At 37.8% G+C, this 144179-nt stretch overlaps 1 protein-coding gene across 4 annotated transcripts; it reads left to right on the forward strand.

Moving 5' to 3' along the window:
- Window positions 1-10870: 10870 nt before the first annotated feature.
- On the forward strand, window positions 10871-71642 carry RAB28 (RAB28, member RAS oncogene family). Of its 4 annotated transcripts, XR_007777398.1 has the most exons (8): window positions 10874-11150; window positions 18163-18259; window positions 22853-22941; window positions 31441-31570; window positions 61815-61918; window positions 64735-64812; window positions 67759-67923; window positions 70967-71642. XR_007777398.1 is itself a non-coding variant. In XM_050973268.1 (7 exons), the coding sequence occupies exons 1-7, from the start codon at window positions 11073-11075 to the stop codon at window positions 70029-70031; spliced, it is 669 nt and encodes a 222-aa protein (XP_050829225.1). In that variant the 5' UTR covers window positions 10871-11072; the 3' UTR covers window positions 70032-70097. The 4 variants fall into 4 exon arrangements, 3 of the variants coding, with proteins under 3 accessions (XP_050829225.1, XP_050829224.1, XP_009097754.1); XM_050973268.1 differs by lacking the exons at window positions 67759-67923; window positions 70967-71642 and adding an exon at window positions 69939-70097 and having other exon boundaries at window positions 10871-11150; XM_050973267.1 differs by lacking the exons at window positions 67759-67923; window positions 70967-71642 and adding an exon at window positions 67631-67666 and having other exon boundaries at window positions 10875-11150.
- Window positions 71643-144179: the final 72537 nt, after the last annotated feature.

Raw genomic sequence — 144179 nt, forward strand, 5'->3', positions numbered from 1 at the left:
GTAGGAGCACAGCTCTAAAGCATCCATTACTCTTAAACGTGTGCTTTTCAAAACCTCATTATTGCCTTTGCTCCCAAAATATCCTTATCAGGATCCAGGTCTGCATGTCTCATGTCAATGATAGGCTGACAGGCTCATGCCCTCTGTTATGTTTACAGCGTATATTGTATAAAGTTTTCTGCTCTTCATTCTCACTAGGCAGAAAATAAAACAGGATTAGCAGTGATATCACCCTTCAGACCGGCCAGATTTTCCCCTTTGATCTCAAAAAAATTTCTTTGCATGTGCAGTGCAAGAGTCTGGCTCAAGGATTCTTGTTTTGCTCTTGAGACAGACATTGCCTGATTGAGGAAAATGAAAACATACTAACGCCTACCAGTTAAAGCTGAAATCTAGCAGGCAATGTCTTGGAAAAGTTCTTGCATGACAGAGTGAGATCAGTGGAGAACTTTCGTAATATTTTACTGGATAACAAAGCTTGAGTAGAAGGCAGTTTTGCATAGGCAAAGGATTGCAGGAACGTGGCCAAACAGCTCAGAAATTTATGAGACCAATTTTTTTTAAGAGGATTACAACTGCCATCGAAGAACCAAAGTGAAGTGACAGAATTGCACAGCATCCAACATGTTTGTGTTTGCCAGCAGGGATCTAAAATCCAGCCACTTCACTTGATGTGCTCCAGCAGTCACAGATACATATTGTCTGTGTCTGTAGGTGTACATTTATCCATTTAAAAAGAACACTAGCAACTCAAATATCATATTTCCTTTAAAAAAACAGGCATTCTACTTACAAGTAAGAATAGAAAAATCACTCCAAACATCTCAAATTGTGTCAAATTATGAGAAGGATTAAAGACGTACCCCATCTAATTTTAAGTCAGAACCTCAATTCTCATAGTAGTCTAGATATTTTAATAGTATTCTGTTAAGTCTATGCAATAAGCTGAGTAAGCTCTCAATTAATTGAATATTTTGTCAAATTGAATATGAATTTGAGTGTGTTATTAACTGGAGAGAATCTTAGCAAAGTAAAGTAAGGTAAAAACAACTGATCCATAAGATGCTAAAAGTGTAGGTGGTGGAATAGAAAATAATACTTAATCTTTCATTAGTAACAATTGCATGTTCTCAAAACTTTAATTGCAACATTTCTTCTTGGTCTACTTGAGTAGAGTACTAGATCTGCAAATTCTGTCACAGTTTTCTTCCAGCTTTTGCTGGTGTGCTTCTCCTAACTCTCTCTTCCTTAGTATTTTCTATATTTACCATGTTGCTAATACACCTCTATGGTTTGGCTCGACTTAGATCTGAGATAATCATGCCATAAAGCACTTCATCTCCATCAGAAACACCTACAGTTTTGGCAGCAGTAATAGAATTGCCCTCAAGATGTAGAATTTCCTGGGAAGAAATTAGTTTGGAAGCACACAAGCTAGCGTTGAGGAAAAACACTTTGAGTGAGTCACAACTTTTGATACCACATCAGAAGAAAATTGATACAAAGTAGGGGTTTGAAAACCAGTTATCCGAGAGATGTAATTCTGCTGGTCATAGTCCCTTATGGAAAATTGGGGCATAGTTCTGATTTTAGTTTGTCATGTGCAATAAGAAAGACAAACAGGAAAAACTCTCAGAAATATGAGTTCCTTGTCTTTCCAGCTGAGACACATTGACACTGAGCTGTGAACTTTACTGTCTAAATTATACAAATAATGTCTAAGAAAGCATGTTTATTAGACCTATGACAGGCCAGCTTCCAGCCAGGATGTCAGCTCTCCAGCTTGCTGGATGTCACAGCAGCTGCAGCAGCTGGAGGGACTTATGCCCAGCCTGATTGCTCACACCATGGCTTAGGTGCTGATGAAGATCAGCTCAGGTGAGGCTGTGGAGTGGGTGAGGTGTGGGTGCATGTTCATTGCTGCCAGTGGTGATGGCAAACCATGGAGATGTGTGGATGTGATGTCCTGAACTGCTGCAGCTGCTGGCTCCTGAACACAGTCAGAACCCTCTGCCATGGTGAGTAGTGGCACACATGCCTATTGGGCACAGAAGACATTTCAAAGATGATTAAGATATTACATTAAGCTATTCAGATGGGAACCATTTTCTGGCAAAGCTCACTGGGGTAGTTAGTGCTTTGCCTTCATTTGCTGACATGGCAATGAGATGGCACAGCTGATGGCTGGCTGGTAGGTCTGTGGAGGAAATGATAGGCTTCATCCTCCAGAGTACTGTATCTTATATAGATTATAACAACAGGACATAGCTGAGTTGGAGGATACTAAATGACACTCTGTAGATATTTCAAATTAGTTTTGAACTGAAATAGTTGTTTGCTCAAGAAAATCAGCCTTGGGTGTCTGCAGTCAGTGCAAACTTACCTCTCCCATGAAAGTTTCACAGGAAACTTTGCATCCAATAACTCCAGACTGAGCTATACACCTGATTGCATTGCTTGAATATTCACAGCAACTAAAATCTGTAGTCAGACATGAGGCTATCAGTTCATTAGGTGATGTACACAGGTATAGCCAATAGATAATATTTGTTCCCTAAAAACTGCAAATTGCAATCTAGGGAAAAAGAAAAAAAGTTTCCACAGTCATGGGGGACAATCAAAGAACAATGAGACAATTTTACACAATATTACAGACAACTGTACTGGATCATCAGTACCTTCCAGCTGCCAAGTACTTATAGATGAGGTTGCACAGTGAAGGAGCAGAGGAATAGAGGCTCTACAGTGACCAGTATAATAAAGTCTAGGAGTCTGGGCAACTAATTAGTTTTGAGCACCCTGAAATCATGGTTGGCATGTGCTGCAGTGAACACAGAGCTGCACTGTCATGACTATGACATCTGTAATTTAATGCTGGAGATAAATGTATATTTGGAGAGGTCAAAGTAGGAAACCTGAAGCTCTTTTCTTCCCTTTGAGGCTAGCAACATATATGACTGTGAGCAGATTGTCTAGACTTGGCAGAAAGTGGATTGCAGAGGGTTTCCAATGTCAAGATTAATTCAACTCATGTATGTGTAGTTCCTTGGATGAAGATCAATAGTTAATAATTATTGCTGTGAAAGCTGATCATAAAAGTGCTTCAAGGGGTATATTCACTATCATATTAATATCAAACGATATTCAATATAATTTGCAATTAATAATTTATTCAGAAAATCGAGTTTGTCTCCTGAATTGTTCACAGTCTTCACAGACTGATAGATTATATAAAAGCTTTAATTGATGTATTTCCAAGAGATTTCTTTTGACATGTAGTTCAGAATGAAAAAGAATGTTATAAGGACCTGTAGGCAAGGTCCTTATTAACATAAGCAAAAATAGGATATATTGCAACACAGGTTTACTTCATGTATCATATTAATGTGACAGTTGATTTGCTCAAAGATTTTTTAGACACAGGCAATATAGACATTATAACATGTCTATATTGGGTTTGTGTGTCCAGGTTTTGGTAGCAGGGGGTGGGGGTGGCTTCTGTGAGAAGCTGCCAGAAGCTTCCATCATGTCCAACATGAGCCATTGCCAGCTGGCTCCAAGATGGACCTGCCACCAGCCAAGGTCAAGTCAACAGCAACAGTGGCAGCACCTCTAGGGGTTAAGGAGAGGGGGGAAAACCTGCACAAGTGCATCTGAAGAGAGAAGTGAGAATATGTGAGAAGAGCAAACGTGCAGGCACCAAGGTCAGTGGAGAAGGAGGTGAAAGAGGTGCTTCAGTCACTGGAACAGAGATTTATCCCCCTGCAGCCTGTAGTGCAGACCTTGGAGAGGCAGGTGCTCTGTTGAGCTCCATGGTGGAGCAGAGATCTACCATCAGCCCCTAGAGGACCCCATGCTGGAACAGGCAGATCCCTGAAGGAGGCTGTAAGAACCCTTGGGAAACCCATGGTGAAGCAGGGAAAGAGTGTGAGGGGTCCTCCCCTGCAGAGGAGAAGAGGGAGAGACTATGTGTTATGGAACATTCCCCATTCCTTATCCTTCTGCACCCCTTGGGGGAAGGAGCTGGAGAATTAGGGAGTGAAGATGAGCCTGGGAAAAAGGTAGGGGTGACAGAAAGGTATTTTAAGTTTTGGGTTTATTCTCTGTGTGGATTTTCACAGATAGTAGCTACACATTAAGGCAGAAAAATGGAAATCAGTAGATAAGGTGAAGATGGGAGAACTAGATAAAGAGAAAATTATGATGGATGTTACTGAAAGAAGTATCAGGTTGCAGGGGATGGGCTACCTGAGCAATAAGTTTCAGGGGCAACATTGCGTAATGCATTTCTTAAAGAGCTGCCCACAAAAAGCAGGATCAGGCTGATTAACTGGTAAGAGGATTTTGGGAAGCTACAGCAGAGGCTCAAGATACTGGGCCAAGAGAACTGGGTAACTGTGGCCCAAAACCCTTGTGGGTAAGATTCAGGCATATAGACTGCAAAGTCATACACTTGGAAAGTAGTAACTAAATATTCAGGAGAAGATGAGATTTAATAGCTAATAGTTCAAGAGAAGAATGAGATGGCTACTAATCTAATGGAAATGTGATTTATGTGTGAAAAAAGCAAATGTAATTATTGTGCACAGTAAAAAAATCTGGGGAAAAGGGGGAGGAAGGTGGACATTTGAAATTATTGCACTTGTCTTCCCAAATAGGCATGCTGAGGCTCTGCCCTCCAGGAAGCATCTAAACATCTGCCTGCCTATGGGAAGTAGAGAATTAATTCCCTTTAAAATATTTTTGCTTGTGTGTGTAGCTTTGTTTCACTCATAAAACTGGGATTATCTCAACCTTTATCTCTTGCTTTTGTCCTGATTCCCACCCTGCTCTTGCTGAGGGAGAGGGACCAAGTGATTGGGGGGAAGCTTCTCTGTCAGGTGGGATGTTGTGGTTTACTCCAGCTGGCAACTAAGCCCCATGCAGCTGCTTGCACACTCCACCATTAGCAGGACTGAAGAAAAAATTGGAAGGGTAAACACATCACATGGAATGAAACCACTAGGGCTTACAACAAACTTCCAAGAAGAGTGGTGAGAGCACACGGCTTTCCAATTCAACAACAGGACACCAGTGGTTCAGGTGAGTCCCTTCAAAGCTGGAGTATAGGTTGGAAAATAATTCTAGATTTTCCATGGTGTTATAAATAGAAAGGAAAAAAAAAAAAAGCTTTTTTTTTTTTTTTTTTTTGACTGGTAACAGGTCAAGACTGTGAGAAAGACAGCTTTCTCCATGTGGGAAGTTCCAAATTTACATGACTGCCTCAGTAGAAGTTAGAAGTCCTTAATTTATAAATTAGTTCTCTTTCTGTAGGTCTTTTTGACCCCTTCTCTTTCTGTAACTGTTGTTGTTAGCCTCGCTGTTGCTGGACTTTATACTCTGAGTTACATAGTGTACTTTAGTGAGAAAAAATGTTTACCACACTGAAAATGTGGTGTGGCTTTATTAGTAAATTCAGCTAGTGGAAAGACAAGAGAACTTGTTTGTCCAATCACACAACTGGAGAGCAGATTTCCAGTGTGGGTTTTTCATGTTAACTATGGCTAGAATTACTGCTCATGTCTTAAATACTAGCCAGGTGTCAGTGAGTTATTTCCCTTTCCACAATAGAGGGAAAAATGTAGTGCCTTACACAAATGAAGAAGTTACTGTTGACATTTCTCTCCCCTCCCCAGCAGAGTCAATGTAGGAGGAGATCGTTCCAGTGGGACCACATACCATGGTCACTATTGCCAGAGGGAGGATGCGGTCAGCTTTCTCTTAAACATTTAGCTTGGCCTCCACAGTCCTGTGCTTGGTGAACCTCACTGGCCCTGTTTTACAGGGTAGTGTGTTGGGAACAGCTGGCTAGTGGTTCTTCTCTGTTTTATTAGGCAATGTAGTCCATAAAAGTTGTGGCCTTCAGCTTAACCATATTCCTGAGTGGAAAGTCTTGTTCACTGCAGTGTCTGGGCCAGAGACCTTTACATCACTGCAGTAAACAGCATTAAAAACAGTCACTCCTTACGTGACCTTAGGTTAGCAGGAAGCAAGATGGAAGAATGCCCTTCCAAAAGCAAGGATTTCCAACTTGAGTAGGAACTGTTTTTTGCATGTATAAAAACAAGTCATTATTTACTATTTCCACTCAGTTGTCTGTCTAGTCAGGCACATTAATCACTGAGTTTCACTCAAGGCATAGTCATCAAGCAGTGCAGAAGAAAACAGTGTCTGGTAAAGACATTAGAGATGATACTGGTGATGTAGAAACACTTTGGGTTTTATTTGCAAATCTGTAGTGCAATAAAAACAAACAGCTGCTCTCTACTCTGCTCCAGAGATGAGTGGCAAACCCAGCATTATAATAGAAGTAAATATTTTTTCTTTTTAAATGCACTCTCCACTTTTGTGGCAACAATTTTGCTTTTCTTTTCAAGGACACTTTCCTCATTCAAACAAATGGAATGTCAATTTCCACATGAAGAAGAGGAGTGTGTGCAGATCCCAGCTATAGAGACTTGAAATAGAAAAATTGGTATGAATGAAACTCAAAAGAGAATGAGTATTGTTGTGCAAGCATGGGCAGAAAAAGCAGAACAAATGTTAAAAGAATGTCTTGGTAACAGAGGACACAGCTCATGTCAATCACTCTGAGAAATGTGTTGTTTCCATCAAGTGCTGTAAGGACAGCACAGATGACTTGGTAGCTAATGACCCTGCATTCTTGAAGAGGATGGCAAAAAAGTTGAAGGCTCTCACACATGCTATTCCTTTTTCTCTCAGTGCAGATTCTACCTCATTCAGCTTGATTCACACCTTTTCTCAGAGTTTGGGAGAAGCATACATCTATTTCCTATGTAGGCAATGATTTTGGGTACTTTCATAGATACTTGCATAAGGGAGTACAACCTTATACTATATTTTTAAAAAAAAACCTTCCACATTCAGAGGTCTAGCTTGCATTTGTACAGTTTGCATTTTCAAGCATGGTGGACTGTGTATGCCACAATTACTTAGGGTAAATTAAGAACAAGGAGGCAAAGGAATCAAAACTGGAACTGTGTTGTTTCTTCAAACAGAAACTGATTATCAAAAATAGTTTTCTAATTAAACTGTAACAAAGTGACCGGAGGAAAAAAGAGTATTTCTGACTGCCAGATCAAAACATAAGCAGAAATGAAAATCAATGGCTTGCACTAAAAAATTTAACCAGGTTTGTAGGGGAAAATGTGAAGAAGGGAACAAGAGCAACACAAAAATTCACAGGGGGCCAGGGAGGACAATTCCTTTAAACCCAAATGAGGTGAACTGGGTACCTGGCTCAGTCTCTTGAGATGAACAAAGATGTTGCATAAAAATGTGGATTGTGAAGAGTGATTACCAAAAACTCCCACTCTTGTCTCTGACCCTCAGAAATCCCCACAAATTTCCCTATCCAGCCTTCCTTTCCTACCAACATAAAAGCTCTAAATCCTCCACTGCTGCCTGTCTCCTCTCCTAAACATCTCTGGCCTGTCCTGTCACACTCAACTACCACTGCCTCCCAAAAACTCATTTAGAAGTTGCAGTGATTCTGCTTAGGGAGAGCTACATATTACAGACAGAATGTCAAATAATATATATTTATTTCTGTGTCACTTGGTGACCAGGCACTTTTCAGTGAAAACTCCGTTTAACTGCTCAAGGATTTTTTTATTAGTGTTTTAAAAATGCATAAGAGTTTCAAATTATTTCTATACTGCCATCAATTTTTTTTACTGCAGTGATCTGTTTGTTAATTCCAGTGCTTTTCAACACACTTCATATATTTCCTTTAACTGTGAAGTATCAAACAATTTGAGACTAGCTTCCTTTCATCTATAAAATGCTACCCGTATTTAGTAAAGATGGCAATGATGAAAATAGTTTAATTTGAAAGCCTCCCAGAGGGGATGTGTTTGTAGCAAAAATTTGTACCACTCTGTGTAAAATGACCACATCACGCTGTTAATGAGCTTGCTGAACATTGCAAGCGAGATGTGTAAAGATTTCCAGTCAGATTGTTTGCCCTGTTATGCTACTAAAGTTAAATAATGGTAAACAACACTCTTTGGTAGTATTATTGTTGAAGCATTAACTCCACCAGGCATTTTTTTCTTGTACACTAATCTTTTATATAGTAAAAAATGATTTTAGTTCATCCTTGTCATTCATAGACTTAAGCAAGGAGGTTTTTGGGTGCTGAGTTGCCCAGTTGCACTACTGTGCCATCTCCTGGGGTAGTTTCCATTCATTTTTCTTAGTAGTCAATAGCAAGCCATATTTATCCATACCAAGTATTATTGTATTTCCAAAATTATGCTTTAATATGTAACTGCTTATTGAAACAGATCAGATGCACAGGCTCAACACAAACTTAATCCCATGAATACAACATTGAAGATGAAAGGGAAGAAGTAAATTAAATTTTGGGACGTTTATTATAACACATTTCTTTGTGGTATTTCAAATGAAAATACACATAGTGTGGACACTCAGAGCACCTTGCTCTCTTATCATCCTGCTTTTGCACACACAGCTTCTCATCTCATGGGTTGAATAGAACCTGCTTGAGGAGAACCTCCTCAAAAGCATCAGAAAGCTTTAAATTAATATTTTCTATTTTTTTCCTTATGTGACTGAGGTGGCATTTCAGAAATATTAGCAGTTCCACCAACAATTGTTTATCAAGCACGTGTCTGCCCTGAAGTGAGATGCGGAACTTTTAAATGTCTAATGCCAATTGTACAACTACTCAGTGTGTCAGAAATCATAAAGGAAAATTTCATGTTTGTCCCTATTGCTCTTCCTTCCAACAGACGCTGCTCAGCTGAGCCCTGATGCTGATCTTCCTGAAGTGCCAAGTTAAGAGAACTAGGAGTACAATTAGGCTAAAAGGCACTCTGAAGTGCAAAATAATGAAGAATACATTTAATTTAATTCCAAGTACAGAGTTACAAATGAGTGTGTCTTGTTTTCCATTAGAATTTAATGTCCTTTATGGTGTATCTGGTGTATCTGTCCCCCGTCCTTTTTTTTTTTTTCCCTAGAATATCATTGGAAAAGCATTTAGCCTCAATTATACAAGGACATGAATACATGATCAATAAGGAACCTTCTTGATCTGGCTAAGGATTGAGTAAAACAGTGTACTTGTAATATTAGAAATTTCAGACATACATTTCATAAAGAAAACCTGAAAGAGACTGAAACAGGTATGATTGCTATTCAGACATTATACAAAGTTGTTCTAAAAATTCTTAGCTTGTTATTGAATCCATTAAAATGCATCTATACCTCAAAGAGTTCCAGATGTTTCTGCTCAAATTGCCATATAGACAATGTCCAAAGAATTGTTGTCACTCATACTGGAAAAATATGTCAAATAGAAGCTTGAAGAGATTTAGTACTACTGGATATCATTATTAATAGACTTTTGAATAGAGAGTATGGTTCTTAGACTTCTGGATATAAGCAAGTTGGGATGGTTGGCATGCATTTTGGAGGACAACATTATACATACAATTTTATAGACAAATGTTGTGAGCAGCCTGAAACAGGATTAAATCAAATGGGGAAAAGCAGAAAGCACTACAGTCAAACAGATATAAAGCTTCAACATGTATGAAATGCCAATAACAGGAGAGCATCCAGAGGCTCTTTTAGTAAATCAGGATTCATATGAGTCAGCAATGTCATACCGTCAAGAAAACAAACATCATACTGGGATATGTAAACAGAAGTCTCCTATGCAAGACACATGAAGTAATACTTCCACTCTGCTCAGTATTCCCAGGGCCTCAACAGAAGTACTGTATCCAGTTTTTGGCACAGTACTACAAGAAAGTGGAGAGGGGCCAAAGGAAAGCAACAAGAATAATCAGAAGTCTAGAAAAGACAACCGAGGGAAAGACTGACTGAAGAGGAGTTGTTTAGTCTATGGGAAGGGTGACAGGCTGAAGGGACACTGGTAGTTTTCAAACTCAGGGACGGCTGATGCAAAAGAGGTTATAGCCTGTTCTCCCTGGCTATAGAATGTATTTTATATGTAATAAAGTAGTGGCCTAAAATTCAGCTAGGGCTACCTTGACAAGTTTTCTTACTGATTGCTTATATGGATAGAAAAGTTCTGAGACTGTGTAAGAAAGTGGTGGAGTCCCTAGAACTGGGATTGTTCAGTCTGCAGAAAAGAAGGCTCCAGAGTGACCTTGCTGTACAGGCCTTTATGTATCCCTCTAAAGGGGGTATGAGAGCCAGAAAGGGACTTCATACAAGGGCATGCAGGGATAGAACGCGGGGGGATAGCTTTAAACTGAAAGAGTGCAGGGTTAGATTAGATAACAAGAAGAAATTCTTTGCTGTGAGGGCGGCGAGGCACTGGCATAGGTTGCCCAGAGAAGCTGTGGCTGCCCTCATGCCCGGCAGTCAGGTCAGGCTGCTCTGGGCTTTGAGCTACCCGGTCTAGAGAAAGGTGTCCCTGCCCATGGCAGGGGTGTTGGAATAAGATGATGTTTAAGGTCCCTTCCAACGCAGACCATTCAGTGACTATGATTCGGCTGCCATAGCTATTTAGTTAGTTGCCATATAGAGTTGCTATAGCGAACCTCCGCCGCCTGCCCGGTCAGGCCCACACGGGGCGGGCCCGTCCCTCGGGGGGGGGGGGCGGGGCATAGCCCCGCCCCCTCCCCGCCCCCCGTTGCTTGGTTACTGCGCAGGGCGTCACTGCGGGGCCCGACCGAGCCACCGCGGCGTGCGGCCGACAGCCGGGCTGAACCATCCCCTGACCCTGTGGGGGAGAAGTGGGTGTGTCCCGAAGCAGCAACTGGACTTGTTGCTGTAGCTCCCGCCCTCAATTTACCGCTTCCCCCCCTTTCCTCAGCGCTGCCGTTGGTTTCGCCCCGCGCGGACCATAGCGACGGAGGGCGCGCCGAAGGAAGATGGCGGTGGCGGCTCCACCGTTGCTGCCGGTTTCGTGAGCGCGGCGCTCGCTCTTCTCTCTGTCCCGTCCTCGCCCCTGCACCCGGCTCCTCCCGGCTGCTCTCAGCCTCTTCTTTCTCGCCGGGGCCGTAGAGATCATGTCGGACTCGGAGGAGGAGGAGAGTCCGGACCGCCAGCTCAAGCTGGTGGTGCTGGGGGACGGCACCACTGGCAAGGTCAGTGCCGGCCCCGCCGGCAGCTCCTCTCCCTCGCCGCGGTGCCCCGAGCCCCTTCGCGGCCTTCCCCCTCACGCTGCCCCTGGCTCTGCTGCTGAGGAGGGAGCAGCCCGCTGCGGCTTCCAGTCTGTCGCGCAGCCGCTGTCGCGATAGCTGGCTGGCTGCTCCGCCTCGGCTCCAGGCCCTCCAGGCACGGGAGACACGGGCTCTTCCCGCCGGTATCCGCTCCATGCCCGGCGGCCAAACCCTCTGACGGGCCTTTGGCACCCGAGGAGGTATCGTCAACTAAAAGATGTACACGACTGTGATCAAATTTTCTTGAGTCGTGAGCAAAGGAGCGGCGAATAACGTAGTTCGTGTTGCGCTGACGGAGTTTCCCGTGGTCCCCGTGCGCTGGAGGCAGGAGTTGCTCGGCTGGAGCAGCCCAGAGCCCTTCTCGGTGGCTGCAGTGTCCCGGACATGCAGGGCTAGGGTCGGGGCCGGGCACGAGGAGGGTTCGCCGCTCCCCTCCAAAGGGACGAGCAGGGAAGGTCGCTTAGCTGGGTCTGCAGGCACCCTTCGTTTCGGCTACAGAGCTACCAACGTCCCGAGCTGGATAGAACAGTTTGCACCTAGTGGAGTTACTGTTCCAGAGTTTGGAAAGGCACTGCTGAGTCTATTTAGTTTTCGTTTATAACTTTTTATGTTTTTGGTTTTTTTCCCCTATCTGTAATCACCATAATGAAATCCTGCTTATAAAAGTTTATTTATCAACAATAACCAAAACAATCAAATAGTAATAAAAAAAATTCTCTTTGTAAAAAAGAAATTTTGACAAGGAGAGACTAAAGAAGGCAAAAGAAAGGCTGCTTTCTTAACTATTTAAAATAGTTACTGTTCTTAACTATGCACTTGAATAGGTATCTATTGTCATATGTAGCCTGAATAATTTTGTGAGATACACCTGAAAATAGTAAATTTATTGTATGATTGAAGTATTCAGTTCTTTCCTCTGTCCTTAACTTTTGCAACTACAAGGAGAAGAAATTCTGCATGCTTCACAGTTCATGTGAAAAGTGGGAATGTATGTAGAGCTGGTTTAAATGCACTGCCTTACAGTAATAGGATTAAGCTCTAAGTGAAAGTACATGTGGTTTTGCTCACTTCTTATTCAGAGCTCTGTAAAGAAACAAAACATTTTTTTTTTCTCTCCAGTGATTCTAAACCCAGTCTGAAGTGGTATTGTGTTCATCTGAGTCAGTAGATGGGCAATTCCAACCAGCTGTGTGATGAGAGCATAATAAATGCACAGCATTGACAGCTGAAGTGCTGCTTCACGGGTAGCATTTCCCAGGAGGTTTCCATTCAAACTGAACAATCCTTTCACTACTGCTGTTGAGCAGCTTGTGGCAGGAACTCCCGCCAAGCAAGGATTTTCAAGCATTCTTGAGTTTTGATGTATATTCCTGTTGGTTCCTACCTCTCTCACAGGAGCTGCCACTCACTGCATCTCCTGCTAACTCTAGGAATCTCATGCTTCCATGGCAGGTTCTTGGGCACGAGCAGCAGCAGCGCTCTGGTGGGCTGCTTTTCCTCCTGTCCCCCCTAGATGATGCTGTAATAGAGGCTCCTTCCCACCATCCCAATGGCCAGGCAGCACTCACAGATTTATTGTAAGGTCTTGTAAAAATAAAGAAGCAATTGGGTCATGGAATGGAAGGATAAAATGTGCCTACTATTATTTTTAACCTCAGAAGACTAAATTGTTGAGGTTCCTCTCTTCTGTTGTCTACTCGTTCCGCTTACTTGTTGAAACCTGTCTATGTCTATGTGCTTTCAACTCTGAATTGCCTGGCTCTCACATCTGGTTCACAGCTGGTCTTTACACGCATGCATACGTATCTCTCTTTTACTGTGCAAGGTGGTGGTTTTTCTCTTCCTGTCACTCTGGGATCATGAGACAGGAGGTGTGTAGAAAATGATGGGATAGATCTGAAATGCTGTGTCTTGTATTTAGTATGAGGTGTTCACATTTGGCTTCTTTTGCACCCTGTTTTCCAAAAAAAAAACCAACAACAACAACAAAATTGTTGTTGTGAGTCAGGTGGGAACTTTGTGTTTTCCTCACCCTTGCTTAGAAGCAATGTAACTCAGGTTCTGTGCAGGGATTGGTAGCAGATTAAAAACAAATCAGTGTCAGTTCAAGCTAAAGGTAATTTTTGTACTTACACTAGGCAAGGGAGGCATGCTGTGCTTCTATTAAGTTGTTTGAAGTGGTTGAATTGATAACTGGATACTTAGAATTTTAAGGATAGCAATAAGCACTGCTGGAGCAAACACAAGTAGAGAAAAGTGGAAGAAGGCATAAGAGAAGTGAGACAGAGTAGAATCTGTAAATAAAGATGGTAAGGTAATGGTGAACTGTGGAAAAGCAAAATTGAGGGAAGCTAGACTGGTTGATCAAAAGATAATAGAGGATGATTTTAATGAACCAGACAAACTAGGAAAACAATCTAAAGAGCAATCTGAAGTGTGGGCAATGCACGATGAAAAAATCCAGCAATTATTAATAGCAGTTGGCTCTTTGATTTTGAATATAGGAAGGACATATATACACACAGCAGCCTTATGTGTTTAGGTGTTAAATCAACCTACTCTTCCTGATCCAAAATGATTTTCCATTAAAATAAACCAATATTACTAGTATGGATTGAAAAAAAATATGTTATGATCCAGATATTTCTACTCTTTTTGTGCATAGATTGGCTTAATACTGAAATACACAAGGACGCTGATTTGAGAATATTATAGAATATTATAGAATATTATGATTTGCTAATGTTGAAAAAGGTTTTGGGCCTCTGGAAGTAAGTCTCAGAGCTGGTAGTGGGAAGGGAGGTCCTGAAAAATAGGTGTGCTGAGGTTCTGTTCATTTGCTCTCTGTTGTAGCTGGAATTAGAGTATGGTAGCAGAAATATCCTACCTTTTCCTTCTGGTAACAATGGATGATGAAAATGAAATAATGAATGCTCAAGCTGGTATGGGAGTTGCAGGAGCTAAAACATAGGCTGGCATAAAAAGCAGTTTCCTGCTTTCTTTAGGATTTTTTAGGATAGCATATTTTAAAGCATTCTGAATTGTCTTGTTACACTTGGGCTCAAAAACTTCAGAGATGGTGACAAAAATATTTTTGTCACTGTTGAGTCTTGCAAATGGAGAACTGAATGAAGTGTGCAGTGCAGATTGGCCCAGCTGCATCAAATAGATCTACATCAAATGCCAAGAAGTTATGATAATTTTATCTTTTTCAGTGAAGAAAGTTGCATCAGTAGTTGGCAGTGGTATGGAAGGACATTAGCTTGGACAGTTATGTGTTTTAATGGTAGTTAAAGCGTTTAGTTATTTAGCTTAGTGATTGTTTTAGTTTTGTTTGTCCTAAAATTCTTGCCAATAAGATAGGACGTGACTGAGGGATTAGTTTAGCTGTGCTTGGATAATGGCATTGATGTTCTAGAAGGGAGTGAGAGAAAGGATAGATACATGTGGTTTTTGGAAAATAGATTTTCAATTTGTGGCTAAAGTTTGTGTGAATGGAGATTCATAGCTTCAGAACTATGTGCTTGCATCTAATTGAATTTTGGATTTAGTTTTCTTTCTTACAAGTATGATACTACACTTTTTCACTGGTTTTTCAAAACTTAATTCAATAGGACTTTACTCAAAGAGTTGTTATTGGTAGGGTTTTCCCTACAAGTTTCTTGTTGCCCTGATGAGTAGTCATTATTAGAGCTGGCTATCATTGCTTGTTCCATTTGACTTTCAATTTAATTACTTTTTAGTTTATTTCATAGATATTGTTTACTTTTTTCCCTCTTTACTCATTATGTAGGTCTTCAGGAACAGCGTGTCAAATTCAGTTTGTACTGAATTGTTGACATTGAAAAATAGAAGCAAAAAACTGTCATGCCTTTTATGTACGGTTAAATTCCATCTTTGCCTCTTTCAAAAAACCTTTCCCAAATATCCTATTTTATTTTGAGCTTAGAATACTGTACTTTTTTTTTTCTTTTACTACTATCTTGGTTGCTGTATATTAGAGCCCAAAGACATTTTCTTGTTATTAACAGGGTTTTTTTAACCCCAGCCTTCAACAGAGTATTGATATTTAGTATAGAATGTTGACATTCACTTTGAAGTATTTAAGGCAGATGTGTGAATCTTCCAAACTGATGGAATTTTTGCTGGAAATTCTGCTCTGCAAGCTGGTGGCCTGTTTATCTTAATAGAGCTGCAAAGGAACAAAGGCCTTCATACTGTTGTACTGTTTTCTGACCCTGACCTTAAAGGGTGGAATTGTATGGAATGTAACCTTTCTAAAAAGTGGTCACTGATTACTTTTTTATTTTTACAACTACAGTTCTACTGAACCATTGTTTAGCTTTCACTAATTCTTATATAGATTGTATTCAGCATATCCTCAGGTTAAATAGTTGAGCAAAATCTTTTCTGGCAAGCATGGCAGTGAACACTTCTGGGATTTGAAGGGAGTATTTGCATTGTAGAGGCACTTGAATATGCATTGGCATAACTTCTTTGTTTATTGTTGTAAAGAACTGTTCCTCTTAGCATTTTGTGGATAAATGCTTGTTTTGTGAATAAATAGAGGACCCTAGACTGGTAATCCAACACTTTCCTTGAGCTCTAACATTTATTAGGAAAAAATTTAAGAAGGAGTTAGTCAATGATTTTGTGCTATAAATTCCTTTGCATTCAAAAGCAAAATGGAGAAAAATTGTTTAAGAGGACTTTGCCATGCTGTTGGTTACTTGCTGCTCTTATAGGTCGGCTGTTAATTGAATGTGTGTTGTTTTTTTTTACTAACAGCCCTAGAAGTCCTCTGGGAATATTGAGTGTCACAGAATGATAAGCTAATATTTACTGAGCCTTTAAAACAAGAAGGGAGTGGTTGCTTATTTAATGAGGATATAAATTAGTGTGTTGGAGAATATAGAATACTATTATATAGTCAGATGATACTTGAATCTGTACTCTAGGCACTAGTTACTTTTCCAAAAAGGAAAATTTCAAGAAGACTAAGTGGTGTATTCCTGCAGTTGTCTTATTCTCATCTACATCTTTAAGGTCATGACAAATTAAAGATGTCATTGTCATCTTGACATGCTAACTGTTGGTATTAAATGAATCAGTTCTACTGACTGTTTCAATACTGTAGTCTGAATCTGTAGTGAATTTCATTTTGTGTGTATTGTCAGTATTACTGACACATAGTTGAAGGCAGAAGAATCTTCTCACAATTCATTCTTTGTGGTCTTCCCCCCCATTCCACAGGGATATAAATATATAAGTGTTCTCATGCTATTTCTAGTTTACTTGCTTTTTTCCCCATTTGTTTTTTTATTTTTAAGCCTCTTGGGACTTGAGTTCAGTGAAATGAAAATGTTGCATTAGGCTAATACTGACTTATTGAATTGTTCCCTAAACATATCTTCTGATATGACAATATATTCATTATATATATGCCAGTGATAGGAATATAAATATGATATAGAAACATGAAAACAGTAAATCTTGTTTTATTTGCTTAATAGGAAATCTAATAGTTGAATAAATGTTTGCCTATTCATACTAGAGTGTTAATGCTGGAGCTCTGGTGATCATATTCTAATGCAAAAATAAGGTGTTGTTTTTTTCTGTGTACATTTGGCATTGGCCTAATTTAGATCTTTATTTTAGCCTTCTGTTCATGGACATTGCCTATTCTCATATTTCAGAACTGTTGGCATTATTTTGCTATTGCATTTTTGACTAAAAGTGCTCTTAACAGCAATTTCTGATAACAATTGGTGTGACTTATCTCTTTATGGCTTGATAAAGGCAAGAAAAACCCTTCTGGCCTGTTTTGAGTTTTTTCAGATAGTGTAAGGGTTTTGTGAGCTTCCTAGTATTTTTCATTCTCTATATAGGTAAATAAATATTTAGATTTTTTTTCTGTAGTTAATTTGTATTTTTATTTACACAAGTCATGTCAACAAGAGATTTTTAAGTGTACACTAAGTTGATGTTGTATTTTATAATTTTTAATATTTAGTATTTTTTTTTCAAAATACAAACTTCTGAATTATTTATGAATGTACCACTATTTTCTCCTTTACTTTTTTTGTGGGTCTTCTTTCTTTATTTCCTTCCCTTTCTACCCCTACCTCTTTCTTTTTCGTCTTGAATGGAGATACTAAATTGCTACTGACAGAATGTAAGTGCCTTGCTTCAGTAGTTTGCCCAGGTTAGTTGTGTATCCTTTCAGCTGTATATAGTAAAAACTTATTATTAGGTCACCAGTGTATTGGTTTGCTTTCATAAATCCACAGAATACCAATTGAAGAAATAAATTTTCAAATTTCTGCTGAAAGGAATGATTCTATAAATGTGTATTCTTAATATGAGTTTAACTTCTTTTTCTGTGTGCAAGAAAGGACTCTTCCCATTTTAGAGTTCTTGTAATTCCTGATCCCGAAACTGATGTACAGTGGTAGAAATCTTCCCAAAATTAGGAGCCTTCTGTAGGATTCTGCACTGTGCAGATCTCTATTCTCTCCCAGAAAATTGGTCTGGGATCATGGTGTTCCTTTCCAGGGGAGGACCCTTGTTTTTGAAATGAATGCTTTTTAAAAATAATGAGATCTTCAGGTGCAGATGGTGTCACCTAGATTTGTGTCAGTTTGAGCTTACTAATGATACCTCCTTCAAATCTGCACAGTATTTTGTAATGGAAATGTTAGGGCATTTTTGAAATCAATGCAAATATGCACCTTGTTTCTTTTTGCATAAATTAGTAGCCTTTGCCACCTCCTGTTATTATGTTGAAACTGACTGGAGTGCTTGTCAATCCAAATCCATGAACACTGTTAGCATTCATTGATTTAAAAAGTGCTTAACTGTATTTCATACTTCTGGGTTAACATAAAGTTTGTTGCTGTTAAAAATGACAACTTAATTTGATACTGTTCTGTTTTAGACATCCTTAGCTACCCGTTTTGCTCAAGAAACATTTGGAAAACAGTACAAACAAACCTTAGGACTGGACTTCTTCTTGAAAAGGATATTATTGCCAGGTAAGAGAATAAAAACTAACACTGAAAGGCTGGGTGGCAGCAGGACTTGCAGAAACAGATTCTTCAGAGTAATGTTACTGAATAAGCTCAGTGCAGTGATTTTTATGGCAAAGTAAATTAGGTTGTTTGGAGAATATTTTCTCCATACTTTCTTGCCAGGTGTCATAGAGTTATGCATTTGCAACTTACATCTCTAAGTAAAACACTGAATTCAAATAAAAGGAATGCTATCTATATTGAGAAATTTTATAATCCCTGCTTGAATGCACTCACTTTCCATGTGGATAGTGTACCACACAACAATGAAATGGAACTTTAAATGTATTAATTGAAAAAATATATGTGTTTTGAAAGAAATGTATATATTTTTAAATGAAATACACAACTCATATTTGAGTTGTGTGGGAGATGCATAATGCAGCTATGGACTCGCAGTGCTCTAATACGTGAATGCTGTTTTATGCAAGGCAGCATGAAATTGCTGGCATTTAATAGACCACTAAAATTTAGGGTCCCTCGGCACTCATAAAAATACAGTTTGAGCATTCAAGATGTTTCACTTCGCGATGGCAAAGAAACTATTTAGATGGCAGTTGCTGCACACTGCATGGAAATGCAAAGAAATAATTAAAAAAGAATAATTGCTGGTTAAGTTTGTCTCTGAACAATTGGGGTTTAAAATAAGTATTTTCACTGATTTGTGTGTGCTCATATTCTAAGTATGCAAGTATTTAATGAAAAACATTTACTTCTGGATTCAGAAATCAGAAGTTAGAAAAAGTTAGTGTAATTATTAAAAGCTGTAGTGAGATTTGATAAAGTTGATGCAAGTTCTGTAGTTCTGTCTTCTCCTTGTGAAGGGTGAGGAGGGAGGCAAACCCAGAAAGTAAGCATTTTTATCTGAAATCTGAAGTTATAAGAAAACATATACAGTTCTTGAACTTCTTTTTTTTAAAAATTATATTGCAAATAATTTCTTTATTATGTTTATATATTTTCTTAAGTGAAATAGAATAATCTTTTCAGATTATCCCTCTCTTTACTATTTTTGTTTGGCCATTTTGCTGTACTTTTTTAGTATCTGGTGAATGATAAAGTACCAAATGCCAGTGCTTATTTCTCCATAAAATCAACAGAATAATTTTTTTATTGTCCTGCTCATGCCTCTAAAAATACCAGTGTGTTTAATACTTAATAGCAGTACTTGCAATTGGAATGTGTACACAAATCATGCAGTGTGCATGCTGAGAACTTGTATTTTGCAAGTTTTTTTTCCAGCTGTTAAGCATACAGAAACTATTAGTACATTACTGGGATTCTAAATATCCTTGTTGAGTAGAAAATTTGGAAAATTATCAACTGTTGCTTCATTCATTTTTGTTCATGGTTTATATTGTGTGTGAATTTCATTCATTCATTCATTCATTCATAGTTTATTTTGTAATAAAATCATAATGTCGGTAAAAATAGCACCAAAAAGTCTGTGCATCTGTTTTCCTCAAAACAGTAGCTTTTGTATTCATATTCAGGAAGCAACATTTTTCTGTAGGTTGTCACTCTGGTTTTGCCTATACCTATATATGTGTTTAGGTATATATGGCTCTCTGTTTCATAGGTAAACTGGACTAGTTGTGGGGAGTGAGAGGGAGGTAACATTTCTAAATACTGGAATGGGAAGCATTACTTAGTAAGTGGATTTTTCTAATTTCTTGATTAGTTCTGGATTTGCAGAGCTGCTATGTTTACTTGGCAGGTTAATTGATACCACTGCAGAGCAATTACATGTGTATCAGTAGGAAAAAGGACTTGATTTCTCTTATTCAGTAGGAGAATTGTTGAACAGCTGTGGTTCAGTAGTTGGTATTTTTTCTTTTTCAATGTAAGCAAAGATTCCAGAAATTAAAATTACAGATTTCTACAATTGCATAGAAGTTTGCATTGGGCTTCATTGAAATATATTATAACTTATAAAATAAAGTACTCTTTTTCTAGCTTTATTTTTTGTTTTCTTTTAAATTATTTTTTAAGATAAAAGTGGCATTTTTCTCCAATTGTCTTAGTAACTAATGCAGTTTTGCAGTGAAAATAGTAAATATTCTGCATGGTAAAACTGTACAGTTTAATACATATCAGAAATAGTTTGATCAATTTTTAACGTGTTCAGTGTTGTTCAACAGGTGTCTAGTGTTCAACATGGCAAATTCACTTCATGCAGTTTGTTCAAAATACTTTTGTTAAAGTGCTGATCAGTTCCATTATATTTTTGATGCAGAATCTTGTATAGTCTGGATGCAGCTGTGGTGTAGATTTTAGTGCTTAAATAGTGTACATGTTAGTCAGAGGGTCTGTGATAGAGACTCTGAAGAGCCGTAGTTGTATACTTTTTGGGAGGTTATGGGTGCAGCTCAGTATACAGGATTCTCCTGTTAAAAGGATTTTTTTAAAGTCATTGGTGTAAAAAGTGCTCAGACTTGTGTTTTTAGTTCCCTCTTGGCTGTGCAGCCCTGCAGGTAAGGTTAACCAGTACAGCAAGGGTCCTCCTGCAGGGTCGCTGCTGCGGGAGTCCAGTGGCTTCAGTCCATGCCAGAAGCAATCTGCACACCTGCACTGTTCTGCCTCACGTGTTTCAGCTTTGCATTGTGTGCATTTTCTACAGAGCAAAGAAGTGCTGGGGATTTTTTGTTCCTTAATAGTGTATTACATGTTATTTTGGTAGGATTCTGCCCTTATTTTTATTGGAATGTTAAGACTGTTTCTAAGAACTATCTTATTATTCATGAATAAGAACTATCTTATTATTCGTTTTGTTGTAAGTCTCTAGTTTTTATGTTCTTGTTAAATTGAAAAAATAAAAGATTTCAAACTTTTTGCAGAAAACTTCTTGTGCTACTGTCTCAGTTGTTAATTAAATACATGCTAGGTAAATTGCCTGCAGTTTTTCCTTTTGTCAGAATAATCCTAACATCCTTCTTTCTTCCCCAGCATCAGTCGGGGCACAAAGCAAATATTGCAGAACCTAACTGCCAAAAAAAGGGAAAATGAAGCATTTTGCACAGGAGATGATCAGTGTGAATTTCATAGCTAGTGAGGTTCTAATTAAGAAGGAGTTTATCTTAAATGAACATCCCAATCTTTTTTCTCCCCTGTTTTTTTCCCCCCGTTTCTTTTTTCTTTTCCCTTTCTTTTTTCTGTTGTTAATGAAGCAGAGTAAATAATTTGTAATAGGAGATTTTTTTAATTGGACAGTCACAGACCATTTAATTTAACTTACTGCACTAAAATATATTCAGCTATATAGTTATAATTTGCTGTTATTTTCACCTAGTACAGTGATATATTTCCATGGAGCACATTCCATTGTGTAACCAATGTGAGCATGTCAGTTACAAATTTACAGCTGAATGGATCATGTGGGATAAAATCAGATTGTCAATTGCATAAAATAGTTGAATTAAGAATATATCTTTCTTAGCAAGCCAAAATAATGTGATCATTTTCACTTGATTTGCAGCTATTGTGATGTGAAACTTGTTGCATTTTCTTAAAATCCAGTAGTGAAATTAATAGGCAGTTGTGATTATCTGTGAGTATGTAGAATTTATATTAACATATAAGTGTCGTGTGAGTTGTATGTGGATTAGAAAAAAATTTGTAAATCCTTACTTTGTTAGAGTTTGGTGCTGCAGGTAATCAGTACAGTTTTGAAAATAGTTCTTACCATGCAAAAGGTGAGAAAGTATACTTTAATGTGTTTGTATGTATATGTACCTTTCTATGTATATTTTTGATATCTGTGAGTTGCTGAGTTGTCTTACAGAATATGTATGATTAGTAGGATGTTAAATATTCTGCATTTACACTGATTTTTTTGTTAGTTTTGTTTTAAAAAACCTGTTAACAATTTCAACATAGCTTAAAAATGGTTTAGAGTAGAAAAGAGGGTCTATTCTTGGTGTAGATTCTTTGAAGATGAGACTGTGTAAATCATGTCCAATTTAGCTTCATGCCTTAAGGTGAAGAGTGGAGGAAGTAATCATAGTTTGCATTCTTAACTTAGATGGGTGTCAGCATTTCCATCTTTTTACTCTGTCAGCTATACAGTTCTGTACTGTATACTACTGTCAGCATCACTGCCAAAATGAAGTTAGCATGAAGATTTTCCTTGCTTCTTGATCTGTAAGGAAGATTTGGAGAGGAGGTGAGGAAGGAACACACAGTATGAAATAATGTGGATAAATTGGCATTAATTGTGTTACCTTTCAGTTCCAAGTACCACCCTATAGAACATTCTTCATGAGGTTTTACATGTTCTGTCAGTGGAATATGTTATATAATTTCTATTCAAGAGTGTTATACTTTATGCAATTCCTATTATTTTCTGTTACTATTAGAGATGTTAATAGCTAGCTGTAGTTTTACTGTATCTTAATGACTTAGCTGGACAAAAATGACTTTTTTCCCAGATGAAACAAACATTTTTTGTTTCAAAATTTAGTTCCTGTTTCTTGTATACTTGTTAAAAGCTATTGTTATTGAATTTATTTGTATCTAAATTTTCCAGGTTGCACAATATCTGTATAATTTTTTTTCCAGGAAATCTGAATGTTACTCTTCAAGTGTGGGACGTAGGAGGACAAACAATAGGAGGCAAGATGCTGGATAAATATATTTATGGAGCTCAGGTACAGTATAAATGCTGATAATTATATATTATAGCAATGATATAAAATTAATTGAAACTTAGTTCTTAAAATTATACATGCATACGTTCTACATAGCTTTTAGTTGATTGATTCATGAATCTCAAAAATGTTGAATGTCCAATCTAAACTTAATTGATATAATATGCTACTTTAATTTTGGTGTAGCTAATTTTTTAGAGCTGACATAAAAAGCGAAGCAAGTGTGTGCTTTTATAGAACTGAATAACTCCCAAGAACAGATGGTTGTTTGCAGGCTTTGTGTCTTGAGTTAAGAAAAGCAGTCACAGTAAATAGTAAAGGCTATTTGGATATCCACATGGTAGATAGAGTGGCTGCTTTCAGAACAGCTGCCTCCTGGGGGGAAAAGGTAGAAGGAGGAAATTAAGAGCAATCCTACACCATTAAACTCATACATGCAACTGGGGTTATAAGAGGGCAAACAAAAGGAGACAACCAGGTAGCTAAATATTTTTGCAGAACTCTTTGTCCAATGAAAATTAAGTTTTGGTTAATTAAGGAACTTAAAGTGGATGGTAGGATAAAGAGCTATGTATTATAACTGCATCTTGAGTCATAAGCTGATTTAGGAGGATGTATTATAAATGCCAAACTTCTTAGCATGAGTAGTCCTAAAATGTGCTCTTTTCCTTAATTTGGAGCTTGTAATGAAGGCAGATCATTGCTATTCCAAAAGGCAGATCATTGCTATTCAATAGTGTTATACAACACAGGAATGGCTAATGAAAGAGATTGGGATTTATTTGTTAATTGAATAAAGAGAAACTTGTCAATGTAACATTTTGTCACTTTCAAAAAAAGTCAGTGTTTTTAGCTGTTACATCTGTTTATAGAATGTTATTTTTTTAATAAAACCCGATTTGCTAACCTGTTACAGATCTAGAAAGCAATAGGAGAAAGTGGCTTCCATGACAGAGGGAATTTGATTAATCACAAATTGTTGCCATATGTCCAAAGTAAATTTAATGAAGGAAATAAAAGGCTATTAGCTTTGTCTGTATTGAATTTGGTGATAAACTTAGGAGTTTCTTACCAAAAATAGCAGGTCAAAGAGTTAATACCGGTGCCCAAAAGTGCATAAGCAGTTAATATCAATAAGACTGAAGTTTGATTTTTTTGTCATTCAGAGCACATTAACAAAAAAACCCTATGTCGAATCTCTTTGTCTTTAATCTTCCTCCAGTCCTCATTTTAACCCTATTTTTTTTCAATGGACAAGTGATTTTCTTTCCCAGTGTTGGCATGTATTGCCAGTGTCTGTAAGAGGCTTCTTATCATATGTAAGAACCTTTGTATCGTCACAGTTGAGTTCTAACACACTTTCCTATTAGCTTTGTAACAGTGCCTGTTAAAGATGCATAAAATTGTCTCTATTTTCATCTATTAATGAAATGACATGAATAGTTTTAAAAGGCATTGCTTTTTATAAGAAAAAGAGGAAAAACAAAGTAGAACAAGTAGGAGTATTTATAAAGGTAAATCCTTTTAAATATGGATAAAAATTCCTGTGAATAGATAACACAACAGCAAGAAAGTAACTGGGAAGAGGTAGCATTGAGTTTGTAAAGGTAAAATGTGCACAGCCAACTTGATTGTTGTCTGTGGTTAGGTGGTTAGCTGTGTGGAGAGGAGAGCAGTGGATGTAATTTATCTTCACTTCAGCAGGGCCTTGGACATAGTCTCCCATAGTATTATTACAATATGTAGAGATACAGGTGCAATGGGTGGACCATAAATTTACTGAAAATCTGAATGGACAGCTGGATTTAAAGGCCTGTAGCTCAGTGTCTTACTGATGCCTGATTATAAGTTTTATTTCTTAATGGTTGGTACTGGTGTTGTGTCTTTTACTAATTCTTTTATCAATGGAACAAAACATTGTTTGTAAGTTTGTGAATAGCACCAGTTTGGGGAGGAATAGTCACTGTGCTGTAGTGTAGGGCTGCTACTGAGAGAGACCATGACCAACTGAAAGAGTGGATCAACAGAAACTTTGTGAGGTTCAGCTAATGACAGATGCCAAGTCCTGCACCTGGTACAGAATAATCTTATGCAGCTGGAATCAACTGGAGAGGGCAGTGAAGGGCCACAAAGGTGTTTAATGATCTGGACCATCTCTCCTCTGAGGGAAGGCTGAGAGAACTGTGACTGTTCAGCCTGGAGAATAGAAAGCTAATCAGTATATGTCCACCATGCAGGAAGGATGCAAAGAAGAGGGAAGCAGGCTTTTTTGTGTAATGTCTATTGACAGAACCAGAGCAATAGGCACAAACTGACACACAGGGGATTCCTTCTGAACATCAGGAAATACATTCTCTGCTGTGGGGATGACTGAGAACTGGCACAAGTTGACCAGAGAGGCTGTAGAGTCTCCATCCTCAGAGATACCTAAAAGCAGTCTGGACGTGGTCCTGAGCAGCTGGCTTTGGGTGACACTGCTTGAATAGGATCATTGAACCAAATGGCTTCTAGAGGTCCCTTCTAACCTCAGTCATTCTGGGAAATGGCTTTGGAGGAAAAAGCTCTTGGGTGGATGTCTTATTGAGGTAAAAAAACAGTTGAATGGGACTTTGCAATGCATCCTTGCAACAGTAAAAGCTAACTGAGTACTGATCTGTGTTAGTAAGAAGGAAGTAGTCAAATCAAGGAAAGTGAATGTCACGCTCTCTGACGTTTTTGAGGCAACATTTGGAGTACTGTGTTCAGTTTGGGGTTCCCCAGTGCAAGAGAGCTTTTAAAATATTAAAGTAACTTGAGTGAAGGTTGCTACAAAAAAAGTGTATGTGCACTTGGTCAGTGTATATGGTGCAGCTGGGATTTTAAACATCTTCTTTATAAAATACACAAGCTGTACAGATACAGATAAAGCAGATGATTTTGATCTGCTGCACAAATTGTGTTTGTCTGTGTATTTTTCACATCTAAATAATTCAGATTTTAAGTACATGTGTGGAATTGTTTGTAGCATATCTATGGCATGTGCTGTGCCTTTTGCAGATGCCCATAGCCTTGTGTAGATTTCTGTCTCTTTGATCATTGTGAGATTCGGAAATCATAAGCTGCTAAATTCTTATTTTTGTGCTCAGAATTATATGTGTATGGTAGGCCTACTTCTAAAATCCTATGTCCAGCTGGAGATGGAAGTTTAGAGACTAATCTCCAGCAACTGAAAAGATTATGGTCTATAGTTCACTTGATCTTAGTTGGAATTTGATCAGGACATCAACAAGAGTAAATGGAGCATCTATCTAAACTTCACTGCAAAAACTTGCCATTAGAGGTTTCTTTCCCTCTAATGAGATGAATTAATTCTCTAGGAGAGATCTTTTGTCTAGGTTACTGTTAAGATGCCATATTTTGATTGAGATCCCCTATTTCTTGTGCCATGTTTTAAAAAAAGAATGGCAGATTTGAGCATGAGAACTTGCATTGGTTGCAGTTGGAGAAATTGCAATTCACTTCTGTCTTTAAGCAGTTTAGAACAATGTAGTTACTGCATCCTATTTTGGTAGCTGAATTTCAGTGGTGGGACAGAAGAACTCTGCAAGCTGTGGGGAAAAGAAGAGCCCTTTGTTCTTCATAAAAAAGGGTGTTAATAATCAACACTGACTGAAAGCTATTTAAAACTACCACATATTTCTTAAAATTGAGAGATGCTGAGAGTAACTGTGTAGTCAGTTACACACACAGCTGTACTGATAGAGAGTAAATAATTCAATTATGGCAACCTAATCATTTAATCACTTGTATTTGAGTGACCACGTCCTCAGTATCAGCAAAGACAGGAGTGGTTAAGTATGTGTGGACTGAAAGCTGCTTTCATTTGCAAAAAACTCTATTTTCATCTGCACATTTCTGCAACAATTAAGTTGCTCTTTACAAAATTAATTTTCTATGACTAGAAAAAATACTCTAGAATTTTGGCCTGACTGATTTTGTAATATTAATGAAAATTTGAAAGTTTAGTTTCTTGTTGCAAAAGTCAGTCATAGGATGAAGGGTAGCTGAGGATAAATGAAGAAGAAAACATATGTTTTTAATTATTGTTTTCTCTACCTTCTATTTATTGTGACAGATCTTGACAAAAACTTGGCATGTCTTAAATTTTGATTATCACTACAAATATATTGCCTGGTTACAACATGTCCATACTAACACTTCAGTTTTGAAATAAGGCTGCTGCTGTTTGCATGGTAAATCATTCAGGAGCACTCCCATACTTACCTGTAATTGCTGCCCCTACCACATATCTAGTTTAAATTATCTTTAAGATCTGGCATATGCTACATCATAAATTGGCTTGTTAATAGGAGTACTGCAGGCTCTACTTTCTCCAGGGAGCAGCAAATAATTTCTGCAATATTTTCAGTTTCCAGTGACCTATTTTTGAAAATGCTCTATAATTCCTAAACAAAAAGCACTCACATGTGCACTAACATAGACAAAATGTCTCTTGCTGGAGTGTAATTATGCAAGCAGGGACTATTCACCATGTTGCTGGAGACTAGAGAATCAATGTGCTGTTCTTGACATGTTGTCTACAATGTGTTTCAAACCTTTTTCATGGCAGGGTAGTACAGTACTTTTGTGTAAAACTGCCAGTGTTAATTTTCCTCCTTACTTTCTCACACATAATAGGGAAACAACAGTTTTTATGCTGTCTATTTCATCCGTACTGTAAGTTTGTGGAAAATATGAGGCATTTTTTTGAAAGCAATTATGGGATTTCTCTGTTAAATAAAAGAAAAAGATGAAATAAATTTTAACTATGGAGTTGTGCCTAGTCCATCATTAATTGTCTATATCATACTAAGTTGCTTATAGAGTGCTGATATGGTGGAAATCTAAGCAGAAATTCTTTATGACCTGGATGCCATGCTGCCTTTTTTTTCTTCTATATGATATTATACCTGCTATCTTTGTTTTTTGAAAGTGCAGCAAATATTGGCAAGACTGAAAAAAATGTTTAAGAAAAGAATGTGCTTTAGAAGCAAGGTTTTAGATCACAGAGGAAGGGACCAAAAGGAAGTGAAGTCAGTTCTAGCTGCAAACTTTGTTAAAGGATTTCTTTGATGGTAAATCCAGTGTGAATACCCTTTCATCCAAAGGGGTAGGTAGGCTACAGTTGTCTAGAGAACATGAAGCAGAGTAGAATTTTGATGAAGAATTGGTTAGAAAGAGTTGGCTAACCTTAAATGCTCACACCTTCTTATTTTTTCTCCATCAAACTCTGATTAGTTTTGAAGATGGATTAGATAATCTGCTCTTCTGCAAGCTGGTGAGAGAACTCGACAGCTGGTGAAAGAAGCATTGCCATGTGCTCTTTCCTCATTTTCAGCTTCCAGCCTTATGGCTGGCATTTTTTTTTTAACCTTTACCATACCTATGCTTTAGATTGAGTTTCTTTTCCACTGAGCATTTAATAACATAAGTATGTCCTTCCTAGAGCAAAATTTAGATTGTGAGACAATTTAATTTGACAATTCAATACCAAGTGCCCGGGCATTTGGGTAGTTATAAAAATAGTCAGGAGAAATTAAATGAAATTAACTTAGAGATGCAAGATATTGCTTAATAAATTGCACCAAAATTGGAAGAGGGAAGTGGATGATTAATATTATATTTGATTAGTAAAGAAGGAAGGATAGAAAGGGGAAAGTTGGGTGTCATAATTCTTAATTTCCTTGAAGGAACTGATGAAAGCTGTTCCTCAGAAATTAATAGCAACTATCTAAATATAAGGAACAAAAAATCAAGTTTGCCAAGGAGTTGGTAACATTGGAGGAAACAAAGTAGATTGGGTACTACTGTCATAAGAAAATAGGAGTTGGAGGGATCTCAATAGGATCTGTTGCCCTCCTTCAAAGCTATCCATGTGTAATGACTTTCATCAACCTTCAAAAGTTTTTTCAGTGTTGGTGACTGTTATAGGTGGTGAATTTCAGAGCTTTGCTATTCTTACAGTCTCCATAGGGTTTTTTGTTTGGTTTGTTTGCTTGTTTTTAGTACTCTTGCTCTAATCTTCTTGCTGTGAGTTAAACCTATCGCTACATGTTGTATTGATTATGGATTTGTAAGAAAGTTCAGGGTGGAAGGATGTCAGGAGATTGGAACAAAACCCTCTCTAAGTCAGGTCAATTGAGAGGTGGATCTAGGCTGCTCAAGGGTCTATTGAGTCCTTCTTGTAAACTTCTAAGGATGGAGACTGAGCAACCTCTGGTCAACCTGATTTATTTGCCTCATGGTGAAAAAGCTTTTCATTAGTTATGGTTTGAATTTCTCTTATTTCAGCTTTTGCCCACTGAGTTTTATCCTGCTGTGCACTGCTGTGAAGAGCCTGGCTCCATCCCCTTCATTGCTTCCTCATGGGTATGGGAAGGCTGCTTTTAGGTCTCCCCAGAGCTGTTTCCTCACCATGCTAAAGAATTTGGGTTTGTTCATCTCTTTCTCATAAAACAAGTGCTCCAGCCTCTGATCATCTTGCTAGCCTTCTGCTGAAGTTACTCCACTTTTCTGATATCTTGAGGGGCTTAAAGATGTGTTCTTTTAGATATGATCCAACAAGTGCTGAGTAGAAAAATTGGCTGTACTTCTGCTAATGCAGCCCAGGATCAAGTTGGCCATCCTTGCTGCCAGTGAATGTTACTGGCTTGAATTTGGCCTGCTGTCTGACAAGACCTGAAGGTCATTTTCAGTTGCTCTCCAGCCAGTCATGTATTGCTCCCCCCAGCCTGTATTGCTCATTCCTTCCCAGCTGCAGGACTTTGCAATTGTCCTTGTTGAATTTTGAAAGGTTCTCGTTCACCATTCCTTGAGCATGTCTACATACCCCTTTGTGGTAACCCTGCCTTTGGGCACACTAGCTGGTCTTCCCAATTTAGTGGCTTCTGCAAAATATGTATAAAAGCATATACAAAGAGAATTCCTGTTATCTTCTCTTGAAACTTGTACCAGCATCATCATGCCTACCATAAGTCATGTGTTTGTGGAAGCAGTCAGGGTTTTTTTGCCACTTTTTTTCATGTCAGTTGTGGTTTCCAAACCTATGATACTGTTCCTGGTTTCTTGTACCCCTTTTTGACATTCAAGTCCAAAGATGGATGCATTATTTCACCTGGAATGTTTTATGTCAGTGTGATATTTGCAAAACAAGCTCAACATATTCAGCTGTGAGCTGTAATTCCTTGATCCTATTATATGGAACCTGCTACAGAGCCAGATGCTTCCTATTGTGCACTTGATTATTGATTCCTTTGAACTTGTCATGATATTTATTGAATTGCATCTTATTATTTTTACACTGTTTGTCATCATAAAATCTGAACTCTCCTCAAACAGTCTTGCAGTTGCTACTAATTTGTTATCAAATGTGAAATTATTAAGTAAGTATACACTCTATTTTGTGATCTAAGGCACTCCTTATGATCTAAGGCACCTCTTTTTAACTATCAGTTAAAACAAATGCCTGAAAAAGCTTGAAAAATCTTTTCTGTTACAGTAGGTCATTGGCCCAACTATTTTTGTATGGATCATACTGTTTTTTCAGAATATTTGTGAAAATTTCATGTGAGAAACAGTATGCAGATATAGGGTTTTTTTGCCAGTTGTGAACTCCATGAGAACAAGTGTGCCTGAAACCAATTCTGACTTTACTCCTCATTTACAAGACAGTGACTTTATTAGGGTGTAGTGGAAAGTAGGGGCAGAAGACTCAATAAGATTTGAGAGCTTGTCTTAGAATTGTGAAGGGGACAGGGATGACATTTGGACTGTTAACAGGCTGTGCTTTATGATATTGGATATTTGTGCTGAGGAAATAATCAGCAGTGTCTGCTTTAAGTATTTGTCACCTGTAGTTTGGCCCAAAACCTTGGAAATTTATGGGACTCCTTTTTGAGTTCTAACTATGTCTTTAGGTTCTCTTTTGAAAGTTTAAAGCTCGCCAATACTTCTTACTTCTACAACACTGAAGGAATGGAATCTGGCCTTTATCCCCAAAAGGCAGCAGAAACATGACAGACAATGAACAGAAATGCATAATTGAATTGCCTTTTTTTTTTCTTTCAAAAAAGGGAACATTGAAACTACAACTAATATTTGTTAAAATAAAAGACCTTCTCCAGTGTAATTTTTATCTTCCTGCTAGTGTGAAATGCTATTTCGGGTTTATCATGAAGCATATGCAGTTTGTAATATTTCTGATATAACTAATTATGCTCTTGACTGTGTTGCCATTTATTTCCTGGAATGTGCATTTGGAACACATGAAATGCAGGAGAAATACTGTAATAATGTGTATAGTGTAGAAATTTATAATTCCTTTAACTGACCCTTCAAAGATATGATGCCATTATTTTTTAATGCTCTATTATATGACAGTAATAATTTAGACTGATGCAAATCTAACCATGTTAAATTATTTTACAGTCTGTAACATTTTAAACACGTCTTTTTATTTAGGGCATTCTCTTGGTTTATGATATTACCAATGGCCAGAGTTTTGAAAATTTGGAAGACTGGTATAATGTGGTAAAAAAAGTGAATGAAGGATCAGAAACACAGCCACTTGTGGCCTTGGTTGGAAATAAAAGTAAGTTACTCATATTTAAATATTATTTGAAATACTCTGGATGTGGTTTTCTATTAAAGAAGAGACATAAGGTATATATATTTAGCAAAATGCAACTAAATGCTATTTTGTGTGTTTTTGCTGTGTACAGATGACATATTTGGGTATACTTCAGGATTATGGCTCTGGGCAGATAGATTATGTTATGAGACTTTCTGCATCATGCTTTGCCCAGCCTGCAGCCTCTCTCCCTGTGTCCTTTTGCTTGGAGAGCAGCACACAGGAACAGGGAGATCACTCACCCGTGTTTGAATTTGATAGACCCCAGGTTATAGCCATGGCAATGGAGAACTGGGGAGCATTTCTTTATGTAGTAAAAGGTATATTTTATGGTTCTGTATGTTAAGAGACTGCTGGATTAACTACTGGTATATGTTTAAAAAAATACACTATGCGTTAGACATAATACTTAGGAGTTGCTTATAAGACTTTTTTCTTCAGTGTTATCTGTAGTTGTGCACATCAGGTGATTTGTGTTGTTCTGAGATATTTTAACCTCCTTTTTTTTTGATCACATAAGCATAATAAATGGTTTTCTTCTGACCACCAAAATATGTTGCTTTATATAATCATCACTTAGATGGTTTCCTAATTATATGGATTCCATATTTCCCCATTTCCAACAAAAAAATCTTACACGAACATCCTTATTAGCATATCTGATGTCTTGATCCTGGCTTTCTTACCCCTTTTGAAGATGATAAAAGCATATAAAAATTTTAGAAACAAAATGGTAGAAGTGGATACATAATTTTTAAACAGTATAAATACATTATTTGAACAACAAAAAAATATTTGATTTCTTTTTCACTTTCCAAATAATTTGTTTCTCTGTTACAGTGACCATGTCATGAACAAACCTGAGAAAAGGACTTAATCCAGAGAGTTAGAATTGTTTAAAATAATTTGAAAACAATGTAGAGACAACACATTGTCTCTACAATTCAGAACCATTAATTGTAGTATTGCTACAGTGATGCTGTAACATTTTATGATATTAATTATGAAAGACTAATTTCCTGTGAAGAAAACAGAGAAGGTCTTAGAGTTACAATATGTAAATAGCACTTCTGAAAGCATAACACTGACAGTGTTGTACTCTAGCAGACCAGATTCTGTTGAAATTCAAATGAAAAATATTTTTCACTGGCTTCTATTTTGCCCTCAATTTGGACTTTCTAGCTGGAGTTCGGCAAATCTTACTAACTATTTGCAGTAAGATACACTGTAACATAGCATAAAAAAATGTTCCTTTGCTGAACTGGCACAATATATGTAGAAAATGATACATTGGTTTTGATTTGGAGGCGTTTCATTTCTGATTTTTTCACATATACATGCCCACAAATCTTTAATATTCGATATTTCCTTGGGAGCATCTGGAAGTAAAATCTGGTTTCCTAGATGAGTTTTCAGACAAATGCTGACACTGACTAGTGAAAGGACTTTCATTTTATGGAAATTTCAGCTGAAGGAATTACATGCTGCCTTGTTTTTCTTCAGAAGCTGTGTATAAAGGAAAGCAGCAAAATATTGATTTCATGTGATGCTAAGGATGTTTGTTGCTGTTGCACATGTTGAGCGGGGGATACTGTTTACAGAGGGATGTTTTTGCTAAAGTTTTATTTCAGCATGATAAAAATTAGACTTTGAAAGTATATTGCTTTTCTGGATTCTGTAGTAGGATAAGAATATCTAGGAGGGCTTCCACCCCAATACTAAAAAATTGATAGTAGGCTCCTGTTGTTACATAAATGGAAAACAAAGTCTTTATAGAGAAGCATGGTGGTGACTCTCGCATATTATGAAGAGCTAATACTACTGGTACTAACAAATTATTAAGGAGGAATCGCTGTGTTCAACTTCTTTGCTTGGTAAGTGGTAAAACACTCATATGCAATGCAAGAGCAATAATAAGAGGTTAAGAGCCAGGAAAAGCCATTTGATGAATTGATGAACTTACTTAACCTCATGCATCATTCAGAAGAAATACTCCAGTGAGTGGTTTCTGTCTCAGGATTGTACTTGGTTTTTCTGAGCTGTACATGTCTTTTAGGAAAATATCCAGGTAAGCTCACTGAAAGATTAGAAATGTCAATATCCACAGGCAAGTTATTCTAACACTTAACTTTCTTTCTGATAAAAGCTTTTAAAATTTGCCAAGAATGCAGTTATTTTCATTCATAGTATTTGGAAAGCTTTGGGCCGGTCTTTAGATACCTTGATAAGAGTTTGGAAGCTCAGCCTCTGTTTTGAAACTTTGGCTTAAACTTAGTTACTTAACTTGGGCTGTCCTTTGTCTGTTTTCTCTTCATAACACTGTCTGAAATACACGTGTATTTTTTCCATTTTGGGGGACATATACCTGGATTTTCTCTAGGGAAAAAGCTATAGCTTGGAAGAAAACAAAAATATTTCTCTATGCAATATGATACAGAAAACTGTACACTTGAATTCTATTAAATGAAAATAATTTCCCTGGGTAATTTTGTCATTGAAAGCAAATTATTTGTTACATAGCAATAGATGGTGCATAATTGTTTACTACTGTTAAGTCATGCAGTTTTATAGGTAATTTATTAGTGGTTTCTAGTATCAATTTGTAGTCATTTTGTTAAATGTTAAGTTTGTGGGGATTTCTCTAGTATTCCATAAAACTTGAAGAAATTGTTCAGTGCTGATTTAAATGAATCAGTGCTTGTTTCACTGTTCTGGTTTATTGTGCATTGCAATAGATTAGCAGCATGAACTCAATAAGCTGCTGTGTCTGTTTAAAGCATGATAATTAGCTACAGAGTGGTGTCAAGCTATTAAAATGCCCTGTTGTGATGTAAGAGGTTAAGATTTACTCATGAAACCTTGGAAAGGTAATTTCTGCTTAAAAAGCTCCTATCAGTTGCTGGTATCTCATCCATCACAGATTTATTTCAAAATAGTAGAGCAGTATGAATTGATACCTAAATTCTGGAATTCTGGACCTTCCCACCTCTCTTTTTTTATTTTCCTTTTTTTTTTTTTTTTTTCTCATTTTGTTTGTTTGTTTGTTTGTTTTTTAAATGAAGGTCTGTCATTGTCCACTAATTTATTCAAAATAATTGGGAGAGCAAGAGCTTCAGAGAAATGCAGATCTCTGTTGTAAAACCAGTACTTTATTTAAGCTGTCTTGGTTCCCTCTGGGTGCTTAGTTTCAGTTTTCATTCTTTTTTCCTTCCTGTACCTTTTTTTTTCCCATAGCCTGTCCTACACATTTGGCCAGAGAGTAGAAAGCTGATTTGAATCAAGATCTTGCCCAGACCTGCTTTCTGCACTGATGTTCAATTATCAATTGTCTTTCCACAGATTTTTGTCTGTGCATTTGATGAACAAAAGAAAGAATTATAAAATTAAATATAGAACTATTTTTTCCTATTAATTCTAAGTCATAAGATCTTAATAGTTATGAACTTTACAGCTGATATTGAATATTAAATTTGACTTTCCTAGTAACTTACATTGTGTTATTTTATTCTTATTGAATACAAAGTATATTTGAAGTGTGCTTATATCTGTGTTGCTAGTACCACTTGCTATGCACTGCTGATTGGGGAGTAAACCTTACTGTTAATATTAACTTTATGTTTTAGAGTTTCTATGCAAAAATTCAAAACTTTTGTATATATGTTGCTGTCAGATACTTTGATTTGTATAGTATAAATGAGACTATAGTTATCAGGTGAATTGTGCTTTGTGCACTTAGGATCTTTGCTTAAATTAGGTATTGATAAAGTTCAGTGATCACAATGGATCTTCTAGTCATTAAGTGTGAATTAGAGAGGGTTTACCATGTTTCATATGATTGATGTGTTTGCTTCCTTTCTACCTTGATGGCTTTATGTATTTTCTTCTGCACTAATCTATAAGCAGTCTCCTCAAGTGTCATACCAGCATTTTCAGTGGATATATTGTAAACAAAAATTAACCCAGGTTGCATGGGAGCTATACTCATTTTGATTTATAGTTACCAAGATGGTCTTGGGGCGGTGGTTATCTGTAGCTTAGATAGGGGGTAGGGATTATCAGGTACTGGTGTATAGTGGCTAGATGAATGATTTCTGTTCTTAGAGATATTAACCAGATCCACTCCTCAATAGAAACTAATAACTCAGATTTTTAAACAATCTTCATGACAGATGAGGGCACAGAGGAGAATGCATCAACACTAATTAAGAATGTTGACCGTTTGTTCGTCTTAGCCGTGATTAATTGATCTTGGAGTGCTATCTCTCCGCAGGAAGTGGGATGCTGTTACATTGTGAAGTTTAAAGGTTACATTTTAGTGTACCCTTTAACTTGCCCTTACATACAATATAGAATGTTTTTACCTATTTTATCTGAGCATAGAAAGAAACATTTTCCAGCCCAGATACAAATTAACATTTGGTGCTTTGTGTACTAATGTGAATCTGGCTAGTCATGGGACTTGCGCAGTCTGCTTTTTGACTCTGTTGCTGCATTATATACTTAGTCCCCCTCATTGTACTCATAAAATTTCTTCATTAATACTCACTTTGATAATCTGTTTTATTTAAATTCAGAGCTGTGCATTCATTCTCTTGTCCCTCCCAACCTCCCCCAGTTTTTTGTTCTTGCTTCTCGTGGGCTCGCCCTTTTAAGGTCCTTCACCTGTAATTAAATACAAGTCATGAGCAGCTAATGCAAAGACCCCTGTTCTTTAGAGTCTTATGCCTAATTAAACTAAAGTTCCTGTATGCCCAACAGCAGGTCTGGTCACCTGAGCCTTACACATGCTCTTGGGATTGGAGGGTGAACTACTTATATGTAGAGACTCCCTTAAAGAGAAAACCTTGTCCTGTGCTACAATCATTTTACCAACTCATTTGAATAAGTGTAGGATGATACCCTGTTTTAAAATATATATAAAATATTTGTCTCAACCAGCTTGTAAGATTAATAGAAAATTGCAGTCCTATGGATTTGTTTCAAAGGTCAGGTAACTTTATTAAAAATTACTTTTAACAAGAAACTTAAATTAATGGAAGAGAAAACCACAGGTAAAAATGATCTTTTATTCACCATAATATTATATTTCCAACCCAGTATCTCAATATGCTCTGCATTACTTTAGCAGTGGGAGCAACCTAGGAGCACACACATTTTTGAGTGAAAAAAATTACCTTGCTTGCTTGAGAAAGCATTTGTCTTGCAAGATTTTGATCCTAAATCATGCTTAGCTTTACATTAATAGGGCTGAGTACCATCCATGCTGAAGAGATCTATTAAATTGTGTCTGTTAAATGGCCATGTGGACAAGACTGCTAAACTGTGATTAGTAGACAGAGCTTGAGCATCAAGTGCTGTTCTTTGGAAAGAATCCTAGCTTACAGAACTTTATACAGAAAAAAAGAAAGGAGGTTTACCTTGCCATATTGTATTGTCTGTGAAGAGAAAACACCTGGCAGGAAAGATTACAAGGATCTGTGCATATGTGTTCCATTCTGGCTCCAGTCTTCATGTGACTTGCTGTGATAAATATATCTGTTGCAAAGGGCTGCAATAAGCCCATGTTTTACTTCGAGCCTTCTTTCAGAATCCTTCACTAAATGATCTCTTGGATGAGAAGGCAGTGGACACAAAAGCTGATTAGTAACCTGGTTAAAGGCAAATTTTTAGACCTCTGGACTTTCTTAGAGTGCTGCAGCCATTATTGAAGCATGTATACAGTATAGTTTTTGATGGCAAATCCTTTTTTTTCATGCCACTCAAAAGATAATTAATAATCCTTGTCAAATGCCTGTATTCAGCCCAGATAGCATTAGTTAGTAGTGAGCTTGTTTTTTCATTTGTGTTCTGCTGCAGTCTGGGGTTCATGACAGAGTTGAAGCTGAACAATATACACTGCTTACACACAGAAAATATGTTACTATTGTACTGCTTATCTGAGTTTGAGATTTGTACAGCTAGACAGAGTCCTACATAAACAGGTGTAGTTCTATGAAAATCAATGAATTTGCATTCAGTTGAACCAGGGCAGTTCTGATCTGTGCAAACTATTTGCAGAAAAAATGTTTTCTCATTTGGGTCATACAGTGTTTTTACAAGAAAGTGAGAATAGTCATGAACTATTCCAACTAATAAACAGTTCTTGTGCTACACTTTTTTTTATTTTAGTGACAATGAATAAACGGGTTTCTTCTTCCTACATGTAAAATCTTGAGGCTGCACTTGAGTTTTGCCTGCTATGACTAACCAAGAACCACAACCAAGTTCAAGGACCCGGTAGACAGTTGTTAGTGTAGTTGGAACTCAAACACCAGTGCTACAGAAGTACCAGTAAATAATATATTCTCATTCCCTAACAGTTATGCTTAAATTGAGAAAAATCTGTAGAGATGTCATTGAAAAATGCAAATAGAAGTAAACAGTTTAAATACAAAGGTTAGAACAGTATATGGATCATGTTTTTATAATAATACACAAGTGAAATGCTGAGAGATCTCTTGCTGTTTCCATGGATTTTGTCTGTGGTTTATTTAGCAATGTAGACATACGCCCAATAAAAAAAGATGCTGCATAAACTATAGTTCAGGCTGAATGTGCTTCTGTTTTTGGTTTAGGTAGAAATGTTTTTTCTGGCTGCGTCCTTCATACTTAGGTCTTCTTACAACAAATGGAAAGCCCTTAATTGTACCTAAGGGAATAGTTAATCTACGGTGGACATATGGTGGACAAAAGCTGAGTCTAGTAAATGAAAAAAATTATAAACAGAAAATATGTGAATGTCTGCACAGTCTGAGAGTCATGGGAGATATTGTGCTGTTGGATTGGAACTTATTTTAGGTTAATTTGCTATTCTTTTCTATTAGTATATTAATAGAAGTCAGTGGAGCATAATATACATAGTTTTAAAACCCAGTCAAATTCACGTCTGTTTTATTGGATTGAAAAAAAAATACCTGTTTTTAAAACAGGGCAGAATTTCTTTTCTTTGCTGGTTGTCCTGCTCCTACCTTTGCCACATGACATAAATGCAATTTCGATTTCATTAGTGGAGGGAAACTCTCTGAAATTTTTAAAAGTTATAACATTTGATTGGGGGTAGTTAATCAGTGTTAACCCTGAGCAGCTCTTGGGCTTTATGGATTCAAGCATTATATGTGGTTGCACTGCTCCAGCAAAAGGTTAAGTATTAATGGAAAATGTTCACAGCTCTTTTACTCAAAAGAAAACATGTTACTTGTAAGTTTTCTTTTGATTTTACTTTTACAGTTACATTGAATGTCTTCATTCATTTAGCCATCCATAAAGCAAATATTGTTGCACATGCAGTGGATAATAAGTCTTTTTAGGACTACTTGTGTGGTATGTCACAGATCATTAACTGCAAGTAACCACCTGACTTGAGGGAAGTCTGGAAGCATCATTACAGTGAAGTAAGCTTTTATTTCTGTATCACTGCAGCACATTGATTTGTAGGAATGTCTCCATTAGCTACTGTGGAAATATATTCTCATATATTATCATTGAAGGAAGTTGATGAGAGAGGATAACCAAATTTTGAGTGTGAATAGGGCATTACTATTAGGATTTTGGACAAAATGGAGAAAAAGACAAATACTGTTGTAGCATTATTTTCTATTTAAAAGCTAGGTAAGTCAGTAAACGAATCTTTTTCTTGAAGCTTCAGAATTTCAGAGTCAGACTGATAAATGTAGTAGCAGTTGTACAGTATTTCAACTGAAATGCATGTAGTAGTTGAATACATTTAGTACTCTGTATGAGCAGAAAGTGTGGAAGAGAAATTTATTCCTAATCAGCAGGGAAAACTTCAGCTTTTTCTACTGATTTCAATGAACCAAAAAAAGAAAATTAAGAAGTAAGCAGTTATTACAGTTCAATTTAGAGAATGAGGGATAGTCTATGCTGATATGGGGAGTAATCATAATGGATAACCTTTACTTCTTTGTGGTATAGTATGACTGATGTGCATGCAGATTAAAGAACAAAGAAGAAAAATTACAGGGAATGCATTGTACGTGTATTTTTAAATTTTTTAATTGTCAGGACATTGTCATGTTTATTGGGGTTTTGCTAGAGAAGTGGAAATTAATGGTACCATTTTGAGTTTAGCCCACAGTTACAGCTCCATTCCTGAGACACTGTGGGTTTGTGATACCCATTTCAGTACAGGAACATCTGTGCTCTGCTAAATGTGTGGCTTTTTTCATACAGCTTTAAGCATATCAAGCACTTATGGTTAGGAGTTCTTTATTGTTGCAGTATTTGGAACAATATGTCTTGATGAGGCACCAATTGTGCTGCAGTTTCTTTCTGCATTCTGCTTTGGTGTATTTTATGGTTTTTTTGAGGGGAAAAATGGCATTTGAAAAAAAATAAAGATATATCATTACTTATATGTGTGTAGTATGAGACTGTGAAGATGTTACCACAGGAGTAACTACTAAGCCAGTATCAAACAGATCACTGAGATAAGTCAGTTGGTTAAATGCAGAGAGTATTGTTGTTGTTATTTACACTCTGTGCTTCCAGCAATTGTGGTTTGGAGGATAGCTTCAAAATTTGCTTGTTTTCGAAGGAGAGGTCTAAGACTTCACATTAAATTCAGTTAAAAATCAATTAAGATTTACTGAAATATGTTGGTTAAGGAGGGTAGAGTACAGTGATGATGAATAATAAATTAGTAATCTATTTTATTTATTTAAAATAAGGTTGTAAAAGAGGAGGCCTTTATGTACATTGCCCATAGTTTCTATTTCAAAAATGCTGAGTTCTCTGTGAAATTGCTATGAAATTTTCATGGCATATTTTTGGTTTTTTAACTCTGGGTTTTTTTCAGAAGTAGTGCTTAAGATAAAAATTTTTGTTGTTTACATGGATGTAAATTTAGAGCACAATTAGTGAGCTACTCCAAGTACTCTGGTATTTTCATGCTAGTCCCTAGTTTATAATATTCTTCTGGATAATCTTTTTAAATCTGCATACTATGAGGGTTTTCTTTGGTTTTTAATATTGTCCAATATTTTTACCTAATTATGTGTGATAACAGGAATATATATTACTGGTGTAATACTAGTATGTAGAATTTTACAGATGGTCGAATTCATTAAAGTTTTGAAATTGTGTACAGAAAGAGGAATAACATTAACTCTTTCTGACTTTGTTTGGAGAACTCAATCATACCTTGGTCATGCCACTTAAAAACTGCTATCAGGACTATTGCTTTTTGTTTCATATGCTAAACAAAAAGTAATTTAAAAAAGCTATGGCCTACATAGTTGAATGGAACACACAACAGTAAAATGCCTTGGGAAAGGCTTGCTTTGGAAAAATCCAGGGATATAATCATGATGTTTATTGAGGACAGCTTTAAAATGTTGGATTTTGTAACCAAGCATTTTTTTGTGTTATATAATTTAACATGAAGGCTGGAAAAACCAAGATTTGTACCGATAGCACACCTTTGATGCTGTGGACAGAAAGAGAGACCCTCAGTTCCTAAAACCTTACTTCATACATTTACAGGAGACTTTGGAAAGTAATTTGGTGTAGGCACGCAGAAGAAAGCAGTGTATAGCTGTTATTGGTCATGCTGTTAAGTTGAACTGTTTCAAAAATATTTATGTTCTGCTCATAACATAGAAAATGGTGACATTTTGGAGTCTATTTCTAAATCTCCCTTCAAAAGCATTATGGAAAAGCTTGATGTATTTTGTTTTGGAGATGCCAGTGTGATGTCTCATGGGATGTGTATCTTTATGCTTCTCTTCATTCTTCATTCTCCTACAGGCTTTGCTGCTGATACTATGGGTAGAAAGGCTGGTTTAGGTTTTTTTTTTAGTTTTCCCATTATATTTTCCATGATGTAGGTAGGCCTTCCCGTTAGGTATGATAGGACTTTGTGAGAGTAGTGCACCAGGGATACTGTCCGACTGGCAAATCTAGACTTGGGAGAAAATAACAGTGTAAGACAAGCAAAAAAATCCCTCTCACAAGGAACCATACTGATCTTTCTGAATCAAACTGTTTGGTTCTCTTGATTGAAATTTTTTTTAGGGACTTAGTTTTGTATGGAAAAAGGAATCTTTTTGAGCAGAAAAAGTAATTTTCAATGTATTATATGAGCCCTAGTAGTTATGACTGATAGTTCTGAACTAGTTCAGCTGTAGAGAATTTCCAGAGTTTTTGAGTTTAATTCATTGTTTAATTCTAAGTATACTGTTGTGGTAGTTTATTTTAATAACATTACCCGTGTACTTGCAGATGCTGGAGAAAAGAAGCCTAGGCTGGTTGTTCTTGTAATTCTGCAAGGCTGAAAATGGTTCAGTGTGAAGAGTACTGACAGTTCTTTCTCAGTAATATTCAGTACTGCTTTAGAATAAATTTTTAGAAAGCACTCCATAAAGCAGCTCTAAAACCTTTTATTTTTAGTGTCTCAAGCTGTACAGAAGAAGTAAAGGAAACAATATAAGGAAAGATTAAAGAGCAGTCATTGTAGAGATCTCTACTGCTAGTTAATGTGTTGCCTAATTAATAATTGAGCAATTTTATTGGGCTGACTTCTTAAAGTACATGTGTTAAGATGACCTGCTTTTACACTGTAAGTTTTGCAGTTTTATTTTGGGAATGGTGTATACAAAAGTTTATTAGAGAATGGTTACTGGTCTAGTTGCTTGTTTCAGTGGTTGATCACTAGGGCAATAATGCTGGTTTCTGAGCACAGCCAGCACTTTTTCCAGCTGCTTTATAGTGATATCTTGAAGCTTAAAATGTAATCTATATGGGTAAGCCACAAAAGCCACTATATATTAAAGCAGACTCTGACAGTAAATCAAAATTGAACAGCTGGCAACACTACTAAAGTCATAAACTTATTTATTAAAAAAACTAAACAGGAGAATTATATTAAAAAGAGAGGAATATGTTCTACAGACCAGTGGATATGGCTTAAAACCTGGAAAGTGCTGCAGATTAAGGGCCCAATTTATGAACATCTGTTCTGGCAGTTTCTGTGAGATTCTCATGTTCTTTACAATAAAAGTGTGAAACATGTTTTTCCCCCCATACTAATCATGCTTTTCTGCAGTTCATAAAACTTGCATTGAGCCTTATGCAACTGGGCCTGTCTGCTTTACACACTTGCAGAGTAATTACTGTTCATGAAAGAGTACTATAGCAACATCACAATCCCACCATATACACTTACCCTCACTTGTTCCAAGCAGTCTCATTGCCTTCAAAAGCACTGAAACAAGACTTCAGTTTCCTTCATATTTTTCAGCTTAGAGCATGGCAATGAACTAATAATGGAAGCAGGATGCTAGAGAGCAAACTGGACAGAAAAATATCTTGTACATTGTTTCTCTAAAATTGAAGCATACTTATAGTCTTTCATAGTCACCAAAACAACTGTTAACTCCCCTTATCTCTTAATTTTGAAATAAATGATCACAGAAAGATTATTTTAATTGTGATGTTTACTGGCATAGTACCCTACTTTTTTGGTCATATTGACAGGTATGTGAGGGTAAGCTTTAAGATCTGATCTGCTTTGAGAGGGAACTGAAAAATCAAAAGTTTAAAACTGAGTGTCTAGTTCCATTGTCAGTGGTACTGTTTGGCTTTTGATATCAGTGTGACTAAGATTTGTTTCAGAGATTTTAGCCACAAGCCTTGTTTTATAAACAGGCTTGGTCTGCACAGCACAGAATATATTTTGTTCTCTATCTTTTGCTTCATGTCCAGTAATTCAGACTGAACTAGAGCAGATCATTTTGGAAGGCCATCAGTTTTTCTCTAAAGCAGTACAGACTGCTAACATCCTGCATTAGTAAACAAAATCAGGTTCTTGACAAAGTCTGTGATTAGGAAACCAATGTGTAGAAGGAATACTGAGTAAATGTGCAATAAAACCACTTTCCTTGTCCTAAACAGATTATATTGCTTTATTGATGGAAATGGTTACTTTTTATTTGAATGCTTTCTTTTCATTTGAATTTGATTACTTTCACTGTTTTATGCCTTATTTATTAGGTTGCAAAACCACATGCTTTTGTAGTTGTTTAATCTGAGTGGAACTCTTGTAGCTGAGAATTCTCAGGACAGGAAAATTTCTGTGTACCTTTTGGGAGCTACTTTCTCATATATTTAGGCTCACACTAACTGATAGTAGGGAAAAGAAGGACTATCTTATAATTCTTTGGACAAAGAAATGTCTTTTAGCAGCAAGGCGTTTTCTGTTTCTATGCCATCCGTTTTGGAACATTTTATAGCGTGGGTGAATCTCTGTCATGTTGATAGTGTGCATCCATTTCTGAAGTTGCTTGGCCAATTTTTTTCTCCAGCTCAGTTGTGGAATGTTAAGAAACTATATTTCAGCAAGATGTATATTGTCATTGATAGTCCCTTCTGTCTTTCCATTGAGTGATACTCTTATGATTAGCTTATTTGTAGTGCTGAAGACAGTACTGTTAGGAAATAAAACATAAAGAGACATAGTATTTTAGCAGTTCTGAAGTTAAGTTTTCACTTTGCTCTAATATAAAACATAAATTGGTGCACTCTGAATCATTTTATCTGCAAGTGGTGTTCAGGATATTAATGTCAGTTCTTAAAGCACGTTTTTTTGGTTCTTTTTTATAGAAGGGTCAGAAACATTAATGCTGTATCTTCTATATCCTTGTGTTTCCCTGTGGTAAGTTTTTATTTTTGGCTATTGATTTGTTAAAATTTACTTATGTAATTTGTATCCAACAGCATAAAATATTTCACCTGTGACTGGGGTTTCATTTGTTTGACTTGAGTTGTGCCCTGGATTTAGCAAGGAACTAACCCAAGAGAAATTAAGGCTTTGTATCATCCAAGACAATATCCCAGAGGCTATTGTTCCAGAGGAAACCAAGGAAGGGATCCCGGTTGCAATATTTTTTATTGGATCTGACTAGAATGTTCTGGATTTCTGGTTTTGATTAGCTCAGATTTTCATATTTACAGTGAGCCTCTTGTATGTGGGTGAACAAGGGAGGCAAGCAAATGACTGCATCACTGTAATTTTCCATATACCTCTATCTGTTAAGCTTTGCTGTCCAGGCTGGATTACTTGTCTCTCTTCTTCCATTTTTCATCTTCTTCATACACTTTACACCTTGTCCCTTGTGATTGGTGCAAAGGCAATTCTCTCAATGTTGTTGATTTTCTTTTCATCCATAGATGACCAGGAGTCATCTAGGAAGTGTTGCATCATCAGCCCAATATACAAGGCTTTATTTTCTTTCTCCTTCTCCTCCTTCTCCTCCTTCTCCTCCTTTTCCTCCTTCTCTTCTCCTCCTTCCCGTCTCTTCATGTGTGGCTTACTTTGCATACTTTTTTACTCTATTAGATGTCTTACATAAGTTCTAACAGCTTCTTTGAATAAACTTGATGGATGAACTACTAAATTCTGTTGGTTTAAATAGTAGCTGTACTAGTGTATTGAAGAAGTTTTCTTTTGGAGCTGTTACAGTCTACAGAATACATAATCCACATGAATTAATATGGCATTTCCTTCATAATCCTATGCATTTTCTGCCTTAGAGCTACTTTTATGTTTTTTGTAAGAACTTTAGTAAAATGGACCTTTAAATATGTGTTGATATCCAGAATTCTTATATTCTCATAGTGTGCTTTTCTACTTAACGTATGCAAGTAGAAATAAGCTGTGCCATTTTTATTCTTCCCGTGGGGTTTTTGTTAGAATTTTGTATTTAGTGCTGTGTATTAAGTAATTAGGCCAAGAAGGTAGAACTTTTGTGAGTATTCTGGTGCTTAAAAATGTAGACTGCTGTCTGGTGGGGTTTTCAAATGGGCTTGAACCATTGCCTAGCTGCCCAGTTGCTTTTGTACTTTAAAAAGTGCCCCTAGGAATGCCTGCTTTCATCTTTCAATCTCTCAGTACCGTTGCAAGTGTGACTCCAAATGTTTAATTCTTCCAAGAGGATGTCTAAATGTAGGGGAAGTTCATTATTTTGATAACCAAACCAGTAAATATATGGCAATATTAATGAGATAGTTATGACTTGAGTGTCTGAGTTCTTTGAGTTTCTAAACAAATTTGTGAATAACATTGGAACCTGTGAAGCCACTTCATTCTGGAAATAATTTTAGGATTGGTCCGAGGGAAAAGCATAGTAGACATCACAATTCTATTATATTTGCAAAACACAATTTAGCTAAATTTTGCAAAATGTTTATGAAGAAACATAGAGTTAACTTCTCTTTAGCTAATAAAATAACTTGAGCGTGGTGTGCACTTAGTGTAGGGAAACTGATTTTGTGTGTTTACTCTACCTCACTTCTTGCTCTGGAATTGTTTTCCCTAGCATCAGCACAGCTGCATCATCCACTTCCACAGTCCTTTTAACCTCCGCTTTTAATTAAAAAAAAATTAAATCTGTTTAAAGCTTCCCATTTAGTTTTGGGAAAATAAAAGTTCACATCTAGCTTAGACGTGTGTGAACAGCTGTTAAAAGCCACAAGCAAAACGATACTTATAAAAGTGGTGGGGGAAATTTTAAGAGCAAGCTGCCAGTTTGAATGTACTTTTCAATAGCTCTTCACTTTCAGCCAAATGGTTTTAACAATAATTTTCTTTGAAAAAAACCTTTTTTATAGAACCAGCAGCCCAAGCAGTTAGGCCAGTGGTAATAGGAGGCAAGTTGCCATTTCTCTTTAACTTTTTATGAAATTTTTCTTTGAATCTGAGGAAATTGCTCCTTAGAGAGGTTGGAGGGGCTGATGTCCGCCCATGCCCACCCACATGTAAAGTACATCTGTCCCCATTTGATTCTAATGAGGGATCTTGTTCATTGAAATTCCCAAGTTCCAAGACTAAGCATAATACTTCCCTTGTGCCATATTTTGCAGGCATTATAGTCCTGCTCATGGTTTAAGTAGTTTGAGGTAATCATGGGATTTCTCCTCTTTAGTCCAGGTTACTCAATCTGATTAAAATCAGTTGGACAGAAACAGGCAGAGAGTTTATCTGAATATTTAAAAGAAAGAGGTAAGATTTAGACTTTTCCTTGTTCAATCCACCTTCTGAAAGAGAAAAAGCAAAGAGCTGTTCCTTTAAGAACATTTTGTCTTTACTGATATTGGGGGTCTTGGGGCTAGAGTGTAAAATGCTCTATGACCTTATATCCATGTGTACATATCTCTGGGATTTGTTTGAGCAACTTTTTTTGATCCTGTCCTGGCTGGTCCATTCCATAAGTGATACGTGGTTGCTGCAAAGCCTTCCCAGAGGTCTGGTGGCACTTGGAGCAGGCGTGACTTGTCCCACCAGGTTACCCCATGGCAGAACCACACTGAGTTCACTTAGCTTGAGCTTACTGTGTCAGTGCTCATTCAGTGAATGCATCTGGATGTGGAATTGTCTTCAGACAGTTGGGGAGCATCTCAGGTGTAGTCATTGAGTGTTTTGTGTGGCAGTAGAGATGCTACTGAAGTTTCTTCAAAGCTGCAATTTTCTTTTTTTTTTTTTTTTTTTTTTTAATTGAGGTTGTTGGGGTGTCTGCTGGCTTTTAACCTTAGTAGATTATATCCTGTCATAACTGGTGCTGTCACTGGTCTTGGTACTTGTTGCTTTGTTGGTGTGTTGGGGTTTCTGATTGGGTTTGTTTCACTGTTTAAGGTCATGACTGACCAAATAGTCTGGGAAAATACACTTTCAGCATCTAAGTTCTGCTTTAAGTCAGATGTATCTGATTTCTCTAAGTTAAAAATGGAATGAAGCAGAAACTCTTAAAATCACTTTTGGTTTTAGGAAGTTTAAGAAAAGAAATGTTAAAAAGGTTACAAAAAGAAGTTCCAGCTGAACCTAACTTACTTAATATTTTCAAATCAAAATGAATCCTGACAAAAACTTATGAGGGTGCATACACTGTGTTCAAATTTAGCTGTTCTCAGCGATGTATTTCCCACAACACAGCCTGGTCTGAGGTGGTTTTGTGATTGACTTCACCCACTTTCACTTTTGTCCTCTGCAGTCATGGTAGCACTTCCTGGTTTTGTTCACCAATCCAGCATCAAATGAGCAGAACAAAGAGGAGTTCTTCTTGGAATGACCATGTGGATTCCTTTTCTTCTGCAGTGGTGCTATCACTTGAGAAGCTTTGGAAGTGCTCAGCCAGTAGCCCAGGAAAAGCCAGGATCATCCCTTTGATTTGCAATTATGGTAGCTTAAACTACTAAAGAAACTATCACTTTTCTAACTGATTTCAGGCCTGCCTCTTCTGCTGAACCATCTACTTTCTTGATGAGAGTCTTTTTGGTGTGAGGTTAGTTTGGTTGATTTTATTTTTTTTTTCTGTTCTTGTGTGAGAGAGAAATAATAAGAGGGAATTGGATTGCTTTGCAAAGGCAGATGGCTGGGTTAGCTTTGATAAGAGTATGGGCCCTCATTTGTAACAAATTGTGTATAAAGTACTTTTCATATTCCCTTGGTCCCTCTATCCATTATATAGCTTTTAAAGTCTTGGACAAAGTTGTTAATGATTTTTATTCAGTCCCTTGTAGCTAGCCTGATGACTTGGTTCCCTCTGCTCATCTGAGACTGGTTAATACAGTAAAGTTACAATATTAGTATAATCCATTTTAGTGTGTCCACTATTTGATGTTATAAATTTTTATGGGAAAAGGCTTTTGTAGCTTTTGCTCAATATCTGAGTCAATAATAGCTTTCTGTTAAGCTAATGAAGTTCTGGACCACATGTTCACGTTATGATAGAAATTTATGTCAGGGAGACATGAGCTATATGCTCACTCTGCTCAGAGGTAAGAACAGTTCTTCAAGACAGTGATGAACCAACTGATGTATTGATTAAAATTCAGGTAGTTTTTTTTTGCCTGCATGACTAGATTGTGATAATGAAGTATTTGAGTTGGCAAATGCATAGGATTTCTACTGTCTGCTCAGAAATCATCATATTGTTAAGTATAAGTAGCTTGAGTTCAGTTCTTTGTAGTCTTTGAAATGCTGTGGCTCAGTTTAAGGATTAGCTGATAAATTTACTATCATTGATCTGAATGTGCTTGGGTTTAATTTCTCCTGTAGTTGATTGAAATATGTTATATTTATTTACTAAGCAGCCTCACTTTTTTTTGCTTATAAAAAGTCATTTAATATAAAGTTCAGTTGAACTATTAATTTTTTAACTGCCAGTGGAAATCAGTTTGGCTTAGTAATAATGAGTTACAAAAGCTTCCAAATGGAAGAAAAACTGGGCTGCTGTTAAACGGGATTTGATACACATGGAACAGTTAAGCAGTAATAAATTGCCTAGAAACTGAGTAATTTCTCTCAGATATGTGCCAATCTTGTCTCTACATTGAAAAATTTTGGAAGAAGAACTGGTGTTTGAAATTGCTTAATGCTGGAGGTTTATTGTAATAACAGTAATACTGACTTGGCCTGATCTTTGAACATTTAAGGCTTGCTTTTATATCCCAGTGAATGATTTCATGTTCATTTATAATTTTTGTTGTGGGAGAGTTCCCAGAGGGGTATGTAGGAGAAGCACTAAGTGTCTCCAACTCCTTATTACATCTGCTGGAACCACAAAGGAATCAAGCATGGAAGGGCCCTGGAGTTAACCTGGGTTGGCTCTGGTAGGAGCAAGTAATTCAGAGTTTTGGATAAAAGCATCACACTGGAGAGGATAGCCAAACATAGCTGTTGGCCTGATGTCAACAGAAGCATACCTGTGAAAACAGTCTGTGTAGATGGATGCAGCAGTAGCCATCCAGAATGCTGGCATGGGCCCTCTGAGGAATTGGGATTTTTTTTAGGTGAATGCTTTTTATAGAAGTAAGTCTGATATTAATAGTTCATTTTTATGGCTTCATGAAATAGATTACTCTGAGATATGTTCCTATGCATTATTTGGAAAACACTGTTTTAGGAACTGCTAGGTAAGGATAAGACTGTTTTTTGATGTTTTAATATGTCGAGATTTACTATTTTTTTTTGGAATAAAGTATTTGTCCAACTCTACTTAGTATGGAAGGGGCTGTATAATGTTTAAATAATAGACAGAACTGGAAATTGGTTCCAAGATTTTGTAGGGGTTTGGTGGGGGGAGGGTAGATGGAATTAGTTTTGATTTCTGTCTAGAGCTACAGACTGCATCTCACATCTTAATAAATAGATATCTGCCTTTAATAATATGAAAAAATTAGTTTTTCATATGCAGTAATGAGACTGACTTTGTTTACTTGCCAGCCCTTTTCAGTGCTGAGAAGGAATTCAGCCCTTGCAAGCTCAAGGAGGCTGCAGTTCCACAATTGGTTGGCCTTGTGGTGAAGCACGTTTGCAGCTTGAAGTTACCACCGCTGCTCCATGGGAAATCGGATCTGAGACTTGATCTGGGTTAAACAGAGCAGCCAAAAAGAAATGGCTATTTTTAACATAGATCAGCTCACTGAGCTTCATAAGCTCACAGGAGCTGCATGGCCTCCTAAGTAGGTGAGGAGGGAATAGTTACCCTCTGGCATGAAGGTGGAGATGAAGAGCCAGGAGTGGGACTGGTGAGATTTTCCAAACTTTGGTGCTGGCATCAGTAGGTCTTGAAACTGTGACTGCAGAAAGACACAGATGTGAGTGAAGGCAGGATGTAAGAAATGTTGTATAAGTTTTCATAAAGATTGCAAGACTCTGAATTAATGAAAGCATAGTGAGCTTTATATTTTATCCCTTTCAATCCTGTAAATATTCATAAATTTTAGAATGGTGTCATTTAGTAGTCCTCATAGTACTTAAATGATGATGACTGTACTTCATCCTGGTATTGATAAATTCTGTGATGATGTAGTAGATACATGAAAACTAGAGAAGATGTTTGAAAGAGATGAAGAAAAGCTGATCCACACATGGCTTGTGGATATATTGGACTAGCACCATCTTCTGAATATTTAGTACACTGCAACTTCATGTTTTCAATAATGCACTAAAGAACACTTAAAATAATATTCATTCAACTTAGAATTTCAGAAATTGCATAACTATAATTTTTTTTTTTTTTACATTCTGTTGACCTTTTAGAATTGTTAAATTCAACCAAAGCAATGGACATCTCTGTTTGGATTAGTAGGAAAATAGGCTTTTTGGTTTTTACCCTTTTTTAACCTCTGTCCTAAAACATACCTTTAATAACATAAAGAGGAAAGTAATTTTTGAAAAAAGCTATTGAGCCCAGCAGTTTGTCACTGTAGCTCAGCTAAATCAATCTAAACATGTTTTTTGACTTTCAGCAATCCTGATAAAAATAGTTTCATGTTGAATCAGAGAAGAGTTTTTTTGTTTTTTTTTCTATCAGCAAGTCTCGTTTTAAAGTGCTGGGGCAGTCATTGAAGTTCATTTCAGGAAACTTTGGAAACTACTTATCAAACCCAGTAATGTCTAATCTAAAGAGAAATGTGGTTTTTGAAGTTAGTCACATAGAAATGAACTTATCCCTAGTAGTGCATATGAGCATTTAAAAAATATAGTGCAGCCATTGCAGCATTGAAAATACTCTCAAAATATTATGAATCAAATGTTTTTGTGTTTCTTATATGTTCTCCTTAAAGGGTAGTCTTAGACTGGTGAGGGAAAATCTTCATTTTAAGTGGTATAAATTTTTTTCTTGTTGGTATTGCTAAAATGTTAGCAATTAGAACATGATGTCTCACTTGAAACTTGATTTTCTTTCAATGTTTATGCCTTATTACTGTGTTTATGAAGGATGCTGGATCAAAAAAAGTGAGTTATATATATTACTTACAGAAAATTTTAAGAATGCAAGAAGAAATGCAGCAACTAGAGTTTCAGAGATGCAAAAGAATAATTTTCATGCTCTACTGTATTTGATTTATGGTTCTTCATTAGCAGAATTTCTTTTTCTCAGAGATAGTTACACTAATGCTATTGCTGTATAATTTATAATTTCATTAAACATGTCTTTGTGTAATGTCGGTGTTTTAGTGTTCCTGTGGGGACTGGAATCCATTCCATGCCTAATCTACATGGTATTAGGCATTGGGGATTATGGTTTGTGTGAACACAATTTATTTTTCTTTGCTTTGCTTTCTCAGCATCATTCAATAAACATTTTCAACTGTGTTCCTGTCCTGTGCTGTTAACTGTGCCTGCCCTGTGATTTTTATAATTGAACTAATATAGCAAGAAAAATTCAGCTGGGTTGTGTTCCCCTATCCTAGGCTTTTTCTCATTTCTCCTTGTCTTTAGGAAATAGGCACTCATAAAGATGTTTGAGTCTAGATTAACACATTTAACTTAACTTTATAACTTAAATTTTTCATTGGCACAAAGATTAGGAAGTGAACACAAGTGTTAAAGAAGATGAAAGATGACTTAGTGGACAAAGCAGTCAATTGATGGCTCAATGAAATTTCCTGTGATCTTAGCAAGGCATTAAATTTATGTTTTCGTATGTGTTTCATTTTCCCTTTGTAAAAACAAGAATGGTATTTGCCTAATTGACTGGGAAGCAAATTAGTCAGCAAATGATCTGTTACTAATTGCAAAGGGTTTATAAATTGCCACTAGGGCCATATAAGAATCTGGCTGACAGGATAAAAAGCAACATTGAACAAACTGTCTTCTCTCCAGGATGAGGTTGTAATTTTAGGACATGTTTCTGTGTGGAAAGTTAAAACTAATTAACCATAGGTGTGAAATTAGGCAACATCAAAGTCTTGTGACATTATACTTTTGAGAGAATAGCATTAGTTTGCTGAAGGCAGGCTGTTCATTCTCCATACCAGAGTGCACAAAAGTTTCATGTTCTTTTTCATTCACAGCCCGGCTTGATTTGTTATGCTTACCCTAAGGATGTGTTTGTTTAGGTCTGTACACTGCAGTAAACAGAGATACATCATAAAATCATCTGCACAGAGGTGTGTGCACCACATCTAAACTCCTTGTGCCTCGATTAGTGCATTCTGAGTTCACTGTCTGCTGCCTCAATAGATCTTCAGTGTACTTGCCCACTTGAGTTGCAGGGTCGGGAGAGAACAGTCAACAGTGCCTTTCGTCCACCTCTCTTGCTTTCTGTGGCCTTACCCTTTCAAAAGTAAAAAAAAGTAGAGTACTTGCAGTTATGTTTTAATCCTAAAATAATATTCAAGGTGGCTCAAATTTGTATTAGTTTAATAATATAATCTTTTCTGAATACTTGTTTCCAAAAATGTCAGCCTTAGGAGTAGGGGTAAGTGGTACAGGTACCTAACAGAAGAGATCAGATTCCAGCTGTCAGTGTAGTCTTAGTCCATTCAGCCAAATGACAAATGGTTGCAAGAAATTCTGCCAAGAATTTATTAAAAATGAAAATGGGAAATGTCTAGCTGGGGAAAAAAAATCTTGTTTTTTCTTTAACTGTCTCTTTAAGCTGTGTAAGCCAGTCATCTGTCATCCTAGTTTTGAAAAGAAACTTGGGTGTATTGTTTTTTCCTTCGTAAGAAATTTTACTTTTGTATGAAAATTTGCCTGCTGTTTGTATTTGGAAAGGTTAACATCATCTTAAAAATGACCTGCCATCTACCAGACATTAAACATGCTTGTTATTAGGCAAGAATCCTGTCACACTGTGTCCTCTTTAGTTAGCTGCACTTGATGTGCTGAGATGGAGGCATTTACTTCTGGCTGCTGTTCTTCTTTTCTGTTAAAACCTATTTTTAATCTTGCAAGTGTTAACCTAATTAACCTAAGATGCTCAAGAACCACAGTGTTTTAGAGCTTTAGCAGAAGTGCTGTAATTGTTTGTTGTTTAACAGTATTTGAAAGTCTCATTTAATATTGGATATTTTTTGTAAATAGAAATTAATGTAATAACTGCAGCTACTTTCATAAATCAGAGAACTTGTCATGCTAAACACATTCTTTTTTATTATTTCCCATGTTAGAACAAACTCTCAGCCTCATCAGTTTTATTTTAATGTGTGAAATATTCTTATTCCAAGAAGCTCAGTATTTGCGTCTTTCTATGACATTTTTTGGACAGGAAAGATAATTCCACATAAGCTTTGTACAAATAAGTGGAGACTTATATGAGGGGTGTTCATAAAACCAGGCAAACCTCATTCACAGGTATGACGTCTTTCTGTTTTTAAGCAGAGACCTAGGAATTGTTCACCTTTCCTATCCCATATTAGGCATACATTTTCATGTCTTGTATATGTTGGAATCTGTCATTTGGAAGGCACTCAAGTCATAGATTTGTCATTTAAAAAGCTGTGTTTTTCTTTATTGTAATTGAGAAGCATATTTGCTGATAGTTCTAATTTTTTTGGAGGAGGAAGTGTTACAGTGTTTTGTGTAAATTACAAGAGTTCTTAAGCTAACAGTTTTTTGCTTTCTGAAACCAGTGATTTCCTGTTGTAGCTGGAAATGTTAAGTGTAGTTTTTAAATTAATAAAGTGCAGCACCACCTATTATTCTGCATTAGCAAGTCTTCTAATACAACATTTGATTTGTTACTATGTCCTCATAGGAAAGCATCAGCAGTAGAGTGTACATGACAGTGAGAAAGTAAACACATGCTTGCAATCAAATTAATGTATTTCATCTGTCTTCAATTAATAACAATCTGTCATGCTATCTATCTGAGAAGTGGCATAAACAGTTTATTTTGTGTTTGGAATAACTTCCTGGAGGTAGTTAATGTGACATGTAGTTTGTCTGACATGAGTATAACCAGATCAACACTCTAGATGTTTTCTTGATAACCTAAAAAAATTACTGAGAAAATCTGTACTGGAACTATATTTATATTTCCTTTTGAGCTTCCTTAAATCAGAGTAGGGGCATAGTTTTCAGGACTTCCATGAAAGAGTTTTCTTTTCTTGGCAGTTACACAATTTTAGTGTGAGAAAAAGATTGAAAGTATTAACAGAAAATTAACTATGAAATGCTGCAGTTTGCACTCTAACATTTGGGATTGAATATTCGAAAATGTGTGCTGTAGTAATTTAGAAGTACCAAATCAAAACAGATTTTCAAAAAGCCAGCTGATACACAAAGTCTGGTAGTGCTTCAGACCAGTTCATTGGCAAATTAAGTTATTTCTGTATAAATCTGATTATATTGGATAATAATAATTAGATATTAGATGCTTTTTTTATTTACACAGAAAGAACCTTTGTGTCCAAATAGAAAATGAAAGTGCAGTTGCTTGAAGATCTAAGTAACCTATTGAAATACTCCTTAAAATCTGAGACATAATGAAATAGCTCCATGTTTTAGTGGGAGAACAGGAGGTTGCTGGTAAGCTATGCAGTAAAAAACTGGGGAGGGTTTTTTTTGTTGCCTTTTTTTTTATTTCACTTTTTTCTTTGGATTGATGATAGAATTAGGATTAAAACCAGCTAATATTGCTTATGGCAGAAGAGGCTTGGAAGGGGGTTCCTTCAGGCCAGAGCAGTGGGCCATGCTAAGATATTCTCTGTTGACGTGCTATGAGACAGAGGTCTGATAAACTGGAAAGTAAATCCTTTTGCCTAGAATGTTGTTTTCAGTGTTCAGCTTGATTTCTGGTTTATTTTTTAGAATAGTGGATATTTGGCACCTCTTGGAGAAATCCCTCTTTTAATTCCCTCTTTCATGCACGTTTGCTTACGCACGGAGGAAGCAGAACCGTCGCGTTCTGGAACAAACCGACTGTGCTTGTTGAGCAGCGTGCACTGCATGAGGACTGTGCTGTAGAACAGTGGTGTTGTCCTCAGTCTGCTAGGTTTTCAGGTGCCCAAGCCAGCTTTGTTCTTAAGAAATGAGTCAGAAATTATACCAAAAAATAGGATGAAAAAGACATTGTCATATACAGACTCCTTTTTTAATGACCCTGGAGTATTTTCAGAAGAGAAAATGTGTACATAATTTTAAGCACATGTAAATCAAATTAATAAATTATTAAAGCATTTTACTTGTCATGTCTGTGTGGGCTAATCGTGATAGCTCATTATTTAAACATTATGTAATTGTATACCTTGTGTGCACAGCTGCAAATACTTTGCAGAAAGATTTATATTTCATTTTTCACAGCATACTATAAAAGAACATATTTTTGTGTGGTACCATAGATTAATAAAGATGTTTACTCATAACTTTAAAACTACTCTTAGTTATATTGAAATATGAAATAGCTATAATATGTAAGATAAATAAAAAACCAGAGAGTTGTAACTTCATTTATGTGTTACTACCAGCTTTAATGGAAAATACTGTTATCAATTAAAAAAAGTTCATCTTAAAGAGAACTGCCCCTTTGCAACAGAATCCTTTGCAGTTTTTACATTTCAAGGTCTGAAAGCAGGAGATTGTCAGATTTGGGTGGAGAGGCATTTCTTTACTGAAACTCTAAACTGTTTCTTGTTTCTTTCCATGCATATGGTTTAGAAATAAATGGGTTAGTTATCACTGGTATAATCATTGAAAACAGATTTATGGTTTGCAAGTGTAATCTCACAATCCAGGGGAAGTCCCAACAAAGTATTAAACACTCAGACTTGTTTCACATGCATTATACTCAGTTGTCCATGCTGTCCTCAGCAAGTACTGTCACTAGTTTCTCAGCTGCTTGGAAGTACCTGTACAAGTTACAGACAGTTTTTGTGTTTCTTCCAAAATTACAAGGAAGATGCATGCAAAATGGAAGTTTTCCTACTTAAAAAAAAACCCTGTAATTTTACATGGAGCTCTTCTCCCATGAAAGAAGACTGGCAGTCCTGGGGGAAAGAGTGATAAATAAAATGAATAGCAGCCTTTACATTCTGCACACATGATGCTCTGTTGTCTTTTTAGAGTATGTGCAATTATTTACTTCTAGTTTTGAAAGATTATAAAACCAGAACATTCATCATTCTTCTGACCTATTATACATATTTTAAAGTACTTCCTGGGTTTGTCTTTGTACCAGTATTAGATAAATTGTTACATGTATTTTATTATTGCCTTAATTTTAAGACAATACAGTTCTGGGATTAGATATCACACTCTACTCCTCACAGCAAACTGGTGAGCTAATTATACTGCTCCTAACTCCTGGATTTTAGAGAGGCAGGTGAGTTCAAGTAGTTTTTATGCTGCTACATCAGAAATGGTGTAGTGGAATGGAAAGGATCGTCTCTGCATGGTGGTGCTGTGTGGTTCATTGCAGGCCATTTTTTAACTTATGGAATCACACAAGCATCTAAATAGTGGAAGAGAGAAAATTTTGACATAAATTTATTTACCATTAGTGGTTTCAGAGCCAAAAGCAGCAGAACGATTCAATCAAGATGGAATTGCTGTTGAATGGCAGGGTGTGAGTAGATTGTAAAGCACTCATTTGTGTTTTATCTAGTACTTTTAAAGGTTTTTCCATTCCCTTGCCACAGCCCAATAAACTAAAATTTCAGTGACTTAATTTCTCAAGTGAATTCATATAGACTTTTGATTTTGAAGAATTTATGCTGTCTCAAGTATTTCCTCAGAATTTTTTAATCATAGGATAGATATCTTGCCTTGCAGTATTTTAAAGTATGGTTTCTTTTTCCATTTTGATTTAGCATTGTCCGTGAGATTTTCACGTCAAATAATTGATGTATAATAGTAATTTCAAGAGTAGTTATTGAAAAGCCTTTTATAGATCACCTGAAGATATAACCTAATCAAGTCTCTCTGGTTATAACTTAATCTTACGTTTTTGTCCTTCTTTGAAATGTCACTTGCAGTGTTGTTCTTACAGGTGGTTTTTTTTTTCGTTTTTTTTTTGCCTTCTCTGCTGGTTTTGGCTGAGATAGAGTTGGTTTTCTTCCAACTCTAGACATAATGAAATAGCTAGAAGTCTTCAGGAATGCCTTAGAGGGAGTATCCTTGGGATTTCTGTGGGAGTTCAATACTTTCCTCCTAGATTCTGTTTTCTCTTTTCACCTCACTAGATCTCTGTTTAATCTCACCTATAAATCAAAATGGAGCTCCTTGGAATTCATGAGAAGCAAGCATTTTAGTAAGTCTTACCTACTTTTGCAACCGCAGATGTTGATCCATGCTTGCTCAGAGATTTGTTTGCCTTGCTGAGAGCTGCATCTAAATTCCCAAAGTTTCTAATCTGTTTTTGTTGTTCTGTTATCTTTATGAGATGCCTGTACATTCAGATGTGCATCAACCTCTTATGGAACAGCACTTTATCTTGCTAGTGTAATTGAAATGACTCTTCATACTAGAAAAGCTTAAAGATGAATGCTTAGTCCTATTTTGGAGAATCAACAAGATGGGCTCTTTAGAGGATAAGCAAGGCAATGGAGATAAATTTTGGAGAATATCTGACAGCCATGTATTTTTTGTAGTTGTCACTTTAGGCTTTTAGTGTGTATTTCAGGCATAAAAATGAGCAAAGCTGCAACAGTCTATACTGTGGATGCCTTTTCTTTGAAAGGGACTTTGAATATACCTTGGAGGCTGATGAGCCCCCTTTTCCTGTCCTCATCAGGTTAGTCAGGGGAACAATACTATCTCCCTCTCTTTCCCCCATTGCTCATGATGTTCCTCTGCTTCTCTTGATACAAATTTTCATGTAAGTATTCCATTTAGTGCAAATAAATTAAGTGGTTCCATTCTAGCCAGGGAATTAGCAACATACTCCTTTGACATTTTAACAATTGCTGTCATAATGTGTACTTTTAACTGCCCTTTCTGCCTGTTGATCCCATTTTTAAGACATTTAGTATTTTTGAAATGATAGATCAAAGAAATACCCTCACTACATTCTCCAGCATTTACACATCTTGAGCTTGCCTTAGCTTTTCATGATCAGAAAACATACTTTAATGCAGATAAGAGAGTTTGTATTCAAGCACTCAATCAGAAATACTGGTTTGTAACATTTGTGTGCTGTAGAGTGTCACTGTTTGCAAATAGTTAAATCTCTTTCTACTTCTCAAACTTGTGTCTTATGTCCTTTTTGTCTCCTTTATATTCACCCCATTGTGAATCTCTAGCCATCAGTTTGTATTCTACTTGGTAAAAATGAAGCTATTAATTTTGCCCTGCTGTTATCCCCTTTCTCATTCCCTCAAGATGAAGAGGATGACTGTACCATCTGGCACGTAAACTTCACTTTGGGCCTTTCTCTAAATGTTTGTGTTTGATGTGTGGCCAAATCTTGCAGATTCTTTCTTTGAGACCTTTGTTAGATATGGCCTAGCATAGCCATTACCAGAGTTAAAATGTTCTAATTTTGTATCTAAATTTCAATAATTCCTTTTTCTTGGCCATTGCTGTGTTATCTAGTCATTTAGAATATTCTGCAAGATCGTTTTCCAGGTTTATAAAATCAAATGGTATTTATGTATCTTATTCACTTTCTTTCTATCCAAAACTTATTTGTCTTTGCTGTTAAACTTTTCATGGCTTAAGTGCATTCTCGAATCATTCTTCATCCCAAGATACCTATTCCTGCTGTTAATTGGCTCATCATATGACCCCACATTGGCCAGCTGTTAGTTTTCTGTCTATAAAGTCCCTGCTTTCCTTATAAACATCTTTTTTAGAAAATCATTTTTCTCCTCCAAATCTCTCCCTAAAGACTTTTTGCTGTGATGTCTAAATAAAAGCTGGAGAAGACTTATCTCCTGGTGTGCTAAGAATTCTGCCTGTAGAGCTGACCAATGTCAGATGTTAAAGAAAAAGGGCTGGAGGGTAACTGTTCACTGTCTTTAGCTGATCTTCAGTAACTGTGATTATGCCCTTGGCCCGTGGGAAATGCAAAGATCATTGTCCTTTATTGACTTCAAACTGCAGTTTTGGGTAGTTAAGCATTTATTAACTCTTGAAACTCTTCTTTTGCTAAAATTGTGCCCTTTTTCACCAAGAGCTAATGTAACATGAATCACCTGTCATTGAATGGGCTCTGAATGCACACATGGACAGTCACCTGCCAGTTCCATGGCATGACAGTGCCTCTACAGCTCAGAGTACACAGCCCAAAATTCAGGAGGCAGAAAGTGAAGTACTTGTGACTGGGGAGAAGGACTGAGAAGTACACAAAGTTAAAAAACATAATTACACCTTGAGTTTTCACTTTCAGTCTGTTTGTTTCTATGATTTAGTGTGCTTTAATTTCTCTTCTGTAGTAAATTATATACTCCACTGGCCTTATATTATTATTGATATTTCTTCATAGGAAATAAGAGGCATTTGAGGATGATTTCCAATATGCCTGTGGCATTTTTTGCCTGGAAGTCCATCAGCCTTTTAGCCTCTTGTTTTCTTTGTACACTCTATATTCTGTCCTTCCTGGGAAAGAGAGTTTGAGAGAGATTGTAACTAGTGAACTTGTTTTTATGTACTTATGTAAGCATGTTGTAGTATTTTAAAGGGATATAGTGTAAATGCTGTCTATCTATCTATTTAGTTGTATTGTAATTGTGTGTAGGTTTTTGGAGTTCAGGTATAATCAGAGAAATATAATGAGTGAAATCTGGAGGTGGGGTTAAAGTTCATTTAAAAGTTCATGGAATGAAAATAAAGAAAATACATTTTTATTTTTCCCAAAAGAGTCATCTCACTGTTGTTTTTTCCAAGCTGCACTTAAAACTAATATATGAAGCATAAAAATAATGGTTAATAATGAAATGTTTTAGGCAGTATGCGGTATTTTATTCTTGAAGGCATTTCAAAAGAGTCTGTCTTTTATCTTGGTAGTTATTTTTCAGAGAAAAAAATTAAATGCATGAGTTTTTAACAAAACTGTTAATGGCTTCAGGCTTTATTTTAGTAAATGTATTTGTTCTTCCCTAAATAAAATGGACATTTAGTATTATGGAAAAACTATACTAGAAGCATTAGTGTTAATAGCCTAGTATTTTAGTCCTTCACAAATTAATGTCTGTGGTAACTGGATGATTTTAGGCCTGTTCTTACAAACAAGGCCTTACTGATGTGCAAGGAACAGTAATACGTGTCAAAACCTCCACATTAACCAAGGTAAGCAGTATAAATGGGGTGTAGGAATCCCCTGTTAGGCTAAAAATCTCCAAGAGAAAATCTCCAGAGCCTACAAATTAAAGACCTCCAATATCATTTAAAAATAAAGCCTTTTATGTAGTAGGAGAGCATTTTTTCAGCTGATAATCAAATAACACTATTATACAGGCTTACTAGATTTGCAAATTTACAAGTTTTTACAAGTCAGTTGGGTCCCTTCCTCAGGAAATCAGTTGAAGTTTTTTTTCCTGTATTAACTCAAAGAGCTTGCTTGTCCTTAAATCCATCTGAATATATTTGCCCTATAATTTGACTACATTGAGTCAACACCCTTATAGGAACAGTAATGCAATAAAAAAAAGAGAAACTGTTCAATATAGTTTCCAATTACCTTAGCATCAGATTGGAGAAACTGGAATGTGCACAATAAAACCTGCACAAGAGTTGAGTTCTGTGAGATTTTGGAAGCAACCAGTGCCTTTCAGCATAAAGTACTCATTTGAAAGCTTTACTCTGCTTCTAATGGTTGTAAAGTGATAAAAATGAAAATATGTGTGTGTCTTGAAACGTGCATTTTACTTTTCAAAATTTTCTGAACCACACCTTTGTGGAATTGAAAGTCTCATATGTAAGTAACTTAGCATCACTGCTTTTACTCAGTCAATATTTTATTATAGTGAATGTTTTTGCTTTGCCATGTTCTGCAATAAAATTCTTTATAACTTATTTACATTTTTACTTTGGAAAAATATGTCGATTCAGATGTGCCTGGTGAATTTATTTTGTAAAAATCTTCAGGTTTTACAGGTTACACTGGAATCCCCAATATGCATCTTGCTTGCAAACAGAATATGGAATATTAGTTCTGACTTGTTTTAGTATGTAGCTAGCAGCAGAGTTATTACAAAGTATTTGAGTGTATCCAGAAATAAATTTGTACTTTGAAATATGAATTTGTTGCATTTGGCCGTAAAATTTTAGTTGTGGTTTTATTTCAGTTTTGCAAACAAAATTAGTCTGATATAATTAATTGCTCTTATTTTAGCAAATGATTATAAGAGAAAGAAACTTGCATTTGCATATACCTGTAAAGGAAAGTATTATATCTGATGTGTTTCCAATGAATAATTTCTAAGTTCAGTTACTAAACGGGCTCCAGTGTAATAATTTTTCATTTCTTCACCTTATTTTTAGTTGACTTGGAGCATATTCGCACAGTGAAAGCTGACAAGCACCAGCGATTTTGTCAGGAAAACAACTTTAGTAGCCATTTTGTGTCAGCCAAGACAGGAGATTCTGTAAGTAAAGAAAAACCCCAAACTTGTAGATGTCTGTAGTGTTTTTTTTTGAGATGCAGCAGTTATATTATACTTCACATAATGAACTGTTGAGAACTCAGAGTGCTGCAGGCCCTTTTTTGATTCCCTTTGTTGCATGAAAAGTAGATTTTTGTATGAATGTGTATTATTCTTATTAAATTACAGTGGTTTCTCATCTGATTTTCAGTTTGAGGTACAGATTTTAATGGAAATGATCTGGCTTATACATCAGTGTGAAAGCTGAGACCAGCTAAATCTCTGTTTGCTGTCAGCCTGTAGTTAAGTATATTTCTTCATTCCAGGTGGAGTCCCCTCTATAGACCATCAATATAGAATTTTCCAACAATTGGTAAATAATGTGACAAGACCCTGTTGCAATAAAAGATTTTAATATGAGTCCTGAGCCATGAGAGACATTCTCTTTGCAGCTCCATTGAAATTTGAACATTTTGACATTTGTACCAGATGCTTTGCAGAGTACATTTTTGAACAATCTTTAGACTCTGAGCTAACTGGGTTGTTTGTTTTAGTTGGAAGCATATGAAAGAAAAGGTTCTTTTTCAGTTGACACTATCAGTCAAATTAAATCATATTGTATTGTTTTGTTTGATTTCTGTCTCATGCCTAATGAGTTTGTCGTTCCCATAAAACGGTCTTGTATCTGTCTCCTTAATATTACTGTTGACAAGAAAGTTTAATTTATTTAATGTGATTGAATAGTAAGACCATGGTCAAGTACATGGAAGTATAGTCCACAAATGGAATCACTTGTTAAGGTCTTCGATGAATCTTGTGCAATGAACTGCTTAATTTTGTAAGATAATAGTTTTTCTGTAAAGTACAATAATGCTGCTGTTACAAATGCCAGGAGTCCTGATTCTCTTTATAGTTTGTGTTAAATCCTTGGCATATTTTTTTGTTTAAAGTGTGAAAATACAGGCTTTTTATGCTAGAAACAGAAGAAAAAAAATCATACTACACTTAGTAAAATATGTGTCTGATAAAATGTATTCTTTTCACAAGGAGACCACCAAAATAATTTCATTTTATATTTGATACATTTATCATTGCTAATTATGACAGAATCTTTATTTCAGTTTTTTAATTAAGTCATTAATTACATCAGCATTCCACTATATATATTGATTGTACTTTTCATAGCTTACTGTTTAAAAACAAAAGTAAATCTGAACATGACTAGAAAACATTACCAGGAAATCTCTGCCTGCTAACAAAAGAAGTAGTTTCAATGGTTCATTTTTAGTTTCAATATAAATTTGAATTATCCTTTTCACTGCTGCTGCACACTGATCATTCAGAAGATGGAGTGTTTATCCTAGACAGTGATTTAAGGAGAGGCATCTGCTGTTACTGTGAATATAGACTAGAGGAGTCTTACTCAGTTAAATGATTTGTTTTGTTTATGTCAGATCTTTTCAACAGACTTATTTGCAAAAGATGATTTTGTGTCTATAGAAAATTCTGAAAGTCATCTCAGGGGCAGAAAAAATTCATGGAAGATTTATTATACTAACTGTGTTACTGTCCACCAAATCACATATCTGAAGCATTGCACTTGTGCTTGATGTTTTTTGCGGAGTGTCCTTGGGGCAGGTGATGTAGCTCAAAGCACCTGAGAACATGGTGTGGGTTAAACTAGGTCTCTGAATCTCAGAATCTCTGTTCAGTGTGCCCTTTCTTGTTGTGTAGATGTTGGTAGAACAGACCAGTACTACACCAGGGAGTTGGGAGAAAGAGCAGTTGTTTTGGAAGCAGCCACACTTCATTGGTTGTACACTAATTTATTTGTGGTTTCCATCTTGGGTGTTAGAAGAGATTGTGTAAATAGTATTTTTCTTAATTTTCACTGAAAATGATGGTGAGCATGTACATAGATTTCTTTTTTTTTTTTTTTTTTTTTTTTTTTTTTTTTTTTTGTGGGTGGCAGCTGCATGATGCAAACCAATGCTTGTGAGGTATTTACATGGTGAGCTCAGATGTTGTTAACAGCCCTGCAGATAAAATATAACTTGTAGCTTGGCAATACAGTGTTTAGCAGCACTGCACACTTAAGCTGCTCCTCTTGAACATGTCATATTCTTTAATCACATTTAAAATGCAGTTTTACCTAAACAGTGAGATAGGTGGACTGTCTTGAGATGAATTAAAGCACTTATTTAAAACAGCATTGCCACCCAGTATTATGTGTTAAACCATATCCAAAGTCTAGCTCTGCCAGGCTGCTGCTGCAGCAGGCTCTACAACATCCTGCTTGTTCTTAGGTACTTCAATTCAGGTTATGTTTTGTAAGAGTCTTCAGAACTCTTTCATACTGCTGTTTTTTGGACATATGTAGTAGAGATTTTGGTGATGTCGGTGCACAGTTCTGTTATTCTCAGTTTCAGAAACCTACATCTCCTATTTCACAATACACTATTAATACATTTTTGTGCTCAACATTAGTGAATACCCTTATTCATATTTTATAGCACTGAGAGTAGTATTTGGGAGGTGGGTTGTGTAAAAGCTTGTTTAAACTTAGGTCTCTGGAGGCAAAGTAAAGTGTTGCTTAACAATCCAGCATATTGTTCATTCCTTGTACCATTGTTGAGTTATTTTCTCAAATTTTTAAACAAAATTGAAAGTACCAGATGAGTTTTTTTTCAGATCTGTTTTGCACAGGTCATAATTTTGTATATCATTGTTTACTGTTCAGGAATGGTTTGATATATTTGAAAGAACCTCAAGGATGTCTGTTTTTAATCATTGAAATGCAATTTATTTTCTTTCCATAGGTCTTCCTGTGCTTTCAGAGAATTGCTGCTGACATACTCGGCATCAAATTAAACAAAGCAGAATTGGAACAATCACAGGTGATTTTCCACAAATACATGGATTTTTTAGTATTTGATTTAGTATTAAAAGTGATCTTGTGGATTTATGACTGTTCTTTAAATAAATCTTCATCTATTGTTCTGAAAATAAACATTTGATTTCTCAACAGCTTTTTGAAATATGGTAATTCCTTACTTATCCATCATGATCAACTCTCAGAAAAAAAACATGTTCAAAAATGAAGAAAAAACTTTAGTTCTAAGAATGTTTGTTTAAAAATAGTGCTTAAGATTAGTTTGGAAATTAAATATGTGTGCCTATACAGGTAGCATGGAAGATATTAATGGCATTATATACATGGGTTTAAACTGAAAAATTTTTCTACAACCCAGTTTGAGAAACCTCAAAAAGAAAAATTATACTACAGAGGCAACCCTCTGTAATGACATTTGAGATTACAATTATTTAAATTTATTTAGTGAACCCAAATGTTGCTGTTCTAGTGGTGTAATAACCTAGATCTGCTTTTCAATACCAGTGTTAAACATGTACCACAAAATAAGTCAATAAGTTTATTTTAAATAAATGGCAAAGCATTTCTTTGTACAGCTTGGTCTCCTTCTTTTTGAAATATACAATAAATATGTAATTTCTGAGAGTGCTTTGCCACAGCAGTGTTTGCAATCTGTGTTGAAGTGGTTAACTAGAAAACTGTATTGCAAACAGTAAAATTGTAAAATAAACTTACAGAGCATACTTAACAAGCAATTTAGTTTTAAAAAGCTGTAATTTATAGGCAAGGAAATACTAAGTGTGTCTTTTAAATGTTCTTTTACTACTAAGGTGCCATCCATCTCTTATTTTGAGCTCTGTGATTATTTGTGCTAAATAATTGAGCACATAGAGTTCTTCAATTTTTCCTTGGTTGTTTAGCTAGCACTGGACTATCAGTCCTAGACCTCTCTGTGCTGTGAGTAGTGTTCTGTAACTCAGGTGTAAGATTGTAGAAATGTGTGTATAAATTTAAAAGAGACTGATCGGGTTATATGGAAAACTGTATCATTCTAAAGAAAGAGTCTGGTTATAGATTGTTTTTAAAGTAGGAAGCTCCAAATAGCCCCCATTCAAGAGTACATAATTATGTCAAACTGGTATCAGATTTAAGTAGGCTTCCTTCTAGTTTAGTATTGTAATTAGCTTTTGATGTTGTTGAGTAGATCAATGGACTAGGCAATATATGGGTCAACTGATATTATACAAGTTGCATTAGCAATAGCCTATAAATAGTTAATTTGCATAAATTAAATACTGTGGCATATATTGCTGTTAATGTGAATCCAGGCTCTAATTATCAAAAAAAAAAGGTAAAAAAAAAAATCTCTGAAAAACCACCACCACCGTCAAAAAAAACAACAAAAGAAGAAACAAAGCCAGTAAAGGAATTTGGACAGAAAATAAACTTCACTGTTGCCTTTCAGGGACAACAGAAATCACTATGTGGTGCAAAAGTGTGTGTGTAGCTAAAGAGTGTGAGATGCTTAATTTGCAATGTTCTGTTAATGGGGCATAATTTTAATATACTCCAAACAAGCAATAGCTCTTTGTTATCAGTAAAACCTTCGCTCCTTTTGAGAGGGTTATTTTGAAGGGATTCTAAGAGTTTCCCCAATGAGAATTGTATTGGAATGTGTGTTAACTGTATCTTAAGGCTCATTGTTGTATGGAACCAAATGCCCCCATTACTTCATAAGAACAGAAAAAGGAAAGTCTCTTCATAATCTGGAGAGTGAAAACTTGAACCTTCATATCCTCAGGAAGATAAATTCTCTTGAGAGAAATTCATTTGTCTGCAGTAGAAAAGCCTAATTGAAGTGATGTGCAGATGCTGTTTGCCAGAAGCATGGAGCTGGTCTCTTGGCTGGAAGGAGGTGGTGTTAGAGGACAATGCCATAATCAGGTTTCTGTTCCACCATAGACTCTGGTATGACAGATGCAGGTCCCTTCAGTGTGGTGGTGGTGGGAGTTTTTCCCTCTTCCATCTAAAATGGCCACGTGTCTTCCTTAATTTGTGGGACAGCTATACGAGGTGTGTTCCTTTAAGTTTTTAGGCATTGAGTACTCTAGCTACTGGGCTATAAAATTAGATCAGTGGATAAACAGATGCTAGATAAAAGCTATAAAAATCTAATAAATACAAGACAATAGTAAATGTGACTCATCTGTAAAGTATACAGGTGTTGACTTGGATTTAATCTTTAAATAAGGATTTTAGTTTTTACAAATTTGCACTATTTACACACTGGATTATATATTTGAGTTTTTCATATTTTGTGTAATGTGAGATTTCCTTTTTTTGAAAACTGAGATGGTTCTTGCTTGAATCTGTTTGTCAGAGAACATCAGATATGTTCATTCAATCTAGGCAGTAGCAAAACATAAGATTAAATACTGAATTTGTGTAAAATGCCAACAGTCAAATGCAATATGTGTATTTTTTATTGTCTAGTATTGAGAACACACTTTAAAATTATTTCTAGTGCTTGATTTTGTGCCTGAAGATCTTATTTCATGTGTTTAGGGTTAGTTATGATTGTTATAGTCTAGGAATGTCTTAGATGTGACTCATAGGTGGATACAAATAAGTAAGAGGAATCCCAAACACAGTATTTTAACTTGTATGAATTTGTGGTGTTTGGCTCATGACTTTTGAGCTTTGATGACTAGTAGAACTGCAGATGCTCTTGTGAAAAGTATGTGAGGTTCTTGGTTGCCTTCAAATTAGCAGCACAACTTCTGTTAATTGACTGCAAGAACAAGCCTTAGAGATTGAATTATATTTACTCTGCATTGTTTCAGAAAACAGCTGCAGCAGTTTAAGGTATTAATGCAGCCCAAGCTAGTTGCTGCTGCCCTTTCGTTGGAATGTATTGCTCCCACATCAGAATCAGAACGTGGAAGGTGATCATGTGCTTTGGCCACATCAGGGTGAAGTTGAGCAGCTTAGCTTAAACTGCTGCTGAAAGTTGTTTTAAAGAGAAGCTGCCAGACTGTGCTGAAGTGGATGAGGTGCAAGTACACGTTACATTCCAGCAGCTCTCCTTTGGCAGCAATGATCTCCAGCAGAGGAATAGGACAGACATTTGGGGGTGGTAAGTTTTTAAACTATCTCAGCTAGAGCTACTAAACCTTGTCTGTTAACATGCTGAGATGACTGTTAATCAAACCTTTATTTGGACAAAACTGTGCTGAAACAAAGAACTAGATTACTCTTCATGCGTGACTGGAAAGCAGAGCAAGTTTTTTGAAATAGAACAGTTCCAAAATAAGAAAATTGCAGATTCTGACTTATTTTCAGTCCTCAAAATACTCTCCCTCTTAAATTGCAAGGGTCTGATGAAATGTGAGGAAATAGCTCCTTTATTAATCAAATGTTTTTCTTTCTGTATTTTTTACTTTCAACCGTAGTGTAAAAGCTGCATGGGGTACAGCTTTGTTCCTTGGCATTGGCAAGAGCTAGCATTTTTGTAAGTGATGTGTGGTTTTCTCTCTAACTAAATACTGGTTCAGCAGACCAGTGTGTGTGTGCCAGCTTTGTACAATAAAGTGTTTGGCAGATAAGTCAGATCTGGAATACAGAGCACCTGGACCAAGGAAGATTGTTTCTCATTATTGACAGTGATTTGAACCATGGCAGTGATACACTTGATGTAGAATCTGATGCAAAGAGGCCCAAGTTTTTAATTACCAAAAAGTTCATGAAAGAAATGTTGCAATGATATTTTTAAACTTTTATTTGGATGAAATTCCATTAGAAAATCCAAGTCATTTATGATCATCCATTTTTTGCTACAGTGTAGCTAAGCATAGGTCACTAACCTGCCTGTGTTTACAGGATGGGATTTAGACCAATGTTTGAAGAACAATTAATTGCCTGCTGATTGCAGGACTTTTTCTTTTGGGTTGTTTTTTGCTCCTCAGCTCTAGTCAAAAGATTGGTATGAAGAAACTAGGTCGTGTGAGGTCAGATAATGCTGTTTAATGCTAAAACTCCTACTACCGCCCTACATGGGATTTGGCAACCTTTCTCTTGATAACATCAGGCCAGGAGTCCAGTAAATCATGAGTGTTGTCCACTAGATAAGATAATATGAATGTGATGAATTAAGCTCAAGAAGTGTACTTCAGCAGCTAATAAATCCAGGTCCTTTGCCAGCCTATTCAATTATTGTTGCTTGTTTGACATGCAGGTTTTATTTACAGAGGTAATCTTGAATGTATACTGTTTATATATTCCTAATCCAGTTGATATAATGCTTCCTTTAAAATAATAGAATTTAATTATTTACCAACTAATTTTAACCTTGAAAATATATTGTAGGAAAGGTGATGTATTTAAGAAAAAATATTAAACTGGTTTAGGGTATCTTTCATAGGGGACTTACCTCCTCCGCTGCTTCTTTGCTGAAATTGTTCTATGAATTTTACTTCCCTTTGCATGAACCCTGTATTGACTCTGTATTAATAATGAGAACCCTGTATCCATTACCTGTATTAATAATAAGAAAACTGTTTTGTTGGTTTATCTTTAAGGGGAAAAATGAGAACCTTTTAATTTTAAATGAAGCAAAGAAAAATCAGAACTTAGAGCATTTTGATATGAGATTGTTAATTTGGTCACTGCTTTTGGATTATATATTTAGGTGTAATGTGATAGTTATGTGATGGAAAAGATGCATGTGTACAGCTAATGCACTTGTTATGAGCTGATAATGTAGTATTTAAGTATCTTTGACTTAAAGGAGGAATAGGCCACTGTCATCTTTTCTTCCACTGAATTCCCTGCCTTTTTATTCTGTCCCTTCTCTAGCTTTAATACACTTTTGCTGATTGCATGTATGAGCCTTTCACTTTGGTGCTTTGAGAGGGCATGTTCTGGAAAAAGCTCCACAGGCAGCCCTGGTGCTGAGTGCCGCTTACAGCCAGACCTGATGCTCTTATGTCTGCCTAAGGCCTGAAAATGCACTTTCCTTTTGCTTCTGCATAATCTTGTGTTATCCATTCATTCTTTTCAACTACTGATTAATCTCTCCATTGTTTTCCTTCTCTTTTCTTTTTACATTCTTCTCCTTGCCCTCTATCCATCATGTTGATACATGGTTAACAGAATGTTGTCAGGGCAGAACTAGTGAAATATCCTGAAGAAGATAACCAACATCACACTTCCAACTGCCAGAGCAAAGTCTGCTCAATGCAGTAGTTCAGGTATTGATGGAAAACTTGGTTTGTTTCTTTTTTATAAGCTGCATTGCTTTTACATGAAGTAACAACTGTTAAAGTAAGTTCTTTTGGAAGATTGTGTTTTGTACATGCAAGTACTTGTAATAGTCAACATATTATTTTGGAACTTTGTGTACAATTAATTACATAGTGTTTCTAATAATCAGATAGTCTGTAGAAACTTTGAAACTCTTTGTGTTTCTGTATTCAGTGCTGTACATTCAAAATATTACATAGCTGTCTCAGATAGAAATGGGTGCAAAATATTACATTTCTGTCTCCTTGTGTAAGAGAGCATCAGTCTTTTTATATGCATTGTAAATAGAATGAGTAATATCTGCTAGATCTCTATTAGAGAATAAATATAGTATGCAGAGCTTCTTTTTATGCTAATATAATCTTTCGCCAGTATGCCTATCAAAGCTTTTTAAAATATTGCTGTATTTAAAATTTGCTTTGAATTCTGTCCATATTTTCTGATGAAATGCTTGGAGTAAAGACAAAAAGACTTAGGTACAATTTCCAGTTACCAAAAACTTAGCTACAATTTCCAGTTACAATTTAGGCAGTTATTATTAAAGAATGAATGGCACAACTTTTGCAAATAAATTCTGTTTTATTACTCTGACACAGAAAAATTTTCATGGAAGTAAAACTGCATTCACTGCTTCAGCAAGAAAATTCTACTCCTTTTGTAGTGTTTTGATAACCTACCAAGGCACTTGCTTCTGCTTAGCACGCATAAACCTAGAATTATAATGAGCATTAGCACCTGATAAGGTTTCCTGTAAGGTAGTGAAAAAAAATACTGGTTTGTTTGTGTTTTTCCCTTTGTATTTCATAAAAATCTGTTGAATGTTTTGTCAGCATGAAGTTTCTATTTTCTGATTGTTGCTGTGTTTTCTTTTATGACAGAGAGTGGTGAAGGCAGATATTGTCAACTACAGTCAGGAGCCTGTGACAAGAACCGTCAATCCTTCCAGAAGCTCAATGTGTGCAGTTCAGTGACCACCCTGTTCTTCTCTGGCTAGATACCTTTGCAGTGCTCCTGCCTTCATGCAGGCTCTGGGATACCAGGAACTTTGTTTTAACAGGGACCAGCACAACAATGCCATTAGGGGTTTCAGAAACATCTTCACCATTGTCCATTACAAAGCAGCAGGCAGTTTTTTGACTGGCTCAAATTCAAACATGAGACCACACACTTGAAAAATTTCAGTCTATATGCTTTAAAATTATATTTAAATGAAACTGTATAACTGTGTTTATGTTTCCTCCTCTCTATTTGACTGATACCAGAATAAAAATAGATGAGGAAGCCCTGCACTCAAAATGCTTTTAAAGACATCAGCCTGGAAGGGTATTTTGCCAAAGGATTTTTAATTTTTTTTTTCTTCAGTTATTTGAACTAACACTCAACAAAATGTTTCTTTGAAAAGCTGTTGTTGGAATAATTTTAAACACATAATATATATTTTATCTAGGGATAATTTTGAATGTGTTCAGTTAATATATATACACTTAGCACAAAATGTATAAGTTGTATCCAGTGAGAAACAGTGCTTGAAATAAAGCTGTTGTTATAAAAATAGTTACTTCTCTGAAGTCTCAAATTGTCTCCATGGATGCTCTGAAAAATGCTAGTGTCTTTGTGTATTTTTATTACCACATCAGCATTACTCCTTGCACTAATAGATAGGCTTATATGTCATTATGATTAGGGATGAATCTCAGTCAACAGTTTGGTCTGTAAATGATGAGTGGTATATTCAACATGCATTAGAAACTGTTGATAGATCAATTAGCATCAGTCACTTTAAATAACTAACAGAATGTCTTTTGGCCTGGTACTCTTTTCTTTCTAATTTAGAATAAATGACAAATTAAAAGCTGTGTGCTCTGTAATCTTCACACTTGTCCCCTGTTGCTTTTCTAGCAGTGCACACAGTTCTCTGCTGGCACATCTGAACAGAAAGCTAAGGAGAGAAAAAAAATTAAGCCATCTCAATGCCCAAACTAGAAATCTTTTCCTGTTTAAATTCTAGAATGTGCTTTCTAACAACTGCAAGGAAACATTTGGAGATTCAGAAAGTAATGAGGCTATGAAGGAGGCTTGTATATCACAAGTGAAAATTATAAAGTTTTTCAAGTGAATGTTAAGCTGTTCAAGCAAATGCTTATTAATTGGAACAATTAAACTATTAGTAGTTTAACAAAATAGCTGAACTATAACTATGTGAAAAAATTGCAGATGGCAAAACCCCTATTTATTAGCTTAACACATAATTATACAATGTGATATGACTTATTTTGTATTGTTTAGCATTCAGATGTGGGAAATTCTAAGAAGCTGAGATATTGAGAAATTATGCTACACTAAGGTAGGTGTGATTTGCAGTAAATTATTCATTCTAGTCTGAATTCTTGTTCCTTCCCATAGGGTTTGTGTCCCACTGCATTGCTTTACTGTAGAGTTAACTGCAACTGTGGAGGAGAACTCTCTTCCACTACCACCAGATGAGAACTTCTCTTCAAATAGTTTTTCTTCATAGTTATTCACTTCACAAGTTTATGGCCTCCAAGGCAGGTGGAAAGTTTTTTAAATCCTTATATTTCTTGGTGTGTTTGTGGCCTCAGCTCTGCTCGTATGTTCAAATACTGACAAGAACTTCCCCCTCTGGGAAGATGAGCACAGCATAGCTCAGGCAGGTAGCTGTGGTTTTTCTCTAGTCCATGTGTATTATCTTCATGGTCCTGCTTCCCAAGTAATATGTAGCATGGTCTTAAACATCCAACTTCTTGGGTTGTTTAAGTTTTTTTCTTTTAAAAGTTTCTGTAATATTATTTTTCAAAAGAAAATGCTTTTTTATAACTTCATATGCAGAGTCCATTATCACCTTGAATAATAAAAAACTTTTGCTTTTACATTTTGGGTATCCTGCAGTATGAAAAATGTTATATGTGTCCCAGTACAAGCTGTTTTACAGATGGATTTTATGTCTTTGTCTCATCACAGTTTTTTATTCTCAGTGCCTATTTTTCTAGCTGTCTTTGACTTGTACATCCTTTTGTACTCTATTCCTCTTGATCTTTTCACCAACTGCTATGTTAAAGGCCTACCTTCTCTGAAGATATTTTTGTTTATGTTTCCAGACTGCCCTCATTCTTTCTCCCTAACATACATGTATATTATTTACACTAACCAGGAATCTCCTCTCTTCTGTGCCCTCAGCCCCTCCTTTTGCTGCCCCTCTTAACCTCCTCAGCTTTTTGTATTGTATACTGACTTCCACTCTCTCTGCTTTTCCCTCTCCTTCCTGCCCCACAGAGATCCATTACCTGTCCACCTTTTAATCCTTACAAATGAGCTTTGCTCTTTTTGCTCAGCCCTGGGGACCCCACCTTGAGCCTTCGATTTCCAGCTGCAGTCTAAATCCTTGGCTGTGGTAGCTGCCTTTGAAGTGCTGCAGCAGCTTTGGTTGGAGATTCAGCACTGCTGTTGCTGGTGCTATGGCACAAGGTCTTCCAGGCAGAGCAGCAGGGTTAGAGATGATTCTGGAGCATTAAGCAGTATGGAGGGAGGGAATAGACAGTGTTCTGCAGGGAAGGCAAGGGCTCTGGTGACTGGAGAGATAGACACAAATCTGCTTAGAGAAGGGCTGTGTAAGGACTGGGTCTGGTTACCTTCTGTAAGTAATGTCCCACCACTACTGATTCATGTATAGTAGAGCTGAATTGTGCCATATTAATGCACTTAAGTTTTTTCCAAGGTGAGAACTGGTGGAAGGCAATTCAGCAAACAGTTGCAAGGTAAAAAAAATGCACTGCTCTCCAAAAGTGAGGCGACATGTGCTTAATGTCCACGGACATGGGGAGTGGGCTGGGACAAGTGAAAGGTGTTTTTTCCTGAAGCTGAGGCCAGATGAAGGGAAGAAACATGTTCAGGCCCTGATCTTACACAGATGCACACTGGTGAAGTGATCTGCCTGCTCAGAGCTGTTGTAACTAATCATTTCAGTAACAGCTCTGCAGTTAAAGGTTGTTGCTAAGTTCAGCTCCTTGCTAAGGTCAGTCTCTGTGATGTGGTGGATACCAGTAGGTTCATTGTGTCTGGCTGTCGAGTATCAGTGCTTTTAAAACATGGATCTGAAGCATTATTAGACTCATGGAACTTCTTGTCTTCTGTGGTTCTAAAGTTTGGTGAGTCAAATTGAATCTGTTTCACAAACAACAGCGTGAAGTTATTTTGCCTCGCAACCAAATGCTGTGAGTGCCAGAACCTGTGAGTTCACAATCTCTCTGAATACATTGTTCTTTTGACAGTTCATAAAAGTCATAAAAACACATGAAGCTGCTTTTTAATTGGACTTTTTTTTAAAGTTTAGACACATACAAGGTCACCAAATTATGTGAAATGTGCTCATTTGAGGAATTTGATAATTTTCAGTTCTATCTGTCTGCATCCTTAGGCATCTGAAACCCCCATTTCTTTAAATCACTGCTTGATTTTCACTGGAAGAAAAGGGCCTTTGCATCAGGCATTGTCTTTTAAATGCAAAGATAATTTGCTCGTCAGCAGGTGCACCTGATAGCCTGATATGCAAAGTTTTATAATCATTTTGTAAAGAAAAATATTATAGTAATATTTGAAGTCGGTTATTCTGCTTTTTTTTTGAGAATGGAAATTTAGATAAATTGCAGTTTTATTTTGCCTTTAAAAATTTATTTCATATCAGGAATATGGCTGCTTTTCCACTAAGATTTATAATCTTTGCTTCATAATGTTCTTGACATTTTTACAAAGTTGTAGTAGAGAGTACTGTTTAGTAGGTAAACACTAACTTGGACTGTACTGTGCTGCTAATGTTTTGACAGAAGATTGAAGTGCTGTTCTGTAACATAACTAGCATGTTTATAATAATGGGAAATTTTCTGCAGGGGAATTTTTCCTATTTAGAATACTTGCATTCATTTCTGATGTAGCTTAACAGTTTGTATAAGGGATCTGATAGATGTATTTAAAGCAGCATTGACTTTTATAGAAGTTATATTTACAAAGCTGGCATGATTAACTACTTTTCTTTCTGGAATTTGCACATTATTTCCCAAGCAAAGATGTTATTCTACAAGACTGTATTCTTTTCTTTCTCAGTTCAAATACTACTGCTTAACATATAATCTGATTTCTTTAGGCTGTCTTTATTTAAAACCAGCTCATAACCACTTAAAATGTCAAAATAGTTGAATGTTGCTGAAAAGAAAAAGGCAAAAGTTATCCATGTTTGCATAGGGGTAATGGCATACATGTAAGATTAAAACTCCAGTCCAGATAATTATCTGTAGGAAGCAAATTTATACTCTGATTTCAGATGCTATGAATAGAATGTGATTAGAATTTAATGTGCCACAGTTTTATTTGCAAAATACACAGGTCCTGTATAAAACCTCTTTTTATAAAGTACTCTCTAGAAGCCTTGGGGATCCCTGTTTAACTTGCAAATGCCGAAGTTTGATCTTCCCCAAATAGAAGATAGTGAAGCTCCTGAGTTCCATGAACTGATTTCTATTTTCAGCTTCCCATAGAGAGCTGACTGTTCAGCCAATTTAAACTCTTTTTTTTTTTTTCTACTCCACTTCATCTTCATTCATTTTGGCACCATTTTGAACTGGAAAACTTCCAGTTAGCTAATTGGCCATTTGCCTTGTTTTATGTGGGGGTGATGTCAAGTGCTGAAATAACCGATTGACTGAAAGCAATCTTGTTTCAAAGGCTGGTCAGAACCAAACCTCAGAAGGTACAAATTTCAGGTTGGTTTTGTATTTAACTGCTACACAGCAGTCCTTATCCTAGTGGATGAACCTCAGTGAAGAATATAGATTTGAGGTTGAGAGCTGGTGTTTGCTCAGATACCACATTTAGAGCACTGAATTCTGGAGGAAGTAGGAATCTAGATCTTTTTTTAATATCACTCTCAAGACTTCCTCTACTTCTACTCTGTAATGTCATACTAGCAATCAATGCTTTTAAGAAAATAATAATTCAAGTCCCCATTTAAAAAAAAAAAAAAAAAGTGGTAAGTATACTTTGGTTCAGGAAAGTTTTTCTTTTAAGGATGAGTGATAAAAACTGCTTGTTGTACGAAATATCACTGGCATAGTTGAAGATATTTAATGCACATTCATATTCATATTTGGTTGTTATGATCTGTTAAATATCCTATATTCTGCTTTCTACTTTTCTTATTTAAAGTATTCTTTAAATGATAATGATTTAAATAGAAAACAAAATACCAAAGCAGTTTTAATTAATTTGTGACTCAGAAAAAGTCCTTCACACTGCTTCAGGCAAGCATTTTTTCTTTGCTAGCTAAACTCCATTTCTGTCTTTTCCTGGGCTGATCTATACCAGGTAGCTTGGAGGATCATGACCTACTAATCCTTTTTGATTTCTGGTGAGCTTTTAAAAACAAAGTAGACCAAGAAACATCAAAGGAGGATTTAAAAAACACACACTGTGCCCTGAAAAGTAAATGTTGCTTTGGAAGGCATTCTCTCCTTTAAAAAAGAGGTGCTTGCTGTGGTTCAATACTATTCACCAAAAACACTTAAGCATATGCTCAAAATTAAGCATGTATTTAAGTTCCCTTGAAGTCTATGATGTTTAAGTACACACTTGAAACTAAATACATTCTGTCATACTTTGCTGACACAGAAATTCTGGCTCCATTGAAATAAATGCCTTTGAGGATAAAATTCTTTCAGGAATTTCAGTGTTTCTTAAATTTTCTGCCCATTGTGAAGAGTATAAAGACACTAAAGCCACTAAAACTAAAGCCACTCCCAAGTTAAAAAGAAAAAAAAGAAAAAATATGTTTCTCATATGATCAATTGTTTTTCTGATATTTTCTCTAGCATGAATGATATGGAAATTGAAAAAATAGAAGTTGAAATGTGGTTCAGTTTTGTGAGCAGAACATTTACTTGACATTGGGCAAGTTGCTGTTTTTGGAGCAAATGTTTCTCAGATCCATAATGAATCAGAAACAAAACAATCTGGAGGCACTTGACAAGTCTCCTTGCAAACTGAATTCCAACTGATTGTGCAGGAAAACATATCAAGTTCCCATTTGTAGTGTCTGAATTGCAGATCTGACATGGAGGATAAACAAGAGCTGGTACTTCTTACTCAGATTTGGGGAGGTATTTGATCACCATCTTGAAAAAAATGAAGTGTGATTTCTGGAAATAATCCAGTATTTGTCAAAGAATGGTGAGGCAATGTTTAACTGCATAATGGAAACTGGAGAGAAATGTTGACATCCCACTCATCAATCCAATTGCTTTTTTAACTCTCCACTGTCTTGGAAAGAGAGCAAAGTGTAAACCAAGGTTTGGCACAAATGGGCTGTCTGTGCCATTTAGGAGCAATTTGCATGTAATTGGTAACAATTATACAGACAACCCATTTATAACAGGGAGTGAGCTCACAACCTAGCATAAACGACAAGAAAACGAATCCTGTCCCCCAGGAATTACACACTGATGTAAGAAAGGAAATGGGAGTTTTTCAGTTGAACCTCTTCACTGGTTTTATCATGCAGAAATTAAGGGATGCAAATAAGCCCGTATTCAACAGGTTATACAAAAGTGCAGCTTGTGTTTGTGCCAGTAAGCTTGAATATAATCAGGAGTCTTAAAGAGGGTGTCTCTATCTTTTTTATTTTCACTCAGTTTCTGCTAATGTTCTTGACTAAACAACCAACCTTTGAAAGTTCAGCGTCTTACTCTGTTTCCATATGGTCAGCTGCTGAACTGATCAGATGGCTTCCCAATCTCCTCTGTCAAGGGCACCTGGTGCCAGCCAGGTCCACAGCAGCAGAGACTGAGGTGACAGGTAGTAGTGACACTGAAGTGCAGTTGAGCAGCCTTGTAGAAGCTTCAGCCAGATACTGCAGTTGGGGAAGTGTAAGTTAATTGACTGATACATAATTAGTTTGATTTGCACATGTCAGCAGCAGTTGAATGTCTTCCACTGTCTTTTGGATAAGACACCAACTGACTTTTAAAATTATTATTATTATTATTATTATTATTATTATTATTATTATTATTATTATTATTATTATTATATTATTATTATTATTATTATTATTATTATTATTATTATTATTTTATTTTATTTTATTTTTCAGGTGGGTGTAAACCTACTGTAGTTCTAGTTGTGACAACAGGTTGGATGTTTCTGCATCCTCCTGCTGTGGGCAGTCTTTTCCTCTTTGGCTGAGAACCATACTGATTCAGGTTGGACACTGTTTCTGATGCAGCTTTTGAGAATGTCTGAATCCAGATCCTTGTGCAGGCACTTCATTAGCTGACTCTCTGAGGAGCATTCAGTATGGTGCTGTGGTATCCATTCAAAGGGGGTGCTGTAAGCAGCTCATGATAATTCTGGTCTTTCTGATTGTTTCTCTATTCCTAACTCACCTAGTGAGTACAAGTGCTAGGCAATGAAAATTGGTGATTGGTGAATTGGGGTTTTTAGCCTGTTTATAGAATCTTATTAGTCTAATTGGCACCTATTCAACAAGAAAGTCAGGTGACAATGTCTTTTTGGAACTGGACATTGCAGACCAGCATTTTCAATGGAAATTGGCAGAATCTTTGGCTCTGAATTGGAGGAGCTCCTAATGCTCCCTGTGTGCATTTGTACAAACCACTTAAGCTGCCTTGGAACTCTTTGCAAGCTGACCACAGCACTCCATCCAGCGGGCTGCCATGGGCGTTTGTGGGAATGTCCTGTGCTTGTGTACTGTGGTGGAGTGGTAGCTTTGACTGGTTCCTTGTTTAGACATGGGAGGCACCCAGCAATATTTTCTAGGATTCTTGTCAATGCTTCCATTGTGCAGGTGTACAGTCTGATGGTATCCCTCATGTAGCCAAATATTTGGGATGGACCTGGACAAGATGTATTTCAGGTAACAAATAGGCCCAAGTTTATGAAAGTTATCCCAGCAAGGTTAGTTGACTGTTTACATCATGCAATTCATAAACATTGAAAGATGTTGTCTATTTCTGCTCCGAAGACACACAACTGGCAGCTGAAGGCTAATGCAAGTGATCACTGAGGCATTCTGGCAAGGCCTGGGGATAGATGGATTCTTTGCCTAAGTGTGCCTTAATCATTTTAGTCAGTTTTGGGATTCATTTAAATTAATGAAAAAAATTAGGGTTTTTTCTGGTCTGTTCCTTTCCCTAATTATTTTTGTAAAAACCAAAAAGTTACCAAAATCACTTTTAAAAAATATTGTTTTCTTTTACTGTTCTGCTCTTTGGAGCAGTGGTTTCTGTTGTTCCCTTCACACCTGCAGCCACCCTCAGCAGCAATCATTCTGAGCTGTTTCTTCTATCCCTGTGTACTTTAGCAGGACACTGTGCTCACACACACACGTACATCTGTGTTCATATAAATATATGGGAGCCTCCAAACACTTTGGCACGTAATGAGTGTCTTGGTTGTTGGTGCTAGCAAAGTTTTAGGTGCTGGGTTCTCTGTCCATCTATCTCTATTAACTGTTTTAAGCCAAGTGTTTCAGTACTGCTAGAAGCATATATTAGACTACATGGCTAAAATTTGGAAATACCTGCAGTATTTAGTGCAGTGGTATCTACTATTTAGTGGTAGATATTAGATATATCTGTCTCTAAGCTATGTTGACTACATCGATACAGTAAATAAAGCAGGTCCAAGGAGCCTTGCAGAGCACTGGAATGTTGTTACTTGCTGTGGAGCAAAAATGGCATTCCTGACCAGAACTCACCTTCTTTTAATTTCATGGTGCAGTAAGAGCTGCAGTGGGACGAAGGGCAATCGGAAGATGGTTGGAGAATAGGAATGCAAACCAACTCTCACTGTCATTTCACCAAAGCACTTGGATGTTCACAGCAGTATCAGACTGCAGTATTTCAAATTCTCCCTCCACTTCACTGTAATTAAGGCAGCACAATTATTTATGTTATAATATAAACTGGGAAAGTGATCCAGCTTAGAAAAATGTGGAAGAGGAGCATTAGAAGACAGGATCAATGTGGCCTGGCACACATTCTTTAAGCATGGCTGAGGTGACAATGAGCTGGAGGACAGAGGCACCACTGGTCAGTGTTTAGGTGAAAACAACTCATGGAATCACAGACCTGGGAAACTGTATACCTTTTTATGACCATCCAGAAGTTGTAAAGACAAACAACCTTTTTCTCATGCTGTTCACCACTATATGACCCCCTCTTGACATCAGTTCCACCTGCAGAAAGCCAGTCTGCAAACACATCCTTTCCTGGGCTCCTAGATATTCAAACCATCATTTGTTTTCCCTTTCATGTTGCTGTTAATGGCATAAACACAACAGATATTGATTTTCAAGAATTTTTTTTAATCAGCTGCCTGATCGAAGAATATCTGTCACCAAAAGACAGGTCTGACTGTGTTCCATATAGGAGATATTTCAGATACCTAAAAGGAGATGAGTACTTGAGCATCTGATTGCAGGGCTAGGGTTACCTCAGATTTTAAAAATTGATATCTTTAACTTCTTTTTATATAAAATAATTTGTGTTTTCTTTTAAAATATAAATTTCAATGAAGAAAGATGACGATTACCTTAAGCACAAAATGACCTGCCCTTTTTCTGTAGGTTTAGTGGTTTCTTGAAACAGCAGAGAGGACAGAGAGAGGACATGTACAGAGTCCCCTTTCAGCCTATCTGAAATTCATTGCAAAGAAGCACTTTACATTTCTCCCCGTGTTTTCTGGCACTTTTTTCCACAAAAGGAACAGTTGCAGTTTCCAGTGTACCTTTCTCTTCTCTTCCATCTGAAGTGAATAAGTGACTTGAGGAAGGGACTGTAACTTTATGGTATGTATGACTCCATATTGGTTAGAAGCTTTCTTGTGTAGTTTTGCTCCTGGATCAAGAGCAACCCTGTGTTTAGAACATGGCAGTCACTAATGTCATTATGTCCATGTGCAGCAACACTGAAGTTGCCCACTAGCTGTATGGAAGCTACAATCCTTAGGTATAGCCTGTTAATTTGTATTTGCTGTGTGAGTATGTCATGTATGTAAATGTTTATGCCACACAAGTGAAGATGCCATGTAAATGATAAACATTTGGTCAAATCAATCAAATCTAGACATTGCTCTTTGTGATTTGGAGGGTTTTGTTTCTTTGCTAGAGAAAACAGAAAAATATCTATTTGTTATCTTTATCAAAAAGTGCTAAAACACCAGTGTTGTTCTGGAATTAGCAAAACTTGATGCTGTTCAAATGCAGAAACAAATGATGGTCTTGTCACAAAGAATTCACATTGTAAGTAGGACTCAGGAGCCAAGTATGGATGCAGAGAGATAAGGGTGAAAAGAGGTTCAGGTGCACCCTTAGAGGTGGAAATAAAAAGCTCTGTAGGTTGGATTTGGATAAAGGCAGCACAGTCTTCTGTGATCTGTGATGCTTGACATTATTAGATTTGCTAATTAAAATGACTTATTCAGGTGGTAAAGGCCGAGTAGCCCCTCTGTTTCCATCTCTCAAGGTGGAGGCCAAACAAGGCTTCCTGGATTCCCAGGGAAAGCAAAGGGAGTCTGTCCATAAATTCCTGCCCTTCAAAATGCTACATTCATGTGCAGTGTGGATAGCAATGTCCACAACACATGTTCATTGTGAAGAAGTTACATGGTGGCATTGCAACACTGTCTGAGTAGGAGGCAAGAGCTGGACATGACTGTCATGTTGGGTGGCAGTGCCTGAGCCATCACTGCTAGGATCAGAGGATGCCTTGGCTGTACAAGAACTTCTGTGTTATTGCCTGAAAAATCCCTCCTTCAGTGCCAAATGGTGACACCTAGGCAGATCCCATGAGAAAGGAATTCTGGTTAAACCCCGATCATCAGGCATTTAAAAAGAGGGCCATGGACAGAGCTCTTGGATCGGGGCCAGGAGATCTGGACTTCCCCCTGGTTTTGTGGCAGACACGCAGCAGCAGCTCAGGAAATCCACACCTGTTGTGTTGTGAGATTACAAGTTTCCCATTCCTCCAGATCAATACATCACTTCCCAAGGAGATGGCTGGCACCACCCTAAGGAGGGTTTATGTCCTTTACCTGCAGAATGCCTCTTTTAGAAAGTGTTAAAACTATGAGCAATTATAAGGTATTAATTATAAAGTAATTATGGACAAAAAGCAGAGGCTCCTTGATCCAAGGTTGTTCCTATACTAAGATGATGTGGCCTTCAAAACATTTGTTAAATTTTAATAAATAATAGCTGCATAAAGGACTAAGAGTTTATCCATGGAGCTACACATTACTTAATCTCCTCTTAGTAGAGTAGGGACATAGATTTCATTATAGTTGGACTGCTGCCTTTGATTTCTAATTGGCTACCATTTACACTCACAGAGTCATTGACCTTTCAATTTGTAATTTATGAGAGAATCTTATATCTGATGATACTTCAAAATATTTAAGATATTACTTTTTATCCAGAACAGCTGAATAAATGTTCCAGAAATTTACTGGGATTTTATAAAACTGAAATAAACCCCAGTCCATTCTTTTTTCAGCATGCTGCTAATATTTTATTTTTTTACTTGATATATTGTTCTTGCTCTTAAAGCTGCAAGTAGAAAATATTTATCTGCCTTGTTCTATGATGTTTGAAGGTGGGCAGGCTTCCTGTAGAGTCTGAATGCTCCTGATTTCTGGGAGTTCTCTGGAAGCTGATATTGCAAGGATATTTTCTTGCATAAATTATTTGATAAAAGAAAAGGTTATTTTTGTTCATACCTGTAACAGAGATTTGCTAGCAGAGGTGAAACTGCAGAGTGAAAGGCCAGTATGTTTATGCTGCCGTGGCATTTTTCAGTCTACATGAATGGAAATGTTTTCTTGTTGGCCTTGGGAGAGCATTGGAGGAGCTCAGCTGCAGTGCTGTCCTCAGTGGGGCAGCTCCAGGGGACAGCAGTGACCCAGGGAGTGCACACAAGCCTCCAGCACTTGGCTCCAAGGCCACCAGTCTTGGCCCCCAGCATCTGCACTCAGACTGTGAACTCTGAGATGCAGAGACAGTGCCACACTCTGAGGGCTGGAGAGGTGTCTGTCCAGAGGCTGACAGGGACAGACCATTAGGTTTTGGGACAGCAAAGTTTAAAATTAGTGTAGTGTTCCCATGTGGATCTGTGGTCTCCTCTTAGGAGCTGGTGCTCAGTGATCGTGGAATCATTAAGGCTGGAAAAGACCTCCAAGATCATGGAATTCAACCTTGGAATATGCAGAAGAGATACATTTGGTCCCAAATGTGCATCCACATCTGGTCTCCCTGAATTATCCAGATCACATCCTGTAAGGCAGCTTTGTTTGTCAGTTCCAGGAGAGCCTGCAGGCAGGGATGCAGAGGAGCACAGCCTTAGTAATGAGAATCTGGGTTTGTGTTTGTGAGTGACCAACTCATCAACAGAGGCTGTTCCTCATCATGTGTGAGTGTGCTGATTTAACTGCTAAAATGATCTTAATGGGAAAAAGTTTCCAAAAATATTTTTTCAGTTACTGTAGAGAGACGTTTTAACACTGTGTCTAAACATTACTCCTGCCCTCAACAAATCCAGTAATGAAGTGTCATTTCATATTACTGGTTTTTTTTTTTTAAAAAACTCCTCAAATCTGAAAAGATAGTAAGAGTCACTTCAGAATATGTAATATATTTTGCTTTTTGAACTAGAAAATACATATAAACAGCACTTCTCACTACAACTGGTGATGTTGCCTGCTTTTTATAAAATTACTTTTCTCTCCTTGGCATGTTTTGCTAAGAACTGGTCCTTAACATGGTGCAGAATGAAGTATCTTGAAAGTGGTTTTTGTGAGTACTTCCCTCTATTAGGGGGTGTTAAAAACAACCACCCTCCTCCCCCACTAGGGGGTGTTTTTAACCCTATGGGCTCTTTTTTTTTCAGTTCAAATTTGTTTTTCCTAGAAACTGATGTCTTCTTGTATAAAAACTATTGGCAGAGCTGCTGCAACTTCTTCTGTAATGATTCACCACATTAAATTATCCCTTCCAATTCTCTACACAGGGTTTTTAAAAATTTTGCTAAATTTTGGCTGCTGGGGTTGTTTCACCTCTCGAGAGGGTCTTCAGGCTTTGGAGAAGAGCTCATCAGAAGGAATTCAAGGAAGTCTGGGTTAAACCCCACCTTTTCTAAATTTTGTTTTTGCTGGAGTCATGACTTGGATGGAAACCTTATTCTCTAGGTGTGGCTGAGACCAAGACTGCATGAGGAATTGGGTGACTGGGGCACGGAACTGTGGAAGGGGACGGGCTGCCAAAGGGATTGGGAGCAAGCAGAGTGATGGAGGATGGAGACAGGGGTGTTGTGAAAATGCACACATGGTTGAAGCAGTCAGTTACTATGGGGATGTGCAACACCACATCCACCCCTGAGGAAATGAATCCTGCCCTCCCAGCCAGGCTTTCAGCTAGTAAGTAACAGAATGTGCCACACCTTTCTGGGTGAGGGAGGGAGAAAATATCTCATCCAGTATCTGGGTGAGAGTTTCTTCAGGGGAAAGAGTAAGTGGCTGTGTAATGGGAGATGGTGTCAAAGTGTATAGGCATGAGCAGACAGCACTATGGTGGATCAGGCAACTTTGCCTTTTTTGCAAACTTTCCTGTTTCTGGATTTGGAGCCATAATGTTTTTCCATATGGCTTCCTTGATTATTATATTAATTATATATTAAATTACATTACATTACATTATATTACATTACATTACATTATAGATATAATATAGTATAATATAATATATATGTTGGATATAATATACATGCATAAATAAATAAGCTATGGTGAAGCCAAGGCTGCCAAGAGAAGTTTAGTAGACTTTAAAGCAAATTATCCTATATTTTTGTTGGTTTTCAGTTAGATTGAACTAGCAACATTGTAAAAAGGGACCTTTTCATCTTCTTAAAATATATCCCTCAAGATTATTCCAAGTTACCACAAACGGGTTGTGTTGGGAATGAGTTCATATTCTTAAAGCTCCATCAGTAATCCATGCAAATTAATTGTAGTCTGTGGGGTTTTTTTCTTATGCTGGTTACTGCAAGGTTTTCATGCCATAGGATCATTTGTTGGTTTTGCACATTATTCTTTTTGTTGCCTTATGGAAAGCATAAGACTGAAAAATGTGCTATCTTGCTCCCTGTTTCCAAGTTGAATTTGTAATAGCTATTTCTGTGAAGTAAGAGTTGATCTTTTTTTTTTCCTCCCTCTAAATGCAGTTTGACCACATGTATTCATGGTCTGCATGAAATAGTTTTTGATTCATGCCCAGTCCCACTGCCTGGCTCCATGTGAGCAGCAAGTTCTGTCCACAAGCTCCAGCAGGATCCAGGGCCCAAATAAAGAAGCAGGTTGCAAATACCAGTGCAGTGAAAAAGCAGAAGACATAATCGACAAGGGAATAGTATTTGCAAATAAATTTTTATGTATTTGCCTAGCACTATTAAATAAAAAATATGGATAAATTAACTGCTGTGATTATCTGACAAGTGAGCAAAATTGCCAATAGTCACTACCAGTTAAGCTTGGAATTAGTTAGTCATAGCAGACTAAAGGGTAAAGAAATTAAAGTACCTCTATGAAATGCCAAAAATAACTGCAGATAAAACAGAAAGGTTTTTTTTTTCTCAGTTCTTCTGGCCTTCTTGCCCCTCCTCATCTGGTATTAATTTTGATTTTATTTGAAATAATCTTTAAGACATCAAGGGCGTTAGGGCTTTGTAGCTTTAGAGGTCTAGGTCTGCTTTTCACATTGAAGTGAAAAGAGTATACCTTTGAAGTCCACTCATGGTTCAGAAAGGAATACCCCCACCCTCTCTTTCAGAGTGAGTGAACCTCAGATGGTTTCAAATTTTGGCTTGATAGGTTAAGTTCAAAAATATTTTGGAGCAGTTTTGTTTCCTCTTGAGCTTTGTGTCAACCTTGAGGGGGATGCTGCTGACTCAGAGACAGATGGAAAGATGTATTTAACAAGTGGAAGATTTAAATGAAATTCTTGCTCCCACCCCATTCTACATTACACTGTCTGGATTGCTCTGTGTGTTGCCAGCTCCTTAATTGCTGTCTAAGCTCCTATTACTTCTCACAGAGCAGAATGCTGAAGGTCATAACTAAGAGACTATATTTTTATGCCACATAAAATTTCTTCCAGTGGCTTCTCACTTGTGCTTAAAAGAGTAAGAGGTATTGCCACTGAAAGGTACCAGTCTTAAGGCACACTGTGACTGCAGCATGGTAGCATGCTCTGCTGAGGAACAAGGCTTCATTTTGAAGGTTGCCTAAATAATGAATGGATTTGGCATTCCTCTTAGCTATGGTGCTCACTCTCATAGCAGGAGGCAGTTGCAAGTTTAATTCTTCCCTATGTTTGAAGCTGCTTGAGCTGGTGTGTAGGAAGATGCCAGCACCCAGCTGATCAGCAGCAGCTGTGCACAGGGCAGCAGCAGTTCTGACCATCTCTGTAGGGTCTGCAGGCACTCAGCTGCAAGAAGACCCCCTTCCCTGATGAGATCTGCTGTGTGTCTGGTGTGTCACCTCTCAGAGGGGTGGCAGGAGCTCCTGTGGCATGCTGAGGCTTCAAGTGGTGCTGTCAGCATGGCCAGGTGGGTGTGTGGGGGCACGGAGAGCGAGAGGGGTGACACAGTGACCTGCTGCAGATCACGGCCCCTCAGCTGCTCTGTGTTTTGGTTAGTGGGGGAGAAGCTGTGAGTTTACTTTTCCTTCTGAGGGCAGCTTGGGAGGTCCAGACTGATCTGAACTGAGGCTTTCAGCCCATGCACCCAGAGCAGCTCTCAGAGAGCCTCTCAGACTGCAGGAGTGCCCAGCCCCAGTGGTGCCCGTGCTCCGGACACTGGAGCAACAGAAACTCCCTGGCCAGGGACAGGCAGGACTGTGGTGACATCTGACACAGCCAGGGTCAGCAGTGACATAGACCTCTCTCCTGTACAGCACAAATCATCTTTTGGAGCTTTTCCTAGAATATTGCCACCTTCCCTGGTCAAATTTTATTTTCATATCACAGTTTTCTGCGTTTTTAAAAATGCAATGAAAAATTTGAAACCAGAGCAGCGCCTCTGCTTTCACAGAGTGCTGTAAGATTACATGGTAACTGTGGGGTCTGCCTCTTGGGGAATTTTACTGTTTGTTCCTCAGTGTTACTGTGAATTAGTTTGCTGTAGTGCAAAGCTATGAAATTCTTTACATTAATAAAAGAAAATTACTTAACAAGAATAACACATATTAAACCTCTCCTTTCTTTGCCACGGTTAAGAATGCTGTATCATTAATATTCTCTATGCAGTAGATAGTTTTATGAGGAAGGGAACTATTGTAAGATTGACAAATCCTTTGTCTAACTTTGTGAAACAACATTAATTTCTTTGCCTGAAAGAAAACATGTCACTATTGATTTATAGCCTTTGGTCAAATACTTGCATAAAGTTTGATCCATCTGTTAGATTATACAAATTTTTGTAAAGATTAATTGAAGCACATATCTTGTTGAGGTTTTTCCTTGTCTATGTGTCTGTCAAATAGATAATTACTCTGATTAAATTTGTCAGAGAAAAGGAATTCCAACCAGATGTGTGAATAAATGTTTTGTGCTATTTTAGCAATTAAATTCTTCAGTTGAGGCTACAACTTTAGGAAGCATTGAATTTATTAGACTTAATAAAAATTGGGTATTTCCATGAGACCACCTGTGAGATTTTACAGCAATGAAAATATTTAAGATATTTGTTATGTTTCCTTAGGATAGTTTCATTTTTTTTTCTTGTTGTTTCTTTCAGCACATGTAGAAATACAGTGCTTTGAAGGAAGGATTGTTCACCTGTCTCTGGTAATCACATGTTCAGATGGGTAATGTCAGCCCTCTCGTACCAAATATGTTATACAGTGGTAAGTTTATGGATTGAATTGCTGTATTTATTTAGGAAGCAATAAAGTCCTTAACTAATAGCAGAATATGAAACTATAAGAATCTCATGGGCTCTCATACCCTATGTAAAGCAGATGGACCTCATAGATTCTTTGCAGAAAGTCTTTCCATCAAGGCTGATTTAAATTTTTCAGAAATTGTTTAATGCATCCTGAACTTTCTATCATGACCTTCTTTACATATCAGACAAATATTAGAGCATATTGATTCCAGAGTAAGTTCTCTTAAGTAAGAAACACAAGACTAAAGAACTTAAGTGTATAATTTTACCATTTACAGAGTTGTCCTGGGGAAATTCAGCATGGATGTGCACGTGGACACTGAGAAGAAGGAATTTAAGGTGTGGACTCTGGGAGCCAAATCTTTTGTGAACCAGCACCATGTGCATATTCCTTTTGTCTTCAGTAAGAGTAAACATCCCAGATGTGCTCACGTGTCTTAAGTAGAATGATGGCTGCCAGTTAAGAAAGTTTTTGTTCAAGCTTTGCTTCTTTATGTAATCAGAAGTACATCTTTAAATTTACTTACTGTGGGCAAGAATATCTTGCCAAAAGGAGCTTTATTTTATGTATTAATGTAACTAAAAAGGGCAAAAGATCATTTTGTCAAATAGTAAGAAGATGAGAAAATAAAACACACAGGTAAACATACTTGTGGAATTGGCCCCAACTGAATTTCAGAGAAAGAACCAAAACAAGTGTAAACACAACAGATTTTTAGGTGCCTTCCACAGGATACATTCGTAGGATAAATATCAACAAAAATAGTTTTAAAATAGACTATTCACTTGGTTATTGTCATTTGCAAATAATTTGCTTATGTTTGTGTCTGTGCCAACTAGCAGAATTTTAGATCACTGATCCAAACACTGTAACTCCTGAATCCTTATAAAATACATGATCCTGCTGTTTGAATGCTCTGAAAACTGAGGAAAATATTTATTACTTTTACTGTAATTTAGCACTGGAATGGAATATTGTGTTTAGTCTCACAACTGGTTTTCATGAAAATGACTTAAAATCCTGTAGCTATATCCCTTTAAGGGAAGTGCTCTTCTGGGGACTTGTTTTGCCAGAGTTTCAGCAATAGGGTAACTCCACCATTAATAGTTTAATTGTTTGCTATAATCTATTTATCTTTATTGGAGCTCTATATCAGAGATATGTATCATCCAAGATTTATCTTGTGCTTGAGTATGAAGGATAATAGTAATTCCTATCTATTATTTTATTATTATATAGAATTCAGGGTTTGGCAGTCCATTTGCTCATGATTCATGGCATGGTGATATTCAGTCTTCCTGAATAAGTTCTTTCGGAACTGCTCAATGATATTTCTGGATAGAAGAACAGAAGAATTGTGGTCTATTGGGTTTTGCAGTTAGCTTGAGAAACATTCAACTTCTGATAGAAGGGCAACTACAACTAGATTATTCCAAAGTACATAACTGCATTTAAGACAAATGGGTTATTTTTAGTTCTGTCTATCATAAGGAATTTTACATGACAGCTGGCTGATGAGGCATAAATTGGCATTCTTCAGTGTAACTGAGACGACCCACCCTTGCTTCCAGTCTTTGCAGTCCTGCTGTTAATCTGACAGCTCAACAAAGGTGACTGCTGTCTTTGGCTTTAAAATGAGTTCAGGTGATCTAAGCCCAACAGCTGTGTGTTTTCGGCCATGAACATCTGGCACTCATCATGGTATGTATTGTTGTGTGTTTTGTTTTACATGTGTCAATACTGCCTTTAAGCTACTAGAAAGCCAAAGTTTATTTTGGCTGAGTAGTCAACTATTTAGAATACACAATAAAATCAGTTTCTCACCAAACTCCTACAGCTGTTTTGATAAGGTATAGAGCAAAGAGGAAAACCTAGACATGACTGTAACTAGAAGATGAATACTTTGGTGCATCTGCAGCAGGCTTGCAGCTTGGGTGGTTGCAGGTCATATATATAAAGGAAAAGAGATTGTTTCAAACTGGCATCCATCATTAGTAGTAACTTAGGACAAATATTAATATTAGTGAAATCAAAGCTCCTTGAATTCTGAATGAGCTAGTTACATGTAATAAACTACTTAACACATGATGAATAGCTTTAAAATGGTAGCCTCTTCAGCAAATAAATGTCCATTAAGTAAATGTCTGAATATTTTTAATCACCAGAATCAGTTATTTAATATTCAATATATGAAGATGAAGCCACTGATGGCAATAAGGGTAAACTACTTAAAATGTGGAAAGTTTTCCTGAGCAATGCACATGTGACAGAAAGATGCTTCTGAGGTATTCTTTCATTATAATGACTTCTAAATAATTTTGATAGGGTAAGAAACATATATTTATACAGTAAGTGAGAATCTCCATCAAGATCCTAAATTTACACAACTTCAACCAGTTAAACCTTAAGTACATGATTCCTGAAAGAAAAAAGCTAAATTACAAGAGGTCTGTTAGTGGGTCACAAAGGAGAAGCTATTCCAGTCTGTTCTGGAAATCAATATTTAATGTCTGGGTATGAATTTAGTCAGTAGTCTGCAATGGAAACTTCAGGTGGTATTTTCCCTTGTTCACTTTCACATATCCATCACAAATTACAGAGCTGCTCAGTTCATGTGAGATACAAAACAGACCCAGTCCCTTGCTCATTCAGTTTAGTGCTTAAAGGTGGAAAGAAAATATCCACTGTGAAACATGCTGGAAGGATTAATTTTCAAGTTACATATTTGGGAAGAAGAAGATGGAATTAATTCAGAAGTGAAGGTGGCATTATATTTATCATAAACTTCAGCTTTGTTTCCAGGTCAAGCTGTCCATTGGAGCCATTACAATTGTAGGCCCTACAGAAACTGCTGTCTTTGGGCATCATCTAAGAGAAAAAAGGTAATCTAGTACAGTACAGAAACTGCTCTCTATTAAGTGTAGCAAGGAGAAATTAGTTTGCAACAGAAATATTTTTAAGCAGATTCTGCCATGTCTAGCTGGAAGCTCAGCTAAACTTCTGATAGTGTGGGAAAAGCCACAGTCAGAAATGAGGCAGTTAGAAGATATTGCTGTCTGGGCAAAAGGATGAGGTGATTGTCAAATGGTGCCTTGAAGGTAAAGAGAAGCTCTGGTTTTGGTGGAATACTTAACATAAAGGTGTTAGGAGGAAATAGTAGTGGGTGTTTGTGTTAAATGGATTGCAAGGGAGAGGCATGGGAAAGTTATGTGTATTTTGAGTGACTCTACATTGTACTCATACTTTCAGAGCTGCTATCCTGCCTTTTGGGTAAATAATGTTTAGAAAATGTTTATAACATATACAGTCAACTTGGTGTTTAGGTCTTTCAGAGCCTAGTAAAAAAAAAAGGGAAGTAGCAGTACTGTAACATAGTTCAACCCTTGTGTATTTAAATTGTAAACTCATGGAGGAAGAATTGTACAGGGATATGTTTGCACATTGCTTGACACAGTGGGTTCCTGGCTTCTGTATCTTATTATACTACAAAGAGCAAACAAGAAGCATAACTACATTACAGTCACTATATTTTAGAATTATAGTTCAGGCAGTAGTGATCAAACCAGTGGTAAAATGGGATTTCAGTCTGGTTTTGCACATGTATAATTTGAAATTAAATCCTCAAACAAGCCAAGAGAACTATAGCTCTAGGGGGAGCAGATGATCAGAGTTCAGAGGCCAGATAGTTAGTGGAAGGAAAAGTGGGCTCTGGGGTTTCCTTTGTTTTACCCATATACATATCTGCAATCCATAGAGATGCAAAATTGCCTTAGTTTGGCCAACTACTGACTCCTTCTTCTCTCCCCACTTTTGACACATGGCTTCTTTCTGCTTGTACAAACTACAGCTGCACAGCAAGTAGCACACAGCACTAATCCTTGTTACACTAGCCTTGCCATCCCTGCACTCATTCTCTTCAGTACCTGCATGTAGCCTTCATCACTGGAAGTGAAGGCTTTATTAAGTGCTTTTGGGTGTAATTCTTAACCCATTCCTGAGCTATTACACTCAGGTATGTGTTAACATATGGGACAGTATCTTTCCTTATCCAGCAAAAGTGTGGTGTGTTAATGATACAATGAGGAGATAAAATCTTGGTGAGGAAGAGGAATGAAGCCACAAAATATTTTCACAATCTTCCTGTTCTTCCAACAGGAATGGGTACATGTATTCTTGATGCTGGAGGGAGCCAAATGTGTCAATAATAATAATAACAATGACAATATTATTAATATCCCTTCTGATCTTCCTGGGCAGCCTTGTTAAAGGAAAACTTCTTTCCCTGAGGAATCAAGAGATCATGTCTCCCTCCTCTGCTCAAGTGGAATCCCACTAACTGGCCACAGGAGGAGAGCAAAAACCAGAAGAGATGAAACCCAATGTGCATGTGAATGGGGGGAATTTTGCTTAAGGCATCTGAAGTATCATGGGAGGCTTAAGATAAAAGTTCTTTTTGTGTTTGGAGTGCAGCTGTGGAATATCTGACCTCAGGCTCAATGACTACCAGGGACTTTTAGCTTCACCATTTGTTGGTATAAAGTTTCAAGAACCTTGATTCTGCACTGCTAAAACTGAGATGCAATGGATGCTCCTTCTAGCTCTTCAGCTGAATTAGCTGGAGGGCATAAACTCAAGAATTTTTCCTATTGTTTTATTGGGTAGGAGACAGTGACACTGGCTTTACATGCAGATGAATTTTAAGTATCGGTTCTTAAAATTCTGTTTTCCTAAGAAGCCTACAAAAAGAGTATTAGCACCTGGCCCCTGAGATTGCTGCCCTTCAAGATGGCTTGTTCAGTTTTCTTTATGCTTTCCCTGTGCATCTGCAGTTTCTGTGCCTTCTTGTCTGACAGTGGAATTGCAATGTTTCCATCCTAATACATTGATGTCCACATCCAGTGAAGTCAAATACAAAGAAAAATGTGTTTAACAACACTTGAGGAACTGCAGTCAGCACCTCTTACTCTGAAGGTGCCAACCACTGCCCTTGCTTACAGGCACAGGCTAAATCCTCACGCTGGAATTCCTCTTGTATCCGTATTTATGCTCCTACCACTCCACCACAATGCTTTACATTACTGGGACTGTAATTTTCAGAGGAGAGCAAAAAAATGTTCCCCATCAGTGGGATAAACAGCCTGAAGAGACACATTTTGCCAGATAAGGACAAACTTCAAAAGAGGTTCTCATAGTATTTCATTTTTAGCTTTGCTTTGATTTTTTATTTGCAGCCATGCAGAGGTGATATTAACTGACAAACTGATTGCCTAAACAATGTCCCAAGTAAAATATGAACTCTGTATGAGTGCTCTCAACACTGGAGCCCTCTGTGTGTGGGGTACAAAATCCTTCTGCAACGACTCAGTATCCCAAATATTGCACAGAATTCTTGGAAAGACATTCTGTGCTGTTTGAAAACATAAGTCAGTCCCCACATCTCTCTAAACATGTTTATATCTTTTCCTAAGCAACTGAATGAAGAATTCATTTTGTCTAATTTGAAACCTGTTCAGATATCATCACTTTCAAGGACCAGCTCAATCTTGAACATTACTAGGTTCATGTTTCATTCCAAGAATATGGTAAAAGGGCAGGGAAGAATCAGTGAAAAAAAAAAGCAAAAAAGGTAATGGACTGCTTCTCTCTAAAAAATAAATTAATATGGAGGTTGAGAGTGATAAAGAACTAGGACTAGGAAGGGCAAAAATTTGTACGAAAATGTCTGTACTCTCTGTATTATATAAGCAATCATCATGCTGGGCCCAAACCAGTTTCCTTATCCATGGAGGACAAGTTTCCATTTAATGGCAGAGTGAAAATAAATTGCCCTTAGCAAAATAAGAGGGAGAAGAAATAAAAATTTTTAAGACTTTGATCCCTTCCAGTGTTCAGCATGAAGATTTTTCATAAACTTTTCAGCCTGGAAAATTTTTTCCATCTCTTATCATGAGTGTACTTCTTCAGTGTTCCAACTGAACAGCTGCTGCATGTCCAAGTCTGGCTGACTAAGGTGAGCTAGTACTAGATCTCAAAATTTAAAATCTATTATTTTGCCAATTCTCACCTCTCCTTTGTGCATAATGTGATATATGGTGCTAATTGTTAAATTTCATAGGTTAAAAAAAATGGAAAGTATATTTGTCTTGTTTTCTTGCAATATGTTGCTTGTACTCCTTATTTGCAAAAAATATGGTATGACTTGTTGCTTGAGCTTTGTACAGTGTAGCTAAATCCAAAAGACTGGGTGGGGAGAGCAGAAACATGGAAAATTTGTTCTCTTTCAACTGAGCATTTCTCTGAACTTTGCTTGGCTCTGCTCTGTGGGATCCCTTTTCTGTTCAGCTGCACATCCAGAGAAATGGGGAGTGTGGAAACTCTTGCAAAGATTGGAGAGAAGATTGGAGAATCCAGGGATTGGTGCTTAAATGAATGCACTCAGTTCCTCTCTCAAAGAATACTAGGAATTAATAATTTCTCCATTTTGTAGATCCAACTAACTAAGCAGAATCGTCACTTTGTGTCTGCATCTACTGCTTCTCTACCTGTGTCAGCCTGTCAGGAAAGACTGACAGTAACCATGCTTTTTGACTCCCAGTGTCAAAATCTTGTAAGGTTCATTAATCTTTTCACCCTGAACCCACAGGTTTTACTTTCATGATGCATTTTAACTGACTTGGAATACACCAGCACCCTCTCTCTGCATGGATCCTGATACTATAATCCCCTAACTGTATTTAGGGGCAATGGTGTTCTGATTAGCTTCCAGTGGTGATTAATCCTTTTCTCCCCCAAATGACAGCTGTTTATATCATTGCTGGTGCTCTCAATTCTGGCCAGCCTTTTCTTATCAGTCAAGTCCTTTTTCAACACCTGGACCTGGCAATGGATTTCATGCCTCAATGCATAAGAGCTATTTTAGAGCCATTAACCATGCCAGTGCTTACAAAGTAAATGTTACATTCTCCAAGCAGCATCCTGTTTCCCAGTCCCTGTGTTCTTCTTCCTTCCTATCCTCTCCCTGTCCTTATCTTCTCAAATTATTTTAAAGTAAACCTGTGATTCAGACTAGCCTGGGATATTTAGCAGTCAGTCCTGCCTTTACAGTTTCCAATCATACACTGACTTTCAGTAGAAAAAAAAAAACCTAAAAGGAAAGAAAAATAGTTTTCACTATACAGAGTCTGGCTTAAACATCTGCCTTCTCTTGGCAGTGTTGAAGCCTGGGAATTTGGGAATTTAACAATGCTGTACGTGGAGTTGGCCAGTAGGTGTCAAAATAACCTGTCATTTGTACCACTGCAGTGTGACACCGATGGGTGAGCGATCCTCTTTTCTCTTGGGCAGTGTTTGTGAAGAGTGGGCTCAGCGAGGGTCTTGTGTCCTTCCTTACCCAAGAATGGAGCTGATGTGGCAATTTATCAAGAGGGGCAGTGCTGTAAGTGCAGCATTACAGATGCTGTGTCAAATCTAGTGAAACCAGCAGATGCTGGACATTTACTCAGGCTAGTAATGCTGCAGAAAGCCCTGCACTCCTCTGGCTGACCTTCCCTCTCCCCCAGTAAAACTTAGCAAGCTGGATGTATACCTTCTAGTAGTCTGCATATAGCGCTGTCATAAATTGAGATGAAAGTTTCATTTTGCCGGCTTCTCGGCTTTGTTTTCTGTCCTTTTGTCCCACCACATTTGACCTTAAACCTGATTTTTCTGAATGTCGTGACCTGAGAGCAGACCTGATGAGTTTTGCCCTCAGGGGCGCTGGGTGGCTCCTGCTGACATTAGCACTCAACGCAGCTCTGTGGAGTGAGATAGCTCAGCCCCTGCATTTGGGGTGTCACTGAAAAGTGAGGGGAGCCCTGCACATACTCAGGGCATTTGGATTATAAACAACTCTCGTGTTCTTTGACCACTTTACTTTCAAAGACAGAAAAATAATTGATGTTTTTGTAGAGTTTTCCAAATCAACAGCTTGTGTAACATTCTCATATGTGTTTATTCTTTTCAGCCTGAAATTTTATGGCTTGTTAATTAATATAGGAGTGTTCTGTGGTCTCAGTTTATCAGGATGAATGTAGGCACAGGTTTGCTGCCCTAAAACTCCACATGCTTCTACAATTCTAGTTTAGTGTTTTGAAGGAAAACGCTTCCCTGAGTGTATAATTGGAGATTTTATAAACCAATTTTTTGTTTCAGTTTACTGATGAAACAAAGAAAAAACATAAGCAATGAACAGATTTAACCCATCTCACTTGGGAATGGAGTTTTTTCTGATTTTCTATTTTCCTCAAAATGCTGTATGTGCTTCCTTTGTGATGCTGCATTTCTGACATAGAATTGCCTGGTGCTTGGTGCCATTCAAATGCACAATTAATTGAGCAATTAAATTAGATCAGCAGCCACTTAGATGAGCAATTGGTTGAAATCTGTTGCTTCCTCTGCCTGTCAGAGTGTGCCACACTGGCAGAAATGTGACACTGAAACACCTCCCCCAGCAGTGGGCAGCTTGTCTAGAACAGGGCTGAGTGTTGTTGATTTGATCTAGGCCAATCCTTCAGCCTCTGTGTGCATGGTTCATCACATTGTGGCTTCTTCCTTACTGCCTATGTTTATGGGTGATTGGGGTGGAAAATCTGTGTTCAGCTGGTGTGAGATCAAAATCAATAGAAAATATGAAAGTATAGGGGGAAGATCAACTGTAAATGGGTCCAGCAAGTGCCTTGGATAGGAAGCGAGCTGAAGCACAAAGGCCAGTCAAAGGGAGCCTCTTCAATGGAGTGGACTATTCAGGCAGGATTTGGTTTGAAACAGAAGGCTCTTATTGAGGATACTTCAGAAGCCATCACACATCTGGGAGATCTGTTTGTACCTTGACCTTTTGGGAAAATACAATTTATTTTAGCAAGATTTTAAAATGTAATACAATGTAAATTGACTCCTGCCCTTTCAGCTTTCACTTATTTCAGATGAGTTTCTGATCCTTAATGCCACACTATGGTAACAATAAAAAAAGTTTTTATAATGCCTTATAGTAGCTGCCAGTAATAACACTGGTCTATAATGAAGCCAACAAATACTGAAATTTGAACAATTTGTAAAGTCAGTAGAAAATGTGTAACCATACACTCTGGCAAATAGGCTTTTCTTACATAATAAGCTTACAAAAAGCAGATGCAATTTCAAAGCAATAGAAAATATGTGTTGCATACTGGAACACGCTTATTTCAAAAATAATCTCTTACAAAGCTCGTGGCTGCATGTTTACTGTCTCTGCCTTCTCCTTCTCAGCAAGTTTGTTTTCTGGCTTGCTCCTCGCCCCCCATGGAAGGTGCACACCACCCACCATGATCATGCTCCATTAAGCTCTTGTGCTAAACAAAAAAGTTCTATGGAGCTTTCATTTATCAACTTTCCCCCAAAGTGCTTTTTGCATTTCATCAGGGATTTGCAAAACCATTCACAGCTTCAGAAACCCAGCACTGGGGCACCATGATCGATGGGAGAAGAATTCAATGGCCACCCAATGCTGCTGAGCAATCCTGGGTAGTGATTGGGACAGGAAGTGAAGGAGCAGGAGAGGATGAGCCAAGGCAGCTGATTAGAAAAGGTTGATTAGAAATGGGTTGGGACTTTTAAGTGCTTTTAAGTGCTTTTAAGTTAGAGCCTCACTTTTAAGCCTTATTAAAAAAAAAGTTATTTTTAAGAAACATGTAATTTAACATGCTGATGTGTATTGGTTTAGGCCCATCCCAAGCATGTATTTTACCTTGCAAAGATAGTTAGGGTGCAAAAATATTTCATTAATATATCTCACTTATTTATATACATTGGTTTTATAAAAAAAATTTTTTTTTTCCATGAATGGACAAGTTTAAATTGTTTTAAATGCACATGTAAAATTGTGGACAAGATAGTACTGCTTCAAGACAGCATGGTGCCCTGAAACAACAGATCCCTGTTATCTGGATTTATTTTAGTGCTCTCTGTCTGAATACAATTGCAGTTTTGCATTGTTTATCTTAGCTATCCTATAAATTAAAATAGAAATGCCTTCATAGGCAACACTGCCCCTTCTATCCTTCAGAGCCACAGCTGGTGTAGTGTGGTGAGATCTTCCAGTCCTGGAATAAGAGAGCTTGCTTTTGCAAACAGCTTTGGAGTGTGTCAGTCTGAGCTCCTTTATTCTCCATTGTAGATGTCTGGAAAACTGCTGTGTCTCCTCAGCTGGGTATTCTCATTGCTTAGCACATTCCCTGCAGCCCCCGGCAAAGCCGTTACTGTGGGAACAGGGGAATGTCCAAAGCACACGATGTTCTGGCAGATCCCAGCTGGCAGGCAGCCCTCTGGGGTCACAGCTACTCACATGTGGCGTGGGTTGCTTTAAATCAGACCATGGGCAAGCTCCAAGGACCAAGAAATTTTTTTGCTGCATCCACTTACCCCCAGCAGATACTGGGGCAGCCGAGGTTAGAGGCCAACGCAGCCCTTCTTAGCAATGTCCAGGTGGAACATCCATCAGGGATTTCCACGAAGAATTAAATGGTACATTCAGTTTATTGACAGAAGAGGCTGCATAAAAACATACTGTCTTGTACATGAGAGATAAAATGTTAATGCTCATTCATTTATTCTATGGTTTTTATCCCAAAAACCAAGGGGCTGACAGCAGTGCTGTTTGCAGATCGATTTCACTAGAGTTAAATGGGACTGTTCTTGTGGCCAGCCATGAGTAATGATGAAGTCACTATAATTAGAAGTTGAATTGTTTCTGAATCTCATAACCAGGATGGAGGTCCTGCTGTGCTAGGTTATTTATAAACATGGAGTAAAATATTCAATTTCTGAGCATTTAATGATAAAAAAGGACAAGACATGACATGGAGAAATAATAAAAAAAAAGTAGAATAACTAAGTGAATGTAATCACTTACATCAAGAGATGATCCTCACAATAATATGCTTTTTCAGTCATAGCTGAAATTTTAATCCCATTGAACAATCCATAATTGTTTTTTAAAAAATTATTGTATGCTGTATTTAAACAAATTCCTGCTGGAATGAAGACTGCAGAATTTCATTAAATTTTTCTTCACTACAGTTTGTTAATTCTTATGCAGATGATATTTTTGTTATGTTTTAAATAGTTATTTGCATTTATTATTTAATTAAAGCTGCCATGATTTTAAACGTCTCTTAACTTTCTTTGACTTGTTTAGTTTAGTTGTGTTTTAATCACAACCCTAGTCAAGTGGTGAAGAATAAATAGTAGATAACAGTGATGAATGAAGCTGAGTATCACAGAAAACAGGTGTCTGATCAAGCTTCTGCTGAAATCCAGGAATAGATTCCTATTGACCTTTGTAAAAACAAAAAGAGAAATGATCTTTCAAATCCAGTTGCAAGCTTTATGAAAAATTAGCCTGGGCAGTTAAACAGACTGAAACCCCCAGCCACGAGGCACATTCGTACTATAATTTTTACACCTGAAAGGGAATATAAATTGAAGTTTCATTTTTCTGAGAATAGAAGAGTTGTCCTTTTATGTTATTGATTATGGATAACTTAGGAAGTTCTGAGTGGTCTTCTGAAGGACAAAATAAATTTGCCAGAGTATGTGTAGAGGAGGTATAACTGTATAACATATCATAACAGTGCCATATGACAGTGAATTATATATTGCTTTGATAATTACTGCTTAAAAATACCACAGCAGTTCTCAGACAATAATTTTATATGATAGAGAGAGAAAAAAAGGAAAAAGAAGGACTCTGCTTTCCCTGCAGTCTAGGAACATTGCTGTCTACAGAATAACAGAATTCAGTACTAATTATTTTCAATGTAATGAATTTGACTTTTGAATACACAGCTGACAAAATTATTCTGCTCAAAAAGTTTGTGTGGGATGCAATTTTAAGGTGGTATGGAAGGTATGGATATTGAAAGAGAAAGGGCTTAAGCAGAAGATGGAGTGTTGGGATTCTTTGCTGAAAGTTGGAAAGAAAAGGAAGGTGTGTTGAATGCCAAATCAAAACACAAATAACAAAGGAAGGCTGGATGTAAGGAGAAGCATGAGAAAGAGATGAAAACTGAGGGATTCTAAAGGTGGAATAAGAACATCTGGATTCAGGTAGGAGTATCTGAAAGGATGAAATTTCAAGGGAGAAGTCAGACTGGACTGGGTAAAGAATGAGATCAGTGGGGAAGAATTCAGAATGACTGTTCATGGCAACTTTTGAAAAGGCAGGGTAAAAGGATGGAAGCCAGAATGGGTTTTGTGCATTTCTTCTTCAAACAGTGAAGGAGAGTAAGGCACATTTCTGTCAGAAGTGGAGGAAACTAATGAGAGAGTGAGGTTAAGGAAAGGCAGGGAGAGTAACAGGGCAGCAGGAGGAATGTACTGGATCACTGTCTGATGGTGGGAGTTAGAGAGGCAGTAACAAGTTCCAGAGTTACTGGGGTAAAGGAGGAATAAATTTAATACCAATAGACTTTCTTTCAAATGTGCTCTCACTTCTCTAGTGGCTTTGCTTTATAACACTGCTGATAGCCTCATGCCTCCCTGATATCACAGACAAACCAATGCACAGGCAATAGACTCCTCTCCTGTTATGCACACAATGTAGAGTGTGTTCCAGTGCTGTGTCCAACAGGGATGTTAAAGTAAGGTTCTGCTTTTTATTTTCAAGGACTTGTGCTTTCAAGACTTTGGACTGAGTGCCAAAAACAATTCATCAGGAACGCTTTACAACTCAGCAATACAAAATCTGTTAGGAGACAGACACCCACAAGACAGAGTTTGGGGAGGAAATATGTAAAGCACTGGTTGACCTCAGCATGATTAATGGTTTTTAGCACATTGAACTCTGTTGCTTACAATGTGAATTTTACCCTGGCTCACCCATAGTTGTTTATTTTTTTTTTTTTTTAAGGAGGTGGAACCTCTGTTTGTGAAACTTTCATTCACATAGAAGTTAATGACAGTCCACATATAACAGCAAAATATTTATACTGGGACACAACTGCCCCAGCTGATTCTACTTCTCAGCAGTTTGTTCCCTTTAAAAGCAGCCTTTTAAAATTACAGCCCTTGCAGGGTTTATGTCAATCATCTCTGTCAAGAAAGGATCATATGAAGCTCATTTACTGGAGTAGAGCACTGAATAGGATATCTTCCATCACCACAAAATCACACCAGACCCAGCTCCTTGGATTAATAATAACCTGAGTTTGAAGGGACCCCTTAGGATCAGTGAGTCCAAATCCAGTTTTCACATAGAGCAATCTTGACCTGAAACTATTTGTCTAAGAACATCACCCAACCACTTCTTGGACACTGACAGCAGCAAGTGCTCCAAGGTGGACACTCGTTGTCTCCCCTAATCCAAGCATTCTGGTACTCAGTGTTGCTGAGCCACAGCTCATGGAGAACCATTTCCAGTTACAGACAGGGCTCTGCCCTTTGCTGCAGCAGGTCCTGCATTCAGAGGCACTTTGGCCACCTGCCCACAGTGAGTGGGGTTTGTGACAATGTGCTGTAGCTAAAATGAGCAGGGTGAGCCTGTTTCTGCTCACCATGGCTGGGATCCTGCTTTTCCTGGGATCCTGCCTCCTGGGGTGAGGCTGTGCAGCAGCTGACAGAACAAGAGCTTCCAGCCTGTGAGCCCAGCCCTCTGAGGCTGTCCTGGACCATGGGCCAGCCACATGTTCCAGAGTCTCAGGGCCAGGCATGCCAGACCTGGATAAACTGCACAGCACATGGAGCACCACTGCTGATGCCTTCTGAGCTGATTTGTTGGCTTTGTGACAGGACTCACTAACCCTCAAAGTCAAAAGACTCCTTGCCTTGTCCGAGTTTCAAGAAGGCCAAAGAGATCATAATTCTTTTGGGGCTTAGCTGGACAGGAAACATGTTCTCTTGTTTTATGATCAGTATTGAAAAGGGAGAATAAAATAGGGGACTGCTTTTAGCTATGAGTCACATATGGAGTAAATAATTAAAAATGCTGGGGGGCTGGTTCTCTCCCAGAGGCTAAAGAATTAGGGTTCCATCCTTCAAGTCACTACAGCATCACAGCAGTGAAAACCAGCAGCAGACAAAACTCCACCGTGCTAGAAATGCTCTGGGAGTAGAAGAAAAGGAGGAAGGTGGCACCTGTTTCATAAATATGTACCTTTAACCTGGAGCTACAGCTTTTGTCTGGTTGACCCATTATATAAGCAAAAAGTCCAGACCTGTTTCTGCAAGCTTGTACTATGCATTCATCTCTCAATATGACAGTTTCCATATTTCAACCTGGATCTGACTTGTGTTACTTGTTAATCCTCAGCTAAGTTTAAAAGAATGAACATGTTCCACAGGGCTTGAACTTAGTTCAGGTGTTAGACTCCAGCACTTTACATTTCTTCATATTTGCTTTATGATATTTTTCATCGTTGTTTAAGTGCAAGTTCAAAAGATATATGCTTTAGCTCCTTAACAACAAAGACATTTTTAGAAATATCACCTAACATTTTGGAAGGTTTGCTGCCTTTTTCTTTTGAAGTTCATGCGGTTGAAATCTAAAAAGTGCTTATTCACAGGAGTTATGTTTTTGTATTTACCACTGCTGGTAAATACAAAAATGGTAAATAATTCTGACACAGTACTGAAAAATATTGAAATTAATGAAGAAAAATTAACTGGTAGTTTTCCATGAAGCTAATGCTGCCATCATCATTGTAGCATTTCATATCTGTTTTCAACACAAACCATCCTGTGTGATATACATTTTAAATATTAAGCACAATCTAGACTGAAATGGTACTATGCAGAAATATTTATGTGCACCTAGCTGGTCAAGGCCAATGACTAATACAGTGCCTGTTCAGACCTACAGCAAATTGCCTTCCCCAGCAGTAAGACAAAGAATGAAAAATACTCCAGATTCTGAGTTTTGTCATATCATCTGCCTCTCTTTCTGAAGGTTTCTCTTAATTGTATGTTTATGAGGAAATATGAGGTTAATGTCTAAAGAAAACGTGGTGCGTGCCCATGGACCAAAAGGGAAATGGTGTGGAATGGAAACTTTAGGAAGCAAAGAAGGTGATGGAGGGGCTGAAATGAAAGGTCATGTCTCAGAGGAGGAGATTCCTGGCGATGTCACTGTGCAATGGGATGGTTTTGGGGAGGGCAGAGGAGAGGGTGGGACAGTAGAGCAGGCCTGATGTCTTGAGGCTCATTTCAGGAGATAGAAGTTGGTTGAGTCACAGCTCATTTGAGCTCAGACACCAATCAAATATCTAAGTTCTTCCCTTGTCAGTTCTGGAAATAACGATTTCATCTCCTTAGATATATGCTGCGTATCTATTTATTGTTGGGAAACAACAGCATACAAAGGAAAACAAATGAGCTTATCTAAAGAATATCTAAGAATTGCACTACTTTGAATAGTACAATTTTAAAGAATCAAAGCAATGCTGTGTGTCTGTTCCTCTGCTCCTTCCATGTTTCATGGGCTGAACTCACCCAAATTCAGGGTCTGGGAACTGCTGAGCTCCTGCAACAGGGTTAGGTTGCTGGTTGATGCCAGACTATGTTAAACAAAAGGTGTTTCTCCTAAAAAGTCTGATTGTGCACCATGAAAACTCAGGGAAGTAGATTTCAGCCATGGTTTATAGCTGCAATTTTTCCAAAATACTGGGCTTGCTTTCCTTGTAAGTCTTCCATCTTAAGGTTGACTACTTTGAGTGGTAATTCAAAATGAAACTCTGGGCCAGTGTGTCTGCTTCTGAAAAAGGGAAAGAAAAAAGAAAATAGCTGAAACCTCAAGTAAAGGATTCACTTCCATTACCGAATTTTATAAGGTGATATGTGGCATATAAAAGCCTGTATTGGGAGCTTGGGATCACATGCTTGTGTTTCTGCTCTCTCTCATCTGGTGTGAGCGTGGACTATCTGTGTTATGGTTTGGACTGGAGATGGTTTTTCCCTTTTCACTTAAATTGGTGACTACAGGATGTGGCAGTTCTAATCATACTGAAAATTGCTATAATTGTTATCAGGCAATAAACATTCAATATATTTTTGTAAGAAGTGGAGCTTAGTGGAAGTTTTCCAGTATTTGAGAAAATAGCTGGAAGAAAAATGGTAAGGATACAAATTGAATTTGGACTTTAAATACTGAGAAACTTGGCCTGGCTTATTCTCTTAAGAAACAGGATTACTGTAACACTCAGAGCAATGCAAGACATGTTCTCAGCTAAGGATGAATATGAATGTCTTTTTCATATAAAAACACATTGTAAGTGCTGCAGGAATGCATACCTGTCATAAGCATAACTGTTGTACAGAAAACAGAACAGGATTGTGAATTAAATGTTCTTATAAAGGACATAATTTTCCTCTTTGGTTCTCTCAGCAGCCATATATGGGCAACTTTTACCAAATGAGCCTGCAATAAAAACTCTGCATTGTGCATTCACCTTAAAGCAATCAAAAGATAATGTCCATATAATTTAGGTGAGAGCTCTTATTTATTACTCTGAAATTATTGTACTTTTTAAAGTAGTGCATATGTGTCAATGGATGTGAAGATTCTTAAGTTGTTAACATTTGATCTCCTGTTATAATTAATCAGATCCAGAATGTAGCTTAAATAATGTGTTTATATAGTGTTGTCTAAGAGTTTCACTTACAGTACTCCTTTGAAACTATCTGTATTGAATGGGACTAAATATAGGTGCAGTCTTTTTCCTTTTGATAAAACACATTTCCACCGGATAATCCTCTTACTTTATTTTAAGAATTGATGATTTTAGAAAAGGTAGAACTAATTCTGAAATCCTGTAAGTATTTTATCGGCCTAGTAATGCCCATAACTCATTTGCTGGAAACGTTGCAGGATGGGAATTAAGTTCTTGGATTATAAAGTTCCCTTTTAAAATAAACAGGAGGAAACATAGGGGAGAGACAGAAGAGTGTAACTTGTTTAACATTTAACAAGCCTCTTGATCCATTTTCTGGACTAGTCCCATGCTTTTGAAGATAAAAGCAATTACATAAGATATGGGGGTGGTTTTCATGCTCTGGGGGTTGAGAGAATTTTTGTTCTTTACAGAAGCAGGAATGTGAATATTTGACTCAGTGTCGAGGCTGATTTTTAAAAACATTTTTCTGAGTGCATCTGTGAGAAATCCAGATGTTGCTGAAATCAGAGAGAATTGCTCATTGCCCTTAACAGGGCCAGGATTTTGTATGTGAATGTTCAGGTTTTCAGTCACTGGCCAGCTCCAGTGAAGCTACATTTCAGCTTTTCTTTTTTACTACTGCAAGTTGCCTCATTCCTGGCCCTAGACTGCAAAATGACTCCCAGGAAATTTTATTTCTGGAAAGCACAGTGTTGATGATCATAGCATGGATTCTGGTTAGCTGAAGCACAGCAATATTGTGATTAAAGACTGGGAGCCCACTAACAAAGTCTGTACATTTGCTAGGCACTGGATGATGTTAGACTGAGTTGGGTCAAAGCCCGCTCTTGCAAATTTTGGCCAACAAGTGGGAAGCTCCTGCATGGGATCCTAATGTTAGACAAAGAGCCTTGGTCAGAACTGGGATATCTGACAATGCTGTAATGTAACTAGCAGAGAGAATGGATCATGCAGGAGAGGAGACCTGGAATCTCTGGATCTCTAACAGAATGAGGGTTTGCTTTATGCTGCCCTGCAGACAGACACACCTCTGATGCAAATTCAGTCAGCTTGATTCCTCTGACATATCCCTGTCTCCAAAATGGCTTGAAGGAAAAAAATTACAAAAGTCAACTCAGAGAGAAGGAACTTAACACATTTTTCAAAGTCTCAGTGGTGGTTAGACCTGACTTTATTGCAGACTACTGAATCTTGAGGTTCTTGATTTATGCCTGAAAAAATGGAGTTGGACACCAAAGTCATCTATCTACTGATAAGCAAATGTAAAGAGGTGATTCAGTGTTCTTGGATATTGTATTTGTGGGGACCCTCATGGCAGGGAGGAATGATGAATCTGACTCCATGTTTTCAGAAGGCTAATTTATTATTTTATGATACTATAATGTATTAAAGAATGCTATACTAAACTAACTAAAGAATACAGAAAAGATACTTGCAGAATGCTAAAAAGATAATAATGAAAACTCGTGACTCTCTCCAGAGTCTCGACACAGCTTGGCACTGATTGACCAATAAGTGAAAACAACCCACACCAGAAACCAATGAAACAATCACTTGTGGATAAACAATCTCCAAACACATTCCACATAAGCAAAACAGAGGAGGAGAAAATGAGATAATAATTGTTTTCCTTTTCTCTGAGGCTTCTCAGCTTCCCAGGAGAAAAATCCTGGGCGAAGGGATTTTTCAGAGAATGTGAATGCCACACTTGTGCATTGTCTGTGCCTGACTTCTGGGCTCTACTCTTTGGAAGAGAAATTCTCAAATTCAAGGTAGGGGACAGAAGCCACCCCAGATACTGAATAATGGTGCCAAACAATGTGTTTGAAGAAAGTGACTGAGAGATGAGTTTGTCCATTTGCCTACCAGGCTGTAGTTTGGCTCCTGCCAGAGAGCTGGATGTGGGATTCCTAGTTTGGCAATCTGCAATGAGTTATGGGTGGAAGGCTGGTGTTAGAGGTACTCACCAGGCCAAGGTGACCTGAGAGCAAGTGGGTCACACAGAGTCCTGCCCTTGCAAAATGCTCCCAACATTGCTCCCAGCAGTTCCTCTGTTCAGTCTGCATTCCCACAGCTTTCCATTGGGCTGCAGCCTTATCAGGGCTGACCTGGAGTTTGTGTGTTCCTCTGTGTTGCTTTAAGAAAACTGGGGTTGAATGAAAGTGAATTCCATAAATCCTTCCCCTAGGATGTATCTTCAGTGGAAGAGAGACCTGTCTTCTAAGACAATTCAAATACCATCATTCATTACAATGGTTACATTCAGATTTTAAGTTACTCTCCTAATACAGTTATAAATGCATTGTGCAGTCACCTGGTAGTTGCATATTAGAGCACTGTTTCCCAGAAGTTTCCACTGCTCACAGTATGTTTCATAATTTTGGGGGATATGTCAATTTGTGAGTTTGGTTGCAATCCCATTCTGTTAGTTACTGCAAGCATAAAGAAATGGATGGTAGAAGGCAATCTTTCTGAAAAAAATGGGAGTGTGGAAAAGGTAATTTTAAGTTGTACTGAGTGCAGAGGAATGTAAAATAAGTTGGAAGTATTAATTTCTTTTTCTGAAAGACAAGAGCTCTAGCGTGAGCATCATCTAACCTCTGAGTTTCAAAGCAAGTATGTAGAGTTCTGAACATTCCGTGTGCTTGAAATTGTATATTTAAAATGTAAGCCTCTAAGAAGATGTGTATTTTGCCTCTCTTAGTTTCCTCTCAAAATTGGTAAAATGTTTTGGATTAAGCACGTTCAAACAATTTGTGTTTGCAGAAACTACAGCAGATTCTCTGTGTGTTCCAGTTTGCCACGCTGCCCTTCAAATCTCAAACCTGGTGCAGTAAACAGCAGTGGTGTTTTTACTTTCCTCAGTCCCTGTGCAGCTTCCCTGCTGTGTGTTAGCCACACCGCTAACTCTCTTGCAGGTCAAAAGGAAAGTTGGCAACTTTACAGCTAGGACACCTCTCTGCAAACAGTGTAGCCTATTCCCATCTCTTTCCTGGATGATAGTGGAATTTCCTACTCCTTGTGACTCCTGTGGCTGTTTCCCTCTTCCCAGGAGTCTCTGTCTGTGCCTTGGGCTTCTTGGTTCCTCTGTTCCCTTACCTGTGTGAAGCAGCTGGGGACAGGTCTGTGAGGGAAGGCAAAGCACTTCTTCCAAGCGGACAGTTTGTTTCAGATAAGGGAGTGAGGGGTGTGAGGTGGCTCAATATATTGCTCCAGGAGGGGTTTGCTGGAGCCAGGAAAATCCAGCTCCTGCAGACTGGCTCCACTTTCCTTTCACCCCCTCCTGTGAGTAATGTGAGTTGTTTATTTCTTCGTAGCCGCCCTTGCAGAGAACAACTAGGCGTTCATTTCTCTTCCCACCTCCTCCTCTCCTCCACCTCGCTTTTTTCCTTGAAGAAGTGGGAAAAACTACAAGGGAAAACACCTTCACTCCCTGTCCTTGTGGGATCTCAGGGCACTGGGCAGAACCAGATCAGCTGCCTGAGCATGGGGAGGGGCAGGACACTGTGCTGGGTAGGGTGAACGTGGACCTGGCTGGGGCTTGCAGCCCACCCCAGGACTCCTCTGCTCCCAGAGCCCGGGCAGAGGGTTAGATTCTCTCACTGCTGCCCATGTGCTTGTGTGCAATATCACACCAGAGATTTCAGCTTGGACCAATTTTAAAATGAATTAAACCTTAAACTCCTCTTCCTTTAATAGTTCTCTGTAGTAATTTTATCCTTCTGTTTTTAAAGTTCTAAATAATGACTGAAATAGATGTTTATTTGATAATTTACAGTTTAAAGAGGATTTTGAAAAGAAATTAATCTATTTACTTGGGAAGAAAAAATTAATCTGTTTACATGGGAAGACACTATGTAATCTTCGAAGACATTCCAAGTTTCCTCAATATTTTACAGTCTTTTAGCTATTTATTTTGTATCTCTTTTCTTGAAAATGTTTATTTTGGGTAGGTCAAAACAAAATTCTCCCTATGTCTCTCATCAGCTGTAAGATGAATGCACACAGTTGGAACACGTTCCATTGAAACTCTCATGCAGAATAAACAAAGTCCTGACCAAAGGCTTGACTCATGATAGATCTTTAATGACTATTGTCATGAAAAAGTATTTAACATATTCTCCACCAAAAGAAGGGTGTAGCTTTGCTGCATAGTCAGCAACACATCAAAACAGGGGCAAGGGAAGATTCAGAGGGGAAGGCTGATGTGAAACTGGTGGGCACTGGAAAGAAGCTGGGCAGCTGTGTGCTCATTAAAGAGGGCGAGTTAAGTGTGCTGGGAGGTCAGGTGTGTCATAGGGAATTTCTGGTGTTACTGGTCAGGCTCTCCAGATGGAATCAGCCTACAGAAATGGGTGTTACGAGTGTGTGGTGACTGCCTGAGCTCCTGTGGGCTGTGCCATACCAACCTGTGATAAAGCAATTTTGTCTCAAAGGTTCACAGAGTCTGTGGGGAATCTTGGGGATTGTTTGGGGAAGAGGCATTTGGTATTTTGATAGATGAAGCTAGAGACGCCTGCAAAGTCATTGCACATCCTTAAACAAAGCTGATCTGTTTCCTCTGCCTTTTCTACTTGTGTGACAGTGAGTGTAACACTTGGCAGTCAACAAACGCTGCATGCTGCTCTTGTCATCCTGTGGTGGGGCAGGAAAACTGCTGACATGGAAAAGTGCAGACAAAATCAAGCAGAAGTGATTCATAGCTTGGAAGGCTCTGTGTCCTGGGGAAAGATTAATCAAAATGGGCCCACAGAGCTCAGGGATAATAATATGCATGCATGTTATAGTTACTGGGTGATAGAAAAATATCTTTGGGTGAGTTGGGCCAGATTCACAGATGTTATTTTAGGAGGTACATTTATTATTTTTGCTATTAAGAAAGGTCTCTCTTGTAAAAGTCTAATCTCTCTGTGAGTGAGGGGCTAGGAAACCTGCACTGTATAGATTACAGACCCATGGTATTCACAACAGTCATAAGGAGGACTGAGTAGAAAGTCCAAGAAAATTACACTTTTAGACCATTGCTTAGTGAAGAAAAGATGCTATGAGAGCTGTGGGACAGGCTTATCAAAAGGAAATAAAACACTTTGGTCCTTGAAGAGTTCAGGTATCTGAGAGGGGTTCAGGCAGTAATCTCATTCCCTGCAGCAGTAAAAAATTAAAATTCTCATTTTAATTTTAGTAGTACGTGTTACTTGATAAGTTTTGGAATGTGTGCAGTTATCTTTCTGTAATTATCTTTGAGATGAACAAGACAGTGATTGGAATGGTCTTAAATATTTGATACTATTTAAAAGATTAGGAGATAAAATGTCCTTTTAACCAATGTGAAAATATACACAGGTGATATGAGAGGAAGGAACAGTTTCAACTAAATTTCTAAAGGAATATATCTAATAAAAGTATTCACTGAGTATGATGAGATATTTTTTATTCTAAAGAAATTTTTGAACTTGTTGGCCATTTTTACTGAATTTAGGTGCTGATGTTTTCTCAAAATTGTGACGTTCCTCTTTATTATGAGAAAACTAGAGCTAGGAAAGGCATTTGTACATGGTTGGATGGGAAATTTTAGCAGACATACCCTGATCAAGCCACTGGCATGCCCAGAGTTCAGAAACAAGCACACTGCCTCTTGCTTGACCTGAAGCTGGTGGATACAGGAGGGGTGGAGAAGGGCATTGTGGATCACAGAGAGGGGAATTTATCAAAGGAGCATGGAAAAGGGGCTTGGACTGGAGCATTACAGAGCAGGGAATGATGCAAGCCACAAATCTCTAGGAAACCAGGCTTTATTAGTTCCACTGCTTTTGGAACAACTTGTTTAAACTTCCCTTGTAGGTAATTAACTTTCTAATGGCACTGTGAGATAGGCCACCTGCAGCAGCCTTGGGCAGGGGGATTCACAGGCATGTGCAGTTCAAAATAAGGCCTCATGGAAAACTAGGCAAAAGTGCGTTAGAATAATATTTACATTCAGTAGCATTAAGTACATCTGTTTGTTATTAGTGGGAGGCTGAACTGGCTCAAAAATCTTCTGGAAGAGTGACCCAGCAGCAGAAGGCCAGGTACCTCTGACAGCTTTTCTACAGCTACCAACAGAGATGTTTTCACAAACACGACAAGTTTTCCCTCTCAATGTCCGTTTGAATATGGAGAGGACAGAATTTGGATTACTGTAATATATAAATATTCCAGCTCTGTCCTTTTAGGTGTTTTGCTTTGTCCTTATTTTCTCTGTTACTCCTGTGTTTACACAGTATGAAAACTGTGAAGTTTTCATACAAGCTAAGGAGGTGCAGCTCTGCCTGAAATCAGTGCAAGCAAAAGATGGTCAGCTTGGTTGTAAAACCAGTCTTTAACTTAATAATTTAAAATTTCCTATGAGTGTTCTTTAAGGCAAAAAAAAAAAATTGCATCTTTTTATGTCAAACATGGACACAGGATATGAATTTTAATTATTTTTAGTTATAGTTTAGTTTAATTTTTAGCATATTCTTAGTATGCTTACTATAAATTTGATGTCTGAAGATTGTACACATAATTGCTAACAAGGATTAATGATTTCAATGTAGCTGAGATGATTTAAGCTATCTGGAACTAATGTTTAGTGTCAGGTGGAAAAGCTTAGGCATAGCTAAGAACAGTCCTGATATTTCAGTCCTGTGTCTTAGACATATGTGTGTGTGCTTATGCACAAAGCAGTACTGGGGAGATGGGTTATTCTAGCTTAGGGCTTAAGAATTCTACTGACCCTGTACTCAGGCTTCTGGGTTCAGTTTTGTGTTCTACTAGAGGTTTATTCAATGTAAAACTAACTTGTAACAGCTATTTGTTTATATTTTTCTATCTCTTGAGATTTTTAAGAACCTGAAGGGAAAGGAAAAAAATACATTCTGTATATGTGTGTTTACACATAACACATAAAACATAAAACCATGGAGACCCCCTCATCTGTGTTAATCAATCTTTCAGCCTGAGGTATCCACAAGTTGCAGGGAGATTTCTAAACCTGGAGGTTGTTGTGGCAAACTCTTATTTAACACCAGATGATTGTTGTATTTTCTCTAAATTATTAAAAAGTCTGTTCATCCAACCCCTCTGAAAGTTTCCTTTATATTTCCCTTAGATTCACACTCACTGTCAAGAGCTGTGAGTGTGAATCTAAAGGAAATATAAAGGAAACTTACTGGTTCAGAGCCTGCTGTCCCTATTCTCTGAATGTTTGTACTGGCTGCTGTTTCCTGGCCAGGTTACACCTTCAGTAATCTTCAAGGTATAAATAGACTTTATATTGCACCTTAGTCTTGCAGCTACAAATTCTTGTGCTGTACAGTCTTTGGGATGAGAGCTCCTGAGCCTGTTTTGTTTGCAGGGCATATTCAAAACCTGATATAAGTGGTAGGGGTCAGTTCTGCTGCCCAGCCACGTGCACCCATGTTATAAGGATTCCCTAGGGTGTGGGTGTGACAGCTCTGTGGGGCTGTCAGGCATCTTATAGAAGTTTTGAAGGTCTCATATGTCCCTGGGAAGACATGGTTCTCCTGTTGTAGACCAGAGGATACCCAAAGGTATCTCTGGTGGCACTCACCTCTTACTTCAAAATCATACAAGCAGACATTTTTTAATGATGCAGTTTCCAACAGTTAAAACAATTTTTAAGGAGAGGAAAAAACAAAAAATTTGATTTGATCAAATCTGGAAGAAATCTATCTTGGTTATGATCAAAGAAAATGAGCATTGATAAATAAAATACCTCCAAAGAGATCTGATACAATAGGAACAGGTGTAGAGCTGAGTGTCTGGAGATTAGCAGCAGAAGTAACCACCTTATGATAAGACTCAGAGTGTTGTTTTGTGGTTTAGGAAAAGCAAGTAGGTATGACCAAAATGACTGTCCTTTGGGAAGATGGAGTCAAAGGGCACATGCTTGAGAGCCACAAATATGAGCTAGTCAGAAAACAAACAAAGACCTCTAAGCTAAAATGTGCAGGTGACTGAAAAGGTCACCCTGTGAAAATCACAAAGAATGAAGCAAAGGGAGGTGATGAGGTGTGCTTGGAACAGTGGCCTCATCTCCTGTATAGGTCCACCAGATGAGGAGCAATTTGGGTCAGTTGGTCCCACACTGACTTCAGGATCTCCAGACTCCTCCAGTCTGCATGAGGCTTTGGGACACAGCTGCTCCTTTAATGACTAGTAATGTGGGTGGGTAATGTGTTCAAAATGTGCTGGTTTCTAGAGCTGTGCTATTTAAACAGCACAGAATGGCAAGACTTTGAAACTAGCCTTAACATTTTATGGGCTGTGTAGCTGCCATTAAAAAAAAGAAGCAAATATTAATTAAAAAATGGGAGACCACCTACTTAAAATATAACTCTGCAATTAAGACAATATTTTCATTAAAACAAACTGATATGCAAGCAGTGAGTCACCCTTTCACTTCTATACATGTTTGTGCAGTGTGTTCCTGTTGAAAATCATTTGGATTCAGAAGGCATGGATTTGATTCTCTCCTTTCTTGCACTAACTCCTATTAGTACTAAATAGGTAGATTACTCATTGAGGAATTTACTCATTCAAGAACTCGCTTCCTTCAGTCTCCCTGCCAGCTGAAAGCTTTCTGCTCTGATACTGGGCTTTCTGATACCAGCTCTGGACAGTGATACTTTTTGTTTCCTATAAACCCTTTACATGCTCATGTAAAAGCTCTTGGGTCTGCTGAAATCAGACATCCTTTTTCAAACAAAATTTTGTATAAATAAGGTGAACTAGATTCCACTCAGAACTTCCAGGCCTGGTCTAATATGCCTTCTTTTCATTATGTTAATTTCTTTTATTTGCTCCAGTTTTTGTTGTTTTTCTCAGTCTGTTACAACTATTTTGAGGAGTCTCATTTTGTTATGTGTGGTCACTTATCTGTTGCAACCCACTTAGTGGCTTCCATATGTTGCTAAAATGTGTTTGGAAGAGGGGATTAAGTTACTGTTTCTAGCTGTGAGTTTGGTCACTTGGACACGTTCACTGGGATGTGAGATCCTGCAGTCCACAAGAGCCTTCCAAGTGGAGATTTTCTCTTTTTTTCCCTTGGTAGTGGGGGACCCCACACATGCTTTCCCTGTGAGCCCTGCTCTGAGGAAGTTCACGTAACATCACAGCTTTACTACAGCAAAGTGAAATCTTTGTAACCCAGGTTCTGGTATTCCCTGCCTATGGGATCTGACTTGAGGTGCCTCCATCCAGAGGTAAAAGAAGGAAACAAGGGTTGTGAAAGTTCCCTCAAAACCATTAATGTCTATTGCATAAACATTTATTGAATAATCCCTGACAGAACTGGTTCAGAGAGTGAGGCATATCCTTGCTTTTGTCTGAGTAAAAATTGAGGGATTAGGAGCTCAAATAGGATATTTAACTGTGAGTGACCAAAAGAACTTCAGTTTCCAGTGTTTTTTTTGATGAATGCTCCTTGTTAGCATTACATTCTACTAATTACAGTGCTACTTTGAGAATGTAAGTCTGGGAAGCATTGACTAAGTAATGTTTTTAGTCAAATCTGTTTCTTTATGAATACTGTGACTGGTTTAAATTCTACTCTTTTGTATCAGCTTTTTGCCAATACCTTCATAGGACCATTTTTTGTTCTTGAGTGTGTTTTGAAAAGATGACTTTTCTTGTGATTCTTAGCAGTTCATAAAAATAAGCAACATGTAATGAGTTTGTTTTTGTACAACGAGGGATATTTACCTTATAGGATTCTATGTAATTGGCTTTGGGAATAGCTTTGGGAGTGAAGAGCTAAGGCAGAGGCAGAGATGAACAATCTGTTTAATTTACTTGATTGTTTCAAGCCAAGTGAATATGCCTAAGCAGCACAGAAAAGAGAAAACAACTATTTGGTCCCCTTTCCCAGGAGGGTTTTGCATGGATTCTGCAGCGTGTCTCAAATATCAGCAGTGGCCACTTCTAGTAGAGCAATCTTGACATGCAAATGTAGCATTCAACACAACATGAAGACATGTAGGTTTGTCCTTTTCATCCTGTTTTAAACAGTCTGCTCTTCTGGTTTTTCTACAGTTGTGTTCTTCCAATGCCCGTGGAAGGTTCCTTAATTTCTTTTGCATATTATTGCATGGGGTTGAACTCAGCAGTTTCCCAAGTCCTCTGGTAATGGTATTCTGAAATAAAAAGAAAAAAAAAAACAAACACAAGAAAAGCCACTGTTTTTGTCACAACTGTAGTATATGCTGCAGCAATAAATGGATACTAGTGAAACAGAAATCAGTGGATTCAGCCTCTGCTCTTGCGAGTGGCAAAGTACCTGAATATTTAAAGTAGTGATTTGTCTGAAGAGCTGGGCAGGATTTGATGAAATAAGCAGTGGCTTCCTTAAACTGCTGAGCACAAAAATAACTGTCATTATTAACCGAAGAAAGCCTGTCTTAATTTGAAGATAGCTTTCATGACTTGGACTGAAGCAGAGGGGAAGACACTGATCTCTTCATGCTCATGAGCAGTGACAGGATTATAGGAAACAGCATGAAGGTGAGTTGGGGGAGGTGTAGGTAGGAAAAAGCTTTTCACATGGAGGGTGCTTTAGCACTGGAACAGGCTCCTCAGGGAAGTTCCACAACACCAAGCCTGGCAGAATTCAAGAACTGTTTGGACAATACTCTTGAGTACATGGTGTGATTCTTGGTGGTGTCCTGTGCAGGGCCAGGAGTTGTACAGTCCTGATGGGTCCCTTCCAGCTCAGCATATTCTCTGATTCTATGACTGTGTCCCTACAGGCAACTACTGTGTGAATGCACTGAGAAAACCAGAATGTGAAGTCTGCTAGGCAGCCAATAACCCTGAATTGTATCATCTTCCTGTTTGCCTCAGCCAGGAAGCCACTCAGATATTTTTAAGATCTCTATCCATGAACATAAGAGTCTTTCTTGAAGAAAAAATAACAGGGAATAATTTAAAATGCCTTGAAATTTCATACACCTTTTTATCTCTTGATGCTTCTCCCTTTCTGTCAGAGGGTTTACAAGTTTATCCAGCCTAAAGGCAGGAGTCCAGGAGTTCTTTCCAGAAATCCTGTGTTTTAAAAAAGTCCCTGCATAGCAAGTAGGCAATCTTAGAATCCTTCATTCAAGTAGTTTTACTGGTGACTTGTGGCCTATCTCTTGGCAAGTTCCTAGGCAGTTTGCTAATATTTAGATACTAGAGGATGGTGGTGACAGTCAGATGACAGCAGTTTGTCACTCGAGCTGTCACTACTCTCTGGAGTATTAGACCATGAAAAACGTGGTTGTATGAAATGTTCTTTGTCAGCTGCACTTTGCAAATAGAAAAATAAACATTTACAGATTTGATTTCTGAAATGAAATTGACTGGAATGACATAGAATCCAGTCTATTTTCCAAATGTTTATCACTGTAATGGAGAGCTGATCAGGTTAACAAGATCCTGGGTCTTTAATTTGGGCAAACAAGCTAATGTTTTAGCTCTAGTACAGATGTAAGTGGGATTTTCAACAATTACTCAAAACTCATGATGTAGAATGTAGTAGTTGGAATATATCATTTATGAATAGATCAGTGAGATCCAAGATGTTCTCGGCATCATGTGTCCCTGGCCAGATTTATTTGAAAGAGATGTATTTGTTAAGGAAACCAAGTATTAGTTGTTCTTATGAAATGCACATGCTTTATGTAGTTCTTAGTATGTGCATTAATGATATTGACAAAGAAGAACTTTTGTGTATTTTACTTCTTTGTGTGTCAGATTTTTTTAAAAAAGACTTCTTTTGCCTTCCAACATGAATGAGGATTGCCAGGTCTGGTCCTGCAGTGGAAAACCAGTTGAAATTTCTGTTTAAGAAGCAAAGTAAATAAAACACAATCCCTGGAGTGGATACCTCTGCCATGTTCCCTTGGAAAGCCCCTAATTGGACAGAGGTGCCCTCTGTCCATGCACAGAGCCCAGCAATCAAATACACATGGGGACTGAATTCCAGCAGACTTTATAGCCACCTCTGCACAATAACAATAAATAATGAAATAAATGCAGGGCACTTGTGCTGGTTGGTTCTCAAAGCAGCCTACAGACCACTCAAACAGTAGTGCATTGATTTTTCTCACCCTTGGAATACAGCAATCCTGTGTCAAAACATGGCTGCTGTTTAAAAGCACAGAGCAAGATTACAGAGTGTTTAGGACAGGAATTCATATTTGCAGTAAAAACGACAGGATATTTTTAAGGATGCAAAACATAAGTGTTATGGAATGTGGGTTATGCCTTTTTCGATGTGTGTCTGTCCTTGCTGTTTGACTTCAGAGCCAGGAAAATATTTTGCAGAAAATGGTTCTGTTATCAATCCTTAGTCACTTAGCCAAGGGACTTTTCTTGCTTTTTCCTGGTTGACTTATTCTTTTTCTTTTTTTTTTTTTTTCATTTTTGAGGCTGAACTACTTTCATTGTTCATACCTGCATTGTCATCCATACCAGCAGTTGAACTTGGCAAACCAAAGAAGCAATGGTAGCACTGTTGGTGAAATCCGTTCATTTTGTCAATGTCTTTGGATACCAGTAGCCAACAAAGAGTGAACATCAAATACCCCAGAGAACAACCTGATCCTCAGCTGTGCTTGAACAGCCTGCACTGGAGTCTGTGCTTCCAGAGCTCAGCTGCCCTTGGTACCTAAGGTAGGAATCACCTGAGCACCCCTCTCTGACGTGATCGTGCTTGTGAGCACACTGTTCAGGTGGTTTGGAACTTCTCTACAGATGTTTCTGCAGGCTGTCAGCCCTTCTCAAGAAACTTGGAGCTACAAGTTAAAAGGCTTGATTCACTCTGCCTGTGATCCAAATTTATTTGCTTGCATTTGTTCACATTAAACTCTGGTCGTTCTTGAAAATCCTGATCTCTTTTGGTTCTTCCACATCTCTAATGTTTCTTTCAGTGAGGCCAAGGGGTGGTGATATTTTCCTTAGTTTTTATTTCTCTTTTTTGTGTGTAAATGTGTGCTTCTTTGTCCCAATTGTTCAATTTATAGGAAAATGTCCTGTTTTTTTTTTTTTTTGAAAATTCTCTTGCCAATACTAACTTACAGGTTTTCCTAAGTTCTGAATCCAGCATGAAAAATTTTAATTTGAGTATTTCATGATTTCTAGTACTGAGCTTTGCCTCACCCCAGCATGCTCCATTTACTCCTCCCTTACTTGTATGAAACCATTGGAAAATCTTAAAAAAAAGTACCATGTTTTAATTTTTTAAAAAATTAAGGGGATGAGAGTGCCAAAGACTATGCCATCTTTTTCCCCCTCTCCCATATTTTCCCTGAATCTTGAAAGAATATCCTTGATAATAACCATTGAATATTCAGAAGTAATTCATTGTAGACTCTTACCTCAGATAAAATGGCGAGATATCATTGATTTACATTCCTAAATATGAAGGGTTTGGGTGGTTTTATTCATGCTAAGTTGTAATGACACAGTTAGAGGATCTACTGTGTGTTTAACAGTGAGGAATGAAGCTCTAAAGGTCTGGAAGTTTGGAAAAGTTCAGATGCCTCAAAATGCCTGGATTCCTCTCAAATTTTTTTCTTAGCTGTATAAATCTACCACCCAGCTGTCATCCTCTGAGGAATTAGCAAAAAAACGTATTTATAAGACAAATCATTTGGCTCATGAAGAGAAATATGCTAGCAATAATTTTGATTCACATTTGAAAGTAGAATATTTCTTCCATTTCAGTCTGAAGTCAGGGCTGCAAGTAGGCTCTTTCCAGCAAACTTACAAAAGCCTTTTTCTTTCTGCAGGCATTTAGCCACACCACTGTGGGCTGTGATCTTGTCAGTTCTCATAAGCTACTAACACCAATGGTAACAAAATACTTTCCCTAGTTATGGGATGTACATTTCCATGAATTGGTTTGGTTCATCTCGTGCATGAAGTGTCAAATCTTTTTTTTTTTTTAAAGCATGAAGAACACTGAAAGAATTTTGAGCAGTTTTCTCCCTACTAAAAGCTAGTTATATGAGTAGAAGCTGTATCTTAGAAGTAATTCAGTAATGGCAAAAACCTATTTGGCAAAGATGTAGCCTGAAGAGCTCATAGCCCCTCTCTCTGTGCCTGTCCTCCTGAGGTAAACTGAATAAATGAGACAGGAGGAGGCCCAAAGCATGTAAATGAGCTGGTATTCCATGGTACAAAATTGTGCCTTTTCTGCAACATAACCCAGCACCAGAAAAGACAAACTGAATGTGAACTGTCTCTCCTTTGCTACATGAACAGTTATCATCAGGTGGATTTAAAAGGGCTTTACAGCCTTGCTTGCTCATACAGTGTGTTAATTCTCCCACCACTGAAAGCCAGCCACCTCTGGCCTAAACGTGGCATCAGTTCAACAGTATGTGGCAGCAAACTGCAGCATGGCAGGCACTGAGCACAGCAAACATCTCCATCTGAAGATGCCCAGAGAGCAGCAGGAGGGAGAAATGAAATTGCACAACACGTACTCAGAGACGACTTGCAGCTCGAGGTGACTTGTGCCAGAACTTGCCTGGGATGGTTAGAGATCAGTGATTGGGATGAGCTGGAACCTGAGCCTGGCTAAGGAGGCAGCACTGCTATTCTTTGGCACTCCCTGGCACTGCAGAATGGCAGAGTAGCACTGTTAGCAGAAAAGGAAAAGAATATGTCACCAGGACTGCTAGAGAGAGCAGTTGAGATTTCTCCTCTTAGATAGACCTCAAAACATAAGTAGAACTCAACATCTGAGTTCCCCTGACAACTCTTATTTTCATTTAAGTAATATTTCAGTTGGTAATACTTTGAATAGGTAGGGTTTTAGAGAGAGATGCAGTTGCTACTCTGCTGCAATAGGTCTCTCTTCCTGTGAAAGCAAAGCATTATGAATGCAAACGACTTTTCTAACTAACACTGTTGAGAGGATGGAAGTTCTGGTGGGAAAACTTCCAAGTGAAACTTTGGCTTCACTCAGCTGGAGTGGCACAGGCTCTGTACTAACAGCACTTTTTTTTTTGTGTGTGTGTGTGTGTGTGTGTCCCCCTCCTTTTTTTTTTTTTTAACCACAAACTTCCCCGTGTCACAGCTCTGTACAAATATTTCCCATATGTCAGCTGGCCGATCCAGTAATCACTTAGGGCTGGAGTGTAAATTGCACCAGCGGCAGCACGCGCACAAATATCTGGCTTGTAGGAATCCGTAATTCAGTGAGATTTAACTGTGGTGAACTGAACTGGCTTTAAATTAAAAACTTTCTTTTAATAGCTGTGCAGATTCAGTGCTAGAAGGGCTATTATTCTGTCTCCCACTTTATCCCCAGCCAAAGCAGAATGTCTCGCTTGTGTTTTAATGGTGCCTCTCTTGCTGTTTGCTTTCTTAGTTTACTTTCATTTCTACCCAGTGTGCTGTCATTATGCCATGAAGTAGTTTCTTTGGGTAGGAAATGATCTTTTTTTGAACATCTAGAAGGTACATGGCATTTTGTAAACTAATTAATAAAGTATGCTATTGTTTACTTTATATCTGTAATACTGCTGTTGAGCAGTTGACTGTAATGTTTCCGACAGGGTAATAGTCAGAGAGTATTTTGATTTTAGGGAATTCTGGAAGGCTTTAAATTACACTTTTCATTCAAGATCGTAGGAGTGCACTTCTCACCCCAACACTGAGGGTATGCTAGTGTTTATAGGAGGCAGAAGAAATAGAATAGTGCAGGGGACTTGGATTTCTGTGACTTTTTACAAAGAAAAGCTTTTTCAGAAAATAATGCTTTGAACAGCCTTGACTACAAGTTTCCCTCTCTGCTCATGTGTGAGTGACTGTGCACAGGGCTCCTCTGGTCCCCAGCAGTGACTCTGCTGCGTGGGGCTGGTGGACAGGGGGAGATGGTGGTGGGTTCCAGGCCGAAGTGAGGAGAGGGAGGAGCCCCTGCTCCTAACTTCATGGGCTGAGGAGCAAGAGCTCTTGCTGATGGAGTCACCTTCTCCCAGCTCATCACCACTTTGTGTGCTACTCTCCCTGCACATGCAAAGGTTTAGAAGTATCTCTGCATACACTTTTACTGACCAGTCTTTACATTGGCTGTGAGTGTTCCTGTGCAATGCTTGCCCCCTTTCCCTCTTGCTTTCCTTTCCTTGGTTTCCTGTGTTTTGTAAGTTTCTGCACTTTCAGCTTTTATTTTGTCTTACTTTACCTCCTTTAAAAATTTTTTTTCTACTCCTGTCTCTCTCTTTTATTTCCCAACATTTTAAAATTTCTGCTATAAGCAGATATTCCACAAGAATGCTGTCGAAAAATTGAATAAAAATGGTTTCTACATTGGATAGTTAATAGATGCATTTGTCCTTTGTCCCTTTTTTCACAGTTGTATTGATCATAAAAGCATATATTTTGCACTGAACAATACTATGATGGACATAGCTCAGGATATATCATGAACAGGTTCAGTCCCAACGACTGGAGGACATCTTGGGTTATAGGTGCCAATAAAGAGGTTGTAAATGCAACATTTTAGTTTATTTCTTAGCTACCATTATTCTGAGCCTTTCTTTTGTTCTTTCTTTCTAATTTGGTTTGTCTCTGGAAGTGAAAAAAAAAATAAATTATCCATCATTGCAGGCAAGATTTAGGAGGAAGAATTCCAAGCCCAAGAAGCAACATGGTAGAATTTTCACATTTTCAGTCACACTTGATATGAATTGGCTGAGCATGACCCTGACAAGAACACCCACCAACCTCTACATAATGTGAATTTCTGAGTAAGTATGCAGATGCCTGCAGTCTTTCCTCCTCTGGAGACTGCCACCATCCAAGGAGTTAGTGGAATTGGCTGAGATAAGGATTACCTAAGCCAAGCTGGCTGGTACCACTAGACAAGGCTTGTATTGTACATCCTCCAGGAAGATTTATGGGTAGCTCTGGAGCTTCTCTGGAGATGATTCTGAGTTCAAGGGAGTTTTAAAGTCTGGGGAGAAGGGCAGTGTGGTGTGATTTTCTTGTGGTAGAGAGAAGAGCCATCACAGAGGGCAGTAGTCCTTGATCATGCATGAAGGTGCAAACTGTTTCTCCTTCACCTCCTGGAATAAAACTGGTCTTAGATTTTTTTTTCACCCAAAGATTCTTTGAATGTATGAGTAGGAGCTCTGCAGAAATCACGTAAGAAAAATTAATCTCATTGCCTTTGGTTGTAAGGGGAAGAAGCAGAGCAATTCTTTTCCACATTTTCTATTGCATGGAATTATTTGTTATACCAATTATTTTTGGGAGTTCAGAGTAATTTTAGGATCTTTTTTTTTTTCTGGCAAGAACCCACAGAGATAAAAATGGCTCTTGCCACACTGGTACAGTGGCAACCACTGCAAAGCAAAACGCTCCCTTGGGATGTGAAACTCAGCAGTTTCCCACTGAGCCCTGGACCAGCTGTGGAAGGAGGAGGAATAAAAGGTGATATGAGTTAAATTTATGCTGATGTATGAGGTGAGTGTAGGTTTTTGCTTAGAAGCTGCTAGAAGGTCATGCTATTTTACCAACTGAGATTTATACATTTGAAAATGAACCTCCAAATGGGAATGTTTCCAAAGTCTAATAAAGCAGAGCTATGCTCATACACTGACCTTGGCAAGCCTGAAGGTAAGTTCCACAACTTCTACCACCTTATAAACACTAAGATGGGTTATGCAGAAAAAACTATAGAGGCTCTATTTAGAGACTTATGGTAGCAAGTAGGCAGAAAAACTTCAAAACCACCAATTTAATTTATTGAAGGTCTCAACAGGAATATATAGGAAAAAATTCTGTCTTCCACTGCAAGTATTCCCACAGCAACCCAATCTACCTGCCAAGAGTACCCACAATTTAGGGCAAAGGGTGGGGGAACAATGTTGAATCTATTTAATAATATCTCTAAATAAAACTTGAAGGATGAGCATGAACCTGGATCCGTATTTTACCTGATTACCTCAACAAGGAAGCCTATGGCTGAGAGGTTTGTCAATCTGGAGTTTACTATTTATGTAGTTATATATTGTGGTTGTAGACAAAACAAGAGAACACACACTGAGACTAACACAAATTTTTAAGTTTTCCAGCCTGTCTCGGATTTTCATAAAAGTTTTTAAAATTTCTTCTGTGAATCCAAATTGGAAAAACATGGGTGAGATCAAGAAGTTGTTCCTAGTTCCAACTAAAATGCTGGAATGTTGGTTAAGGGTTCAAGATCTCCACTTCTACGGAGACAAGCATGACAAAAAAGGAAAAAAACCTTGGGTAAAAAAAAAAAAAGAACTGGACTCAGGGCATAAATTAGAGCAGTTTGAGGAAATGACAACTTACACCAGCATCTTCCCAGCTTGCCAGTGCAACAGGGCACTTTGGCTCTGCCTGTGCTGCTTCTCTGCCTGATATCTAGGAATTTCTCAAGGCAAATTTCTGCTGCCTTTGCTTTATTAGCACAGCATAAAGAGGCCATAATGTATGATGTAATTATTTACTTGTATGGTTCTAGAAAATGACACCCAGTTTTGTAATAATTTTGAATTAAGCCATCATTAGCTTTTTCATAAAAATTTTGTTGTTGTTGTTGTTGTTGCTGTCAGCAGTGGGATTGAGTGCACCCTTAGCAGGTTTGCCAATGCACCAATCTGTGTGGTGGAATTGACACCCTGGACTGTAGGAATGCCATCCAGAGGGACCTTGACAGGCTTGATAGTTGGGTACATGTGAACCTCATGAAATTCAATAAGGCCAAGAAAGAGGTCCTGCACCTGAGTCAGGGCAATCCCAAGCACAAATACAGGCTGGGTGGAGAATGGATAGACAGCAGCTCTGAGGAGACTGATTCATGGGTGTTGGCTGATGAGAAGCTCAACATGACCCAGCAATGTGCACTCAGGCCAGAAAGCCAACCATATCCCAGGCTGCATTAAGAGATGTGCAGCTAGCAGGGCAAGGGAAGTGATGTTCCCCTCTGCTCTGGTGACACCTCATCTGCAGTGCTGCACTGAGGTCTGCAGTCCCCAGCACACGAAGGACAGGCACCTGTTGAGGGAAGTGTAGAGGATGCCCTGCTGATGATCAGAGGGTTGCAGCACCTCTCCTATGACAGGCTGAGAGAGTTGAGGCTGATCAGCCTAGAGAAGAGAAGGCTCCAAGGAAGACCTTAGAGCCCCTTCTAATATCTAAGGTGAGCTTGTAAGAAGGCTGGAGAGGGGCTGTTCCCAGGGGCACATAGTGATTGCACAAGAAGTAATGACTTAAACTGGCAGAGGGCACACTTAGATTGGATATTAGGGAGAAATTATTTACTGTGATGCTGAGACACTGGAACAAGATCTGCATAAAAGTTGTGGATGCCGCATCCCTGGAAGTATTCAAGGCCAGGCTGGATGAAGCTTTGATCATCCTGACCTAGTGAAAAATATTCCTGCATATAACAGGAAGTTGGAACTGGGTGATTTTTAAGGTCCCTTCACCACACAAACCTTTCTGTGATTTTATGCTAATTTTTTCCCCTTGCATTGCCTTTCCAGGATCAGAAAAAAAAGGAAAATCATATTTTACAACAGTCAAAGAAAGTGTTTTAAATCTTAGTATGTCTTGTGATATGTTGTGTTTTTAGACTTTGTAAGCAAAAGGTGTATCTACACCTCTGACATATTTCAATATGAAAATTCAGAAGGGGCTCTTTGAATTAGCTAGGTGCTGATAATGTGTCTCATGTGTTTGCATGCATCCTTCTGCTATACAAAGCTTTAAGAGCTGCCCCCTTCATGGCCTTTTAGGTTCTGTTTTCCAGAGACATAAAATATTCTAGCATTAATAAGAGGTAGAGTGCACAATATGATGTGAATAAACATGTGTGCTCTTTGGAGCTGCCAGCATGTTCTGCCTTAGCAGAGCTGCTGAAGGGATGGGATTATGAACAGGGTCCCAACTGCAGGAATTTTTGTTACATTATATAACTACTACATAGGAGTTTTTTCCTAATTTTCCTTGCTGTTTTCTGAAAGTTATTTTTCCTTATATTTTTAACTTAGTTAAATGCACAAGGTGTTGGTCTCCAGCTTAGTCTACAGTGTGTAGTTCTGACAAAATGGGTTATGCTTTAGGGCTGGGTTTTGTTTCTAGGAGTGTATTTCACTCTGCAAAACTGACTTGGTTTGTGGAGTCTTGCCAGTGCTACCCATAAAGTGGACTCTCACCTAACATAAACTTTTTAGGACTTATCCTACATCTGCAGTTCACGATTTGTGGAACATACAGCCCATGTGCTGGAGGATGTATGGAACTCCCAGCTGGTTTCATTAATGTAGGTTTCCATTTGTGTGTTGGAGATCTACTTTTGTCCATGTTGTGCAATGTTTTTGCAATGGTTTTGGCTTTTCTAGCATTAAGTCTTTTAAATGGTGGAATTTATTCTTGATTATACTAATAAAAGAAAAGCACTTTTTTTTTTCCAAGAGTCATATTATTGGTCTTGTAAAAGAAGCATCATTCACCAGATATTGATCCCTCTTCTCTGGTTAGAAGGACTGGCCTTCCACTTCCATGAAACAGTATCTGGCACAGCAAACAGAAACGTTTTGCATTTAAATGTAATTGGCCTCTCATGAAAACAGAAAATTGCACCAAAAATTTGTGCCTTTATTCCATACTTTTAAAAGAAAAGACTGAATCTTGCCTCTGTTTGGTATGTGTGGGTTTTTTATGTGTAGGGGTTTTTTTTAAACTTTTTCTTTAAGAAATAAAACCAACTTTGACTAGAACATCTTACCTTATTCCAATGCTCACTTCACTCTTGCTGACTGTATTGATTTTTTATTTTGGGCCCAAACCCAAATATGCCTTTTTTCCAAACTGTGTGAATGTAGCCCATGACTTGGGGTGGCCTGAAGTCAGCCTCAGTGCATGCCAGATGAGGCATCCTGGGACTATGGCAGGTGTCAGAGCAGACCTGAGTTTGTCCCTCTCTGGAGGGAGGACCTGCCAGGTGCATTGCAGTCAGAGCTCTCCTGTGGCACTCTCCTATGTCAGGCAGATAAATTCAGTGTGGGGTGCTTCTACAAGAGCACCAAGGACTTAAATGGGTTATTTAGCTAATGTGTCAAGGCTGACCTCATAGCATAGAGGATGCAGTGCTCTGAAGAACAGGTGGACAATTTGGGTACTTAAAGTCAGACAAGGTTGTCTTTCAGAATTTAGTGTAGTTTTATATACGTGCCTTCCCAATCTGTAACACAAGCAAAATCTGTATAACCAGCAAACTTCTGAAACACTAAGTTAATAAACTTTACAGAGAGCTAATTAGTTCACTATTAATGAATAATTAAAACACACAGAGTGTACTGGCAAAGTGTGGATAGTACTTGTGAATGAATGGCTTCACCATATCTTGGTGAAGTCATTTGAAAATCTTCAACACAAGCTCCTTGGGAGTAAAAAACCATTTTCACCATTTTCATGTATCTGGAATGTCACATCAAACTGTTCTTAACCTTTTTGTAGAGAGATTAGAAAGGAGGCATTTGAGGTGGGTAAGGGGTGCTTTACAAAAAATAATCATGGGGCAGGTTGAAGCTGTGGATGTGTCAGAAAGCTCAGACCCCTGACTGGGAAGCTGCTACTCAAACTTCATAACAAGGATCTTTTTCCTTGTTCTGACCTCTCTCACCAAGTTTGGCATTTGGCTCTATAGCGCTTTGGTCAGTTTGTAGTCCGCATTTCCTCCAATGTTTATGCCTCCATTTTAAAGGTGGAATTCTCATCCTGAAGATGATAATCCTTCATCATGTAAAATGACCATGCTGTAATAAGATCTTCTTGCAGGGTACAAATGTGTTATTAGGTGTCAGTCTGCAGGCTCGGGTCATCCGCCAGCTGTTACACTGCACAGGTTGTATTTTTTTGCAACATTTGGTGGAACATTTCAGGACTGTGGGATTATCTGAACCAGATGTGAAAAGGCATCTCTCTGACACAAGTGTGCAATTAGTCATAAGTGATTACCCATGACCCCTTATGTGCAAGGGGAGAGAAACTTAGGGTTAACTGCTGTCTGCACCTTCACTGAAGAGGGCTATAAAAGTTCCTCCCTTTTACTTCTCAGACTGCAGCCAATTTTCTGCTTGTTCTTGCTTCTGAGAGTTTTTTTCAGGGACATGTAATCCTCGAAAAACCTAGAAATCTGAGTCCTACTTGGAAAATTGTGACAGAATATAATTGAGAATATAATGAGTCCTAGTTTTTCTGCACCTTTCTCTGCTGTACGTGGTTACAAGGTCACTGTAAGATCACAGTCTCTTCCCAGTGAATGGACTGATATAATGGTCCAAGGGCAAGAAGCAGATTAAGGATGTCCCTCTGACTAGACAAACCTTTCTTTATATGGAGCAAGACTTCATTTTGAGTTATTGCTGCCATCAACATCTCCAGTAACATGACAAAGGGAGAAATACGAGTCTCACGGGGCTTTACCCTTCAACATTTACACCTTGGCTCCCTCTGCAAACAGGTAAGAAGTCAGCACAATTCCTGGACTGCTGCTCAAGTGCTGTTTCTAAGAACTAACACATCTTACTCAGTTTCTGGGTGGATTTCAGTGGCAGCTCTATCCCTGTGTTTCTGTAGGATTCCAAGTACAGTGGGCTTCCTATATCTGCTGTATGCTTCTTGACATAATTGAGTAGGTGAGTTTTTAACAACAGGAAAACCTTTGTAGAAATCTACTTACATAGACAGCATAGGGAAGCATGTGGAGCCTTTTACTGTTTAGAGACAAATGGAAATCTCATATGCTTTTGACAAGCTACATATTAACTTACATTCTTTAGCTGATTAATGACTTCCTGTTGTCAGACTGAAGTTCATCTTTACCTATCCAATGTGACTTTACCCCTGCTTTCCCTCAGATATGTTTGTAGGTTATAAATTGGTCAAGGGTCTTCATTTATTTATGAAAGAAAGGACCTCAGCTAAGGCACAGTAAGAGAAAAGGTAGCTGGTGCTGTATAGATTTGAGCAGCAGGTGGGGATATAAACCCCCACAGGTTGCTAACTGTTGTCATAGACTCTAGAAGCAGTCAAAGATTACTAAATTGAATTGTGTTCTAGCTGCTTTCTTCTCTCCAGCCAAAACTGGTTCAGCCTTAACCATACTGAGTCTAATTAGTTATCTCCCACCCGTGTTGCTAGCACAGTCAGTGCAGAGTGGAAGGAGGAAGGGAAATTAAGTGGTACCATCTGCTCACTGAGACATTGCGTCAAAGCAGAGCTGCTCCCTGACCCTTCCAGAGGACCTGTGGATGGGAAGCCTGAGACAAAACCTGTCTGACATGAGGTCCTCAACAGTAAGCACAACAATTGCCCATGGCTGGCTGTGGAAAAGGAACAGACCTTCACAATTTTCCCTGTGTTTGTAACCTGCCTAACAGCAGTGCAGCTCTCAAGAGAAATTCCTGATGCAGGACTAGACTTTCGCTCACAGCCATGGAGAGATGAAAGAGGATAGACGTCAACAGGTCATATCATCACATATCATCTCAATCTCCTACCCTATTCAGGTCAATACCATGTGGTCAATCAGGCCCTGTGAGAGTTCTCATCACAGCTCTTCTGTGGACAGTGGAAATTTGGATTGTCTGAGTGGAATGATTGTTTCTTAAGCATAGGGCCTTTATGGGAAATCAAAAGCCTTCCTTCCTTCCCTCAATGAGGTATTTTAAAGCTTTTAAAATACCTCTTTACCCCTTCACTATCAGAGTGGGGTAGAAACCACAGTGTGGCCAGTGAAATCTTCCAGACAGTTTTGTGTTCCCAGTGTTAGCCAGATTCAGACAAAGAAGCTTTGGCATTTTTCCCCTAGAGAAATTTTCCTTCCCTTCAACAGTGGCTGGTTCTTTCTGAAACTGCCTAATTTTGAGTAAGAACATCTCAGTTTAGATTTAAGCCTTTCATCATCTTTGAAGGGTTTCTTTTCCCTCAAGTGCTTACCATCAAGGCTGGTCTGCATGTAGCACATTTACCTCTGAGTTTTTGAGCACTGCCTGCACTGTAGAATTTAATAGACATCAAGGGAAGAATATTTGTTGGTGAAACAACAATTTTTCAAGATTTATGGCTTCTATAGCTCCTGGTTATAACCTTACCCTCCATCCCAGGCACCCCTCTCAGCATGCAACTGGACTTTTCCAGTTTCATGGTACACTCAAAGTTTTTCAGAATTCAGCATTCATACCAAGTCCTGACAAAGCATTGAGTGTTCACTGAATGTTCAGATAAATATTAGACCCCAGCATTACCCTCCAGATGGAGAAAAAAATCAAAACAACCTCTGGAGGTAAGGTCAACTCCATCCAATGCTTCCTTGTTGGCTGTGACAGTTCTGTCCTGACTGTGCACATGTAGGTCCTCGTTCTTCTCCTTGCAGCTGGATAGCTCAGGGTCCAGCCTGGGCAGAGGATGGGCGGGGGGTCGGTGACACCTGCATGTGGACCTGATCTCTGGGCAGAAAGTGAGGTGCTGTTCCAGCAGTAAGGGATTAGCATGAGTGAAAGAGAGCTCTGACTGCAATTTCCCTTTGGCAGCTAAGGTACATGCTTGTCTTTGAAGGTGGCAGCCAGGACATGGAAGCAAAACGGCCCTTTTGCCTCCCTGCAGTGTGATACGTGCTGAAGTCTGGCGGGATCAGCACTCTTGTTTGGATTTCTGAATTCCTGCCAGATCAGGGCATTTAGTTTGGATCATAAGAGAAGTAGAAACTGTTCACGAGGCTTGGGTCCAAATTTCCACACCATCTGCTGTGTTTGTAGATCAGTGTGGAGGTTTGAGCCTCCCATAAAAGTAGAGGGAGAAGAAAGTAATGTTTAATAAGGGAATTAAATGAAGGAAAATATGGAATGAACCCAAAAAGTGTCCATCCATGTTCTTGGGCATCATAAATTAGGAAGGGAGGAGCACTGAACAGAGAAAAAGGACAGGTATGGGACGATGGACTGCTATACTAAGGGTAAAATGAAGTCAGTTTTCAGTGGAATAATGTAGGTGAAAGTGACCAAGTCTTGATCACTCACCTGGAGTTAAAAGTTATGACTGATGTCTTCTTTGGCAACTTCTGTCTGTAGGTTCTAGAGACAGAGATAGGAAATGGGAGTGTGGTAGTTCCAAGACTCTGGTCTTGAACCAAGACAATGTGCACAGCTCAAATCTCTGCTCTGGAACTGCTCCCATAATTTCCAGTTTGAGCCCTTTGTGTGCCTGGTTGTAGAAAATCAGAACAGGTATAATGGGAAGAAAATGATATTTCAGTGATGGGGCTGGCTTATACAAATGTAAAATATTGATAATTATTATTGTCATAGTTAATTAAGATTAGAAATTGGAGAATAGCAAGAAATGCAATATAGTAATGTTTAAGTGGAGAAAATATTATCTGTCACCCTTTCAAAACTCATTGTAAGAAATTGCTTTCAGATGAAATTACTATACTAATTATATCAGTTGGAAAATAGCTTTCAGAAGAAAGGCCTGGTATTTCATAATAAAGATAGTGTAAATTTTCCAGTAAGACTTAATAGCCATAAAGTGGAAAAATGAATAGAAATCTACATGTCATTGCATAAAAGCCAAATCAAAAGCAGAGTCATCACTTTCCTTCTGAACACCACTTCCTTAATTGAAATGATTTTCACTGTCTTTCCTAAAAAGTAGAAACATGCTCCAAAATTTTAAGTTGCCAGAGTGGCAATGTGAGCTTTAAACCCTATTGAAGCCCTGCTAATACAAAAAACCAAGCAATATTATGTGCCATCAAATCACAGAATGGGAAGGATAGCTGAAACACCTGGCACTGTCCCTTTAACTCAAGCCCTGCCATCTGAATGTGAGGAGTGTTTTATTTTCCTATCTTGGGGCTGCTGCCTCTCCCTTCCTCTCTCATCCATGTGAGTTTATTTTCCATTCTGTTTTTGTTGTTTAGGTAGGTGCAGTAATGGCATTCCCAGGGCAGCATTGGGCAGCCCTGGCTTCCTTTTTGGAATACAAAAGCAAAAGATATTTCAAAGCTGAAATCTGATTATGCAGAGTACTCTGTATTTGGGGCAAATTTTCATGAGGCTAAATATAAAAATCTACCCATGTACATTTCTTCCAATGGCCGAGGAGAAATATATATTAAACAACCTGATCTGTAATCCTTGGTATTAGATTATTTATTTGTTTTGGCCAATGAGGAATGTTATTTGATCTTTTACTTGCTGCCATTTGTCTTGCAGTCTACACTGCAGATGCACTGGGAAAAGATTATGTTCCTTCCTCTCCCAAATAAACTTTTTGTTTGTTTGCCATGGCTTTTGTGCAGCTTTCAAGCCTGAATTTCTGTGTGGGCTTAGGTAAATTTCTGTTCTCCTTGAAGCTAAAGAATACAGTAACATGCTTAAAAGAATCAAGCTATAAAAACACCTCCTTTTTCTTGTGCACTGGTAAACCCATGAGATATTTAGGAGCATAGTATCTAAATGGATAGACACACACCTTTGAAAGATAATAAAAATAACTTGATAAAAGATTAAATGAGTGTAAAATACTGAAATAAGACCTTTCAAATGTTCTTTGCAACTCCTCAATACAGGCTTCAGAAATTTTGTTATATAAATTCAGTAATGAATGCACACACATCTGGCTTTCTGACAGCCACAGCGCTTGAAAAATAGTGTTACCTTTCTCTGTTGAAAGCAGTTAATGCTCTCCCTTACATCTTCTTCATCTTTAACTCATTAATCCTTGTGACGCTTCCCCGAAGGAAAGAAATATTGCTGATATTTTATATATAGAGTTATGACACAGGCATCTATTAAGGGAATTTCATGGCATAAATCCTCCAATAATGCTGATACCAGGGGGCTTTGGATGACTGTATGCCTGGGAACCTGCACTGAAATTCTTTTGGCCCAGAAAACACCATTAACCTGGTCAGGGAGGAGATTGCAGCTGGGATTGCAGAGATGTCAGATTGGTGCTGCAGCCACTGGGCAGCATTTCTGTGCTCTGCCTTCTCTCCATCAGCCCATGTCATAGCCCTCACTGGCTCGTAGAATGCCTGCTTGGTGAGCTTGTATCAGCAGGATGAGACATTTTAGCTACCTGTACATTCAGGGTAGTTCTAGTCAGTGTCTTGACTTTGCAAACAAGGATCTCTAGCAGGTACCTGACGCCCAATTTTTGGCAAAATTTATGGTAGGAGAGCCAAGAGCAACATGGAGCATTAGTTATGGGACAAGTTTCAAATGCAGGTTGTTGATGAGCTATGTGTCCTTTTTACAAACAGCTTTGTGAGTATCTTGTCCTTGTGCTGTCCACAGTATTAAAGGTAAATCAGATGGTTAAACTCTACCTAAAACAAATTTTATTTTAATTTCTTTTCCAAATTTTCCTTTATCTCCACATTTGGTATGTGAAAGCTATCAGTTGCATTTTACTCCTTTGTTCTGGTAGATGGTCACCTTAAAAATTACATAAATTCTACAATTCTTTGATTCTTTGGTAGGGAAGCATAGGAAAGCTGTTATTTTGGATTAGAAGTCCCAACTGAAGCAACACCATTTAATTGTTTACTTAGATTAAGCTAAAAACATTTGTCATTAAGAGCACAAGAGGTAATTTCCTGCCAGAACACCCAAACCTTTGACATTTTTCCTTCAAAAAACTTTAAATGTGTGCTAGAGTATCAAAGCCTTTTCCCTGCCATCATCAGAAAAGGTCAATGGTTTCTGACAGATGCATATTAAGCCTGACTTAATTATGACTGAGTGCCACAAAGTTTGATAACATCTGTTATCCAGTGACTAAACAGTGTCTATAATTCTTTTTTTTTTTTTTTTTTAAAGGACTAGCAGATGAAAATGACAATTTCAGTCGGGAAATCTGAACTGGCAGAAGAAAATAAAAGTCCTTTTTTCCTGGAATATTTCTAGTAATTGCTATAATTTTGAAGCAACTCAAACATTAAAAATTCCCACACGTGGCCTTGACAAGGTCAGTGAGGCCTCAGTAACTTTTATGTTTCCTGCATGATCCCTGCAGGTTAAAGAGAGGGCCTCACTGAAAGGAGGCCAGCCTGTGGAATAAAAGCTTTCTATAGGCCTGAGGAGCAGCTGTTCCTGGGTTCCTATAACCACTCCCCAGAAAACCTATTTTCGCAGGTCAAGCAAAAATCTACCTGCTAGATGATTAAAATGTCAGATTGCCCAGGTCACGTAAAACATTTCACAAATAAATACTCTTGCTTGGGCTCCAGCATTCAAGAGGCTGAGTGGGACTGCCCTTCTTGGGCACAGCTCACAGCATGTCTATTTTAGGTTGCTATTGAGCATAATTGTACTTAAACATCTTTTGTGTAAAATAAACAGTAATCAACAAACCTGAATTGAACTTCATGGAGTCCTTGCTGCCTTTTTTTTTTTAAGAAAATTTTGTGTTAAAGCTATGGATTTTACTTTTTTTTATTTGTTTGTTTTTCTTTATATTGCAGATTTATTCATTATTCTTCTAGGAGAACTGTATTTTCAGTTGAAGATACCGATGTGCTGGTTGGTATATTGGGTGCCACAATATAAAATACAAAGCCATTAGAAGCAAAGCCTCTTTAGCAGATTTCTCAGGGTTCATACCACCTAGAGAGTTTATATTTCAAGTGCCTTTTTACACTAAGCATGCTCAAGTCTCAGAACCTCTGCCCAGAGTTTGGTGCTGAGGTCTCAGGACTGTGTCCTTTCTGACCTTAATGATTCGGTGATTCTGGGATGTGCTACAAGACAGCTGGGATTTCCCAACTTTTTTCCATTTCTCATCTTGTTCAGACCAACCTGTACCACCCTGAGCAACTCACTCGAACTCCAAGACCCATCTTTATCTACTCCAGCTCTGAACACCCAAACAAGGAACCTAAGATAGGAGCCTGGGCACCCGTGAGTTTTTGAGCTGTCGGTGTAGAGACAGCACAGATGGGACAGCTGAATTGGGTCATTAAGATCTGGAAATACATACATCTCAAGATGCCCAAGGTTCATTTTGGCTGAGCCTATATAGAACCTCTGAGACTTTAATCCCAGAACAGTGGGCTTTCTCTGTTTGGCTTTCTCTGAACTTGAAGCTAGGAGCCCTTAATCAGATCTTCTTCCAGGGAAATTTCTCTGAGTATTCTCTGTGCATTTCTGAGTTGATGTTAATGTTTGCAAACAGAATCCCAATCTAAAAGCAATAATAGGATCTGAAACTCTGCATATATTTCAAGATTTGGGAGATGAAAACTTTTCTGTTGAATAGAAATGCGCATTTATTACTCAGCAAATCACAAGTAATTTTTTTAAGTGGCAAGTTCAGGAGCTAAGAACTAATGGAGTGACATGTGAAGGAAATTACAGACCATTTTAGAACTGCTCGACAATTAATCAGATCTTGCTTCATTTGTCATGAATGTACAAAAGCTGCTATACATTATTATGCCCATGCTGTTCTGCACTAGAGTGCCCTAAGAGGGGATGACTTTGATTAGTTCCTTTTTCTGACAGAAAAATATTGAATTGCTACTTAGTTTGAATAGTTTTCTTATTCATACAGATCTCTCAGTAGCTCTAGCTGAAATAAAAATGAAATATTAGAAAGTTACTACAAAGTAAAAGTGTTTAGCAAAATAGCTAAAAAGAATGAAGAGTTTAATTTACTACTGACTGGAGAGTTTCCTTAATTTGTCTGAATGATCTTAAAGGATCCCAGATTAAGTACCTAAATTGCTTATTAACCTATTGCATGAAAATTACTTCTGTATTTTAATCATTAACTTTTAGCTACTATTTAAATTAAAATAAACCCTTTTTTGAAAACTTATTTGTACCTTTTTGATACTATCACAAAGAGCAACTAGGATGCTGTGTACTAAGTGGTTTTGTGAAAATGGTAAGACTGCCAAAGGAGGGCAGACTCTAAGTACTTTTCTGTATCTGTTAGTATTGTCATTTACTGCAACAACACCAGCTGAGACTGGATTTTATTGGAAAGACAGGACCATTAATCTCTGCAGTTTTGACTGGGATAAACGAATAGAAAAAAAGAGAAGCGCAAGTGTGATGTTATAGTGACAGTAACTCAGAAAAAATAGCTCGTCAATATTTTTATTAATTATCCAACAATTTCCACAACTATTCACTTTGTTTTTTGCATTTATTCATTTTCATATTTGAGTAGGTGTCTGTTATGTTATTGAGAGGATAACCTGGATTTTCAATTGGTTGATTTTGTTTCATGTTCGAGTCAAAGAAAACGGTGGAGGTTATGCACATGGCAGGAGTCCCTAACTCCTGACTGCAGGAGCTACTGATAGCATCATTCAGTCAGGTTGAGCTGCAAATTCTGATTTGCCTTTGGATGTTGATGAATTCTTGCCCCCATGAAGCCCAAGACAAAATCCTTACCTGCTTAAATGGAGTCGGAGGCTTTAGATGTTAATGGTTTCTTTCATCCGTTCTTTTCTCTTGTTTACACTTCTGTACATTTTTGTTTCTACTGGCAGTGTTGAGCAGCTGATTTCCAGTGTGACCATTTTCATTTCAGAGAGCTGTTATCTATGAGAGGGATAAAAGTGAAAGGATACATTATGCTACAGGTGGCATGGGTTATGTATGTCAGGCCTCTATTCTTAGGACCAGGGTCAAAACTGAGGGTGTAGATTAATTGTGTAACAAGGTGTCAGAAAATATTCCACAAATAAACAGAACATGGTTAACTGAACACTTTGAATTTATGGAAAGTCTAAATTATATCCTTAAAATAACATGATTATTGCTAAGTTCTAGCCTGAAGCTAAACTGGGGTTCTACTTTGAATGAAGGAGCTCCCAAATGGGAGGGACTTAAAAGGTAACTTAATATGCTCCACTACTGGAAATATAACAGACTTCTTATTGGGACATGTTTAAAAAACAGAATGTAGAATATTTTTCTGATCTCACTGATACATATTTCTACAAATAACACCAGAGAGGAGTGAAATCTGGTTTATGGTTTGCAAGAAATCGACTGGACAGAACCTGAGTTTCAGTTTGAGCAGTTCTACATATACAGAGACTCCCAGCAGAATCTTTAAAAATAAGCATATATTTCCCCAATGACATCATATTTTTGTTATCTGCATTGTACCATAGCGGCTTTTCTTAAAATAAAAGACAAAGAGAGCTACAGAAAAGTTAGACACCATAACATTTCAGTTTAGCTCTGTTTATTCCTATGACTGTGTTTAAAATATTTTGATTAAGTAATGGTGTAGTTAAAAAACAGGGATGGTGAGTACTTCCAGGGCTGAAAACCGTGTAAACTAGTGCAGAAACTGGACTTAATACTTTATTTTCCTTACAGATTATAGATAAGAGATCCATATACTTGATTACTGAAATATTTAAGGAGAAGTAGATAATACAGATTGACCTTTTAGTTCACACTTAAATTATTAGTTTTATTTTTAGTTCAGTTTTGGGGACATTAGGGTTGTTTCTGTTTATCCAGCTAAGTTGGTGAAATGAGAAAATAAAAGACAAAAATAAAATGTGTGTAGCAATAGTGTATTTCATGTGAAGTAGCAGATAAGTGATTCCAGGTTTTAATGGTCATATCTAATAATTAGAACCTGTTTGTGTGTTTATAGGTTTCATTCATGATCAGTAAAGGCTTTCCTTCTGCAGTGTCTATGGATTTGTTATAGATATCCACACGAAGCAGATGTGAAGGTAAAAGGTCAGCTCTGCTGTGAGCTGAACCATACTGTTCTGTGGCTGATGGGCAGGGGCAGCTCCTTTCATTTAAGGTGTATGCTGTTTCTAATGAAAATCTGTATGAAAATCTGTGAATGTGATTTGGTATCAGTGTATAAACCACAGGTTTTCATCTGGTTTAGCTTTTCTTTCCCAGTTGCCAAAAGAAATTAGAGTATGAATGATTCAGTTTCAAAATTTAATTAAAAAAAAAACACATTAAAAATATGACCATAAAAATGCCTGTACCTATTTCTTCTATTTGGACCATTTTGTTCCTTTTTAGGTTGCTTTTAAAAGGGAACAGGATGGACATAATGGGACTAAATATCTATCTTAGATTGCAATGCAAGATGTGGCTGGGGTGTGTATTCCATTGCCATCTCTTAGAACCAGGTGGGGCATTATCTTCTGTTAATGGGTCAGCTGTTAAAACCAGGTGGGGCAGTTTTCTTTATCTCCTCCAGGACCCATCCTCCCTCCAGGGAGATCTCTTCTGTTAATCTCTTCTCAGGGCCACTGAGTGTCACTGCATGACTGGAAAAATTACAGCATCCCACTGGGAGATGCTCTGTCCAGGGGGAGGAGCCAAGCATTCCTACCTGGATATCATCTGAGCCTTGGAACACCACAGGCAGCCTTTTCCCACTGCATTCCCAGAGGAAAGCAGGCCCATCTACACCACCACTGGACCTTCAGAGGAAGACTACTCCCTTCTACAGGATCACTGTTTCAGCAGAACCACATCTTGTCACTCCAGGAGGACTGCAGCCAACATTTAACGGGACTGCTATCAACACACTGATCCACAGGGTGTCAGGTTGTACCCTGACTCTGTCAGTGTTGTTCTGTATCACTGCATTTTTATTTTTATTTTCCTAATAAAGAACTGTTATTCCTACTCCCATGTCTTTGCCTGAAAGCCCCTTAATTTCCAATCATAATAACTCAGAGAGAAGGGTTTACATTTTTCATTTCAAGAGAGGCTGCTGCCTTTCTTAGCAGACACCTGTCTTTTCAAACCAAAACAATATACCTGAGAAGAGATGCATCTCTGCTGTACAGCACAATGAAACCTTGCTTTGAGCTTGTGTGAGGAGATGATGACACAGAGAGAGGAATACAGAAATGCTGTCTAGAGCTCCTCAGCTCCATATGGGCCATCATGGTTTGTGGCATTCTCAGGGATCAGTTTCACAGCTGGCACAACGACAACGCATAACACATCCTAGTCCAGCAGCACATCAGTCCAGGATCCCAGCTTTAGTTTGCAGTACTATCACATCATTTCAACTGCCTCTGCTCAGATAGCATCAGCTCATGCAAATCAGCCTCCTGTCCTTGTTGTCAGCATAATTGAAGTTCTACTGACTGGTGTCACCTCAGACTCCACTATGAACTGTGTGGAACTTCAGTGATTTTATCCTCTGTGTATGCTACATGCTATTGCCACAGTCTACCAAGGATCAGGTTAGTTTAGAAGCAGTTTTTATTCAAGAGTGTCTAAAAAATAATTCTCTGCCGAGCCCGAGGCAGAAATTATTCATCTGTCAATATCCTTGTAAGAAGGTAGTGTTTGAGAGAGGCATTAGTGGTTTCTAGAGGCAGATTTGCATTTGCATCCAAAGGTTTTAGAAGGTACTTGCAGGTGCTGCATGGAGGAGCAATGCACAAAATTGGAAAACATTTTCCTTGACTTTGCAGGTTGCATTTTCACCATTAGCTTGTGCAAAAAGGAAAACCCAAGTAAGCTCAACATGAATTGCAAGTGCAAAGTTAATGTCAGAATTTTCCTGGTAAGACTGCAGTTTAAAGTGTTATAGAAAGAGTAAGGGAAAATAGAGAGGCAGATGGAGTAAATATTAAAACAGTAATCACTGCTGTCCTAATGATTCAGTCCAGGCTGTCCATTGACATAACACTGTGTTTCCATCCACTGCTTTCCTTGGAAGTTGTGCTTGGCATGGCTGCACTTTTAAGAGCATTTGGACAAATAAATAACATCCCTCTTCGTTATTTATTTGCCTTAAAATTTTAATCAGTATTTGTGTAATCAGTAGTAATTTACTACATTCCTATTCAAAGAAATTGGCACAGTGTTTAAACATAATCACCCAATGTAGCTATTTTATTTAAGTACTGGGTTCTAAATACACATAAATTCAGCAATTATCACTGGAACAAATTTTAGACTTTGAAGAGAATTATATGAGGAGGAGTTTTCTGTAGTTCAAATTGGAAAAACAAACTTCATTTGCCCAGCTGAGGAATCTGACTGTGACTTTTATGCACATGCACTTGGTGTTTGATTTTTGAGTGAAAAATGTATAAAATTTTAGGAAGACTTTCAAGTGACAAAATGCAGGGCTTTCCTCAGCTGCATGTGAGTGCACTGTTTGGCTTGTGAGGTTACAAAATGTGCCTTTTGCTTTGATTGATTTTTCTTCTACATAAAACAGCCAAACTGAATAATAAATCAAATGCTGATAGCATTTTAGCTTTGTTTTTTGTCCTGGGCTTAGTAGGTATGGGCATCCTTCCCCATGGTGTCTGAGGGTCTTTGTTAAATGTTTCTAACCCAGTTTACAAGGAGGAGCCTATTCACCTGGGCTGGAGCTTTGTGAATGAGTCCTCTGCACTGGAGCAGCTCAGGCGTATGTCTGTATACTGTGGTTGGTTAGAGCTGGAATAAAGTGCCAAAGTCAGCAGCTGAAATAAGTAGAGTAAATCAACTAAAGAGGGAACAAGACAACATCTTGGAAAAGGAGGGAATACAGGGTAAAACCATTACCCAGAAGTTCAGGGTTAAGATGATGAGATATAAATGGATTGGCATTTCCTGGGTTTATAAGGGCAGACCCTGGTTTGTGACATCACCACCTGATGGCTTTTCATGTTGCCCTGTGCCTACTCGGGCTGCTGAGATGCTGCAGATCCTCCTTTCCTTTTGAAATCTACAAGAATTTGATCTGAATGGTCCATGAGGGATCAGATCCTTTTCAACATCTATAAAAAAATCTATTGACAGTTGTCAGTCGTTGTTGTTGGTCAACATAAGTTATATCCATGTGGACATGGACTGGATAAATGTGCTTCAGGTTTTGAAAGACACATGAACTTGCAGTAATCTGGGTTTCATGCAAAGTGAGCATACACACTTCTGATTTGGTGTCTGGTTAGGTTGCTTTGTTCCCAACTGAAATTTCCCTACAAACTATCTATGTTTTAATCAAGGCAAGACATTTATTCTAAATTAACAGGTTTATAGGCTCATCTTATGTTGAATTGGTGCACTCCGTAAAACATCTGAGTGATTGGTATTTAACAAATCTGGGAGAAGAAGTATTAATCTTCACTGTGAGAATTTTCAGCCTGCATGATATGAAGATGTGTATCACAGTTTAACCCCAGCTGGCCACTCAACCACAAACAGCCTCTCACTTGCTGCCCCCACAGCAGAATGGGGGAGAGAATCAGAAAAGCAAAAAATGAGGAAGCTCATGGGTTGAGATAAAGGCAGTTCAATAGGGAAAGAAAAAGCCACACATGCAAGGAAAGTGTGATAAAAAAGCCTGAATTTAAATACAAGGAAAACTCCTTCTCTTACTACACAAACCTTTAGTTGTGAGGTGCCTGTTCCCAAAGGTTTTACTCATGAGTTGGTTGCATTAAAGATTCCTCCCTTCCACTGTGGAGATAGAGGTGGCTGGAAGCAAGCAGCTCTCCAGCACAGGATGGCCTGGAAATGTGATTCTTTTGTGATTCTAGGGGAAACAACAGAAATGAGCATCTAACAAAAGACCTGGGTATTCTACCTAAAACTCAATGAGGGGTTGGTCTTAGAAAGCTTCTAGGAAAAGAGACAAGGTGTTGCACAACTTCCAGGACTGAGCAAAACTGTTGGGTTGAAGATTCAGGATCAGAAGATAAGAGTTTCATCAGTCTCCCTGCTCCCTTGTCCTTAGGTTTATCAGGAACCCTGGAAAAGCAGGCCCAGAAGCAATTAGTGAGTGAACAACTTTCACCAGTTTGGCTTCATTCTCTTTAAGAAATGTTTTTTCCTGAATGAAGAAGCTGTATTCATTTATGATTTTGCTTTCTGAATGCCAGCATGGACAAGAAGTGGAATATTCCAAGGCTTGGTACAACTGTCTGTGGGGAAAAAAGCACTTGTACCTTATCATCTGCTTCCTGTGACATTTGCAAAAGAGAGACTGCAAAATCTAAACATGCATCTGAAATGCTGTAAAATTGATAATACATGTTGAGGTTATCAAAGCCTCCTCATAGAATGTGCTTTATATTGCCTGTCACTGCCATTATGGTAATGGCTCCTAAGAGCTGCAATAAGATTAATAATATGATGTATAATATGGTGTATAAGGAATTGTACTAAGGAATTGGTGTGTATTTTCAAAATTATTGGAAGTAGTTGGAAACATAGCTGAAAGAAAGACTGTCTTCATATAACATATTGCCAGAACTAACTGCTTTGATTTCTTAAAACTAGATGATGATTGTTTGATCATTTTATTAAAAAAAAAAAAAAAAGTCTAGGTGTCAAAGAGTTTCCTTATGTCTAAACAAGTGTTATTAACTTCAATTATGGCTGCCAGGTGGAGAACTGTGCAGTTCTTTTACCATGTTTCAAAATATTTCATTTAGACATTTTGGAAAAACATACATCCCTATTCATAACCCCTGTTACTGTTCTGATTTATAGGTTCTGCTCCACTGTAAATCATTCAAAATGAAAAAAATCAAATTTTATGGCATCAAACTTATGTGGCATAGTGCCTGAGCAAAGGGCAGAAGGAATGTGATTCTTATACTGCCAGTTTCTATTGAACTTAAATTTTTTTTAACAGATGGCTGAGATACACATAGAGAGAAATGTAGAGTATACTTATTCTTTATTTGGACTTTGAATTAAAAATAAAGCACTCTCTTCAATAATTTTTCCAGTTGTTTATGAAACTTTGACTGCTAAGTAATTTTTTTACCTTTTAAACTATGCAAATATTTGCAACTGAAACTCAGAAAATTTTGGTTTCAGGCCATGGACTTTAATTGCTGTGGATGGTTAAATGTATCATTCATTTAACCTGACAGGCTCTTGGAGAAAAAAGGGTTGAGATGTCTGAAGTGGCATAGGAAAAACTGTGAAATCTTATAATTTTTAAATGGAGAAAGAATCTTGAAATAGATTAAAATCATGGCCTGTGTTATCTAGTATCGAAGTGGTTTTGGATGAGGGATATGATATTACATTCTTAAGACTTCTATATTCTTTGCTTTTAATGTTCCCTAGTAGAATACATCAATGCCAGTGAACATTACTGACCTGGCATCATTCCTGGCTCTGAAGTGGTTCATTTTTGGCAGAAGAAATTTCTGCTCCAGTTTCTGAGAATTTCCTGAAAGGCACAATGGCATTATAGCTTCAGGTGTAACTTTAACTCACACGACAATGAAGGAGTTGGTTTTAAACTTTAGTTGAGCTAACAAGTAAAGTGATTCTTGGAGACTATAGCTCAGTACTTGCTAAAGGTATACTTTTCAGATATTCATGGATTTGACACACTAGGAGACAGGTCTGAAAGCCTCAAAATTGTGGAGACTCATCTTAGAAATGTGGAATCTGTACCTGACCCCATCTCAGATTTCTCTCCAGCCACAAAGTCTCTTGTTTTAATGAGCTTCCCTTTGCTTTAGGTGGCAAACCTGTTCATCACCTCATCCTGCACTTCTCAACCTAACCAAATCCCCATAACATGTGGGTGAATCCTTAGGGCCATCCAGGCACATGAGAATCTGTCAGAAACTCTGAGAGATGCTGTCTACACTTTTATCACTTGATGGGCACAGTCTTGGTCATATAAGAGATGGCCAGAGCACTTCCTGACTGGAGCAGAGTGGCTGATAATGAGTATTTTAAGGAACCTGAGATACAGCCAATTGCAGACATTCTTGACTAGTATAAAGTGTGAAAGGCAGTCCCTAGTGACAGAACTGCACCTCACCATACACCAGCCATCAAACCCTACTCTTTCCACATTGAATGCAGATAGTCTTTTAACCCTGGGAAATATTTCGACTTTAATGAAAAAAAATTTGCTGAAAACTGTGCTATAATGCAACAAAATGAATTTTCAGAAAGAAAGGCTGAGCCTTGTCATAATTTGTCTCTATTAAATTAATATTGTCAAATTAATAGTGTCTGATTTTTAAAATATGTTTAGATTATAAGATTGTGGCTTTCTGGTCACGTGCAACTCCATGTGTTACTCGTGTTAATAAATTTGCAGCCTTTGCTTTTATAGCAGGTATGATTTTATCTCACTTTTATTACAGGTAGGTTTCTTTGAAATACCTGTTAAACTTTACCAATAAAATGAAATGAATATTGAAATAGCTGATCTCTGTGTTGTAGGTAACAAAAACAATATAAATGTTAACAACATTCCCATTAAATACAGAATCAACTATATTAAGTACCTTGGGGTTAAGATTTTAACTTCCTTAGATTTATGGTGAGAATTAAAACATCTCTTGTTACATTTGTAAACACAGAGCTCGTTAGATGAAGGGAATTTCCTTTATCATTAATAGGTCACATTAATGTGATAAAAATGTCTGCACTCTCAATAAATTTTATTCTTATTTAAGCAGTAACCACATAAAGTGTTTATCCTTCAAAACTCTCAATAGCACTTTTATATCCTCCAATTGAAATAATAAAGAGCAAAGAATGAGAAGAAACAGATTAATCCTCTCCTGGGAAGCAGAGAGACAAGCACTGCCAGATTTTAAGTTGCAGCATTGATTTGTTAAGCTTTTCTTTCTCTCTTTCCATGTTTTAAATGGGAAAATGAGGGCCTGATATTGAAACTAGATTGAAAATTGTCTTGTAGGAAACACCTTTGTGTAAGGTACCTAATACTTCCTTCTACACTTCATCCCTCTGTTGGCCAGAATAAGCATTTCTGGAAAGAGAAAGAGGAGTGAGTTTTATTTATTTTTGTGTGCATTGACTATTATAACACCATAGAATGGAGGAAAGGCAAAAAATTGAATGAGGTTCTGTGCTGACATAGAACTGATATGAAAGTGATCACTTACCAGCTTTTTCCTCAAAAGCTCTATCTCTCTGAAAACTTGGCCATACTTCATTATTGGTAAAGATTCCAGGTCTAGTTTCATTTGGGGTAAATTTCCTAATGGACACAAACAGAAGAGTTTTCAAACCTTGTGTTGTCCAGGCAGTAACTCACAAAGCCTAAATCCAAAACATTCACAAATACAGAGAGAATTTGTTGGTGGTCTGCAGAGAGCAGACTGATCAATCTGTGTGGAGTTTACTTCTGGTTTCTAGCTGCTGTTACATGTGTTAAATCCATCCACTGAGAAATGAAAATGCTCTGTGCAATTATAAAGTTATCTGGAAGGAAGGGGCCAGTGCTACGTAAGATAATCAGACCTGTGGTAAGATCTAAAAATGCTGTGGAAAAGGAAGATTGTTCAGAGTGGTGAATGAATCAAAGAGATAAAATTGGCATGGCAGAAGAATGAGCTTCCAAGGAC

The sequence above is a fragment of the Serinus canaria genome, chromosome 4 (genome assembly GCF_022539315.1).
Source record: "Serinus canaria isolate serCan28SL12 chromosome 4, serCan2020, whole genome shotgun sequence".
NCBI lineage: Eukaryota > Metazoa > Chordata > Aves > Passeriformes > Fringillidae > Serinus > Serinus canaria.

Bases quoted from the DNA above. Each gene is read 5' to 3' on its own strand.
- RAB28 (XM_050973268.1), top strand. From the start codon at position 11,073: ATGTCGGACTCGGAGGAGGAGGAGAGTCCGGACCGCCAGCTCAAGCTG. The intron at 18,260-22,852 runs GTAAGAGAATAA...TTTTTTTTCCAG, and splicing joins GAAAAGGATATTATTGCCAG to GAAATCTGAATGTTACTCTT. The intron at 31,571-61,814 runs GTAAGTTACTCA...CCTTATTTTTAG, and splicing joins GGCCTTGGTTGGAAATAAAA to TTGACTTGGAGCATATTCGC.